The sequence below is a fragment of the Armigeres subalbatus genome, chromosome 3 (genome assembly GCF_024139115.2).
Source record: "Armigeres subalbatus isolate Guangzhou_Male chromosome 3, GZ_Asu_2, whole genome shotgun sequence".
In the NCBI taxonomy this organism is placed as follows: domain Eukaryota; kingdom Metazoa; phylum Arthropoda; class Insecta; order Diptera; family Culicidae; genus Armigeres; species Armigeres subalbatus.
This window is the reverse complement of record NC_085141.1, coordinates 410,995,631-411,139,413: the sequence shown is the minus strand read 5'-3', so window position 1 is coordinate 411,139,413 and position 143,783 is coordinate 410,995,631. Positions and strand designations below refer to the sequence as shown.

At 41.1% G+C, this 143,783-nt stretch overlaps 10 protein-coding genes and 1 long non-coding RNA gene across 14 annotated transcripts in view; 7 read left to right on the top strand and 4 right to left on the bottom strand.

Moving 5' to 3' along the window:
• LOC134227182 (uncharacterized) overlaps window positions 1-3,757 on the bottom strand; it is a 14,141-nt gene extending 10,384 nt beyond the window's left edge. For all 3 annotated transcript variants that reach the window (XM_062708498.1, XM_062708499.1, XM_062708497.1), the window contains exon 1: window positions 3,595-3,757. In XM_062708498.1, coding sequence (XP_062564482.1) covers window positions 3,595-3,749 — 155 coding nt within the window. In that variant the 5' untranslated portion in view covers window positions 3,750-3,757. The remainder of the gene's footprint in view (window positions 1-3,594) is intronic.
• An 8,164-nt stretch (window positions 3,758-11,921) lies between these two features.
• LOC134224196 (uncharacterized) lies at window positions 11,922-12,645 on the top strand. Its single transcript, XM_062703484.1, has 3 exons — window positions 11,922-12,117; window positions 12,263-12,432; window positions 12,494-12,645. The coding sequence occupies exons 1-3, from the start codon at window positions 12,075-12,077 to the stop codon at window positions 12,548-12,550; spliced, it is 270 nt and encodes an 89-aa protein (XP_062559468.1). The 5' UTR covers window positions 11,922-12,074; the 3' UTR covers window positions 12,551-12,645.
• A 2,794-nt stretch (window positions 12,646-15,439) lies between these two features.
• On the top strand, window positions 15,440-17,836 carry LOC134223072 (uncharacterized protein K02A2.6-like). The gene has a single exon (XM_062702207.1). It carries the CDS (start codon window positions 15,440-15,442, stop codon window positions 17,834-17,836), a length of 2,397 nt encoding a protein of 798 aa, XP_062558191.1.
• Window positions 17,837-26,635: 8,799 nt separating this feature from the next.
• LOC134223071 (uncharacterized) lies at window positions 26,636-27,208 on the bottom strand. Its single transcript, XM_062702206.1, has one exon. It carries the CDS (start codon window positions 27,206-27,208, stop codon window positions 26,636-26,638), a length of 573 nt encoding a protein of 190 aa, XP_062558190.1.
• Window positions 27,209-32,597: 5,389 nt separating this feature from the next.
• LOC134227178 (exocyst complex component 1) lies at window positions 32,598-36,128 on the top strand. Its single transcript, XM_062708494.1, has 3 exons — window positions 32,598-34,631; window positions 34,744-35,254; window positions 35,314-36,128. Exons 1-3 carry the CDS (start codon window positions 32,812-32,814, stop codon window positions 35,659-35,661), a joined length of 2,679 nt encoding a protein of 892 aa, XP_062564478.1. The 5' UTR covers window positions 32,598-32,811; the 3' UTR covers window positions 35,662-36,128.
• A 512-nt stretch (window positions 36,129-36,640) lies between these two features.
• LOC134227179 (DNA-directed RNA polymerase III subunit RPC7-like) lies at window positions 36,641-37,638 on the bottom strand. The gene is made up of 3 exons (XM_062708495.1): window positions 37,299-37,638; window positions 37,111-37,239; window positions 36,641-37,044 (listed from the first exon to the last, which is right to left on the bottom strand). The coding sequence occupies exons 1-3, from the start codon at window positions 37,449-37,451 to the stop codon at window positions 36,670-36,672; spliced, it is 657 nt and encodes a 218-aa protein (XP_062564479.1). The 5' UTR covers window positions 37,452-37,638; the 3' UTR covers window positions 36,641-36,669.
• Window positions 37,639-47,359: 9,721 nt separating this feature from the next.
• LOC134224195 (uncharacterized) lies at window positions 47,360-48,988 on the top strand. Its single transcript, XM_062703483.1, has 3 exons — window positions 47,360-48,020; window positions 48,085-48,689; window positions 48,748-48,988. The coding sequence occupies exons 1-3, from the start codon at window positions 47,558-47,560 to the stop codon at window positions 48,892-48,894; spliced, it is 1,215 nt and encodes a 404-aa protein (XP_062559467.1). The 5' UTR covers window positions 47,360-47,557; the 3' UTR covers window positions 48,895-48,988.
• A 20,693-nt stretch (window positions 48,989-69,681) lies between these two features.
• LOC134224194 (glucose dehydrogenase [FAD, quinone]-like) lies at window positions 69,682-95,732 on the top strand. The gene is made up of 4 exons (XM_062703482.1): window positions 69,682-70,724; window positions 94,286-94,506; window positions 94,570-95,387; window positions 95,447-95,732. The coding sequence occupies exons 1-4, from the start codon at window positions 70,105-70,107 to the stop codon at window positions 95,660-95,662; spliced, it is 1,875 nt and encodes a 624-aa protein (XP_062559466.1). The 5' UTR covers window positions 69,682-70,104; the 3' UTR covers window positions 95,663-95,732.
• Window positions 95,733-101,472: 5,740 nt separating this feature from the next.
• LOC134224193 (glucose dehydrogenase [FAD, quinone]-like) lies at window positions 101,473-103,743 on the bottom strand. Its single transcript, XM_062703480.1, has 2 exons — window positions 102,045-103,743; window positions 101,473-101,978 (listed from the first exon to the last, which is right to left on the bottom strand). The coding sequence occupies exons 1-2, from the start codon at window positions 103,731-103,733 to the stop codon at window positions 101,781-101,783; spliced, it is 1,887 nt and encodes a 628-aa protein (XP_062559464.1). The 5' UTR covers window positions 103,734-103,743; the 3' UTR covers window positions 101,473-101,780.
• A 12,457-nt stretch (window positions 103,744-116,200) lies between these two features.
• Window positions 116,201-117,395, top strand: LOC134224192 (uncharacterized). Of its 2 annotated transcripts, none has more exons than XR_009982866.1 (3): window positions 116,201-116,537; window positions 116,610-116,695; window positions 116,931-117,395. It is a non-coding gene; the product is annotated as an uncharacterized LOC134224192 (long non-coding RNA). The 2 variants fall into 2 exon arrangements; XR_009982865.1 differs by having other exon boundaries at window positions 116,923-117,395.
• Window positions 117,396-117,900: 505 nt separating this feature from the next.
• LOC134224191 (glucose dehydrogenase [FAD, quinone]-like) lies at window positions 117,901-139,000 on the top strand. Its single transcript, XM_062703479.1, has 4 exons — window positions 117,901-118,701; window positions 136,863-137,086; window positions 137,151-137,968; window positions 138,409-139,000. The coding sequence occupies exons 1-4, from the start codon at window positions 118,076-118,078 to the stop codon at window positions 138,730-138,732; spliced, it is 1,992 nt and encodes a 663-aa protein (XP_062559463.1). The 5' UTR covers window positions 117,901-118,075; the 3' UTR covers window positions 138,733-139,000.
• Window positions 139,001-143,783: the final 4,783 nt, after the last annotated feature.

The window sequence follows — 143,783 nt, the reverse complement described above, 5'->3', positions numbered from 1 at the left end:
ATTTTTCTTGCGTATCGACGATAGAGCTTGTTATTCAACGATTTGTAACGATAACTGCAGATTTTATAGGTCTTTTTGTTTGACGCTGATCGGAGGGTCCGATATGTACGATGAGCCGCATTTCGCTTTCTCTTGAGGTTTCTGAGTTCACTGTTAGACCACGGTGGTTTCACAGATGGACGTTGCAAAGGTATATAATCGCCGAACACGCATCGTAATTTGCCCTTTTATAATCGAAAGAAGCGAAGTCTAATTCGTCGTCAGGGTTCATAATCTCAGTAGAATTAAAGCAGTCTTTGATAAGCAGACAAAAAGGCGGATGAGCCGGATCGGCTGGTACCAATGGATCAACGATGTCTTCCAAAATGAAAAGACCATCTAATGCTTGGTTGACAAGGATAAGATCGAGCGTATTGCCAGCGTAGTTTCTACCATTATTGATTTGTTCAAAACCAGATGAATACATGCCATCTAAGAAGATTGTACATGATCGGGATAAAGAGGAACCAGAGCTGTCAATGTGACAATACGGAGGGTTTGTCGCTATCCACCGTATGCCAGGTAGATTGTAGTCTCCAAATATGGCTATTTTATCGCCTTCGTTAATCCCCATAGCTATCTCTTCTACACAGTTGATATGACGCTGCATAACTAAATAATCCCCGGACTTGTCAGGGGGGATATAGATCCCTCCGATAATCAGTGAGTGGCAACTAAGTTTAACAGAGGTCCAAATGTGTTCTATAGAGTGATCTGTAACTGCCAACATCGACGATGGCAATCGATTATGAACGGCAATAAGCACTCCCCCAGCCCGTTTTTTCCTACTGGTGAGCGCGTTTCGGTCACATCGATAGACAGTATACCTCTCGTCAAACAGCATCCTGGATTCAATACACCCGGTTCTTTTTCTACACGGGTGGGTTTTAGTTGATTACGACCTTTAGTGTTGATGAAACAATGAGTTAACCCCATAAAAAAATTCACAAAAATCAAAGAAAATTCAGGTGGTATTTAAAAAGCTGTGAAAAATCAGGTTAACCAGGAAATTGAAGAATACCAACCGTGTAAAAAAATATTGGGTGTAATACTGTCCAGCCACGTTTCAGTTAGAACAACTATGTCGTAGGATGACGCGCTTATGGCAGTGAAAAAGTCGTCCAGTAATAAGACCGGTTGTCCTCTACGGACATGAAACATGGACAATGCTCGAGTGGGACTCGGAGTATTTGAGAGACGGGTGCTTAGGACCATCTTTGGCGGTGTGCAAGAAGACGGTATGTGGCGGCAAAGAATGAACCACGAGCTCGCCCAGTTCTACAGCGAACCCAGTATCCCGAAGGTAGCTAAAGCCGGAAGGGTACGATGGGCAGGGCATGTTGCAAGAATGCCGGACAGCAACCCTGCAAAGGTGGTGTTCACTTCCGATCCTATGCATGTACGAGACGGGGACTCACAGGGTGTGACAGAGCATGTAGGGTGTGCTAGAGGGTGCGATAGAGCGAGCACCCAAGTAAGACTCGCATGGAACGGGTGCATGTGTGAGCGAGAATGAGCGAGTACGTTAAGAGCCAGTTCGCGAGAAGCGCGACCCCCTTTCTAAGGGAGGTTACAACGATGTTCCCCGATTTGGATGAAATTTTCAGGGTTTGTTCATATATGTAAGAGAAGGCATTTTGCAAATTTTCAGATTTTTTCATTGAAGGGAAGTGGGGGAAATCGGCCCTTCAAAAACTATTGTTCAAAAATCGCCAAAACCAAAAAAATGCAATAACTTTGGCAATGGGTGACCGATTTTGTTTAAATTTTACACGCTTTTTCTACTCAATTAGTACTTTATACCAAGTGGTTAATAGGGTTATAAAATTGTTTACTTTAGGAGAAAATTGACTTTTTCGATAAAAAAATGTCGTTTTTCCAAAGGGAATATTTTTCACCAACAGATCTAGGATAAAAAACTAAACCCGTAAGGCAATTAAGGAACTAAAGAGCTTTCATCTCATATATAATGTAGAAGCGCTTACTCAAGAATTTTTAAGAAAATCGTAATTTTCTGCAACACTGTTTATTCTTTAGGAAGTTCGCACAAATTTCGACCCTACTTATGTTTATGTTTTCCGATCTGGTGAAAACTGTCCAAACTTTTTTTGTCTAAGTTGAAATTAAAGATCAGAATTTTCTATTAGGGGAGTGTAGGGTAAAATAGTCCTTTAAAAATAAATGTCAAAAAATACATCAATTTTTTATGTGAGTTCTAGCAGAAAATACATAAGTTTAAAAAAACTGTTTCTTCTTCCTTTCAATTCATCTATATTTTTCGTCTCAATAGATACGTATACCCTTCGCTGATCTATATTAAATAGTAAACTATTTGCAGAACAATGTTCAACAGAAGTAAAATAGAACCAAAGTAAGTGCCTTAAACATTAGCACGTCTTTCGCAAACTGAAACAAAAATGAACGAATTCGGCGAACGTGCTTGTTGATATTTTTTTGAATAAGCTACAATTAATATGGGTACCGGTAGTGATGTTGCTTTTACATCTATGCGAAAAACACAATTATTCTTAACGACAAATGAGCAATTTCAGTAAATTGGGTAAAATAGCCTTGTAAAAATAAAATGTCAAAAATTCATAAATTTGTATATGTGAGCTCAAGCAGAATACAGATAAAACTTATTGGAATTTATTTCAGTGCGCCGACTTAAGAACAATCAATCAAATTATGAGTTTCTGCACATTGCACTGTTTGTTTGCAAGCCAGTTTGTGAGAATCGCAACTCCATTTTATCGATGTTTCAGCATCTGGCTGAAACTTACAAGGTTTATTTCTATATGTAGATGAAACTATTTGACAAAATATCGGGATGGGGAGAGAAGGGTAAAATAGATCTCCAAATATAAATAATGTTACGAAACAAGATAATCGTAACCACACTTCTTAGATTTGATTATTCCGACTCAACTGGCAACTAATCTAGTGATTTTTGCTTCGAAATTCTTCCAAGCTTAGTATTTTTATGGTTTTTTATCTGTCAACAAATAAATCCTTCACAATCTCTCAATCTCAAAAAATAACGTGAACTGGTCAACTAGTCATGTCATTTCTATAATATTCCGGCGGAGGTATTGTAAACTTAGCGCCGTCTTAAACTCCCGTTCAAAAATATTGTTCCACCAAAATATATTCCCACCAGTTCCTCCGTGATGACGTCTTAATTGCAAGAACGATGCATGGTTCTAGCATGAGTTCTAGCAGAAAATACATAAGTTTAAAAAAACTGTTTTTTCTTCCTTTCAATTCATCTATATTTTTCGTCTCAATAGATACGTATATCCTTCGCTGATCTATATTAGATAGCAAACTATTTGCAGAACAATTTTCAACAGAAGTAAAATAGGACCAAAATAAGTGCCTTGTTGATATTTTTTGAAAAAGCTACAATTACTGTGGGTACCGGTACTGATGTTGCTTTTACAGCTATGCGAAAAAAAAAATTCTTAACGGCAAATGAGCAATTTCGTAGCGTTTAAACATAGCTTGTTGGTGGAGCTGCTTCTCAGATTATATTTTTCTTTTGTATGTACCTACTTGCATCTGGTTACCATAAGGTATTTTATGAGACGTTTCACGGTGGCCCGATTGTCGTCAACCGTCGTTGCATGACGCGTTGGCACGCCATTTCCACCAGCCGATTCCAACTGGCCGGATACACCGGCTGAAGCCACTCGGACGAAGCTTCCCATGACGTCCATCTTCGTCTACTTCTCTGACCAAACTGACAAGACAAGTTTGAACGACTATCCACAGTTCTCTCGGTTTCCCTTTAAAACACACTCACACATCCACACATCATAACTGGACTCATCGCCTTCTACATATCTCTTTCGCTTTCGTTGAAATTAGTATCTGTGTAATGACGAACGATACTATCGGTTAAACCGTTTCACCAGTAGCCTGTTTCCCGCCATAAATATGCTGCGTGGTTTTCTTTCGAATTCTACAGGGGTGGAACATGATTTCGAATAGGGTTCTTTAACTTAAATAATTAATATAATAATTTGAGCATTTTCAATTTTATTTGTCCTCTCTGCTATGATCCCTACAATCCTTATCTCCCCCACTCTCCCTCGCGTCAATCACTGAAAAATGTTGTACAGAATCATATCTTTAAACTTACTAGGCTGTCGTGTCTCTCTTACTGGCCTGACATTAGAATTTTCAGTTTCCCCATCTTCAAAAGCTATGCCTGTTGTTTCCTCACATACTCCGTCGCTGCTGTCTATGTTGGGGGTTACGATTGCTCGTTTGGCATCTCCGACATTTCTCGCGCAAACTACACCTTGGTCGCTTCTTACCACTAGTTTTGAACCTTCTCTCGCAATAATGGTATATTTCTCCGCGCCAAACGAAGGATCAGACTTCATGCGCTTGGTTCGAGACAGAACAACCCTATCACCAATAGCCAAATCCGACTGTTTAGCTGCTCTTTCGCAATCAGCATATTTCTTGCTATCCAATTTCGAAGTTGCATCTTTTTCTTTAATATCCTCTCTATCCAACTGTTGTTTCAAACGTGAATCCCAGAGACAAGGAAATGTTCCTCTGTACTTCCATCCTGTTAAGAGCTCAAACCTCAAACTCCTAGCCTAGACAGACGTCTTAACTTAAACAGTGTAGAAATCAACATATGGTTTATTAAGTTCGTACGTAAGCCGTATTATTTAGTTTAATTTCGAAGTCCTTTTAAACTGGAAACCTACCTTATTATGACAGTGTACGTATTCCTCCAGAGCCTGCCGCCAATTAACACCCTCAAGTTTTGCAGCAGATAATGCCTTCTTTATTCCAGTATTCTGCCTTTCAACGGCACCATTGCCTTGAGGACTTAGTGGGATGCTTTTATGGATTTTAATGCCTCGATTCTCCCAAGTGCTAATGAATCTTTCGCTTTGAAATGGAGGCCCATTGTCGCTCTGCATGACCATCGGGTATCCCCAATTTACAAAAATGCTGTTCAGAGCTTTGATTGTAGAATCTGCGTCCATATTCTTCATTTCTACCACATGTAGAAACCGTGAATAGGTGTCTACGACTATTAGGAACTCTCCTGAACCGAAAGTGTTGTCGCTAAAGAAATCGATTTGCAGTATCTCCCACGGCCCTCGAGGGAGTATCCTATTTGTGAGTGGGAGTGGCGGGTTCTTCTTGGAGAGTAATAAACACGTCTCACAGCGCTTCACATAAAGTTCCACCTCCTTCGCCATACCAGGCCACCAGAAATACTCGCGGAGTATACGTTTGGTCGATCCTATACCCATATGTCCTTGATGGGCAGATTTAATAGTCAATTCACGCAGAGCTTTTGGAAGCACAACTCGATCATTTTTGAACACGAGATCTCCTAAGGCACGGAGATGCTTTTCTTGTGACTCAAAACGACTGAGTCCGCTTTCCCATTGACCTGTCTCGATACAGTTTCTTACCCTTGTCAGTTCCTCGTCTGTTTCAGAGTGAGCCTCAATGTCGTTCCACGAAATGGCCATTGCTCCGCAGTCTAGGAAGAACAGTAAGTTCCCTTCTTCCTCGTCCGCAGTAGCGTTCTCGAGTGGATAATCATTTCTCACCAATCTCGATAGGGCATCCGCCACGTTCTTTTCACCCGGTATTCGTTTTACGGTAAAGCTGTATGGTAGCAACCGCAAAGCCCAGGATTCTGCTCTAGTTACCGCACGTTTTCCTATTCTATGGAGACCACCGAAAATGAACTCGTTCGCTTCTGAATCGGTCCTTATAATAAACTCCATACTCGTAAGGTAAACGGAGAAACGCTCCACACCCCAGACCATCGCTAACGCCTCTTTTTGAGTCTGTGGGTATTTTTGCTCCGTCGTAGTGAGTGTTCTCGAAGCACATGCGATTACTCGTGGCACCAAATCCTTTGAATATTGGACGAGGACGGCGCCTAAGCCGTATGGCGATGCGTCCACGTAAAGTTCCGTAACGTCATTTCTATTGAAAAACCCGAGAGTCGTGATGGTTTGCCATGCGCTGTGTTTCAAGAATTCAAATTCACTTTCCAAGTCTTCGTTCCAGTAGAATTGAGTGGATTTTGCGAGCTCTCGTAAGCAGCGCGTTTTGTCCGCTCTGTGTGGGATGAATTTTTCAATAAAGTTGACCAGTCCCAAAAAACTCTTTACCTCCGCGATTGTTTCAGGAGTTCGGAAGTTTTTCAAGGCTGCGATCTTTTCGTCCTCGATTTTCCAACCATCAGCGGACACCACAAACCCCAAAAACGTTACAGAAGACTTTCCAAATTCGCATTTTGCCTCGTTTATCCTGACGTTGTGACTTCGCAAACGAATCATAACATTTTCTAAATTTTTGTCGTGCTCTTCTTTAGTTCGGCCAAACACCATGATATCATCCAAGTAATTTACAACGCCATCGCATCCAGCCAGAATTTCCGTCTGCAATACCTCTTGAAAAATATCGGGGGCATTACAAAGCCCGAATGGCAGTCTCCGATATCGGTACATACAATGCCCAGAGAAGAAATTTGTAAGGTGCCTTGATCGTTCTTCCAATTCAACATGGAAGAATGCGTTTGTGAGATCTATCGTGGAGAAGTACTGTGCTCCATGTAGCTCCATTAAGATGGACTCGAAAGTCGGCATTTTGAAAGGAGTTCTGTTAATGCAACGGTTTGGACCTCTGAGATCAATTACAAGACGTATGTCGTCTTTGCCTTTTGGAACTATTAGCATTGAGGAACAAAAAGAACGGTCCATCTCAGGGGTGACTTGCTCAATAATACCGGATGATAATAAACCATCCAGTTTTTGCTTTGTCAGTTCTTTGAACGCATCTGGAATGTAGGTATAAACGCAACGAGCTGGAGGCATGTTTCGATCATATGACAAGGACACAGGCGGGATGTTGAATTTTGGAAATTCTTCCGAATAAGAACTGTCCAATCTAACTTGAGAACAATGAAATTCGTTTGGCTGCCATTCTACAGGAGCTTGGCGAACGGGGAGCTCAATTCCAACAGCTAGAACGCTATGTCGGACCGCTGTATTGAATCCAAGAAGGGACCTTATCTCATCTACTACGTAGAATTTTTCGACAGACATTGGTCTGTCGTCCGTAATGCAGAACTCGGCAGAAAAGTGGGCCACTACCTTTATTTCCCCTTCAGTAGCGTACGCCTTCAAAGGTTTATCTGGGGTGTAACGCAAAGCCAATAGATTAGACGCTGCTTCCGGATCTGCAGTGATTTTTTTGAATGCGGCTTTTGTGATCGTATTTACTTGTGCACCGGAATCAATGAAGAAATCAACAGAAATTCCGGCCACTTCCGCTTTTACCCACGCCTCTTTCTCGTGTTGAATTCTCTCAAAAATTGGATCATGAGTGATACTGGCTACTTTGTTTTCCGAAAAATCATTACTTGCCAACATGACTACTGAGCGGGCAACAGGTCGTGAAGATACCTGCAATTTTGAAATTAGCAATGAAAGGAATAAAGCATGTAAATAAACACTGTTTTCATAAAATTGTATTTTATTGAGAAAAACCAAAACTATAAATTCATTATGTAACAAGAAGGAAAAAAACCCGTAAGAACCTGATTTAAGGAGAGAAACAACATATAACGCTCAGTTTTCAGTTAGTACCTCTGATTCCTTGCTTCCATCCACTGGTTTCTCTACGGCTGCCACTTTTCCGACAGGAGAATCAATTTCTGAACCTTGTCGTTTATTCGGTCTGGGTTGATATTGCTGGCTAGACTTACATCTTCGTGCCAAGTGGCCAGTATTTCCGCATATATGGCAGGTTTTATTGATCGCTGGGCATTGTTCTGCTGGGTGGAAGCTACTGCCGCATCGCCAACAGTTGAAGTTTCCTGAACCCAGCGGCCTTTGAGTGAATGATGATCCACCATAGCTGCCGCGACCTCTGCTGCTGACCCTAAACCCTCTCTGCGCTCCAGTACCGCGCCGTGAAAACTGCCATCCATGCTGCCATCTGTCTTTAAACGGAGTACGAACCAATGCTGCAATTGGTGCTGGATTAATCCTCTCTCGGTTTCTGTCATATTCTTCTTCATTGCGTAATTCGATTTCACGGTCCCTCACAAGATCGATCAAGTCTTTCAGTGAACCTTCCTTGACCCAATTTCGATGGGCCAGAATCCGAATTCTGCTATCGGTTGCTCCTTTGGTTATCACCCGGACCATGGCTTCCATTTCGTCATCCTGTGCGTAATCGCAAATTTTCACCGCCGATGCTACCCGTCTAACAAAATCCATGCTACTCTCGGAAGAAAGTTGACACATATTCATCAACTTGCCCCTCTGCGATAAAATGTACGTCCTGGATCCAAAATACCCATTCAAACGGGCGATCGCGTTTGAAAAGGGTGCGGTTATTTCATCCGGCATGTCCGATGTAGAAACTGTGGTGTTGAAGATGTCGCGAAGTCTGATTCCAGCTTTTATTTTAAATACACCAAACCTGGTGTGTTCATCCGAAGCATTGATAAGATCGAGTGAGGATATCAAAATATCCTTCCAGTACTCGAAAGCTTTCTTATCTACTTCCATTTCCCCTTCACTAGGAACACACTCCGGAATATTAAGAGTGCCGAGTGTCCAACTGTTCATGGTGGATACGATTGAAGAATCGTTCCGAGTTGCATTCATCGATTCGCGCATTGTGCTGGAAGCAGGTTGGAACTCTGTGATGCCATCTAATTCGGCTGACACATTTCGCAATTGGTCTCGTAACTCAATATTTTTATCAAGGGCTAATTTGAGCTGTTTTAAAACTTTTTTTCTTGATGGTTTCCTGAAAGAACATCAAAACAATTCTTCGTATAGTGCAACGTTTATACTTTGAAGTAACAATAGGAATGCAAAGCAATGCGCAAGAGAATTTACAACAAGCATAGTTATATAATATACTAGGCGAACCTGCTCGATCTCGCTCGGGTTTTATTTTCGATAATCATCAAATTAATTGCAGTGCCGCCCTCTAGAACGATTTTAGTTCAAGCTTGATGGCTTTCTTCAGAACTTAGAAAATGCTGCTTTTTGACAATTTTCCAACTTTCCCTGTCAATTGATCAACTCTTAGTATGTACAAACACAAATCAATCAGTGAAGAATTCTTGAAAATAGATTCATGAGTTATATTGTCTCGAATCAAATGCAAACTCATATAAAATAGAGAAGAAGAGAAGACTAGATAAACCTAGACTAGAGAAACTGTGAAATACAATTCAGCTGAACCCAATATAAAATGGTTGATATTTCTTAACATTTATAGAGTATTCTTTCTAAAGGAGATTGTTAAGCACATCAATAAGTATTCTTATGCGATAAAAATTCGTAACAGTGACGTCGCCATCGATGTAGATTAAACATTGTTTAAGCAATCACTGCTAATAAACCACACATTTTATTGGCTGAAAATCTATACATTTACTTAAGATTTTTTGTTAACGCACACGTAACCATTCTTCAAGCGAAGTACAATTAAAATCCATAATCAAATATAATTTCTGTGTGGTTTTAAATGAGCGGTAATTGAATTTAGGTTTGCGTGCGCACTGAAATTTGAACTACATTGAACAACGGCGGATATTTCTCATAAAGATTTTGTTACGATTTTTATTAGTGATAAAACCTGTTAAATAAACCGATTCATAAATTGTGGGACCGCCCAACCAACATCATGACACATAATCCTTTTTCCATTTGGCTTCTTATACATTGCGTACATTTCTTCCGTAATACATATTCGCTTCTAACAAATTAAACTCTGCCTCCATTTTTTTCTTGTAGGATTATCACTTCCGAAATTCTATTCTAGTCATTAACAGTTCTGGATTTTTTTTTTGCAGTCCACCATTTTGTTATTCATGTTTTTTCACCTCTTCACCATGAGGAACCGTCCATTACTCCCGGTATCCGATTTTACCAGCTCCGTTCATAACTCCCGGAATTTTTTCAATAAAAAAGACGTCTTCGTACATTGCATCCGAAGTTTTTTTTTTCTATATCTTGGAAACCGTACATGACTCCCGGAATCCAAGCCCAATAAAAGTCCCGGCTCCGTACATATCTTCCGAAGCCGAACGTATTTTTCCAGATTTTAGAAACCGTCCATTACTCCCGGAATCTAATAATTTTCCTTAAATACTTTTAAGAAATCCGGCTTCGTACATATCTCCCGAAGCCGATTTTATTTTTCGGATCCGTCCATAGCTTCCGGAATCCGTCTCCAAGTTCTTACTTCGTTCATATCTTCCGAAGCAACCTTTTTTCACTTTCACCATTTTTATTTTTTTTTGAATTCAATTTCTTCAAAAACTCTCAGTACTCAGTACATAACTCCCAGGGTTCGACAGTTATTTTTTTTAATTTTCTTTTCCATTCACTTTTTTTTTTATTTTTGCACTGTACTTACTTTGCTTTGGGAGCCGCTGCACCATTGTCGTCAACCGTCGTTGCATGACGCGTTGGCACGCCATTTCCACCAGCCGATTCCAACTGGCCGGATACACCGGCTGAAGCCACTCGGACGAAGCTTCCCATGACGTCCATCTTCGTCTACTTCTCTGACCAAACTGACAAGACAAGTTTGAACGACTATCCACAGTTCTCTCGGTTTCCCTTTAAAACACACTCACACATCCACACATCATAACTGGACTCATCGCCTTCTACATATCTCTTTCGCTTTCGTTGAAATTAGTATCTGTGTAATGATGAACGATACTATCGGTTAAACCGTTTCACCAGTAGCCTGTTTCCGCCATAAATATGCTGCGTGGTTTTCTTTCGAATTCTACAGGGTGGAACATGATTTCGAATAGGGTTCTTTAACTTAAATAATTAATATAATAATTTGAACATTTTCAATTTTATTTGTCCTCTCTGCTATGATCCCTACACCGATTATTTACTTTTGATGTTTTGTTTTGATATGATTCTGCGTGAACATTCCGTTAGGTCCGAACACAAAATAATGTTTTAAACGTTTTACTTTTCATTTGTGTTTTCTTCAGCTTTTCATGCTTAGAATGCAATGGTATGAATAAACTAACGACACGTTTTAAGAATCATATGAAAAACTTTGTTCTAAAGCCCCTGGCCGAAAAGTAAAATAGGTAGAATTGATGATGAGACCCATCGAAATGTTATGCCCGAAATTACCAAACAAACGGGCTCCCACTAATTGTCAAAGTAGATAAACACGAGAAAAACAGCTGTTTCGATCTGTCTCATAAAATGCCTTATAGGCTTGTTTTTGTAGCTTGTAACAATTGTGCGGTATTCATAACACGCTTTCATCCTCCATAACTATCAATTTAAACCAAATTCTGCAAGTTTATTGTGCAGAAACGTATTACAGAGATACAATCTAAACAAAATGTTTGACAAAATGTTTCTCTGTGCTTTTATGCCCAAGGAAGTCGAGACAATTTTCAATCCGAAAATTCTCGCTTAACTTTTCAAAAGGACCTAAGTAACATTTTTTTCGTGAATTAATTTGAATAGCGCAATCAACAGAACAACATAAAAGCTTTGGTCTTGCTTTGAAGCCACGTGTTTTACCGCACGGCTAAGGAGGGCCTTATGTTCATATAATGATACGTAAAAAGCTCGCAATTAGTATTGTCGCAAATTAGTTACTAATTGATTACGCGGTATTTTACGACATCTCTACTCGCAATTTAAACATACTTACTAAAATTGAACAATACAGAAACACATAAAAGTACAAAAAAATCAAAATTATTTTTCAAATCATGTAAATTTTTATATAAAATATTATGGACCACCCTAAATTTCATGAACCGGACGAATAACGGCAGGCAGAACGCAGGAGGCGTTACTTTTGTCAATCGGAGAGAGAAACGCTGGTCCGCTGGAGAGGGAGCGAACTGTCAGAAACTGAAATTATTTTCTTCGTCGTCCATCTGCCGTGTGATTCGTTCAGTGTCCGCAAGGAAACTCTTACCTTGGTGCATAAATTTTCCGAAAATCACCAAATAAAGTATGCAGGCTGTACGTCCATTGACCACCCTGGCTGCACGGAATGGTAAGTCATCTAACCGAGAAGAAATTAATTCGCCTGTGTTTGTATTTTGCCAAAAACGCTTTGATTTTCATTGGCCCCGTTACATAACCCTCCCATGGATGCTTTTTTGATGATGGCTGATAATACAGATGGCTGGTTTTTTCAGGTGCCCTAATTGCCCGCAGCTACCATGGTCCGAGCAACTTCCGGGTGTTCACCATGAACGACTTGCCTGTTCCGGAGGGTGACTTCTTCGAGGAACACCGTCGCAAGAACCGAACATACAATGCCGTTCTGGCCGCAGGAATCGTTATCTTCGGAATCACCTTTACGATTGTAAGGACTTCATATCCCGTGTCAAGTCTGAGGTAAATAATACATTTTTTTGTGGTTTTAGGCCAAGGAATCCGGATTGATCTACTTCAACTACAACCCACCAAAGAGCATCGATTAAACTGGGGTTTGGAGTCTAATTGCGTGATAGATTTGCCAGCAGCAAGCAAGTATAATTCAACATAATTATGTGTAAAATAAATCGATTGATCTAAAGCTGGGATTTCAAAAATCTATCATTGAGAAATGCCATTAGAGAACGCTTTTGAGTTACTTCACGTCGTATGATTAATAAATTACAATTACAAGGAACAAGTTTCCGCTTGTAACAAAATCAATGAATGTTACAAAAGATTGTACCGTGAAGTACCCTAACTCTTTATGTTTGGAATTGGATGTAGTTATTGCTTCGATGAAATATAATCAATTGACCAATAGAAGTATGCACCATTGTTCAAAATATGCAGATAACGGTATCAGACAGCCGTCAGTGACCCCTTCTTTAGTCGAAGGGGCTTACTCATATTTCGACTCTGGAGCTTTGCTTAGATTTTACTTCATGAATGTTAGTTGACACAAGTCATAATTCCTAATAACTATATCGTTTTCTGCTGAAATATAAACATATTTTAGGAAAAAAAAGGCATTGTATGAGCAATGTTTAGCTGGTGTATTAAAAAAGTTTTAATTTTCGAGACGTCATAAAAGAAAGACTTAAATTCCGCTATCTCTTACATAGGACATCTTCAAATATGTGTTTTATATAAGACATCTTCAATATTATATACATTATCTAAAAAGCTGCTGTAGTTTTATCCTCGACTTAAGTTTAGCATCATTTTACACATCGGATTTGATAGCTTTGCAGGCACTAATCTATAAGATTTTTCAAGTCAACATTAGTCGATGTCGGTGATTATCCACCTGAAAATTAGATAAAAAGCGTATGGGAATGAACTCTTCGGGTTCTATTCAGTGTAAAACTGTCCTGTGCATTATATTGCTTTTGTTTCATTAGAATGTTGCAAATGAAACTACGCAACAACAATAAACGAAATTAGGCACCCTACCCGAGCAAAGTCTGAAAACTTAATGAGAGCATATAGAAAACATATTTTGATATTGATATCAAATCGAAATCATAATTTGTTTTCAAATATGAATCATCATGACTGATTACATATTTTGATCTCATTTTGCTGTTGATTTCTAAACTGTATGATCTGACATCAAACTGTGTACTTATTTTGTTATCGTAACTGTTGTATTTGTATTACCTTTGTATAAGTCACCTTGAAATAAACAGTTAGTATCATGACACCGCACTGTGTACATCATTAGAAAACATGGTGTCAGAAGTTTATTGAATTTGTTGAGAAATCGCGTTTTGGATAACTAGTTTACGGATTCGGGTCGAAGGCGAATTCGCGGACAATCGCCAGATAGTGGAATCTCGAAGTTTACTTGACGATCGATTTCGGTTTCGATTTTACGAAAAAGTACTCAACATAACCAAAAATGAGCGGCATTCCGGTTCCAGCACCCCTGAAACTGGGAGTAGATGATGAGGAGGCGGTGAAAGTTTTTAAGCTACAATGGAACTATTATGCTTTAGCTACAGGGGTGGATGACAAACCAGACAATCAACAAGTTGCAACGTTGATGGCGGTCATGGGTGTCGAAGGAGTAATGCTAGTGGAAGAGCTGGGACTCACAGCACAGGAAAAAAGCCAAACAGCAACAATATTGAAAAAAATTGAAGAACACTTGGTTCCAAAGCGAGACAAGCGAGTTGAGCGAGCCGAATTCAACACAATTTGTCAACGCGACGACGAAAAAATAGAAGATTTTGTGAAACGTCTGAAGAAGAAAGTGGCCTCGTGTGGTTATAGCGAAGAACAAAGAGAGGAACATCTAAAAGATAGGATCATTGCCGGTATTCACGACCACCAAGTACGGAAAGAACTTTTGCGAGCAGGGAACATTTCACTGGCAAACATGCTGAAGAAGATGAAGGAATACCAGCAAATCGAGAATTTGGCCCGAATGTACGAACAAATGTCTAATCCGAAAAGTTCCGGTGAAACGTCACGTGAAGCGTACAAAGTTACAAAAACAACGAAACTGGAAAACCCGTGTCGTTATTGTGGAGGTAAGCACAAAAAGGAGAAGGAAAAATGTCCAGCATACGGCAAAAAATGCCTAGGCTGCGGTAAGATGAATCACTTCAAAAGAGTGTGCCGATCAAAACAATTTCGAAAACCCTTTTCCCGGAGGAATGTGCGACAGCTGGAGGAAAGCGAAACAAGCCTGGACGATTATGACAGCGAGGAGCAGTGCGAATTTGTGGACATAGCAATGGTAGATAGCGAACGTAACATGGATTCGGACAAGATAATGGTGCAATTGAAAGTAGTGGGCAAATATAACAGGATTCGTTTATTGGACATTCAAGTAGACACGGGAGCTAAAGTGAATGTGTTAAGCTATGAGGATTTGAAACGTGTTATGCCTGAACGCAAAATTCAAGGCACGAATGTCAAGCTCCGGTGTTATTCCGGAAACATAATAAAACCGAAAGGCAAAGTAGATCTCGAAGTGATGCTTAAAAATGGAACTACCACACTATCTTTCATAGTGGTCAAAGAAAAGCGTCCTCCGTTGCTGTCTTCGAAAGCAGCCATCGATTTGGGAATTATCAAAGTACATGATATGTACAATGTAAGCACGCTACGGAAAGAATGTGAGCAGATCATGAGTAAGTACGCAGATGTTTTCGAAGGTGAAGGCTTATTCCATGGCACTTTCAAAATTGAAATAGATACCTCTGTTGCAGCAGTACAGCAAAAGCCACGGCGAGTCCCTCTTGCGTACGTGCCTGAGCTGAAAGCAAAAATCAAGGAACTCCGTTTTGGACGCGAAAAATGGGTTTTGGCATCTGAAGCTAGATGAATCAAGTTCAGATCTCACCGCATTTTGGACACCAATGGGAGTATACAGATGGAAAAGGATGCCATTCGGCGTTTCGTGTGCTCCAGAGATTTATCAGAAGGCTCAGCAACAGTTGATATCAGGACTTCCTGGAGTTAGGTGTCTGGCAGATGACGTCATCATTTTCGGATGTGGTGATACAGTCGAAGAAGCTATGGTAGACCATAACGGCAAATTACAGGCAACTTTGCAGCGGTTCAGAGAACGTGGTTTGAAACTAAATCGTTCCAAAATGAAAATTGCTCTCACATCCGTACCCTTCTTCGGTCACGTTCTGACGGATAACGGAGTCCAGCCCGACTCTGCAAAGATTTCAGCAGTTTTGAACATACCGACACCGAAGAACAAGAAAGAATTGATGACGTTTCTGGGATTAACTACCTATCTGGGAAAATTTTTACCGAAGCTAGCAGACATTAGTGCTCCGTTGCGTAAACTAACCCGAGACAAGGTCGAGTTCAATTGGAGCGATGAAGCAGAACACTCTTTCCAGCAGATTAAGCGTTTGGCAACGCAAACGCCAATTCTTCGATACTATGATGCCTCAGAAGAGTTGATCATACAGTGCGATGCAAGTAAGCTAGGTGTAGGTTGTGCATTATTGCAGAAAGGACGACCCGTAGCATATGCTTCAAGAACGTTGACGAAAACAGAGAGCAACTATGCACCCATCGAACGTGAATGTTTAGCAATAGTTTTTGCGTGTAAGCGTTTTGATCAATATATAGCTGGACGACAAGCAGTGGTAGAGTCTGACCATAAACCACTGGAGGAAATATTCAAGAAACCAATTACTGATGCGCCCTTGCGACTTCAACGAATGAGAATGTCTCTGCAACGTTACGATATCACTGTTCGGTACAAAAGAGGTGCAGATATGCACATTGCTGACTTGTTATCAAGGACGGCAACAAGAGATGAGGCATCGAAGATGTCAGATGCGGAGACATTGATTGAAGGAAAAATAGATGCGGCGTTCCTGGAGATAGCTAGTACGAATGTGGTTGAATTCATAAACATGTCCGACGAGAGGTTCAAGATCATAGCACAAGCTACTAAGGCAGATCAAACACTTTGCAAACTTTCTCGAACATTGGTAGACGGATGGCCGGAAAGAAAAGAAGATCTGGACGACGATTTGCATCGTTATTGCGCTATAAAAAATGAGTTGTCTTTGCATCAGGGTGTAATTTTCAAATCTGATCGCATTTTAGTACCGAAGAACCTTCGTAATCAGTTCATCGAAAAACTCCACACAGCACATTTGGGAATTGATTACACGCTCAGGGCGGCACGTGAATCGTTATATTGGCCAGGAATGTCGGAGCAGATAACAAATTACATAAGAAACTGTGAAGTATGTATGACGTTCGGAAGAAGCCAAAGCCGGAAACCAATGATGTCACATCCAATTCCCGACTATCCTTTCCAAAGAGTGAACATTGATCTTGGAGAGGTTATGCAAGATGGAAAAAAAAATCAGATTATGGTAATAGCTGATAGTTTTTCCGATTTCATTGAAGTTGATTTCCTCCGAAATGCCAAAACGAGATCGATTGTTAAGATTTGCAAAGGCCACTTCGCTAGACATGGAACACCGGAAGTGGTTGTTACGGATAATGGACCTCAATTTGATAATGCAGAATGGAGAAAATTTCAACTGGAATGGGGATTCAGTCACGTTACATCTGCGCCATACCATGCTCAAGGTAATGGTAAATCTGAGTCAGCTATAAAAACTATGAAACAGTTGTTCCGGAAGTGTTCAAGGAGTGGTACGGATTTCTGGAAGGCCTTATTGCAGCATAGGAATACACCTAACGCCGTAGGATCGAGTCCCAATCAGCGCCTTTTTTCAAGGGATACGCGAAGTGAGATTCCTTTAATTACGAACAAGTTACAACCACCGAAGGCGACACAGGTTAAGCAGAAAATAACAGAAAAACGTCAAATAATCAAGGCAAGTTACGACAAACGAGCAAGAGAACTACCGGAGCTATGTGAAGGAGATAATGTATTTATCCAGCGGAGACCAGATATAACCGCAGAGTGGGAGAAAGCCGTTCTATTTAGGAAGTTCCCGGACTTGTCCTACGGTTTGGAGACTCAAGACGGAAGAAGATATCGCAGGAGTGCTATACATGTCAAGCCCAACAACAATCATCAGAAGCAGCAGGAGGAAAGTGATACGTTGAAAGAAGCAACGTCGGCTGCGAGTCATGTCTTCAAAAGATATGATTATAAGAAACACACACACAACTATGAAGAGGAAGCGACAACTGACGATCGGGAGGAGGATCCGGTGATCGATCACAATAAAGAACAGTCAATAGAGGGAGTGACAGACAAACATATTTCCAAGGGAAGATCTACGCGAGTAATACGAAAGCCTGCGAGATTTTCAGATTTTGTTTGATATAATTACAATGATTCATGTAAATTTGTATTCATTAAAAGGAGGGGGATGTTGTATTTGTATTACCTTTGTATAAGTCACCTTGAAATAAACAGTTAGTATCATGACACCGCACTGTGTACATCATTAGAAAACAGTAACCAATATCAAAATTAGTTTTCGATTTGCTCTCATCGACAGCAGGAATAGTTTTCGATTTGATGTCACAGTAAGATTTTGATCTTTTAACCGTTAAAACGACCAAAAGGATATCAACCTGAGTTATCAAAATTAGACGATTTCACAACAACAAAATTAGTTAGCGATTTGCTCTCAAGCTTTGCTCGGGTAGTCACACTCATATGCCTAATTTCGCGCACAAAGCGAAAGTCGAAATAAACACAAAATACATAAAATTTCACACTTTTCAATAGTAATGACGAATAAACATATCCAACAGAGCATAATGGATACAAATATTTCCAAAAAGTAGCCAGTTTTGTACAGTAAAATCATTTGTTTACTTGGGTCATGTTCTTCATCGCTGTGCTAAGCTCAAGCAAATATGGCGGTCAATGGGAGGACCAAATTGAAATAATTTTATTTGGTGTACTAAACCAAGTTTGTTTTTCAAATTCTTTCGTGAAAAACATTCAACAACAATGATATTTTGTAATGCTCAAGATTTGAAAAAAATAAATGATTTTATAATGCGCGAAGTTAGGGCGCGCGCAAAATTAGGGCACATCACGATAATGAATCAATCAATGAAATGAAATGCGATGTGTATTGGTACACTGCCTTTCTACGCATAATTGTCCCAAGTTAGTATTTTAGGATTTTGAGTTTTTATCACAGTGCTCAATTGCGACGTGTTTTTTTTTGAAAATATTGAAAACTAACAAGAAGTTTGACTCGTGGGAAATAAATTGATCATTATGGTAGAATCTGTTATATTAAAGAGTGTTGCTCATAGAAAAAGTATTCAATACTTTGTTCTCGCTAGCCTAGCCACTTTTGGTGGTGAATACTGAATAAGGCCGGCTGTAAGGATTTTTATTCTTAATGCTTTTTACTTACTTATGGATCCTGTACACCTCCGGTGGTGCAAAGGGTCGACTTGAAAGATCTTCATCCTGAGCATTGCCCGGCTATCACTTTAACCTGTTGCCAGGTAAGATTTCGGTCGACTTCTTTTATTTCTTTATTGAGGCTTCGCCGTCATGATCCTGCCTCTGCTGCGATGTCCCGCTGGGTTCCAGTCTAATGCTTGTTTACAGATTTCGTTTCCGCCCTACGTAGAGTGTGGCCGACCCAGCCCCACTTCCGATCCTGAATTTCTGTTGCTATCGGCCTCTGCTGACAACAACGATGGCGCTCGTTGTTTGAGATCCAGCTGTGAGGCCACCAGGCCCGAAATATATACCGTAGGCATCTGTTAATGAACACCTGCAGCCGTTGAGTGTTCTCCACTGATACACACCATGTTTCACTAGCGTATAACTGCACAGATTTCACGTTAGAGTTGAAATTTCGTATTTTGGTGCGTTCACTTATCTGCCTGTTTTTCTAGATATTTCTTAAACTCGCAAAGGCAGCCCTTGCTTTCTTGATCCGTGCGCCTATGTCGATCTTGGTACCGCCGTCTGACGCCAAGATATTGGAAGCTTGCAACATTCTCCACTGGTTGCCCGGCTACTGTGAAACTGGAAGGAGTCACCGTGTTTACATCCAACGATTTGGTTTTGTTGACGTTGATGACTAAACCTGCCGAGGAGGAGCGATCGGCAAGGTCGTTGAGCTTACTCTGCATATCAGAGCGCCGTTGCGCGAGGAGTGCAACATCATCCGCCAATTCGAAGTCATTTAGGTGCTCCATGGTTATAGGCTGCCATAACAGCCCGCGGTTTTTTTCTCAGGAACTCCCTTGCGTCTCAGGGCGCCCCACATATTCTCGTGATTGAGACGGTCGAAAGCTTTTTCGTAGTCAATGAATACCGAGTAAAGGGACTCTTGGAATTCGTTGACCTGCTCCAGAATTATGCGGAGCGTGACAATATGGTCCACACAGGATCTTCCGGCACGGAATCCGGCTTGCTGCCGCCGGAGAGTCGCATCGATCTTCTCCTGAATCCGGGCTAGGATAATTTTGCACAGAACTTTGAGAACGCTACACAGCAACATAATGCCTTGCCAGTTATCGCATACAGTCCGGTCACCCTTTTTGGGCACCTTCACTAAGATGCCTTGCATCCAGTCTATTAATTTCGACTGTAGTTTAATGATTCGGAGATGGCTTGAAAAAATCAAAACACTGTTATTTAATCTTGTCCTGGACAAGATTAAATAACAGTGTTTTGATTTTGTTAAGACTGAAAAGCCATCTCCGAATTGCATCCAGTCGACCGGGAAAGTTGCGGTGTCCCAGATATTACGAAATGAACGATGCAGTAGTTGAGCGGATGTCATGGGGTCAGCTTTGAGCATCTCGGCTGATATGCGGTCGACCCCTGGGGCTTTATTCGATTTCATGCTTTGGATTGCTGTTTGAATCTCTAGCAGTGATGGAGCTTCGGTATTGACGCGTGTTATACGTCGGATCCTAGGCAGATCATGCCGAGGTGGTGATGGCCTGGCTGGCACTTGAAAAAGTTGTTCGAAGTGCTCGAACCAGCGTTTCAGCTGGTCAGTTGGGTCGGTCAATAATTGATCATTCGCGTCTTTCACATGCATCGTTGCATTCATCTTCGCCCCGCTTAAGCGTCGTGAGATATCGTAGAGGAGGCGAATGTCCCCGGTTGCGGCGGCTCTCTCTCCTTCGTCGGCCAGAGAGTCTGCCCACGCTCGCTTGTCCCGTCGACATGAGCGTTTTACTTCCTTCTCAAGAGCCGCGTATCGTTGACGGGCTAATACTTTGGCTCCTCTGGTTTTTGATCGCTCTATCGCGGCTTTGGCTTCTCTCCGCTCCTCTATCTTTCTCCAGGTCTCATCGGTAATCCATTGTTTTCTCTGGGTGCGTAGTTCGCCCAGATTATTCTCGCTGGTGGCGATGAAGGCATTCTTGATGGCGGTCCATTGGTCTTCCACGCTGCCACCTTCCGGAATATCTGCAGCACGCGTCTCCAGTTCTTCAACGAAGGACCGTTTCACCGTGGCATCTTCCAGTCGGCGTGTGTTGAATCGTCGTCCAACTTTTTCCTCCTGCCGACGAATCCGCCCAATGCGCAGACGTATTTCGCCAATGAGGAGGTGATGATCAGACACGATATCGGCACTACGTTTATTCCGTACATCAAGAAGGCTCCGTTTCCATTTTCGGCTCATGCAGATGTGGTCGATTTGATTTTCTGTAAAGCCGTCACGGGAGACCCACGTGACCTTATGAACCGGTCGATGAGAGAAGAGCGATCCCCCGATCACCATGTCGTTATTACCACAAAATTCTGCGAACAGCTCTCCGTTTTCGCTCATTTCTCCGAGACCATGGCGTCCCATAATGCTCTCATGGTTCCAGTTATCAGATCCGATCTTCGCATTGAAGTCGCCCAAACAGATCTTGATATCATCCTTCGGAATTCTATCTACGACGGCATTGAGTTGATTGTAGAAGTTCTCTTTGTCCTGCAGATCGGCAGCATCGGTTGGCGCATAACATTAGATTATAGTAAGGTTTCGGACCCGTGTTCTAAATCTGGCAACGATTATCCTTTCACTTATAGGTTCCCACATCATAAGCGCAGAGTGTGCCTGAGCGCTTAGTAGGAAGCCAACTCCGCGATGCCGGGGAGCGTGTTCACCTCGTAAACCAGAGTATAGCAGAACTTGTCCCGACGGCGTTCTGTGTTCTCCAAAGTTTGGCCAACGAATTTCACTCAGTCCCAGGATCTCAAGCTTCATGCGGCGTGCCTCATTGGCAAGTTTTGCCAATTTACCCTGTCTCCGTTGTTTCGCGCTAAGAGTCGTCGCCTTAAAATCAGTCCCTATTCTTTCATTATCAGATTCTCGAACAAATTGATGTTTCGGGAACAGCCATTGTCGTGTCCTTAAGAGACAGCTGCATTCAAATCAGCCGTCTCCAGCTGCTGCTCGATCCGCAGCTGCTCCGAAGCACAACTGCTTCCCGCAAAATACATCACGAAACTGAATGCTCCAGGTATCTTTTTTTTTTTTTTTTACAAGGGAGAATGCATTTACACACTAACCCAGTACACGTGCATTGTAGTTGCCAAACTACCACACGGAAGTGTACTGGAGTGTCGGACTCGACCATACCGGTAATACCGACTAAACTCCCTTGGGCTCCACCATCGTTTCCCCCAGGAACTACCTCCCAGTACTACTTCTGGGGGATGGCAGTACTAAACGTACTCGCTCATTATCGCTCACACAGGCACCCGTCCCATGCGAGACTGACTTGGGTGCTCGCACACCATTCACTCCATTTGAGTCTTACTTGGATGCTCTCCTGGGCGCTCCGCTGCCATGCCTCGAGGTGTCAATAGCGGTAACTGCCTGGGCCTACAGATATTACGCTACGACACTCCTGTCTCAGCACGAGCAGATCAATCACACCACTGCCGAAGCAGACCACACGCTACCCTGCCGAAGCAGGGACACTCCCCATGCACCACATGTGCACAACTGTAGGTGTGTGGGTACAACCCACTGCTACCCTGCCGCCGAAGCAGCTTCTCCAAAGACCATTCGCTCCATGTGACCCTTTTTCGGGTGCTCACTCTAACACTCCACTGCCATGCCTCGAGGTGTCGATAGCTACCTCGACTCCTACCTCAGCATGTGCAGTCCATACTCAGACTTCTGCTGCGCTTCGAGGTGACAATAGCGGCGACACGCTATGACACTCCTGCCTCAGCACAACCAGATCACTCACTCCCTGCCGAAGCAGCTCACGCGCTACCCTACCGAAGTAGGGACACTCCCCAACTCGCTCTAACACTCCACTGCCATGCCTCGAGGTGTCGATAGCGGTATGTAGGGACGAATCAACGATACTACGCTACGACACTCCTACCTCAGCATGTGCAGTCCATACTCAGACTTCTGCTGCGCTTCGAGGTGACGATAGCGGCGACGCGCTATGACACTCGTGCCTCAGCACAAACAGATCACTCACTCCCTGCCGAAGCAGCTCACGCGCTACCCTACCGAAGTAGGGACACTCCCCAGCCAATTGGCACTCCCTGGGCTTGTGCTTTTGAAGCGACACACAGTCGCTTTGATAGAGTCTGATTACGGCCACTTGTGGTTTTTTGGGAGGGATTTTAGCAGAGCCCACTGCTAAATCCCACCACGCCCTAGGCAGTTCTCCCTGACTCACAGACAGCTGGGGAGGGGTCGTCAAGCCCTTGGACATGGTCCATGCTGTCCCTGCTGTCCCTGCTGCCCCCATGCTCCAGGTATCTGGCAACCCCAATCCTACCCCCTACGTTTGACAATAGCCAACATCTTTGAGTTTCCCATTGTTCTATTGTTATTGGGTTTCCCACTGACAATTCTATTTTGTAAATAAACCTGTATTCCGAAGTGATTTTTTCCAAATAGACGAAATTATTTTTCATCGTTTTTAAAGAACTTGTGCGAAGGTATGAATGCGAGGTGTATTTCAACAAGAATATTGATGTCTTTAATAAATTTTCATATTTCAATCGGCTCCAAGCGCTCTACTTCGCCAAAATATTGTGATATTTAAAATATATTTTCAATGGCAGGTTTCAACGATTATGATTAAGCCTTCATATTAAATTAATCGATGATTTTGATGCTGGCATCAGAAACATGGCCGCTTACAGCGCACACATAATCATTCTCCTCGCGAACTACTAATAAAATATATATCCAAATAAACATTATGTGTGGTCTCGAATTAGCAATTATTTAATTTATGTGTAGTTTATATTAGGGTGAAGCTATTGCAAAAATTTATAACGGCGACACATATATCTTATACAGATATTTTTGGCAGTGTAGTGACGTCATGCTGCAGAACCTAGCAATTCGGCACCAACATTTCAAAAGGGCGAAACTGCTTTTGTAAACAAGAGCTTCTCACGTCGCTGGTGGCCTAATTTGAGCCCACCCACGCAATCCGACACCACTGATGGAAGTAGTAGATCCTCTTCTTTCATTGCATGGCGCTGGATTGCGTGGGTGGGCACAAATTAGCCCACCAGCGACCTGAGAAGCTATTGTTTTCAAAAGCAGTTTCGCCCTTTTGAAATGTTGGTGCCGAATTATTTAATTTATGTGTGGTTCTATTTCGATTATATTAGGGTGGAGCTATTGCAAAAATCTATAACGGCGACACATATATCTTATATACACGTAAAAAAATAACCTTATATGTTATGGCAAAAAACCATTCGAAAATACTTATACTCTTCATTATGCCACCTAATGAATGATATCAAAAAGCTAATAACATTCATAAGTTAATGAAAAGTATAAGTTTCCGAATGTATGTGACTAATGCGATGTATAAGTTTTTTCTTATACATGTCATTAAGCGCCTGCTTTGGCAAAAAAGTATTAGAAATATTAATAATAATCAACATTAAATTTTTTACGTTTAGGTATTTTTGGCAGTGTAACGTCATGTAGAGTCTTGAGCATTTGTGCTCCCTCGTGCAGCATGAAAAGATTTTTTTTTTCTTTCTTATGCTACGTTTTGACAGGGCAAGTGAGTTGAACAACTCAGTTGAATTCAATTGACTTGCCAAAAGTTGAACATGTTCAACTTTCTTTTCGTTCAAGTGAATTGGTTTAAGTAGAGGCCTGAATAAGAGAAACGCGGATAGAAAATATGACTCTGCCAACACTGCATTCATTCTTCTTCATCAAAGAACAACACATGAAAAGGAAGAAATGGTTTATGTAGATAAAGTCTCACAATCCGCTATTTAACGTGTCCACATAATTAAACAATAGAATCCAATAAACAATGCAATTTCATTTCATAATCTATAAATAACTTGCATATATTATTGCAAACTTATGTAAAATTTGTTTATTTAAAAATGGCATAAAATCGAATTTAGCCGTTTTCAGTATTTGAGCCAACATTTTGGCTGCTTGACAGGTCTCCTGCTCGAGTGGCTGCTGTTTTTTGACGGTTCGATTGGCGGCACATACTTATCCGCGTTTCTCTTATTCAGGCCTCTAGTTTAAGGTGTTTACACGTTCAATTCGCGTTCGATTCAAGCGACTTGCTCAATTCACTTGCCTTGTCTAAATGTAGCATTAATTGGCATTACATCCCCACACTGGGACAGAGCTGCCTCGCAGCTTAGTGTTCATTAAGGTGCAAAGAGGAAAAAATGTAACTTCATCTGCAACCAGCAAGCGCTGTCACGAATTGTCAGATGCAACCAGCACCTTTTTGTGTAAAAGTATTGGTATCCCTCAAAAAGTATGTTGAATGATTTTGTTTTACGAGTACTTTTTCACTTTGAAAAGTTTTCTAGAAAAGCCGGAATGTTGAACTGTTATGAATACGTGTTTTATTTCCGATAGGAAAATCTTTATAAAAATAAGTTTACAAATCCGTAAATCACAAACACTTTTATTGTGCTCAGAAGATTCTACCCGGGATTTAGGTGAAACACTCAAGGAAACAGTTGAGAATCGATGATCAACTGTGATGAAAAGAAGAACAAGTGTCAAAACAAGGAAAAAGAAGCCGTCTTTGCAGGTCTCGTCTCAGGTACGGAGTACAGCAACCAAATTGAGAGCCGAAAATAGTGACCGATACGGAAACGAGTGACGAAACTAAAAGGAAAGCGCTGCGCGGGCGATTAAAATGCTCGCGACCGATAATGATGCTCTAAGCACTTCCACAGTTATTAGCTGCGAAACAAGTTCCAATACTCACGCTTCCACTGGTCTTCCGATGACAATTGACCGCCAGCTAAGGGTTGCGTACTTAGCTGGTAGTGCAGCCTGGGCACTGTTGTCCTTCTGACATCAGCTAGAGTGAGAGGGTGCGTCCTGTGGGGTCTGCCTAGGATGTGGTGGGGTTCGACAGTGGGCTCTGTTGAACTTCTATAAAAAGCTGCATGTGTCCCCAAGCAGGCCCTATCAAAGCGACCGTGTGCCGCTCAAAGCGCACTAGCCTAGTCCTGGTGTTGGGTGGGACTTTAAACAAATTTGACCCGACTGACCGAGCGTCTGTTCACCAAGGAGGTGCGGCTCCAACAGCGTCTGTTCTGGCATCCAGCGGCTGAGCGGAAGCTATACCTAAGATGGCAGCCCCATCCCGGTGGATAGGGAACCTTGGGCCAACAACCTACTTGTAGGGATTGAGAGGGGTATGAGTAAATATAATGACTAAATAATGATGGTGGATCAGGCAGACAACGGTAGCAGAAAATTGCGTTTCGGGACTCGGAATAGAAATAGTATTAACACGCGAGAAACTTTCGGTTATAAAATAACTTTTATTTTAGCGAATACAGAAAACACGCGGACGCGGCTAGGCGAAACTTGTAATTAAAAAATAAACGGTAAAACACTTGTCAGTCGCATCGGTGGGAGATGTATTCTCCATGGGCACCGATGGGCAGGCTGATGACAGTATATGACAGTGTACATACTCAAGACTCCTCCTCACTGCAGACTGCTTCTATGCTGACCTTCCAATCCCAACAACTCACAACACCTTTTGTGCATTAGCGGACCTAACGGCTTTGTGAATATATCCGCCAGCATCTCCTCGGTCGGGCAGTATTGAAGGGTTGTTTGCTTCGTAGCGCACAGCTCGTACATGAAGCGTTGCTTTGTGTCGATGTAATTTGACCGACTACTCTACCTCTCACTCTTCACGAAGGTTAGACAGGACTGTTTGTCCTCCATAACGATTGTAGGTTCAATTTGCTTTTCACTGAAATCCTGCAGCAGCCGCCTCAGCCATATGGCCTCTTGACAGGCCTCGGTGAGCGCCACGTATTCAGCCTCCATGGTTGATAGCGTGACACTTGATTGTCTTCTGCTGGCCCACGAAATAACTCCGCCGGCATACAGGAATACGAATTCCGATGTAGATCTTCTCGTGCCTATATCTCCCGCCCAATAAGAATCGGAGTATCCGATCAAGCCCTGCTTCGTATCTCCTCCTAGCTGTACTGCATAGCATCGCGTTCCCTTCAGATATCGCAGCAAGCGTTTTGCTGCACTCCAGTCGGCTTCAGTAGGCGAGCAGAACTTCCGCCCCAAAATTGCTGTACTTGCAACGATGTCAGGTCTCGCTACAACACCCAGGTAAAGAAGAGCACCTACAAGGCTCCGGTATTTGGTTACGTCATCCATCAGTTTGCTTGAATCCTCTACCTTCAGGTATCCTACGTCCATAGAGGATCTCGCTGGCCTTGCATCCACCATACCGTACCTTTTGATCAGGTTGTCGATGTAAGTGTCTAGGCTAAGCGCACTACGTAACGATCGCTGATATGCTCAACCTCCATGCCAGGAAAATGGCGTACTTGGCCTGAGCTGGTCATTTGAAACTCCTGCTACAAACTCCGGAAAATGTTCGTAATCTCTTCCTCTTCCGATGACGCGATCAGTAGGTCATCCACGTAAACCAACAGGAAAATAGTAATCGTGGCAGTTCGCTTCACATAGAGACACGGATCTGAATCTGCCGCTTTGAATCCGTACTTTGTCAGTATCTCGTTCAGCTTCCGATGCCAGCACCTTGCCGACTGTCGCAGACCATATATGCTGCGTCTGAGCCGACACACCAACTCCTCCTGTTCCTTTGCTTCATATCCAATGGGCTGCTTCATATACACTTCCTCTTCCAGTGTTCCGTAGAGATAGGCGGTTTTAACGTCGAAATGCTGTACGATCAAACCCCTCTTGGTCGCTACCGATAGAAATGTACGAAGTGTGGCATGACAAGTAACTGGTGCAAAGGTTTGCTCAATGTTAATGCCAGATCGTTGGGAAAATCCCTGAGCCACGATTCTTGCTTTGTGCTTCACCACCTCGCCGAACACCCATTTCGAACCCACTGCTTTTCTTGAAGGTGGCAAAGCGACGAGATCCCACGTTCCACACTGCTCGTGCGACTTTATTTCATCGTCCATGGCCTGACGCCATTTTGGGTTCTTCACAGCTTCCTGGAAACTTCCTGGTTCTTCCGTGGCACAAGCAGCTATTCCCACGTCGTAATCTAGCACAAATTCATCGAAATGTCGCGGAACCTTTCCACGCGTCTGTCGGCTGGATCGCCGGACTTCCCCAGTGGCTTCATCCTCTTCATTTGCAGCTTCAAAGTATTCATCAGCATCTGAATTATCGCTTCCTTGATGCTCTTCTTCCTCCTTAAATGGTATCAGCTTAATCTCGCTATCCGCTACATTTCGCTTGCTTGGAACAGATGTCACTACTGGTATCTCAACGGAAGACGTACCATTTCCGAGTTCCAGAAATTTTGCATCCCGGCTGATGGTAATCAGATCCGTTTCTGGATCCAGAAAACGGTAGCCCTTGTGCTCGAGCGAATATCCGTCGAACACTAACTTTTTCGCCTTCCCATCCATTTTATGGCGTTTGACATCCGGAACATGTACGTAGGCTTGGGATCCGAACACCTTCAGATGGCTCATGTCAGGTTTGCGGCCCCACCAAAGCTCGTATGGTGTTTTGATACAGATCTGGAGTGCAAACGATTCTGCAGGTATGTTGCCGTCAACACCGCTTCACCCCAGTAACGCTTGTCGAGACCGGCGTCCAGCAACATACAAGTTGCCATTTCGGTGATGGAACGGTTCTTCCGTTCGGCCACCCCATTCTACTGAGGAGAGTACGCGGATGTGAATTGCGGTTTGATGCCTTCTTCCTTGTAGAATCTGCGAAGATCTCCGTTGTCAAACTCGCCGCCACCGTCGGAGCGAACAACCTTCGGTTTGCGACCGAAAACATTTGCAGTCCAGTGAATGTAATCCTTTAGGTTTTGTGCGGCTTCGTTCTTATTGCGCAGGAGATACGTCACAGTGAATCATTACGTATTACGTACCGATTCCAACTCGGCGTCGTGTGCTTAATCGGGCCACACAAATCTGTGTGCACGATATCCAAGACGGCCGAAGACTTTCGGTCAGTCACAGGAGGAAAGGGGGAACGAGCAGATTTTCACTCCAAGCAACATTCACATATTAATTTTAAGCTACAGTCGCTTACCTTCATGTCGCTTGCTAGATGTTCTTTGTTAATTCGCTCGATGGCAGCCCAATCATGGTGACTCAACCGGCGACGATTCACCACATAACAGATGATACTAACTTCCACACCGACCACCTACTGCCACAATTTCACCCGCAGCATCAACCACTCGGCAACTCGTGTCATCAAAACACACCGTCAGCTGCTTTTGAGCCAGCTTGCCGACGGAAATCAGACTCGTTGACAGCTCCGGCACGTACTTGACGTCCGACATAGTGATACGAACCGGTTTGTTGTCAGCATCCATGCCAATCAGCACTCCGCTTCCTACGCCCTTAATCTGGGTCTTCTTGCCATCGGCCACTGTGATCCAGCCACCTGGAAATTCCCGCAGCTCATTAAAAAATGACCTATCGTTGGTCATGTGGGCACTAGCCCCGCTGTCGATCACCCACGATGAACACTTTTCTCCGACAGTAAACGCGACACTACGATTTTCACTGTGCGCTGCTTTGGCACCTTCGTTTTTCGGCTCGCATTTCGAACATTCGCCTTCTTTCTTAGAGGCCTGCAACTTCCTACAATTCCGGCGCAAATGGCCAGGCTTCTTGCAATGATGGCATACTCGGGTTTCCTTATTCTTGCTCGTTTTCGCTTCAGCCGTTCGCATTGCCTTTTCGGATTTCACCCTCACATCCCCTCGCTCGAGCCGACGATGGTATTCGTCCATTAGTCTTGACTTCACTACATCCATTGATATCTCGTCATCCGACCTTGAATCCAGCGCCGAAACGATGCTGTCAAACGACGGAGGCAAACTGCGGAGCATCATGCAAATTTGCGTGTCCTTGTCAAGGTCGGTCCCGGCAGCAGTGAGGCGGTCGAGCGTGTCGTCTATCACCATCAAATGTTGCTCCAGATCGCCGTTCTCCGGGAGATTTATCGAGTTTCTTCAGCAGACTTACCCGGGCAGATCTTGATGTTTTCTGGTGATAGCTTTTTAGTGCGGAGAACACATCCTTGGCGTTTGTTTTCTCCTTGACTAGCGACAATTGGCTGTGTTCCAACAACAGCACCAGTGTTGCTCGCGCCTTTCGATCGGCTGCTTTCCATTCGTCGAAATCATCATCATCTTGATCAGGGTAATTATCTTCAATGACGTGCCACAGGTCCTCTCTGCACAACAACATTTCCATCCGCACACTCCACGTTTGCCAATTTGTCCCGTTTAGTTTCGGGATTAGAAACTTAGCATCACTCATTGTTTTTGTTTCGATATATCGTTCAACGTCCACTTTCTTTGCTCTTTCGCGGTTAACTTAACCTCACTCCAACAGCAAACAGTTCACACGGAGCGGAAAATACTCTGGCACCGAATTCTACGTCGGCTCTCTCGACCGGAAAACTATTCACACTATTTTCACTCCGCCCCGCAACTGGGACCATAACCTGATGGCGGATCAGGCAGACAACGGCAGCAGAAAATTGCGTTTCGGGACTCGGAATAGAAATAGTATTAACACGCGAGAAACTTTCGGTTATACAATAACTTTTATTTTAGCGAATACAGAAAACACGCGGACGCGGCTAGGCGAAACTTGTAATAAAAAATAAACGGTAAAACACTTGTCAGTTGCATCGATGGGAGATGTATTCTCCATGGGCACCGAGGGGCACACTGATGAGGAGCAGTATGACAGTGTACACACTCAACAAATAAGAGGGCATATAGTCATGAGCACTAGATGCGATAGGTGACAATTCAACGAAGTGAGCATTCCAGGGATCTGCCAATACATCATAAGTTAAATCCTAGGATAGGATGTGCCAAGTAGTCAGTAAAAATCGTACCGATTTGCTGTCACAATCGTACCGGTTGCTGATTGGTTGAAAATGACAATCGATTACTTCGATTGGTGGCAGCGCGTTTTTCGTAGGGCAGCATGTTGTTAGTTTGGCCGTGTTGCAGGTTTGTAAAGTTGATATTAAGCAAAATACGTAAATGTTTGAGTTCCAATTTTTTGGTAAAAAATAAATTTATATTGAACTGCAAACGCCATATAAATTATTCTCAAGAGTTGTAAAGGTTTTAAACTGTTGATTTTAATCATTATCATTCCTCTTTCCGTCATTTTCGATCTCAAAATCATTTTTTCAGCAGCGAAAAATTCTCACTGTTAGTCTTTCGCTTCTCTTACATAAATAATGGATGGAACGAGAAGAAAAACATCATGTTTTGATTCATGATATTTGGAAGATTTTGTACCAAATTAGTTTGGCTGCACTGGCGACCACCTCGTCAGAGCAATCGACTAAAAAACAACAAGGCAGTCTCAATTGAGTTGTCACATCCTATCCTAGCTTAAATCTATGTTTGATAAGAAAATTATTTTGAGCTTTTTAGTGGAATGTTTTCACCTGTCATAAGACGAGTTTAAACAATCCCATTGAATTCCACCACTTAATTGTATCTTGACAGATACGTATTTCGACCTCAACAGTAAGGCCGTCTTCAGTGTCTCGTACTTGACTCGACTCAAGTACGAGACACTGAAGACGGCCTTACTGTTGAGGTCGAAATACGTATCTGTCAAGATACAATTAAGTGGTGGAATTCAATGGGATTGTTTAAACTCGTCTTATGACAGGTTAAATCTATGGATTTTTGCCAATAAATATGTGTGGATTTTTAGTAGTGTAATGAATTCGGTCCTCGTCGAATGAACTTTTTTGACAGTTCAGTAGTACTTTCTACTGACTCCGACAAGGATCGAGTTCGTGATTGGTTGGCCGCTCCCGAGTCCAACGCGAAGTACTACTAATCAGTCATCAGTTTGAGGTTAGATACAGACGCTGCAGAACCTAATACGAGACCACACATAAAGTTTATTTGGATATATATTTTATAAGTAGTTCGCATGGAGAATGGTTATGTGTACGCTGATATACATCATAAGCTAAATCTATGGATTTTTGCCAATAAATATGTGTGGATTTTTAGTAGTGTACTAAATATGGTTTGCTTGATTTTTATCAAGCAAACCATATTTAGTAACGTCATGTAGAGTCTTGAGCATTTGTGCTCCCTCATGCAGCATGAAAAAAAAATTCGAAGAGTGGAAAATGTTTGACAGTCAAGCAACTGCAAAATAATTTTGCTTATGTGATTGATTCCAAAATATCCTTCTACAGTAGACGTTCGATAACTGCAAGTCATTTAACTGAAATGCTTTTTAACTGCAATTCGATAGTTGCAACAGTTTTGCAGTTATCGGACCGCTAAACTTCAAACTGATGTCAGACTCAATGACAGCTGCATTGCGCTGCACATTTAGATGCACTTTTATTGCATCCGACGTCGATTGACAACCGTTTGACGTCTAGAATGCGTTGCAGTTATCGAACGGCATTCGTTAACTGAAAAGTAAACATTTTGCAGTTATCGAACGGCTACTGTACTTGCTTGACAACAAAATATCGCCTCTTTCATGCAGTCCTACGTCAAATATCTAACAAAATGAAAGGGGGGGAGGGGGGTTAAAAAAAACGCTAAAAAATCTTACGTAAATAATGTACGAACCCTTACGACGTTTCATGTGTCAAACGGAAAAAGTTTTGAAAAAATGGAAAAATGTCAACAATAACATCCACCTACAACTTTTGCTAATAATTTTACGATTTTTCACTGGAAAATTAGTTTCTAGAGTGCATTTTGTGGTCTCTGAGCGTTAATCAAGCAGTGTTGAATCCGGTGCCAGTGTCGAATTAATGATTCTGTTGCGGTGCAGCTCAGCAAAAACTCAAATCGCGAAACAATGGCAGCCGGAATCAAATACATCATCCAGAAGGAAGTTTTCGATGCTCTGGAGGAACGGATTCTCTCGGTGTGCAATGTGAGCAAGCTGCTGAAGAAGAAAAAGACTTCATACCTGTGCGTGATCGCGACCACTAAGCCCCGGATCGTGGTTTCGATCTGCCAGGTGAAACAGTACGATAAGGGTGTGTGGAAGAAGAAACGGACGTGGGCGATTGAGGAGGTGAAGGGGTTGGACGGTCGCAATGAATCATCCGAGACGCACGAGTTTGATTTGTGTCTGGAGAAGGTCTACCGCTGGTTTGCGGCGAATCTCCACGAACGGCAAAACTTCATCACGGTGCTGTGGAAGCAGTTGCAGAAACATGTTCCGTCGGAAGGACGTCCGGTGTTCAAGAATATTCCCAAGGCTTGGTTGGCTGAACGTTCGCCGGAAAAGGTCACGATTGGTGGAAAGTTTGCCACGATGAGTGTTCAGGACGGGGGTGAGGAAGACGATGATTTGGACGATATGGTTGAGAGTGAGGATTTCCACGCCCTGACGGAGAAAGAAGAGACCAATTTGAACAAGTTGATCGGCGAGTGTGACTATGCAATAAGCAATGCGGAACAGTTCATGGAACATCTCGGGCGAAATTTGCAAGAACTTGATGGTGCAAACATTCAGAGTGTACTGGCCTCTGAGAAACAAGTGGAGGCACTGATGGAACAAATTGAGTCGGCTATATCAGAAGCTGAGAAAGTGGAAAAACGGCTGGACGACTACGACGAGATACTTTGTCATATTCGTGAAAGCATGGAAAAAATGGGCGAGAAAAATCAGATGATAGAAATCGCTAATACAAACAATGTAAAACTACTGCAAGAGTTGGAGAAAGTAGTCTTCCAGTTGGATCTTCCGCATGTACATCAAATAGCACTGACTGATACAGATTTGACACCCAAAGGCCTGCCCGCGGCGATTGCAGCCGGTAAAGCGTTACAAACGGCCATGAATAGTGATATTGATCCGGCATTGCTCCGACTCACGGCCGTTCAGGATCAGCGCAAACGGTTCGAGAAGTGGAAAGCCAAGTTTTCACAGACGGTCAGTCGGCATTTGAACAATTTGTTCATTCATTTGGGCAATTTGGGAGATTCGCAGAGTCAACATTCGGGCGATCTGAACCTCCCGAAGCACAATTCGGTGCACAAGGAGTTGTCGGCATATGCGGATTTGATGCACTGGATGAAGGCCATGGATCGCAAGGCATATGACGCGTTGATAAAAGTTTACACCAGTTCGTTGAGCAAGGTCTACGATCGAGACATCAAGTTGTTCTTCGAGACAGCCAAGCAGTTAATTTCGGAGCGGAGATTCGGTTCGAGAGAAGACTTGAACAGCAGTTCGATGAGCAATAAACTGAAGCTGGGTCAACAAAGCAGCAAACAGCCGACGCAGCCGTACGGAATTTTGGGAGTCAACAGAGAGCTATGGAGTGTCGGTGCCGAACCTGCCGAGCGTCAAAGGTTTGATTCTATATTAGAAAAAGTGCTGGCCGAGTTGGAACCTGTAGCCCTTAGTGAGCAGCACTTTTGCATAGCCTTCTTTCAGTTGGACGTGATCAGTCCGACTGGGAAAAATACTCAGACTACGTTAGACATGGCGGTCGCTCTGCAGGACAAAGAGCGGGACGAACGGGACACGGCAGTGATGATTCCCCAGAAGCGGTTGGACAGGCAAATCAACGAAGAAGTGCGACGGATGATGGGAGAGCTGTTTAGTAACTTGGAGCAAGAATTAAACAGCTTCATTTTGAGCTTTGAAAAGTTGGACAGCTAGTAAGTATAATATTTAACTTTAAAGTTATGACAGAAATGAATTGTGATTTGTAATGAAAATCCTCTGCCCACAAAAACCTTTCTTAGTGTAACAAAATTACTTATTTTTCAGTTATTCACTTTATGTGCTTGTCCGTTTGACGCAACATGTAATGTCCGCCCAAGATGCACAGTCGTTCCTGAGTATGACTTTTGCCTCGGCACTGATCCACGTCAAACGAAACTTTGACAAGTTTATGAAACTGCAATTGCAATCCATCCAGGAAGCCAAAGTACCAAAGCGCTCCAAATGCGGATTACTTCCTTACGTGGAGAATTTCGAAGAGTTCGCAGTAACGGCGGAAGCAATCTTCAAGAAAACCGAACGACGGAATGACATGGACAAGTGGTACCTCAAGCTAGTGGAAGCAATTTTTGAATATATCCCAGCGCACGCAATGGATCACGCCAAAACACCCCACCAGGTGGTTAAAATGGAAAACTATCATAGGATGCACTCGCTTTTGTCCCAGTTGAAGGTTGGTGTTCTGGAACAGCTGAAAAAGGATGCGAAGGTGCGCTACAATGACGCCCTGAAGGCATACGTGACGAAGTATTTCGGACGACCACTGGAAAAGTTGAATGTAGGTATTTTGAAACTAAAATTGAAAAGCAAACAAGTTATGTTTTTTTTAAATTGCAGCAATTTTTCGAAGGCGTTCAGCAGAAAGTTCAGCAAGGTGTGAAGGAAACCGAAATCAGCTACCAAATGGCCTACTCAAAGCAAGAATTGCGTAAAGTGATCTCTCAGTATCCGGCTCGGGAAGTAAAGAAAGGCCTAGAGCACCTATACAAGAAGGTGGAGAAACATCTCTGCGAGGAGGAAAATCTGCTTCAGGTCGTGTGGCGTGCTATGCAAGAAGAGTTCATCGCCCAGTACAATTCACTAGAACTGTGGATTCAGCGATGCTACGCGGGTGCAATGATAACACTCGACTTTACTATCAAGGACATATTGGACTTTTTCTCGGAGATTGCACGTTCGCACTAGACTCAAAAATGGTGTCCTTGTCCAAAGCATAGCTTTGCTTATTATAATTTTAAATTTTGCAAATATGTTGCTGGAACGAGTTAATTTAGGTCAGAGAAGCGGGTGCGAGTTGACGCATTCTCTCTTTTGATTTTTAATTGGGTGAGAATCGTCAAAATACACAATTCGCACGTCACTCTACTGATAGAATAAACGCGAAGACTCTGTCATTCTTGCGTATAAAAATAAGAATCAGAGCCGATATTCCAAATTTACGAATGACTTATCACGGTAAAGTTGACAACTAATTAATAATTTACTTATTACCTTTTATCTTTGTTTCTTCTTGTTGCACTGTTTTCTCAAATTGTTAATATATTTACACGTTCTTTTAGGATCTAGAAGAGTGCAAACAAAGTCATGTTGTAAGTAATCGAACAAACATAATAAAAGCTTCCTAGTTCAAGCCGGGAATGTCGCAAAAACTATATCAATTTTGTCGCTTATTAACGGAACCCAAGAACACTTACACTCTCTAATAGTATTTGGACGTCATCCTCTAAACTATTTATAGCATTCCATCCTTTGTTTTTATTTTGTTGTTTTAGAAACCTTGAAAAAGGAGCTCGTTCTTGGTACTGGAAAGGTTTAGGCTGACCACGAATTTAACAAAATCCTTCAATAGACCGTATTCGCCGCATATCTTAATAACGGCTGTTTTCTCTTATTTCTTCGGATAAATAACTGAAATAACTTGCATCATATGTTATACATATTCTCGACCACAATCAAAATTACTTCTATATTTAATACAAATGCCCCCAACAGTCATTGTTATGCAGAACAACGTCTGATTGTGTGTTAATATGAACGTTTTCTAAACTCTCGAATTCGGTACCTAACGCCTATGAAATCCAGAGAAATACCTTTCAGAGGGTGACGCCAGATGCAAGAAGAGAGTGTACACAAGTTGTATATAACGAATAAATAAAGAAGCCTATTTAAGCATAACAAAGTATATTTATGTTTCTAATAAACAGGCCCATCATCCAAATTATCATCCTCCTCATTGTACCCCTCCCCGTTGTCAAAGTAGTTGTTCCCGTAATCATTCTCGTCGTCCATCTCCTCGTCGGCAACCTCCTCTTCCTGCTCTTCATCCTTGTCGTCCTCCGAATCACTGGCTTTCTCTTTCTTAACGTCCGTGTCGTCCAGAAAGGACTCTTTCTGTTCCAACTCACTAAGTTTGGCGTTTATGTCTACAACTTTGGGCTTCTTGGTTCCCTTTGAAGTTCCATTAGCAGTCGCTTTTGTCCGCTTGAACGTCGGTTTTAGTTCCGCCGGCATCATACTCCATATGAAGTCGCCTTCATACTTCCGCTTGGGATCGTTTTCAATTACATTCTAAAACATGATCAACATTTCTTAGCAATTCCGTTCCCCATCCAGAACAAATCTGTTGCAACTTACAATGACCTTATCGGAGTACCGCTGCACGGGACCTTTCGAACTTTTCACAGTTGTGTAGTACGGAGATTCTCGTAGGTACGAAATGAAGTCCTCTTTCCAAAGAATTTTATAATCCCGGTCAGCGTTGGACTGCGAAAGAAATTACTTTTGCCTGATCTCGCCAATTTATACAAATTGATGTCACTTACCTCCAGTGGAACCGGTTTCGATTGTAGAATTGGATACAGTGGGGGAGGTGCAGCGGATGAAACAGCCTGCATCTCATTTCTGGTAACACCCATGGATTGGAGTTGTTCCTGCGTTAGAGAGCCGGTAGCCTTTCCTCGACCACGTCCTGCCATTTTGTGGTTTGTTTATCTTCACACCAAAAATTTAGTCTCAGTTTTAAACTAATAAATAATGTGCTCGATTATTTTTCAAACTACATTACGCCAAGCAACTTATTTAAACCTGAGAACACTAAAAATTTTAAACTACAGATTGGAAATGCCGACCAACATGCGAGTGGTGAAAAATGTAAACAAATTTGATGGACATACGCACACACACTGCACACAAACGCTCAAAAGTGTGACCGTGCCTAAAGTGGGGTTTGCTTGCGTCATAATACACTGAGTTAAAAGCTCCACTATTTTCTGCATGACTGGACTATAAAAGCTAATTCAAAACGATACCGAACTATAACAGAAATGCTTTACGTACTACGTTGTTCCCTCCGTTCCGATGAAAGTACAGTAGTCGTTCGATAACTGCAAAATGTTTACTTTTCAGTTAACGAATGCCATTTGATAACTGCAACGCATTCTAGACGTCAAACGATTGTCAATCACTCACAAAAAAACTCCGCATTATATTCATGAGTTTACACATGGATTTTTGCAATGGGGGTAGCGAAATGGATTTAATATTTTTGACACATATAATCCATGCGTCCACATGCATTGCATGAGTGTTCTGACATACTATTCATGTGGGTCATAGTATCCATGTGTGAATTTGTATGCAATTCAGTATGTGCCGATGCATGATATGTATATTTCAAAATACATGGATTTTTGCCATAAAGTATGTGTCGATTTTCCTGAGTGATCGACGTCAGATGTAATAAAAGTACATCTAAATGTGCAGCGCAATGCAGCTGTCATTGAGTCTGACATCAGTTTGAAGTTTAGCGGTCCGATAACTGCAAAACTGTTGCAACTATCGAATTGCAGTTCATGAGTATACTACACGTAAAAAAATAACTATATTTATGTTATGGCAAAAAACCATTCGAAAATACTTATACTCTTCATTATGCCACCTTATGAATGATCCCATATCAAAAAGCTAATAACATTCATAAGTTAATGAAAAGTATAAGTTTCCGAATGTAGGTGACTAATGCGATGTATAAGTTTTTTCTTATATATGTCATTAAGCGCCTGCTTTGGCAAAAAAGTATTAGAAATATTAATAATAAACAACATTAATTTTTTTTTACGTGTATGAGTATATTATGAGCACAGATAAACAGACGTCTCACTTAACACATGTTTTATCGTTCAAAAGATATTTTAGTTACTAGATAAAGATTGTCGCTGTCGTCGCTGTCCGGAACATCTTTTGCTGGCGAGGATAGGGGAGCTAAATGTCAAAGAAGGAAAATCCATACGATTTGACAGGTATGTACCACACATGTTTCGGACAGCAGAACAAAGGGAACAGTAGCGACAATCTTTATCTAGTAACTAAAATATCTTTTCATCGTTCACCTTTTAAACGATTGATTTAATTTTTTGTAGGTGGTCAATCGGCCACCGATGGCGCTTCCATCGATTTTGCTTGTGTTTGACGTTTGCACACTACCGCCATCGGTTTGCCGCTTGACCACACACCGTGATTTTAGCATTGGGTGACAATGTTTTCGTGACGATGATTTTCATTACATTTCGTTCTAAGTGAGACGTCTGTTTCTCTGTGTTAAGAGTTATAACGTCCCGCATAAATCCAAATGATAGCTGAACTGTTATTAGAACGGTATCCGCGAGCGGTAATGGCCGCCAGCTTGCATGCGGGTTAGTCTCTGATTTGACGTTTGGGGAGGTCAACTGCCCCCACCGCTCCGAGCATTCTGACCAATGTCGCACATAAGAAGGAGCTGATTCAGTGAATTCAAGCCTTCTTATTTATGTACCACATTGATCAAAATGCTCGAATAGTGGGTGCAGTTGATCTTGAGAAACGTCAAATCAGAGACTAACCCGCAGGCAAGCTGGCGGCCATTACCGCTCGCGGAAAACTGGATAAGAAGGCGTGAATTCGCTTCATCAGCACCTTCTTATATGCCACATTGGTCAGAATGCTCGGAGCGGTGGGTGTAGTTGATCTCCACCAGAGTGAATGTAAATAAGAGTGGCGACACTGTCAGAATTGGAACAGAATTCACCTGTCATTCCCATACAAAATCGTGTTCCAAACGAGCAGGAGACCTGTCAAATGCGGCACATGTCGCCACTCTTAATTACATTCACTCTGATCTCCACAAATGTGAAATCAGAGACTCACCCGCAGGCAAGCTGGCGGCCATTAGAGCAAGATTACCGTGCGCGAGTATTAGCCGTTTGCCAGCGCTGTATCATTACTTGACACTTTACTGGTCGCTACTAAACGCGCTGCTATTGGCAATTAAAAGTGAGGTTAGGTTTCGAAAAATTTCAAAACTGGAATCAAAATTTATTTATTTATTTATTTAATCAGACTAAGGCCGAAGTGGCCTGTGCGGTATATAAGAGTATTCTCCATTCGGCTCGGTCCATGGCTACACGTCGCCAACCACGCAGTCTACGGAGGGTCCGCAGGTCATCTTCCACCTGATCGATCCACCTTGCCCGCTGCGCACCTCGCCTTCTTGTGCCCGTCGGATCGTTGTCGAGAACCATTTTCACCGGGTTACTGTCCGACATTCTGGCTACGTGCCCGGCCCATCGCAGTCGTCCGATTTTCGCGGTGTGAACGATGGATGGTTCTCCCAACAGCTGATGCAATTCGTGGTTCATTCGCCTCCTCCACGTACCGTCCGCCATCTGCACCCCACCATAGATGGTACGCAGCACTTTCCTTTCGAAAACTCCAAGTGCGCGTTGGTCCTCCACGAGCATCGTCCAGGTCTCGTGTCCGTAGAGGACTACCGGTCTAATTAGCGTTTTGTAGATTGTCAGTTTGGTACGGCGGCGAACTCTATTCGATCGGAGCGTCTTGCGGAGTCCAAAGTACGTACGATTTCCAGCCACTATGCGTCTCCGAATTTCTCTGCTGGTGTCATTTTCGGCAGTCACCAGTGAGCCCAAGTACACAAATTCTTCTACCACCTCGATTTCGTCACCACCGATGCAAACTCGCGGTGGGTGGCTCACATTGTCTTCTCTTGAACCTCTTCCTATCATGTACTTCGTCTTCGACGTGTTGATGACTAGTCCGATCCGCTTAGCTTCCCTCTTCAGTCTGATGTAGGCTTCCTCCATCCTCTCAAAGTTACGTGCCATAATATCTATGTCGTCGGCGAAACCAAATAGCTGGACGGACTTATTGAAAATTGTACCACTCGTGTTAATCCCTGCTCTTCGTATTACCCCTTCCAAAGCGATGTTGAATAGCAAACACGAAAGACCATCACCTTGCCGTAACCCTCTGCGGGTTTCGAAGGGACTCGAGAATGCCCCTGAAACTCGAACTACGCACATCACCCGATCCATCGTCGCTTTGATCAACCGTGTCAGTTTATCCGGAAAACCGTGTTCGTGCATTAGCTGCCATAACTGGTCCCGATCGATTGTATCGTATGCGGCTTTGAAGTCGATAAATAGATGATGTGTGGGCACGTTGCATTCGCGGCATTTCTGCAGTACTTGGCGAATGGCGAACACCTGGTCCGTGGTGAAGCGTTCGCCCATAAAACCCGCCTGGTACTGCCCCACGAACTCCTTTGCAATTGGAGCTAGTCGAAGGCATACAAATTTGGGAGAATACCTTGTAGGCGGCGTTCAGCAATGTGATTGCGCGGTAGTTGCTACAATCCAGCTTATCGTCCTTTTTGTAGATGGGACACACGACACCTTCCATCCACTCCTGCGGCAAAACTTTCTCCCCCCAAATCTTGGTAATGACCCAGTGCTGCGCTCTAGCCAGTGCCCCACCATCGTGTTTAACTAGCTCTCCTGGTAGTTGGTCAACCCCAGAGGCTTTGTTGTTCTTCAGCCGGCCAATCTCCTCCTGGATTACCTGGAGATCCGGAGCCGGTAAAATTATGTGCTGCACGCGTTCTCCCAGGTCCATCACCATACCGCCATCTTCGTCTGCCACATCGCCCTTCGAGTGTTCTTCGTAGTGCTGCCGCCACCTTTGGATCACCTCACGCTCGTTTGTAAGAAGGTTCCCGTTTATGTCCTTACACATATCGGGCTGTGGCACGTGGCCCTTACGTGAACGGTTCAACTTCTCATAGAACTTTCGTGTGTTATTAGCGCGGTACAGTTCCTCCGTCTCTTCACGGTCTCGATCTTCCTGCTGGCGCTTTTTCCTCCGGAAAATCGAGTTTTGTCTGTTCTGCGCCCTTTTGTATCGTGCTTCGTTCGCCTTCGTGCGGTTCTCTTCCACTAACTATGCACACATTCGCCGTCATACCAGTCGTTTCTCTGACCCGGAGCCACCGTGCCTAGTGCAGCGGTTGCGGTGCTTCTAATGGCGGATCGCCAGCCATCTTCAAGAGATGCTGCGCCTAGCTGCTCTTCCATTGGGAGTGCCACTTCCAGCTGTCTACCGTCTTGTAACCGCCTAATGTTTAGCCGCAGCGGACGACACCGACTCGTGTTGTACACCGTCGAGAGTTTTGGGCGCAGACATACTGCAACGAGGTATTGGTCGGATTCAATATTCGCACTGCGGTAAGTGCGTGCGTTCGTGATGTCGGAGAAGAATTGACCGTCGATTAGAAAGTGGTCGATTTGGTTTTCCGTTACTTGATTAGGTGATTTCCATGTGGCCTTGTGGATATTCTTGCGGTGGAAGAAAATGTATCGGACCACCATTCCGCGGGAGGCTGCAAAGTTTATGCATCGTTGGCCGTTGTCGTTTGATGCGGTATGGAGACTATCCGATCCGATGACCGGTCTATACATTTCCTCCCTTCCTACCTGAGTGGGCATCCATCGTATGTCTGCTCCAGCTGTGCATAGAACGCTTCTTTCTCGTCGTCGGGTCTCCCTTCGTTTGGGCAGTGTACGTCCTTGCGTTTATTGGCTGCCACCCAATCACGCGTTGGCGCATCTTGCCCAGCACTATGAAGCCGGTTCCCAGCTCGTTGTTGGTGCCACGGTAGAAGGTAGCCGCTCGATGCCCGCTTTTCCATACTTTCTGCCCTGTCCAGCCGATTTCCTGCAGCGCTACGACGTCGAAGTTGCGGGGGTGTAATTCATCGTAGATTATCCTGTCGCAACCTGCGAGGCCTAGCGACCTCCTGTCTTGTCAGAGGGCCGTCGTATCAGGTCTGTTTAGCACCCCACCTAACACCAGGACTTGGGCTTATGCGCTTTAAGCGGCACACGGTCAAATTGGATATTATTCAAGTATGTCGCAAAACAGTTGATCGAATTCTTATAAAAGATTTAGGTAGAATGTCCTTGATGTTTAGATTTCACTGTTCAACAAAACTCGGCCTCTTGTAACTTAACAGATATGCCTTTTCCAGTCTTACTGTGGAGATATGCAGAACGTAGATAGGAATAAGGAAGGAATAGTTGTTTTTATAGACTAGTGGAATAATAGTAGTAAACTAAAAAAAAATAATAGTCATACTATTATTTAAAAAAATAGTTGAATGATTCCTAGATATGTTAATTTTAGGGTCCATTCGAATTCCGACTAACTATGCGTAATTACAAAAAACTTAAAACTCTGACGAAAACGTACAAGAATTTCTCACAAAATATTGTAGTTCCTGTTGAAACCCGAAGTGAGCTCGTGCGTCTTTCATTCAATATTTCAATAACACCTTCCAGATCTCAATGATTTTTCCAAAAATCCTTAAAATATTTCCATAATTATAAAACAAATTGACAAAAAAATTCACAGAATCTCAAAAACTAGTGCAAATATAAAGATTTTTTAACTACACAGATAGAAAAATCCACTGAACTTTACGCTAAAAATCATGCACATAAATGGAACACTATTATTTGCGTAATTCCACACTCGATATTGCCTAAATGTATACAATATTTGACGCGAATCATCAATATTGCGTACAAGTTGTAAGCAATCTTGTTAGAAAGAGGACCATTTCAGCAAAGAATAGCGTAAATTTCCGCATGTCAAGTTTTACGCGCTGTTTATTTTTCATATTTTTTTTCTGTGTAGTTTTTTTTACTTGGTAGGCTCAATCGTGTATGACGCTTTGCGGAGCAGTAATTCTTTAGTATGAAAATATTACGATTATTAAACTCTCACAATGATTGAGATTGCATTGAATTGTTCATGAACCCCACAATATCAATAAATCATCTTCGTTTCTACCTTCATGAGATGAGGGATTTTTCTGGACTTTTCAACTCACCGTCTCACCATGTAAATTTTTTATGTTATTATTTATATGAAGCAGGATGTCGCAAAGTGCTCTTAAAAATCGGAATATCATACAATTATCATGAAATTGTGAAGAAAGTACCTTTTAATTCAACGTTTTCGAAGCTTTCCACATATCATACAAACGTAAATAAAGAGATCCAAAAACTGCAAAGCTTATTAAGAAATTAGAAAATTGAAAATGAAAATTATACACGTATTAACTACATATATCACACCATTACTAGAAATCGGTTCATTTTTTCACATATAGAGTGATGTTAACAAGACAGCCCATGCGTTCACTGTTCTTTATCGCATTAGAATATTATCCCTCATCACCGGGACTCTAGTTATGCCCTGTTATGCCGATGAACATATCCAAGTCGTAAATCAGAAGAGTCGCACCATCAGTCACCATCAGCTATTTTTCGCTTCACTTGCCGAACTACATTTAACATAAACTTTCAAAGCGTGGGCGGATGCAGGTTAACGTTGCTGTCATTTTTTTTTCATTTTATGTTTCCGTTTTTATTTTGAAAGGTTTTAGTTAATTTGAAAGTTTATATCAAATATAGTTCGGCAAGTGAAACGAAAAATAGCTGATGGTGAAGATTTTTAAGCAATTCGTGTCGTGTGTGATTCGCAAAAAAAAACAAATTATATGAAGATCCCGTTACCAAGATAAGTTTTTACCATTTATTGTTTTCATTTTCCACTCTCAATGGGCAGTAGGGACTACATATGTCCAACGGCTTGACGACCCCTCTCCATGGCCACTGTGAGTTAGGGGGCCTGCCTAGGATGTGATGAGGTTTGACAGCGGGCTCTGTTAAACCTCTACAAAAAGCTACATGTGTCTATAAGCAGGCCCTATCAAACCCAGTCAACACATGAACGTGTATGGTGTCGTGTGGAATGCTGAAGTGGAGACGATAGTGGTACTTCTCCATACAATATGTATGTATATCGTCTCCAGTTTAGCATCTTGTATTGCACTATGTACGACTTTATGTTGACTGGGAAGCGACTGTGTGCCGCTCAAAGTGCACAGGCCCAATACGAGTGCCAAAATCGGCAAATCAAGATTAATACCAGTGAGAACCTGACGGTATTATGCAACAAATAAACGACATGTAAAATAAACGTAAATTAACAAAATATGTCTAGCTGAACATTCTTATTTAACGTCAAATAGAAATAGCATAATTAGCTTTCCGATTACAATCCATGTGATTGAACAGCCGTGATTATTACTTTATTTTCAATTTAAAACCCGTTTATTTTTTACTTTCCTTACGTTGAAGAAATGATGCCGCGGGCGCCTAATCCGAAATTCAAATGAACAATCGCTCACTTTGAGCGTTTGATTGTTTATTCTCGCGAAGGATGAACAATTGAACAAATTAAGGAAATCCTAATACTGTAGTGTAGAAGTTGCATAGGTCACATCACTTTCCATGGTGAAAATGTTCGATAACATCCGAGAAATGGCGCCCATCCACCAGAACATGGTCTATCTGGTTGCAAGTTTCACCATTTGGGTGTCGCCGGGTGTGCTTTCGGACGTTCTTTCGTGCGAAGTAGGTGCTACTGATGGCCATCCCTCTTTTTTTTTTCATGAGCAAGGGTAAACGGAAATCTGCATCCAAACACCTGAGGATGGGTATGTCATGTAACTATTACCCGACCCACTAAAACCAAAACCCTTTCGCCAGTCCGTACCGCCGGCCCGCAATTAAGCAATTCATCAGGGGGGGACTATTGAGAACGCTCACGCCTATGCTAACGCACTTGACGTTAATACACACAACATCGACTTCAAGGGTGGTAACCTCACCACCCTTCGATCGCAAGCTATGATACCGCAGCCCACCCGCGACATGTTGGTTGTCGGGGTGAGCAAAGTGTTCACTGCATCACAGGTGCCCTTACTGCATTCGTTGGTTTTGTTCAAGACGCCACCACCGCTACAGTTTCGACATAATCTGTAGAGATGCTGTGCTCACCGCATTCCATAAAACTTCCTTCCGGCACATCCTCTCGACGAGGTTGTCCGGGGTTGTCTCCATACTCTGCCGACTCTACCTCACCTACACATTCTGGACACTCCGCAGATTCTGCGAAGCCGAATCTGTGTACGACTTCCGTCTTGTGATATGCCTCGAGTTGAGCCATTCCTCCACTCTGCCAATCGCGTATGAAGCCTTTAGTTCGACTTCGTCGAGAGTGTCTCCTGTTACCTTTAGCATTACGTCATCTGGAAGCCTTCTATTTTCACACCGGCCGGGAGACTTAAGCGTAATACTCCGTCGTACATATATTCCACAGAACCGGTCCGAGGATCGATCCCTGTGAAACACCCGCAGACACTACGATCGACTTTTGACCAGCATCCGTGTTGTATATCAGCACCCTATTCTGAAAATAACTTTTCAGTATCCTGCACAGGTAATCCGGAGCTCTCAATCGGTGCACGGAGTCAGCAATAGCTGCCCAGCTAGCATTGTTAAATGCATTTTTTACATCAAGTGTAATCAATGCGCAGTACCTAATACCTCGCCTGTTCAAACCTCTCGCTATCTTAGCCGTATCCGTTACCGATCGAATTGCTTTGATGGTAGATCGGCCCTTACGGAAACCATACTGGTTGCTAGAAAGGCCACCAGCACACTTTGTATAAGCCAACAATCTATTCAGCTTTCCAGCTGTGTCGAGTAGGCAAATTGGTCTGTATGCCGAAGGGTCCCCCGGCTGTTTGCCGGGCTTCGGCAATAGCACCAATTTCTGCCGTTTCCATCGATCTGGGAAGTTTCCTTCGTCCATACATCTCTGGAGGCAGCTCCTGAACATATCTGGATCAGCAAGAATGGCATGTTTAAGGGCCAGGTTTGGAATTCCATCCGGGCCTGGTGCCTTATCGAGCTTAAGTTTTCTTGCAGCTACGATAAGCTCTTCGCTATTCTTCCCTCTGGCAGCAGGGACATTTACTAGCCGTAGGCCGTTGTCATTGGTAGCGGAGTAAAGGATCTTCCTACCGAATTTGAGACGGAAGAAGTTCGTTCAGGGACATATTTTCCACGAAATAGGAAAAGTCAAGAAGTTTCAGAACTTCACATCGTTGCGTTAAAAAGTTATTAAAACTTGAAAGTGCGATTTGGGCCATATTGACCCGAACAAGTTTAAAAGGTTAATCACTTCACACCACTATCACCACGCTAGATATTGATAAACTGCACAAATAAATCATTGTTTACTGGACAAAATTTGCAAAATCGCTTCAGTGTACGGACAATTTCTTGTCGTCAGTTTTGTGACTTTTTTTATGGTAAATAATTTCAATTTATTTCTTTGACGAATTTTTGATACTTCGAGTACCGGCAATCCAAAAAGGCCAAATTAGACGAATAAATCATGGCAGCAGCAACTCTGGTAAGGGATTATGAATTTTATAATTGCTTTTTATATGCGCGCACGCTGTACAGAAGACAACTGTAGTCGATAAAACAATCATACAACAAATACCCATCGATGGAACATGGAAAATCTCATATCATGAGAGAGTTGAATATTTTTCAACACAGCTCGAGAACGAGTTTGCATTCCTCCAGCTACATATTGCATCATTTTAACACTACCTTTATTTTGATGTTTTTAAATAAACACTAAGACATTAGATGATCATCATTAAGACTTAAGTTTCATGTTGAAAAGATTGTGCCAAATATAGAAACTTTCGTGTCTATTTGGTCTAGAGTTTGCGAAAAGAACAAAATTGTTATAAACACAACCAGTGACACCACAGCAACGCACTAACATCTCATCAGTATCTATCTGTCCATCCTCAAGAATGAAGAACGGCTTCTGCGCTGCTTTGAATATTTTCGCTATCTTACACACGTGTTCAACTGGCCCATCAAACAGCATACAGAAAAAGAAAATAATTCTTGAAGACCGCTACAACTTCGTCGTGGTTGGTAGCGATCACGTGGCACAGAGCATTGGCTTCCACCTCGCCAAAGGCCACAAATCAAAATCGATTCTGGTGTTGCAATCAAACCAATGCGATCAAATTTTGGAACCGGCCCGGGCGTCAAACGTTTTGGCACTGCAAATTTCTGACATGTTTGCCCACAGTGCGCATCTGATGGGATATGATTTTACGGATCCATTCCGACATGGACAGAGAGTCGGCATTGGCTACAAGAACCGGACCCGTGGTTTGGACACGGGACAGCAAACCTTGTGGGCCATCGATCCCAATCTGGTGCTGCTAAGTGGAGCGACAGTCGTTCGTCTGTTGTATAATCATGGTGAGTTGGACAGTATCCAAAGAAATACAACTTTTCATTATGTGTGCAACGAATGTTCTTTCAGCCGCCGCTTCTATACACGGTGTCGAACTGGAACTGGACGGTACGAAGCAATGCATTTTTGCGGTGAACGAAGTAATCATCGCCGGAAGATGTATGAATGACTATCATTATTTGAGCAGAGGATCGATAGTTTCAGAAACGGCCTTGGAGAGTTGTTTGCGCATGATACCGTTGAATTGCAGTTTGGGCAGCCCTGTTATGGCGCCCATTTTTCAAATGAAAACAAACGTGACTCTGGAAGACGACCCCATGGTACTGGGTACGGAGTTGTATGTGAGAACACCAGAATTTGAGGATGAAGAACGGATGAAACCAAACGCCAGGCTTAGAATCGCCATCGGAAAGTCTCATCTACATGAACATGTCTGGGTTGGTTTTGTCCCTTCTCTGATCTCGGTGGATCCACACTACAACCCAAGTCACGAGGAAACGGTGAAAATGTTAGGATACGTCTTGAAAACAGCCAATGCCATTACGAGTAGTGAAATTTTCAGGCAATTAAATATGACAGTAGTAGATCAAAGCGTTCCTGAATGTGTGAAGTATGAGAATACTCAACAATTCTGGACTTGTGTTTTGGACCTCAAATTGCGGCGATACAAATCGGTGGGTTAACATTATCGAAATCTTATTTACGTGTATAAAGCAAATTTGAATTTTTTAGTTGCACTCTATTGGAAAACACAAGGCAACGCTGCTGGAGAAGGATTTTCGGTTGAAAGGTGTGCGGTCATTGCGATTGTTACCATTTGGACTATCAGCTCCGTTTCTCAATCACCAGTGGATAGAACTATTTCCGGTCAAATCGTGAGATGATGGATCAGCGTTTATGAGATTGACGTCGTTTGCAAGATTGTAATAATTATCATAGTCATAGTAGGAAAATAAACCTATTTTTATTTATATTTATTTAATTTTATATATAAAATTTTATTATTAAAAATTAATGTAGTATTTTGCGTTATTAGAAAAAATTCTACATTAAAATTAAAATTAATAATTAAACCTTTTTTCAAACTTTTGGACACCATCCTTTGTCTCCGATGTTTTATTTTTTATCTTAAAATGTAATCGAACAAATGATGACCTTATATTTATTTCAGAACTAATCTTTGAATTCATTCATCATGTCATAAATCTAAGTTATCATAAAACCTTTAAAACTCGATTACACTCGCGAAATCAGCTTTTCCTCTATCACGGTTAAATAATCAATCTGAGCAGCTCATGGTATTAGAACAGAAATTTTTAGCTACTACAGTGCCCAGTGGCGTAGCCAGGGGGGTGGTTTTGGGCATAAAACCCCACAGGAGGCTAAATTTGCAGAAGAAATTTTTTTTTCGACGAAAAAAATGTTCAGAAAACCCCCCTTATACCAATTTCCTGGCTACGCCACTGACAGTGCCATCCATTTATTGCAAGCTCCACTATACTTTGCCTTCTTTCCCTGCCCAATAGCGTCCACCGATCGAATAGAGCAAAATATAAAAACATACCAAACCACTATAAGCCATAAGACCGTGCATATTGGATACATTTGCGTTGCGTTTGTCTGCTTTTGCATAGGACAACTAAATAGAAGTCCAAAATTTTGTATCTGGTAGATGCGCGTAAAAATTTTGCCAAATGTAAAATATTTGGCTCGAGTTAGGTGGTTGATCCTGAACCTCATGTGAATCCATTCTAAAAGATTCAAGGAATGTTTTTATAATTGGAAACTCCAACGCCAACGTTGCAAATCTGTGCTGGCCTTTATTCTCCGGTTCAGCAGTTACGCTACCAAACAAGTTTGAATTGAAGATTGCATACATAGGGTACAAGGACAGTTGAACCTATTTCGATGCAATTTAGCAAAAAAAATTGGGGCAAAATTTGAATCGTAGTTGAAGATTGTAGAATTAAACATTGTTAAAAAATGTTTAAGGAACTTATTGATTTTTTTTAACAAATTGAATACCTGTCCTCTCTGTTCCAACCGAAAGCATTTACCCTTCTTTATAACATACCGTATGGCATTTCTTTAGATTTTACAATCGCTTTGAGGCGCATGAATGGGTTTACGCTTGAATGTAGCTTTTTCGGTACCCGTCACGTTGGTGGATTATTTACAGCTGGAGCAAGTAACATGCGATCATCGCAAGTCATCATTTCAATGGTGAGACAAGAAAAACCATTGAGTGTAGTTACTGGCATATCCATACACTCTCTATTATTGACAGAGGTCCAATGTTTCACACCTTCGTACAACTAATCATATACACTATGCATGTTCGTTGCGCTACATCGCCGCCGGTTAGTAATTTTATCTATTTTGTAATTGACTTCAAACAAATCTAGTTAGTTCCTTTGAGAATTCCTTCTAAATTTTCTTTGGAAGTCTCTTAATGAATCGCGTCAAAACAGTTTTTAGGAATTATTTTGGAAATTCGCTCAGGATTTTTTTGGAGGTTTCTTCTAAAAATCTTCCACGAATTTCTACGAAAATCTATTAAAAAATGTATACGGAAATTTCTCAAGGAATATCTTCGGAAATTCCTCCAGTAATTACTTCTGAAATTTCTACAGAAGTGCTCTGCTACTTATTCAAAAGGACATATGTGATATTGTAAACAAAAAAAAATCAAACGATGAGTTGTGCAATCTGATAGCACTCCAGGAGGAATTTTTGAAGGAATGCCTGAGAGTCTACTAGATGAATCTCCGAAGGTATTTCTGAATGTAGGGAAGCAGACCGTTTAGGGATCACTATTCCCTACAACCTTTATTACTTGGGCGAGTTCTAACAATTGAGCTTGATTTTTATAAATCATTAGATTCTACAGATACTAACCATGTATCAAAATCAAGTACACAGCAAATAATTTTGAAAATTCAACGACGTGTAAAATTGCAGCTTATCCCATCAAACGAATTAGCATTCGAAATTCAATAAAATTTGATTGAATTTTACAAGCAAGCACCGTTTACATTTATTTCGATTTAAAAGAATAGTGAGATCGATTGAATGTTACGTTTATTTGCATGCTCCAAATATGTGCATGAAAATACATTTAAAATCACAACATATTTTTATCTGTGTAACTCGTTTGTAATGCGCCCAACATATAAACTTTGTACAAATGGTCCGACATCGTATTTCTAAAAAAAACTTTATATATATACTTATAACTTTATTTTTTGTGTTTTTTTCAGCAGTGAGCACGCATCTTAGCAAGAAGAATCGACGAAATTGGTAGGTACCTTATTTCAAGACAAAATTTTCAAAACGACTTATCTGCTTTTGTAAACAAAGATTCAAACGACGATTTGACGAATCTGATAGCTCTCCCTCGCAAACCAATACCATCAATAGGTAGGTGAAGGATTCCGCTACCTGTTCATGGTGTTGGTTTGCGTGGGAGAGCTATCAGATTCGTCAAATCGTCGTTTGAATCTTTGTTTACAAAAGCAGATAAGTCGTTTTGAAAATTTTGTCTTGATTTCTTTGTTTCGCGATGAGATGAATATATATTCAGTAAAATGGAAAACGGAAACAGTTCCCTTATATACGGAAAATGCCTGAGAAAAGAATTCGCAAACGAAATGTTGACGGAATTTCTCAAGAAATTCCTTGATTTCTCAAGAATATCTGAAGAGTATACCCGAGACGTTTCTGGAGAAACTTTTAGACAATATTCCAGAGGCATTCAAAATAAATTACAGGTGGTTAAAACTCCGAAATTCTGAGGTTAATGAAAGTGTGGTGCAAGAAGAACGAAAAAATGGAAAACTTATATTTTGTAATTTGGCGCTTCAATTGGGTGCGCTGAATGTTTATTTATATGACTTTTACTACCGTCGTTCGGGGTGACATTGGGCCTAGGGGGTAAGATTGGGCCAAAAACGAAAAATGTTTCAACTCCCTATATCTCAGAAACTGTTACGAATTTTGATGATAACTTCAAACGGTTCGAAATTATATTGAAATTCACGTCTAAGAAATCACAAAACAAATTCCAAGAACTTTTTTTTTTAACTAATTTTATTTGCTAATTATCTAATACATGCATTCATCTCTTAGACTAGGTGTTCCGTGTTTTTATAACACTATCATCCTTATTTGCTATGTTATATTTTTAGTTATTATTAATACATTTCAATTGCCTCTGGCAGTTAGAATTTTTCCTCTGGTTGAATTGAACCATGTAGGAATTACAATGTTTTCAACTTAATCTAATCTTAACCTATTTTATACTAAGGGTACAAGGAGTTAATCGTTGCAATAGAAGATTGCAACGATTTTTGTCTAAATAGGAAATTATTTTGTTGGACATTTGTTGCAATATCTCAATATTAGAAATTCTATGAAGTTCATTGTTACTATACCACGGAGGCAACTTCAGAATCATTTTCAGAATTTTATTTTGAATCCTCTGAAGTGCCTTCTTTCTGGTATTGCAGCAACTAGTCCATATTTGCACAGCATACAACATGGTAGGTCTAAAAATTTGTTTGTAAATCAAAAGTTTGTTCTTAAGACAAAGTTTTGATTTTCTGTTTATAAATTATAAGTGGATATATCCACTTAATATATTTGTTACATTTGGCTTGAAGGCCTTCAATGTGATTTTTAAAAGTTAATTTTTGATCTAGCAGAAGTCCTAAATATTTAGCTTCGCTAGACCAATTAATTGGAACCCCATTCATAGTGACAATATGTCTGCTAGAAGGTTTCAAATAAGAAGCTCTCGGCTTATGTGGGAAAATTATAAGCTGAGTTTTGGAAGCATTTTCCATTTTCGCAAATAAGTGGAGAAAATATCCAAACTTTTTTGCAATCTACTACAAATGACACGAAGGCTTCGCCCTTTGGCTGAAAGGCCCGTGTCATCTGCAAACAAAGATTTTTGACACCCTGGTGGTAAATCAGGTAAGTCCGAAGTAAAAATGTTATACAAAATGGGCCCCAGTATTCTGCCTTGGGGGACGCCAGCCCTTACAGGTAATCTATCAGATTTAGAATTCTGATAGTTTACCTGCAGTGAGCGATCTGACAAATAATTTTGGATCAGTTTAATAATGTACAGAGGAAAATTAAAATTCATCAACTTTACAATCAAACCTTCATGCCAAACACTGTCAAATGCTTTCTCTATATCAGGAAGAGCAACTCCAGTCGAATATCCTTCAGATTTGTTGAGCCGAATTAAGTTCGTAACTCTTAATAACTGATGAATGGTTGAATGCCCATGGCGAAAACCAAATTGCTCATCAGCAAAAATAGAATTGTCATTAATATGAACCATCATTCTATTTAAAATAATCTTTTCAAACAGTTTGCTTATTGAAGAAAGCAAACTGATTGGGCGATAACTAGAAGCCTCAGCTGGATTTTTGTCCGGCTTCAAAATTGGAACAACTTTGGCGTTTTCCATTTATCTGGAAAGTATGCCAATTGAAAACATTTGTTAAATAAATTAACCAAAAAGGATAAAGAGCTCTCAGGAAGTTTTTTGATAAGTATGTAGAAAATACCATCATCACCCGGGGCTTTCATATTTTTAAATTTTCTAGTAATAGATCTCACTTCATCCAAATTAGTTCCCAACGAAGGGTCAAACACATTATCTTGGTTGAGAATGTCTTCGAAGCTTCGTGTAACCTGATCCTCAATTGGACTAGTGAGACCTAGACTAAAATTATGGGCACTCTCGAACTGCTGAGCAAGTTTTTGAGCCTTTTCGCCATTTGTTAATAAAATGTTATTTCCCTCTTTAAGCGCTGGAATTGGCTTTTGAGGTTTTTTAAGAATTTTCGTTAATTTCCAAAAGGGTTTCGAACTGGGATCCAACTTCGAGACATTATTCTCAAAGTTGGTATTTCTCAGAATAGCGAAACGTTTTTTAATTTCATTTTGCAAATCTCGCCAAATAACTTTCATCGCGGGATCGCGAGTTCTTTTGGTATTGCCTTCGCCTCACATTTTTAAGACGGATCAGTAGCTGAAGATCGTCGTCAATAATAATGGAGTTGAATTTAATTTCACATTTAGGAATTGCAATGCCTCTGGCTTCGACAATTAAATTTGTCAAAGATACGAGCGCATTGTCAATATCACTTTTGGTATCCAAAGGAATATTAACATCAAAATTCCTATCGATATATGTTTTATATAAATCCCAATCAGCTCTATGATAATTAAAAGTAGAGCTGATTGGATTATAAATAGCTTCTTGTGAGATTTCAAATGTCACAGGAAGGTGATCAGAGTCAAAGTCAGCATGAGTTACCAATTGGCCACACAGCTGACTTGAATCCGTTAAAACTAAATCAATTGTATCCTCTACGATATCTCACGACGCTTAAGCGGGGCGAAGATGAATGCAACGATGCCTGTGAAAGACGCGAATGATCAGTTATTGACCGACCCAACTGACCAGCTGAAACGCTGGTTCGAGCACTTCGAACAACTTTTTCAAGTGCCAGCCAGGCCATCACCACCTCGGCATGATCTGCCTAGGATTCGACGTATAACACGCGTCAATACCGAAGCTCCATCACTGCTAGAGATTCAAACAGCCATCCAAAGCATGAAATCGAATAAAGCCCCAGGGGTCGACCGCATATCAGCCGAGATGCTCAAAGCTGACCCCATGGCATCCGCTCAACTACTGCATCGTTTATTTCATAATATCTGGGACACCGCAACTTTCCCGGTCGACTGGATGCAAGGTATCTTAGTAAAGGTGCCCAAAAAGGGTGACCTGACTGTATGCGATAACTGGCGAGGCATTATGTTGCTGTGTACCGTTCTCAAAGTTCTGTGCAAAATTATCCTAGCCCGGATTCAGGAGAAGATCGATGCGACTCTCCGGCGGCAGCAAGCCGGATTCCGTGCCGGAAGATCCTGTGTGGACCATATTGTCACGCTCCGCATCATTCTGGAGCAGGTCAACGAATTCCAAGAGTCCCTTTGCTTGGTATTCATTGACTACGAAAAAGCTTTCGACCGTCTCAATCACGAAAATATGTGGGGCACCCTGAGACGCAAAGGAGTTCCTGAGAAAATCATCGGCCTCATCGGAGCACAGTACGAGGCCTTTTCGTGTAGAGTGCTGCACAATGGGGTCCTGTCCGACCCTATCCGGGTCGTAGCTGGTGTGAGGCAAGGATGTATCCTATCACCGTTACTGTCCCTCATCGTAATCGATGAGATTCTGGTAGGTGCGATTGACCGTGAACCAAACCGCGGGCTGTTATGGCAGCCTATAACCATGGAGCATCTAAACGACTTCGAATTGGCTGATGACGTTGCACTCCTCGCGCAACGGCGCTCTGATATGCAGAGTAAGCTCAACGACCTTGCCGAGCGCTCCTCTTCGGCAGGTTTAGTCATCAACGTCAACAAAACCAAATCGTTGGATGTAAACACGGCGACCCCTTCCAGTTTCACAGTAGCCGGGCAACCAGTGGAGAATGTTGAAAGCTTCCAATATCTTGGTAGCCAAATGGCGTCGGACGGCGGTACCAAGATCGACATAGGCGCACGGATCAAGAAAGCAAGGGCTGCCTTTGCGAGTTTAAGAAATATTTGGAAAAACCGGCAGATAAGTGAACGCACCAAAATTCGAATTTTCAACTCTAACGTGAAATCTGTGCTGTTATACGCTAGCGAAACATGGTGTGTATCAGTGGAGAACACTCAACGGCTGCAGGTGTTCATTAACAGATGCCTGCGGTATATAATTCGGGCCTGGTGGCCTCACAACTGGATCTCAAACAATGAGCTCCATCGTCGTTGTCACCAGAGGCCGATAGCAACAGAAATTCGAGATCGGAAGTGGGGCTGGGTCGGTCACACTCTACGTAGGGGCGGAAACGAAATCTGTAAACAAGCATTAGACTGGAACCCAGCGGGACATCGCAGCAGAGGCAGACCCAGAGGCTCATGGCGGCGAAGCCTCAATAAACGAATAAAAGAAGTCGACCGAAATCTAACCTGGCAACAGGTTAAAGCAATAGCTTAGCAACGCTCAGGATGGAGATCTTTCAAGTCGGCCCTTTGCACCACCGGAGGTGTACAGGATCCGTAAGTAAGTAAAGTAATTGTAGAAGGATTTCGACTGGAAGAGAACAAGTAGGGCCATTGGGATATTGAATAGTATAATATCCCGCAGAACAATCTTCAAATAAAATGTTGCCGTTGGAATTGCTTTATTCCATGAACGGTGTTTGGCATTGAAGTCACCAATTACGAAGAATTTTGATTTGTTGCGAGTCAGAATTTGAAGATCAGCTTTCAACAAATTCTTTTGCTGCCCATTGCATTGAAAAGGCAAATAGGCTGCAATGAAGGAAAATTGACCAAAATTTGTTTCAACAGAAACTCCCAAGGTTTCAAAAACTTTGGTTTCAAACGAAGAAAATAATTTATGTTTGATACGTCTATTGATGACAATGGCGCCCCCACCTCAGGGGCTGTCAAGACGATCATTTCTGTAGATAAAATAATTTGGATCTCGTTTAATGGAGAGTCCTGGTTTTAAATAGGTTTCAGTTATAATGGCAATATGCACATTATGAACTGTTAGGAAGTTGAATAATTCATCTTCCTTACCCTTTAGAGAGCGGGCATTCCAATTTAGAACTTTTACACAATTATTTAGATCCATTGAAACGGAGTCCAATAACAATTTTTGGTGTGTACTTTATACCAACCTGAACAGCTTCTGGTATGGTATTTGCTTTGAACATTGCATCAATCATGTGATGCAATTGTTCAGTTAAAAAATCAAAATCGGAAGGAGTCATGCTACCTGAATCGGCAACATGACCGTTATTTTCCGTTGGGACATGGGTATAAACCTCATTTTGAGAAGAGAAATTTTGTCTACCAGCAGCGATGTTTGCATACGTAGGTACATTCGAAAAATTGGAATTTACTGAAGTGCTTGCTACCCGTTGACGAGCGGCAAAATTTGTTTGTGAATTGTGGTGGGTATGAATTGCTGGACCGGTAACCGGTTTCGAAATTTGAGCGTTTGAAAAATTTCTACCCGTCGAATCTGGGATCCGATTGGAATTTCCCGTAATCAATTTTGCACAGGAATTCAAAACTTTTTGCGTGAAGGGCATTCCCAGAAATTGGATTTATGATTGCCCCACAATTTGCACATTTAAATTTATTGGAATCTTCTCTCACAGGACATGCGTCCTTGGCGTGAGAGGTTCCACCACAAATCATGCATTTAGCATCCATGTGACAATGTTTGGTTCCATGACCCCACTTTTGGCACTTACGGCACTGGGTGGGGTTTGGAAATTTCCCCAGGCCTGCGGAAATGTTCCCATGTAACACGGACATGAGACATAATACAGGCCTTGTCCAAACTTTTCATATTATTTAGTTCACTTTTGTTAAAATGAACTAAATAAAATTCTTGAGAAATGCCCCTCTGGGAAGTACCAGAATGGGATTTCTTTTTCATCTTAATTACTTGGACTGTTGAAAATCCAAGTAATTGAGAAATTTCAATTTTAATCTCATCCAGTGATTTGTCGTCGTATGTGAAGAATTTATGGCGCTTCTCAGTTAAATACTTAAGAAGACGTTTGCGATCGTCAAAGGATCCAGGCAAAACGCGGCAGTCCTAGCAATCTGAAATGAAACCTTGATCCCCTGAAGGTTACTCAAAATCTCATTCCGGAAGCCAGAAAACTCGGCAACAGATACCACAATTGGCGGAATCCTTTGCTTTTTCGCATGAATCGAATCACCTGGGCTAGAGGTATATTCGATTTGCTCAATTTCATCATTAATCAAATCGAACTGATTGCTCAGTTCGATTGGAGAAGAATTATTTCCGATATTAGAGTTACAAGGAATATCTGAATTCTCCAGCTTCCTTCTATTTTTCCGCGCTTTGGCAGGACGGTCTTGAAACCCTGTTTTTTGAAGGAAGTGGAGAATTCAGAGACTCCCCTTCCTCTTGTTTTTATTAATACTCATTGCTGAGCGTGGAGACGTGACCTTCTAAGAGGTTTTTTCCCAGAACGGTGTCCCTGCAGGATTACCACCGCTTGTCGGAATTTTACTTCCGCAAACGGGTCCAACGTAAAACGAAGGCACGGGTCCTTGCAAAGATCGTAACGGGATCAGTGGGTACAAATAGCGCTAAGAAGCACCGTTGAAATTAAAATAGCTTCGGGTAGTATTAAAAATCAGAAGGGTTGTGTGCAAGAAACGACCGCCCGACGTAAACTACGTAAAACAGATTATAAGATAATTATTTTGGTTAGAGCCTAGAGTGGTTGAAATTTTGACTTTTGCGCTCCCTTATGCTTGAACGATAACATTTGCTGTTTTGGTGTACCACCTAAATAATCAACTGAATTGGTTATAATATAACTGAGTACGAGCAGTTTTAAGTTTGTATGGAAATTACTATAGAAATCGCCCCGTATGTGAGAGATCGTTTCGTGAGGCGGATCATTAACTATTTAGGGGGAGATCTCCCAGCGCCGGACACTTCTTAAAACGACACTACTTGCAGAGGTCCCTCCTTCATCTTGTACAAAAAAAAAGTACAAAAGGAAGCTATTGAAAAGGCTTCTAACGGCAAGGAATATCAGATCTTCATGTGATAAATTTTGTACAAAATTTGAAGTTGAATAAAAAATTTTCACACCTGTTTTGTTACACTTACTTTAATTCAATTGTTTCTTCTTGCTAAGAAAGCCACAGAAATTAGCAGAAACAAAAATTGAAGAGGACATTGAAAAAGGTGGGAATTTGGATTAGGATGTAAAAAATGCTGAAGAATCAAATAAGCTCCACTAACAATTTTTAATATTTACAACTTAAAGCACGTGAATAATATTACTATTATAAATGATATCTTTACTCATGTAACAGGAACTTAGTCACATTTGAACATGATGCAATAGTGTCCGGTACTAGGAGACATTTTTCTGAATCGTAAAATTTTCACCAAAATTCATCGTCGAAAAACGTGTTCAAATGATCGAATATAGTTTGTATGAATCATCAATGGTCAATACTCATATTTTGTGTTTCTTTCTTCTATCTATTCTTCCTTTGAGGCAATATAACTCACGAAGAGGATGACCGATTTGCGAGATTTCCTCACTAATCGATTCGTATTGGGATCAGCTGTGTTTCTATATGCAAAAGCTTAGTAAATTTTAAAGGAAAAGTTGGGAAAATTGCCAAATACAATATTAGGGCGAGTTTGAAGAAAACCTAATGCTCGAAAAATGAACTAGAGTGCGGCGTCGCTCGCAATCAATGCAAAAAATGACATTTCGAACGTTGAACGTAAAAACCCAGTACGTTCTGCTAGTATGGTGTAAAAAGAAAACATAATCCGGATAGTTAAAGTTTTTTTTTGTTAAATGGCTTATGTATCCGGCACTGGAGGATCTCCCCCTAAATATAATCAACCCGAAGATTATAGAATATTGCTAAATCTGTAAGACGATTGTTGTTGCGAACCGATTGGATTTTCGTAAGCAAAGTTATAAAGAAAATAAAAATGCTCATTATTGGTAAGTATGTTATTCTTTTACGTGCTCAATTGAATTTCCCACGATTTGGTATTTCCCTAATAATTTTTCTTGCAAGCAGCGAATTGTTTTGTAATAAAGACGATTTATTCACTTGATAAGTTTCCTATGTTGCCAACGTACTCATATATTTTTAGATATTAATGACCAACGTTGCAAAACGGTTTTCCGAAAAATTTACTGTTTTCCTAGTTATTTTCATACAAACTTCAAACCGCGCGTGCGTGCTTAGTCAAATTACAACCATTGGGATGTTGGATATATGGGGTCAGGAGGTAACGAGGTTTGTTTTGGTAAACGTTTTGCCGCGTGTAATGTGTAGTTTTTCCGCAAATCATGTTCGATCGGACACCAATCCATGCTGCCTAAATAGTACTCAGTGCCTGAGCAAAATTGCATTGCTCTCTCTTACTATCCCACAGAAATTTCACTCAATTTTCGTCAAAAAAGTTAGAGTGTAACCTTGTTTAAAGTTGGTAATCAATTTTAATTTAAAATTGATTACCAACTTTAAACAAGGTTACACTCTAACTTTTTTGCAGGGACAGAAAAAGTCATTTCAACTACACTCAAACAGCTGATATCCAACACACAATCAAGTTGCTAGTCCTTTCCGAATTTGAATGTGCGAACGAATAGGACGGCATGTGCACGAACAGCAGCAAGCGACGACTCTCGGTGTCAGCGTTGTTTTGTGCGGTGTCAAAATGAATCTTCAGCTTGGCACATTGATATTCAATTTGAAATCTCAAAATATGAATATCATTTCATACTGCGGTGCATGGATTCAACATTTTGAAGTCAGATTCCTAAAATATATGCTTCTGTTTAGTATATAAAGAAAAATAATCATCATTTATCGGTGCAAATCAACCGCAATTCAAAATATTCATTTCAGCCCCAGTCGATATTCATTTTTTACGCTCGATTATCAATCGGCTATTGAGGATCGGGTGGTAAATTTGGTATGGAAGTTTGACAGCATGCTGCGAGATGTTCGTGCCTGCATTGCCGAGCGTCTGATCAAAACAAACACGAATCAATGACGAAGCTGCCTACTGAGCATCGATGCAACTGATAGTAAAACGAAGATTTCCGTCCTTGATTTTAATATTCACCTCTTGCTTACATGAACATGTCCAGCATCTGTAGCAATTTTTCATAAACACTACTCTTTTGCTCCGACCGCGGTCATTGCCGTGGTTCTATTTTGCACTTTTTGTGCGAATCACCGCACAAAAGTAGAGCGCAAGAACCAACCGCAGACGGCGGTCGTAACGAAACTGTGAAATTTTACTGTCTTGGAAAAGATTTGGAATTTTTAATGATTTTACGTTGATAATCAATAGTTCCAATAGGCTTAAAAAATTGCTGGAGAGTTGCCGATTCGATTGATAATAAAATCTCGAAAATCCATTAAAAGATAAACGAGCTATTAGCGTTTGAAATCTATCCTAATTTCGTGACGGTCTCGAATTTGGAAATTTCCGTTTTACACCCTGTATCAGAGTCTTCCCCTTAGACGTAGTTTACGTCAAAAACTTCCTTCCGCAAAGAGAGAAAGAACCGCACAGCACGAAAGCACGATGCGGTCTGAAATTCCAAGAACTAATAGTGCTCGTACCATAATGCTTGGAATTTGTATGTTAAACTAGTGATCGAATGAACCCGTATTAAAATAGTGTCAGTAATGCCCCACAAATCTATTACATAACTAGTTTTTAGATCGATGTTATCATGTTACGATAATCTGTTGCTGTTTTATCGAATTTTATGAATAATTATATAGTGGTTCTGGTTTTTCTTAGCAACGAGCAATGCACTCTGAAAAGGGGTGAGATTGGGCCAAGCCTTTGGTTGATTTGCCATACATAGTTGGTAAGAGCCGTAATGTAGGCAATTATTTTTAATGAACGATTGAATCGTCGCATCGTCACCGCTGAACTTTATTGTACTTGGCCCAATGTCACCCCCTGTGAGGGATGAGAGTGGGCTAACTTTCAAGAATTTCCCTCATTTATTATTTTTTCCCCACACAGTGGTGAATTCATTGTTCAAGCTTGTACCAAACTAATTAAAACTTGATTCCAATGTTAACTACTAGAGTTTTGTAACATTTACTTGGAGCATACCACATTTTGGCCCAATGACACCCCCGTTGGCGGTACATAGTTGACCCGCAATTATCGGCAGCATGTTTCAAAAAATAGCACAATTGAGCTATATGAATTTGCCAGCAGTGTTGAATAGAAATCGATTTAAACTATATTCCAGATGTTCATGCTTTTTAATCAATTGCGTTTTACTGAAACCTTTCTTCATCACACGCAAAGCGCCAAAACAAACGTGCTGAAAAACGTGACTGATATGCCCGAATCCGTGATTTAAATCACGGTGTATTTTTGCTGTTTCACAAATTCGAGAACGCTTTTTTTGTGTGCATCTATTCGTATTTTAAGGGCCGATGACCACATAGTGGTGAAAACATTCGAAGAAAAGAATAAACCTTAAGGACAATCCTCACGGAATCCAAGTTGGAAAGTACTCGTGTTTTCTAGGGCACACCACTCAATACGAAAGCAACGCACAACTGTCATTTTTGTTTTTTCACGCATGCTGCGACGCAGCAAAGCTGATGTGCCCTTGAAAACGCGAGTACTTTAAATTAGGATTCTATGATGCTTGTCTATTTTCTGTATTCGACCCTTCAACTACTATTTTTAATTTATCATTAAATTGACTACACGCCCGTTTCAAATCACTCAGAGACTGAGTGAAATTGTATTGCAGTCTCTTTTTTTCTCACGGAAATCTTACTCTTTTCGTAAAAAGTGGAACTACTCAAAATTTGAATTTTTTTTTGAAAAATGGAATGATAAGAGAGACGTCTCACTTCTCACTGTTCATTTTTATCTTCTCATTGTAAAAAGTGAGCAGCGTGAAATGAGTAGTGAGACGTCTCACTACTCCCTTCGCACTACTCACTTTTCACAGTGAGAAGTGAGACGTCTCACTGCTCACTTCGTGCTTCTCACTTTTTACAGTGAAAGGAGTAAAATGAAGAGTGAAAAGAGAGACGTCTCACTTCTCACTCCTCACTTCGTGCTCCTCTATTTTACAGTGAGAGTGAGAAATGAGGAGTGAGAAGTGAGACTTCTCACGACCCTTTCGGCCAAACGACCCTTTCAGCCAAACGGCCCTTTTGAACTGTAACCGTTCGGTTCCATTTGAAGCTTGTAGCTCCACCACAAGTTATGACTTTTCCTATTTTGCCGTAACAAAATCCCTCACATCCTTTTCAAGAGTAACACTGAAAAGATGATACTCTCTTTTCGGCATGGCAGCTGAGTTGTCATGTCTCATTCTCATCCGTCACTGTCAGTGAAAGGGAAGATTGTCGAGCAGTTTGAGCCAGGGACAAAACATTACTTGGTCCTTTATAACTGACTGCGTACGTTCGTGATGTCGGAGAAGAATTTACCGTCGATTAGAACGTGGTCGATTTGGTTTTCCGTTACTTGATTAGGTGATTTCCATGCGGCCTTGTGGATATTCTTGCGGGGGAAGAAAGTGCTTCGGACTACCATTCCGCGGGAGGCTGCAAAGTTTATGCATCGTTGGCCGTTGTCGTTCGATACGGTATGCAGACTATCCGGTCCGATGACCGGTCTATACATTTCCTCCCTTCCTACCTGAGCGTTCATGTCACCGATGACGATTTTGACGTCCCGCAGTAGGCATCCATCGTATGTCTGCTCCAGCTGCGCATAGAACGCTTCTTTCTCGTCGTCGGATCTCCCTTCGTGTGGGCAGTGCACGTTGATGATGCTATAGTTGAAGAAACGGCCTTTTATCCTCAGCTTGCAAATTCCTTGCGTTGATTGGCTGCCACCCAATCACGATGTTTCCTTAGCTTTTGATGTTTGTTTCGTATTCCGGGCTCACAAAGGAGCCATCAAGCCTCGTCGGTCTGTGGTCCAATTGGAAGTAGAAACCTTGGATTTCCTAGCACTTATCGGTATGCGTTCCTGTACAGATAGTAGTGTCCCTTAACTGAACGGTAGCGTAGTGAGAATGAGCTATCAATCACAATGAACGACCCTGAAGAACCTGAATCCGAAGTCAGAAGGAGGTCTTGTTTCAGAACAAACGACCATTTCGGCCAAATGAGTTTCGGCCAAATGGTCTGTTCGGCCAAATGGTATATTCGGCAAAACAACTTTCGGCCAAATGGCTTTCGACCGAATGAGTTTCGGCCAAACGACCCACCACCGCATAAAATTGGCTATCCTGTCGTTGCTATCAATTCAGATAATGGGCCTGACAACTTGACGCTCCGTTACCGAGGACTACACTTTCTTAAACCATCCGGTTATACAGGAGACTTTGGAGACAGTCCACACAATCCTAAGCTACTAACGAATTGGTTTATTGGAGATGGCATTATCTGGAAAAACAGGATAGTCAATTCACGAGTAGTCCGTACATTAATTGAAGAACGGATAACATGCGAGCTCAAACCGTTGTTCATGTTGACAATTGGTCATGTAGACATGAGTTCCGCTGAAAAACAAAATGCAGCTTTTCGTACTGCCAAATTGCTTTCGCACACAACGGCCACTATATTGAAGAGCGATTTAATGGTACTCCGGAGTCCGGATCCACCATTCATCGAAATTTGGGTTCGATGCTTTCAATTATTTTACGAAGCACAAGCACGCAAAGCTCGATCTCAAAAGAACTTTTGTTGCAGCACCAGATCAAATACATGCGCTAGATGCAATGCTTGACATGATGACAAATATTCGTGGCATTCGAAAAAAAGGTGTTGTCTGCAAATCATTTGGAACTTTCCAAATATCTATTATTATTTCAATAAAATCCCTGAAAATAGTGTTACTATAATATGTAATAATAATTAATAATATCATTTTGTATAGCCACCTGGGTTCATTAGTTGTCGTTGCTATGATATTGCTCTTCATTGCTATATCAAATGGTTTATGAAAAAGTTGCAATCTTCTAGGACGATTTTCAAAAATTCCCATCTTCTCCTGATGTCCCGGAACTTCTGGAAGACCACTTGATCTGGGGTTAATGAGGGTTCTTTGCAACGACCATGATCTTCGTTTACGGACGACGCGTTGCGCATTCTTCTCCCGACGGTCCACAGAGTTTTCATTGAGGTCTCGCGCGATGAACCTTCCACAAAAATGCGTCGTTTCTTCACTTTGACCAGCTTCTTGAACTGGATCTCGAGCGCGATGTACCGTGTGTGAAGTACGATCGAATCATGTTTCCGAAATTTTTTAAACGCGGTGGATTTCTCGCGATTAAGTTGTGTACACTCGACATCCCACCACGTGTGGTTTCTTATGAATCGAAGCTCTTGGCACCGGCTGGCGTTGTGCCTGAAGAGCGCTGTTAAGGATCAACTGGGATAGAAACACGTACTCTTCACACTTAGTTTTTTTTTACCGGGATCTCAGCAAAATGTTGAACTTTTACCGAGATTCGCACAGCCGTGCCCCAGCAAACATGTTTTTTGCCGAGATTTCTGTCAAAATTGCTGAAAATCAGCTAACAAACGTCATTTTTGCTGAAATATCAGTTTTTATTTTGCTGACGCACGGCTGTGCGGATTTTTTCCGAGCTGCAGAAATAAAAACTAAGTGTGTTGTCGCGGGGAAAGTGCATCTATCGACTGTACGCCATCAATGATGGCCTCCGCATATTTTCTCCAGTCGATGTGCTTCGTGAGGTCATATGAGAGGTCGATAGATACAGATGGATTACGTCCATTGGAAATCTAGACTTCGATCGGTAAATGATCACTACCATGGGGATCTTGTACCACCTTCTAAGTACAGTCCAACGATAATGAGCTCGAACAAATGGAAAGATCTAGACGGGTATCTCTTGCTGGAGATTCTTGTAACTTCTCCTGGATTCAAAATTAACATATTAAAGTCGTCATAGGGGTCGTATATCATTGTTGAACGGTTGTCGTCGTACAGTTCCCTCCATCCTGTTCCTTACTTACTTACTTACGGATCCTGTACACCTCCGGTGGTGCAAAGGGCCGACTTGAAAGATCTCTATCCTGAGCGTTGCCCGGCTATCGCTTTAACCTGTTGCCAGGTTAGATTTCGGTCGACTTCTTTTATTTCTGTCGCGCTGGGTTCCAGTCTAATGCTTATTTACAGATTTTGTTTCCGCCCCTACGTAGAGTGTGGCCGACCCAGCCCCACTTCCGATCCCGAATTTCTGTTGCTATCGGCCTCTGGTGACAACGACGATGGAGCTCATTGTTTGAGATCCAGTTGTGAGGCCACCAGGCCCGAATTATATACCACAGGCATCTGTTAATGAACACCTGCAGCCGTTGAGTGTTCTCCACTGATACACACCATGTTTCGCTAGCGTATAACAGCACAGATTTCACGTTAGAGTTGAAAATTCGTATTTTGGTGCGTTCACTTATCTGCCTGTTTTTCAGATATTCCTAAACTCGCAAAGGCAGCCCTTGCTTTCTTGATCCGTGCGCCTATGTCGATCTTGGTACCGCCGTCTGACGCCATTTGGCTACCAAGATATTGGAAGCTTTCAACATTCTCCACTGGTTGCCCGGCTACTGTGAAACTGGAAGGAGTCGCGATTTGGTTTTGTTGACGTTGATGACTAAACCTGCCGAAGAGGAGCGCTCGGCAAGGTCGTTGAGCTTACTCTGCATATCAGAGCGCCGTTGCGCGAGGAGTGCAACGTCATCAGCCAATTCGAAGTCGTTTAGGTGCTCCATGGTTATAGGCTGCCATAACAGCCCGCGGTTTGGTTCACGGTCAATCGCATCTACCAGAATCTCGTCGATGACGATGAGGAACAGTAACGGTGATAGAATACATCCTTGCCTCACACCAGCTACGACCCGGATAGGGTCGGACAAGACCCCATTGTGCAGCACTCTACACGAGAAGGCCTCGTACTGTGCCTCGATGAGGCCGATGATTTTCTCAGGAACTCCCTTGCGTCTCAGGGCGCCCCACATATTCTCGTGATTGAGACGGTCGAAAGCTTTTTCGTAGTCAATGAATACCAAGTAAAGGGACTCTTGGAATTCGTTGACCTGCTCCAAAATGATGCGGAGCGTGACAATATGGTCCACACAGGATCTTCCGGCAGGGAATCCGGCTTGCTGCCGCCGGAGAGTCGCTTCGATCTTCTCCTGAATCCGGGCTAGGATAATTTTGCACAGAACTTTGAGAACGGTACACAGCAACATAATGCCTCGCCAGTTATCGCATACAGTCAGGTCACCCTTTTTGGGCACCTTTACTAAGATGCCTTGCATCCAGTCGACCGGGAAAGTTGCGGTGTCCCAGATATTATGAAATAAACGATGCAGTAGTTGAGCGGATGTCATGGGGCTTTGAGCATCTCGGCTGATATGCGGCCGACCCCTGGGGCTTTATTCGATTTCATGCTTTGGATGGCTGTTTGAATCTCTAGCAGTGATGGAGCTTCGGTATTAACGCGTGTTATACGTCGGATCCTAGGCAGATCATGCCGAGGTGGTGATGGCCTGGCTGGCACTTGAAAAACTCTTTCCTCCTGCCGACGAATCCGCGCAATGCGCAGGCGTATTTCGCTGATGAGGAGGTGATGATCAGACGCGATATCGGCAATACGTTTATTCCGTACATCAAGAAGGCTCCGTTTCCATTTTCGGCTGATGCAGATGTGGTCGATTTGATTTTCTGTAAAGCCGTCACGGGAGACCCACGTGACCTTGTGAACCGGTCGATGAGGGAAGAGCGATCCCCCGATCACCATGTCGTTATTACCACAAAATTCTGCGAAAAGCTCTCCGTTTTCGCTCATTTCTCCGAGACCATGGCGTCCCATAATGCGCTCATGGTTCGAGTTGTCGGATCCGATCTTCGCATTGAAGTCGCCCAAACAGATCTTGATATCACCCTTCGGAATTCTATCTACGACGGCATTGAGTTGACTGTAAAAGTTCTCTTTGTCTTCCAGATCGGCAGCATCGGTTGGCGCATAACATTGGATTATAGTAAGGTTTCGGACCCGTGTTCTAAATCTGGCAACGATCATCCTTTCACTTATAGGTTCCCACTTCATAAGCGCAGAGTGTGCCTGAGCGCTTAGTAGGAAGCCAACTCCGCGTTGCCGGGGAGCGTGTTCACCTCGTAAACCAGAGTATAGCAGAACTTGTCCCGACGGCGTTCTGTGTTCTCCAAAGTTTGGCCAACGGACTTCACTCAGTCCCAGGATCTCAAGCTTCATGCGGCGTGCCTCATTGGCAAGTTGTGCCAATTTACCCTGCTGGGCTAGGGTCCAGCCTGTTCCGTGGGAGTTAAAATCTCCCAAGAGCAACCGTGGCTCGGGCATAACCGAGCAGATGTGCGAGTAATCTCTACGAGATATCGCGGTGTTTGGAGGATGATATATAGAGGCGATACTGAGGTCTTTTCCTCGAATAGTCATCTGACATGCGACAGATTCGGTGCCTGACATCGGAGCAAAATGGACCCTGTAGAAGGAGTGCTGGTTTTTGATCCCTTAAAGCACCCCTCCATATCCATTTGCCCGATCGCAGCGAATGATGTTAAAATCGGGAAAATAAAGGCTTACATCTGGTGTTAACTATGTTTCACATAAAGCAAAAACGTCGCATTGTAATTTGTTAACAAAAAATTTAAAAATATCTTATTTTGGAAGAATACTTCGACAGTTCCACTCGCTTTCAAATCCGTTTATATATGAAATCTGTATGCCTGCCGTATCCTAACGGAACAATCAAAATTTGATTTAATCTGTACTTTCGCCAATAGGTTCACCATAAACATGTTCGTCTAGGTTTGGAAGATGATATTATCATTTCCATATAATTGTGAACGCATTTAACTTCATGCAGAAGTAATACACGCATCTCATTAATTATACTTAAGGTCACTCCTGACGGAATCTAAGTTTAAAAGTGCTCGCGTTTTCGGGGGCACACCACGGAAGCAACGCACAACTGTCATTTTTATTATTTCAGGCATGCTGCGACGCAGCAAAGCTAAATTAACAAAAATGACAGTTGTGCGCCGCCTCTGAATCGAGTGGTGTGCCCCCGAAAACGCGAGCACTTTAGAACTTGGATTCCGTCAGGAGTGACCTTAACGAAGGCTTGGTTAAGTGATTCCTTCAAAGACGTAGAAAAATATCGTTTTCTGAATTGATTCGACAGCAACTCTACAGATAAACGAACATAGCATTCGAGATCATTTCATCGTTTACTGATCTATCGATCGACTAAATTAATCATTAGTTTACCAAGTGATCATCCATGGCACACGAATAAATTTATTCGAGTAAATCGTTCGCTCACTACCGCCATCTGGTTGAGTGAATTTCATCTGTAACTGTTCCATGTGTTAGGACTGCTTCTCTATGGTACCTCAAAACAGCTTGTTGTACAAGAAAGGCAAAAGTACATTATCGCAGACAGCAAAACATTGCTTGGTCTTAGTAGAGAGCATCCGAATTTATTGGCCGTGACCTCTCAACCATCATTGTTAAAGATGGAAATCCACTTAAGAAGTGCCATTAAGATTATTCATGTTTCATTGCTTTTTTCTGATGTCTGTGTGGGTGTTGTTCACTATACCGCATCAGACCATAAATGAAGAGCAAACAATGTACACCGGGTAGGCTACATTTGCGTTTTTCCAATCACTGCACAGCAACATAGCTTTGCAATATCCACGCGAAAGACTAATTGAATAATTCGACAACCACCTCGGTTTGCATGCAATGATTCACATCGGCCAACATAATTTCGTCAACATTGGCGGTCGATTATCGCCGATGATGCGGTCACTGCTTCGGGCGTCGCACAACTGACCGTGGTGGGTATCATTTGCGTGTTTTTTTCGCTGCTGATGATGGCTGGATCAGCCGAGCGCGGCAAACGGCTGTTGGTTGTGGCGCACTTTCTAGGGGCTGCCATGCGCCGCGTTGGATTCATTGCAGTTCAGACCGTTGGTAGACACGATCGCGAGAGGTGTGACCATCCACGATAAGGAACGTTGGTCAATTGTTAGAGGGACGATAGTTAGAAAAAAAATCCGACCACTTAGCAGAGACAGATCGTCCGGTAGATAAGAGGCTTGTCAAATGGAGAAGAGCTTGTAAAATAATTGACCTGGAAAGGAATTTTGGCTCGTGCTGTTCAAGAGAGAAAGCGTACGAAAGTGATACCCGAGACGAACGGGATTTTAGTGAGTAGTTCTGAAACGTGCAATCTCATCACTTGACCACTTAGGTTGGATTTGCCTAAACTCGGCTGACAGTGAGTGTGCAGTGATTGTGGTGCCGTGGGAGATCTTAGTTTTAAAAATTAGTTTACCGCAACTGGTTGAAGTTCAGCATCGTCCGAAAAATCGAAGTAATGAATCGTTTACTTGTGATTCTGGTGGTGATTTGTGATCTGAGAAGTTACGTGAATGCATTCATCAATGCTTCAATGGTTTTACCAGCGCTTCAGATGGTTTTCGGTTTACCAGGATTGTTGGAGATGAACTATGGCAACCCGACATTGAAATCGTCCTATGATTATGTGATTGTCGGGGCTGGCCCTGCGGGTTGTGTACTCGCCAATCGCCTTTCGGAAGATACGCGAAGGACAGTGCTTCTTTTGGAAATCGGGAAAGGCGAAATACCGATGTTTTCTGACCCTCCGTTGCTAGGTCCTTTGCTTGCTTCGACTAACTACAATTTTGGATACCAGACTGAAGTGCAAAAGTACGGTTGCCAGGGATTACGCAACAAGAGATGCAGTTGGGCTCACGGGCGAGGCGTTGGGGGATCTTCGATAATAAATAATGTGATCTACACGCGAGGCAGCAAACGAGACTACGACAGTTGGGCGGAGGCTGGTAATCCGGGCTGGAGTTGGAATGACATGTTGCCTTACTTCAAGAAATTAGAGAAATCAAACATTCACGATTTCGACGGAAATGGATTCCACGGTAAAACAGGAAGGCTATCGGTGGAGGACTGCCCATTCCGGTGAGTTGTTGTTAAAGAGGGCGACATTTCCATCCTAATCGTTTCGATAAGTGTGAGCTATTATGCCTTTGCGGCATGGTATACAAACATTTCATAGTAGCTAATTAATATTTAGACGCTGTCCTACATCGCATTGTTGATATATGGTGAGGATTAGTGGATGGAAGGCAGGATGGTGATAGCATCTCGATGAGACGGGTTCGTCGCAGAGAATGCATGCGTAGACTTGCCATTTTGGGCATGTAAACTGCTTTTGCCGTTTTTGTTGTTTATATTCGTTCGTCATATGATTTGCATTTCTGCATCGTACTTAATATCGTGAATTTGAATGGAGATTGTACAAAACAGATTTTTATCTACGCACATTTCAGTTTCTTTTCTTAATTTTCTAGCACAGAAAATTATAAAAATGAGTTAGATTTGATAATACAAATGGCTGGAAATTATACAAACTAATAATTGAAAAATAGTTCATTGATTATTTAATTTTATAAATTACCATTCAATAGGACAGTTATTTTTTTTGTATCACCTCCCTCTTTTATAGGTAAAGTAAATTGGTTTGCTGAGGAATTACATCTAGTTATGCTAAATATTACTGATTACTGATTGCATGAAATGGCGAATGACATTCCAGAAAAAAATGCATATTCAATTTAATAAAAGAAACAGAAAGTGTCGATGCTTTAATATTACGGGTACAATGAATATATTATGCTCATAGATATGTCATTTTGGCTAGGAGATTAAGTCATCAGGTCTAGAAAACAAGTTTGTGCGAGTGTTTTGGTTGCAAAGGTTTTTGAATTTTTAACTTGAAGAAATAAAGGAAATTAACCGATGTGTAAAATAATAAAATATCAATGAAATTTGCTTGATTTTACACGATCGTGCAATTTTGAATTTCTTCAGATTAAAAATTACAGCATGTAAATATAAAAAAAACTCACTGGCTAAGTATGTAATGTTATGTATTAATACTATTTGTTACGTGAATTTTCAGACAGTGCAATGCACAGTCGATATCTTATATGCCAATGCTAAAGAGTATCTTAGATAGCATCAATTTTGCACATTACGTAGACATTTCCTTAATTTGTAATATGCGATGCCATAATAAGAAAATTTTCTCCAAAATTTGCATGTACTATTAAATAGTTCCTATATTCCTATAACATAAAATGGTAATGGAACGTTTGATAGTGTCGTGAATAACAGTAAAATAATTAAAATGGAAGCCTTTAAACGACCATGATGTGTTGCATGCGAACCCAAGTCCCCAAAGCTGTGTCTAATTCAAATTGATGTACTCATACAAAAGATTGACCTAAACGGTAAAAATGGAAAGGCATATCTATAAATATCTAGATGCTTCTTTTTCGAGTATGCTGCAGATTGAATCCCAGTCCGCTGAATGAAACAAGTTTTACGTTTTCATCTACCGTTTTAGACCCTATAGCAATAGGCCATTTTTAAAGGGTTACATGAGTGGATCATTGGGCTTTTCATCGATCATTGCCTTTTGTTGCATCAGATGCTTTGAAAAGAGTTTCTGACAAAAGGGTCCTATGCTGAGAACAGTTGTCAATTTTATCTACTTATTCGTTTATTTCGTAATCGTAACGTCGTAGCTCACGTGTCCTAAGGCATGATTGAGCTCAACTCGTTTGTTCATTGACCGATTTCCTATCAAGTTGTATTTTGAAGAAATTTATTTTTTTCTTTTAAATAGGGGAACGGTTCGGCACTTCATCCCCTAGCTCCTATTTCCATCCCATCAAAAACAAAGCAATGAAAAGGAATTTGGTTAGTTTCTTATTTTTGTGATTTTTTCACCAGTGAGCACGCTTGTTACTTCGACGCTGTGTTTCCATGGTCTAAACTAATTTTAATTGCTAATGACCTATTACATGCATTTATCTCTTAGACCAAGTGTTTCGGTTCTAATTTACACTATCATCTTTACTTGCTATGATCTATTTTTAGTTATTATTAATTCAATTCAATTGCCTTTGGCAGTTGAGATTTTTCCTCTGGTTGAATTGAATCATGTAGGAATTACAATACTTTCCACTTACTGAACTTGACCTAATTACAAACAAGTATACGAGAAACCCCTTTCATAGTGTCAATTTGTCTGCTAGAAGGTTTGCAATAAGAAGCTCTCGGCTTATGTGGGAAAATTATAAGCTGTGTTTTGGAAGCATTCGGTGAAATTTTACATTTTGGCAAGTAAGTGGAAAAAATATCCAAACTGGCCCGTGTCATCTGCCAAAAGAATATTTTTGTCACCGTGGTGGTAAATCAGGTAAGTTAGAAGAAAAAATCTTTTTTAATATGGGCTCCAGTATGCTGCCTTGGGTAACACCGGCTCTTACAAGTAATCTATCAGGTTTCGAATTTAGATTGTTTATCTGCAGTGAGCGATCTGATAAATATTTTTGGATCAGTTTACAACCAAACCTTCATGCCAAACACTGTCAAATGCTTTCTCTATATCAAGAAGAGCTACTCCAGTTGAATATCCTTTAGATTTTCTGAGTCGAATTAAATTCGCAACTCTTAATAGCTGATGAGTGGTTGAATGCGCCTGGTGAAAACCAAATTGCTCATCAGCAAAAATAGAATTGTCACCAATGTAAACCATCATTCTATTCAAAATAATCTTTTCAAACAGTTTGCTTACTGAAGATAACCAGAAGCCTCAGCTGCGGATTTTTGACCGGCTTCAACATTGACACAACTTTGGCATTTTTTCTTTTACCTGGGAGGTTGCCAATGAAAACATTTGTTAAATAAATTAACCAAGAAGTATTAAGAGCTCTCAGGAAGATTTTTAATAGTATGTAGAAAATACCATCATCACCCGGGTCTTTCATATTTAAAATGTTTGCCTTTCTCGTACACTAAGTACAAGTTAAGGCTATATATTTTTGGTAATAGACTTCACTTCATCCAAATTAGTTACCAAAGAAGAGTCAACACATTCTCTTCATTGATAATGTCTTCGAAGTGAGGCCTAAACTTAAGTTATGGGTACTCTCGAACTGCTGAGCAAGTTTTGGAGCCTTAACGCCATTTGTTAATAAAAATGTCTTCCCTCTTTAAGCGCTGGAATGGCTTCTCAAGGACTTTAAAAATTTTAGGTAATTTCCAAAAGGGTTTCGATCTGGGATCCAAAATTGATACATTGTTCTCAAAGTTGGTATTTCTCAGAAAAGCGAAACGTTCCTTAATTTAATTTTGCAAATCTCGCCAAATAACTTTCAAAGTAGGATCGCGAGTTCTTTAGTATTGCCTCTGCCTCACATTTTTGAGACGGAAAAGTAGCTGAAGATCATCGTCAACAATAAATGAGTTGAATTTAATTTCACATTTGGGAATTACAATGCCTCTGGTTAAGGCAATTAAATTTTGTCAAAGATACGAGAGCATTGTCAATATCACTTTTGGTATCCGTAAATATATTAACATCCAAATTCCTTTATTAAGAAAGTTATTTTGAGCTTTTTAGTGAAATGTCTTCACTTGTCATAAGACGAGTTTGTACAATCCCATTTAATTCCACCACGTAATTGTACCTTGACAGATACGTATTTCGACCTCAACAGTAAGGTCGTCCTCAGTGTCTCGTACGAGTCAAGTCAAGTACGAGACACTGAGGACGACCTTACTGTTGAGGTCGAAATACGTATCTGTCAAGGTACAATTACGTGGTGGAATTAAATGGGATTGTACAAACTCGTCTTAGGACAAGGGATCCAAATTTCTATTGATATACGTTTTATATAAATTCAAATTTCAAAGGTGGAAGAAATTGATAACTTTCGTTACGAACAACTTACAGAAGAGATCGAGATTTATCCAAAAGAAAATTTTCCAAGAAGTTCAGTGAATGCTTTTTCATGGACGTGGAGCACTTCTATATGTAGTTATTGAGCTTGTTTTGTCCCAATATCACGAGTTTTCGTATTTTTTTTGTCTTTTTCCTTTTAAGACATTGTTCTAAAACTGTGTATTATATGTGAATTTTTCATGTATTCTGTAAAAATTAATAATATTTACAAATAATTGTTGATATTATTGTCCCATAGTGTTGAACACATATTGATAGATATTTCCCGAAAAAAAACTAATAAAATAAATCGTTTCGCAAATGTTTTACTTTGCTAGTTATTGAGTTAAAAACGATTTTTCAAAACTTTTAAGTAGCACCGATGCCAAGCATTTCAAAACCATATCCGAGAGCACAGCTAGACAAGAATGATCATATTACAGGTAAACTTCGATATAACGTACATATCCACTTCAAAGTTGTACGTTATATCGAATTGTACCGTATATCGAAGCATGAATAATCATTCTTATTTTATACTACTTAAACGTTGTACTATTATGTACTTTATGGGTGAATATTTATTTTTTTATATAAGGCTCAGCTAGCAGTGTGAAACAGCTTTTCTTGTGAACAATTCCTACAAACTAGATCGTTACTAAGAAAAATGACCCGAAGAATTGAATTCCTCATTTCTTCTTCTTCAATGGCTCTACATTCCAACTGGAACTTGGCCACCTTTTCAATTCTATTAGCATTTCCTCAGTTATATATTGAAAGCTTTTCTATGCCCGCCATTGCACGAGTATGTATCTTGTGTGGCAAGTACAATGGATACACTATGACCAGGGAGTCGAGAATGTTTCCCATCCGAAAACATCCGTTATATCGTTTGCATGAATATTTATTTATTGAGTACATATCCGCGATCTTAAGCAGATTTCTAGGGCACGATAGGGCGTGTAATTCATCAAATTTATTTTTTTCTCTTAAAAATTTAATCTCAACATTATTCTGACAAATAAATCAGATATCCCGCCAATTTTGATCAATCTTGGCGAAATTTACGAAGTCATTTCTAGAGAAGTTTCTGGAGAAATGTATGATTTTTTTATAGGCAACTCCTTTTATATTTTCTTTCTTTAGTAAAACCATACAAAATATTTGAATTCTATTCGATATTTTGTTGGAAGTATTCTTCCAGAATTTTCAATACATCGTTGAAGGCATTTCCAATAGAACGTTTGAAGAAATTTTTGATGGAATTTTCAACGAACTAGTCAAAGATTTCTGAAAGTGATTTCCCAAGAAATTCCGAATGGTATTTCCAAATTATTTCCCAAAGGATTTTAAAAAAATAAAAATTAATTAAAAAAATTAATATTCCAGAGGAATTTCCAAAGAAATTTCAGAAAGAGTTGCTGAAAACTGAGGAATGTCCAAGTCAATTCCTTAATGGATTTCCTATAGGAAGTTCTGAAAGATTTGCTGGATGATATTCTAAAGGAATTTCTGGAGGATTTTTAAGGAGCTCCTGATTTTTTTTATCTTAATTTTGAAATTAATTTCAAGACTAACAGGAATAATAAAAAAATCTAAAGTATCTTCCGAAGAAATTCCTACGTGAATTTTCAATACATAAAAAAAATCTATAGCAATTTGTAAAGGAATTGCCGAATGAATCCCCTAAGGCTGTAATTCTCAAACTGGGATACATGTATCCCTGGGGGTACCTCGGACAAAAATGCGTAGTGGCGGATGTATTACAATTTCAATAAAACTTCATGAAAATCATTTAGCTCTTTTTTAGTGGAATGTTTTTACTGTCATAAGACGAGTTTAGTACAATTCCATTTAATTCCAATAAAGTAATACGAAGTGGTGGAATTAAATCGAATTGTGCTAAACTTGTTTTATGACAATAAAAACTTATTGATAAAGTTTTGATATTTGTTTAACTTTTGATTCTAGAACTTTGTGTTGTACATAATATGCATGGCGATCAGTCAGGCGATAGTTAATTTTGCCTACCACAACCAGCACAGTGTTTGAAGGACTATAGGCCAAAATGGAAAAAGAACAACACAACGAAGCTACAAAATTTGAAAATCTTTAATGTAATCTATTTGATCGAGAAAAGAAAATGTATAAGCATCCGAACCAAAATCTAGAATCTGAACGTTAAGAAGCCCCCATTTAAATGGCTTAAAAGGTTCGAAAGCCTCCTTCCAAGAGGCTCGAAAGCATCCTTTCAAGACGCTCGAAAGCCTCCTTTCAAGAGCCTTAGAGACCTCCTTTCAAGAGTATCAGAAGCCTTTTTTCAAACTCAGAAAGCCTTCTTTCAAGATTCTCAGAAGCCTCTTTCAAGTGGCTCGGAAGCCTCCTTTCAAGAGCCTTAGAGAGCTCCTTTCAAAGGGTTCGGACGCATGGAAGCATCATGTCAAGAGACTCGTAAGCCTCCTTCAAAGATTCTCAGAAGCCTTCCTTTCAAGAGGGTCGAAGACCTCCTTTCAAGAGGCTCGGAAGCGTCTTTTCAGGAGGCTTGGAAGATTGATGTATAAACTCAATTTGAATTGGAAAATTTCATGGAACAATTTCAAAAAACTTTTTTCGATAGAAACCATGTGAATGATGGAGAGCCATTTATCACTCTAGTTCTCAGGTCCGTCTTTCATATATCTTATTAGCTACGCTTATTTTCATTAGGACGATAAAAATAGGGGGCACCTCAAGTCTAAAAGTTCAAAGGAGTACCTCTCAAAAAATAGGATGAGAAACACTGCTCTAAGGAATTTTCGAAGGAATATCCGAAAGAATCACCAAAATATTTTCCGTATGTAGTTCTAAAGGTGTTTCAAAAGGTATTTTCAGAGAAATTTTTAAAGAAATTTGTAAATGTTTTGCTAGATGAATGATTCAAAGAATTTACGAAATTTTTTTTGAAATTTACGAGGAAGTTTTGAATCCCGAAAGAACTCCTGAGATAGATTCTGAAGTAAGGACTGTTCAGTTTATTGAGAGGACACTTTTACATAACGATATTATGCAGATAGATTGGTCAATTTCGATGGAGTTTGCTTTATCGTATATTATAATACACTGTGAATCAACTGTACTTTTTGAAAAGAGATAAAACAATCCAACAAAATGGCGCCAATTGTCAAAGCTTCTCGAATTTCGCGTAAACATAAGCTTCTCAACAGAATTTTTTATAAGCAAAATTGACAGTTTGTAAGAAAATTGTAAATCGGCATGTCAACAAAATCATCAAGAAGATCGGAAAGAAACACAGTGTCAATGATTTGTCGATATCTAGAAACAGTAGAGCCTGTGGTAACCAAAAAACGGGATAAAAACGGTTGAAGCTGTTGAAAATCCAACAAATTTAGATTGTTATGAATATCCCAAATTTCTGAGTTAGAATTGTTTCGTTAATAATTGGATTTCATTTCTAGAAGGCCAAACAATATATTCAACGAAAAGCAAACAGATTTCGAAAAAGATTGATGGTTTAAAAGCATCGACAATACTAGGTGTCCTCTTTATAAACTGAACAGTCCTTAATTCTTAAAATTCATTCTTTCAATTTTCGAAGGAACATCCGGATGAATTTAAACAGGATTTTTAGATTTACTTCCGAAGTTATTTCCGGAGGATTTGTCAAAGAAATCCCTTGAGAAATTTCTGAAGGAAATCTTGAAGTAAGGCCCAAAGAAGTACTTGGAAAAATCTGAGAATGTCGGAAATTTCTTCAGGAGTTCCTTTTAAAAATCCTTCAGGAGTACAGAAATTCCCCATGAGTTTCTTGGATTTTTTTCCCGGATGTCTTAGGATGCTTTTGAAAGAAATAAAAAAGAAGATGTGTAAGTATTGACCTAATATGCTATTGAAATTCCGAAGGAATTCCTGGAAATTTTTTTGAAGGAATTACGGAATTCTTTCAGGAGGATGTTTTGAAGAAATCCTTACGGGAAATTTTGAAGTTATCTTTAAAAGATTTTTGGAAGAATTTTAGAATAAATTACTAGTGAATTTATCGAAAAAACAACTACCTGGGGCTATTTTCGAATGAAATCTAAGAGAAATTCCAGATGGAACAATTCCAGAAGGAATTCTCAAAGGAGCTCCTGAAGGAATCTAGGTATTTCTTTAGAAATTATATTTGGTAATTCTTCCTAAAATCCCCCACAAATTACTTTGCGAATTCGCTTCGAAAATTTCTTTAGTTTTTTTTTTCAATTCCTTCATGAATTTTACAATTGGCTCGGAAATACTTCCTGGAACTCATTAGAATTTCCTACACGAATTCCTCCACAAAATTCGCCAGAAAATCTTTTGGGAGCTGGTCTAGAAAATTCCCCTATGATTGATTAAAAAATAATCTATGGTACACATTTCAAGCTCGAATCTACAATACCAATACTCGACATTGGCTGACTTAGACCGGGAAGCAACCCGACATCAGTTCTGACTTTGACAGAACTTTTGCCCAATATCAACTAGACATTTGTCCATATAATATGCTTAAAACATCATTATTATCAATATTATCCAATACTTCGGGAGAGTTCTGAGGATCATGTGAACTGAAAAAACAGTTGATAAAATTAGACTCCATAAGATGATGTTATCCCCACCTGAATGATCATAACAATTTCGTAAATTATTTCGGAATAACTACCCAAATTAAAATTATTGTCCGAAGAATACAATATATCTGGGAAAATGTACGCTATATCGAGTGACTTTATATCGAGTGTACGTTGTATCATGGGTACGTTATATCGAAGATGTGATCATAGATAGGAGGTGATACTTTTTTCCTACATTTTTTCCCAAACTCCCCTATGTAGTAATGTAACTCAATGATTCTGAGCAAAAAAATGATGTAGTAATAATAATTTAATTGATATTTGTTAATGATATCATTAAAATAACTAATATTCTTATATTTCATTAAAAATTTTGAATTATGGAGGATATTGAGGTCATACAAGCCTAAAAGGTCATTAAATGTAATTTTTTTAAAACAAAATAGGATAACTTTTTTCACAGACGACTCACATAATAGATTAAGGGCGTATTCGAAAGGGAGTTTCCAAGAAATTCAGTGTAGGATGTTTTATAGACGTGGGACGCTTCTGTATGTAGTTATTGAGATCGCTTTGCATATTTTTTTTCATATTTTTCGTTCTTTTATCTTTCAAATATTGTACTAAAGTTGTGTTCTCTTCGTTATAGATCCATAGAAAAGCACTATACATATTTTGTTGGTAAGAGTTGGAAATTTAAGGGATTTTGGGTTCAAATGAGTATCAAAGTGCACTTTATATGAATTTTTTTATGTATTCTGTAAACATTAATAATATCCAAGTAGCCATTTGCACTATATTTCGCTAAATCGCAATTTAGGGCCAATATTCGAATATTTTAAAACTTATAATCATTCAAGTAGCACTATTTGCCCGATTAGGCGAAATATACGGCTAACTGGTTACTTGGATATTTACAGATAATATTGGTCGGAATACGTATCTGTCAAAGGTACAATAAGGAATTGAATGGGATAGTATAAACTCGGCTTATGACAAATACACTCCACTGAAAGCTCAAAATATTTCTCTTATTATTGTTTGAATTTTTATTTACCAGAATTAGGGTATGATGTCCAATAGTGGAACTCTCAACAATAGTGAGCCCTCCAGCCATATTTGCATTATTACAGCATAATAAAAACATTTTTCTATAACATTCCATCGAGAAAACCTACCTTACATTCTAATGATTCGATTGATTGCATGCATTGAAAATGATATGGAACGTAAAGATAGATGATTTTCTACAATTTTGTAAAAAAAACACGAGAGTGTCCATTATAGGAATATTTTAGGGGGTCCATAATAGAGAAGAAGAACATCCCAAAACGGAACATGAAAATAAAATTAAGTGTCAAGCTCGAGCTCGGTGGTCTTGTGGCTACCGCTTCTGCCTTATAAGCAGGAGGTCGTGGGTTCAATTCCAGGCTCGTCCCTTTCCTACTTTGTATTTCTATCTTAGTTCTTTCTGTGTTTCACGTTATACCAAAATGTTTTCTACTGTTATAACCTTCCACACAATCCCAAAACCTCCCGTGGCACCTATAAGAGGTCGTAGAGTTTTCTGCATCTTTCTTAAGTAGGTGTCCAACAAACCATCCATCCCGTTCCTCAGCATTCGCAAGGACGTGGCCAGGACAGATCTCGGCTATTGGAGAGTGCATTGCTTCCATCTAAGAGTTAGTGATTAGTCCCAAATCAGTATCTGTGGTACGGATGAAAGTGATGCTACTCTCATACAATAGTCTTGGCTTGTACCACTTACGAATTTGTGCGAACTGCTAAATGCTAATGCTAATGCTAATGAAAATAAAATTAAGTGTCGACTATAAGGAAGCAATTTCCTATTATGGACACCCAGATGGTCTACTATAGGAAAAATTCAGTCAGACTTTGAAATGTTAATTACAACGAATAACGTTGTGTATTTGAATTTACGTATGTAATGTGAAAGGGGAGATGCAGTACTTGATATTAGGTATCACGCGATTTCAATATGTTGAAATTTTCAATTCCTTTTGGCACTATTGGGTATTTTACCCTACGTGCAAGAACACCGGAAGCTAACAATATATGCAGAAAATTAAATACTTTTTTTTTAAGTGTCACAAAACCTTGGACCCCTTGAATTGTTCATGAGTTTTGAGATTTTGAGTTTTTCTCAACACTGAAATATGAAGCCAAATGTATTACGCGTTGCAGAAGATATACTTCGTACACATATGGAGCGATAGTTCACATGCCCCCTCCAGAAATTGCAGAATAGACACATTTCCTCATTCAGAACGGTATTCGCTAATTTCTATTTCATATAATGATCCACATGACTTCTATGACAATTTGTGCAAAATGTAAAATTCAAACACTATGGATCTTTCAGATTTTCTAAGGCAAGTTACATTTTTTGCATTCGTACACTACGATACTTTTTATGTCCAAAGAAGTCGAAAAAAATTCCAATCTGAAAATGTTCTAAACCGGACTGGGAATCGAACCTAGCCACCTTCAGTATGGTTTTGCTTTGAAGCCGGGCAGCTTACCACACGGCTAAGGAAGACTACCCCCTTTAATAGTGTTTAAATAATCTCAACTTAAGCTTGGGAACACTGTAAACAGCTGCTTCGCTGAGTTTTATAAATCCAATTTCCAATTGTTTTGAAGTTGTTTACTTTATAAGATATATCAGTGTCAATAAATCAAAGCAGATACATCTATGTATGTACATATGATAATCTTCCTCTAACTGAATATATTCAAACAGGCTGGCCAAATATACTTTGTCACCATGTCGGAACAACACTACTCGACGTTAGGTTTACAGCCAATTGATTGTTTCTTAAAACGAATGTTTTCCATCATCATTGAAGTACTATTTAATGATAAGAAAAGAAATAAAATATCAATCCACCTAGCGTTGATGTCACCTTTCTCACTCCATTAAGAAAGTAAAGCAAGTGTGCTATCACTTGTTGCGAATAATTTGTTTTTTGCACACGGACATACAAACAAACAAAATCCTGCAAACACAATAACATCACTTGACAATCATTTTTCCGAACTTCTACCAAAAATTTGTTTTTCGAAGCACGCAGCATTTCAGTGCAGCTACGTATAAAAATAAAATCGTTTGCTATTTCCCATCCATTATTTCTATGAGGCTCTTTCAAGCGCTTGCGATTTCCTCTGCTAATTTTGATTCATAAGGCAAGAATTTAAGCGCTGTAGGCAATCTTCAAAAACGTTAGGATAAGTGATGAATTTTAAAACGGGTACAATAAGCCCTCCTCCGGGGCCCTCCTTAGCCGTGCGGTAAGATGCGCGACTACAAAGCAAGACCATGCTGAGGGTGGCTGGGTTCGATTCCCGGTGCCGGTCTAGGCAATTTTCGGATTGGAAATTGTCTCGACTTCCCTGGGCATAAAAGTTTCATCGTGTTAGCCTCATGATATACGAATGCAGAAATGGTAACTTGGCTTAGAAACCTCGCAGTTAATAACTGTGGAAGTGTTTAATGAACACTAAACCGCGAGGCGGCTCTGTCCCAGTGGGGGATGTAATGCCAATGAAGAAGAAGAAGACAATAAGCAAAACCGTCACAGAAACTAGCCAGATAATTCCTAAATGAATTTGATAGGTTGAAAAAGGTTTTTGACTTTTTAGTATGTGATGGAATTTGAAACGCAATAAAAAGCATTTACCCTGTGCCGCTCAAAGAACACACTTCCAATCGTAGTATCGGGTGGAACTCTGAAAAATACCTGAGGCGATGCCCTCTACCGAGGCTGGCACTTATGAAACACATCAAGACCCGACGCGACGACGACGTTGGTAGCCGTTGGTAGAAGACCCGATATAATCAGCAAAGATTCACGCGACAAACGATGGATCACAATTGTAAGTCTGGAGGGTGAAACAACAAGGGTTTCGCATTGCGTACCGTTTTGACTCAAATTCCGAACATGGCTCATATTCCGAACCCTCGCTTTTAGACAGCCATTTTGGCTTTATTCGTGTATTTTTTCATAGGAGTTTGAATTCGTTTGTAATCTTGATCCTCAATACAGAAAACCAATGAACGTTTTAGTTTTAGGGCGCTAAAACGGTAATGTTCGGAATATGAGTCATTTTCGGGATTTGAGTCAACTGGTAGTAGCCAGTTAATGTATGCATGTGCGAGCTGAGGATTAATGACCGCTTCTTCAACAACATCAACCACTTGCACTTCCTGCAGGAAGGGGGAGGGCTGACGTTAATATGGGCTGCAATTGCATTTTCATAAGTTGAATTGAATCTGTCGTTTTTTAGTATTTCATTGCTAACATTCTTTATAGACATCGTTCAACATCATACAGTGTATGCTACTATAGTCTTACAAGATCGCTTTTTAAAAAGAAGGACATATGGGAAACGGGATCTGTAAAATCCGCCGCAGTTCTGAAGAAATACTGTACAATTTGAATTAATAAACGAGCTCTCCTGTTTTCTATTACCTGAACCAAATTACAATACCCCGAGCAACACACTTGTCTTAGAAAAGTGTCAGTGACTTATGTGCATTGATCTTTTATAGTCAACAATTTTTTTTAAATTTAAGGTCAACTTTCCCAATTAACTCATATTTTCTTACGTCCATAACTATTTTTGAAAATCAAAACATCAGACACATTCTTCAGGCTGGTTTACTTGTGCAGTATTTTTTTAGTTTTCGAGTTTTAAAATATTTTGAGGCTTAAAAAAATATGGGACCGTAGGAAAGTTGATCCTATTGATTGAGGCAATAAAACGAGATAAAATTTTTGACGGGAAAGGTCCAATGAGTCACATTACGCCATTGATACTTGTTTGGACACGACACCACGTGGTTGTAAGAACGGTGTCTTTAAGAACGTGCATTTAACGTTTTATCTAGCGCAATCCCTTGTCGAGAGCATCCGTGATGGAAAATTTTATCGATCTCCTCGAAGACAATACAAAACCGATAAGATGCTGAAATTCTTTATTATTTAATGCCAATTTGAGATAGCCTTTATTATCATTTATTAACACATTGCCAGTCTTTGGAATTCTAGCCGTTTTTTGCCTCGACGCCGCCTTCGCGTGGAACCCTCTGTAGATGTTATCTTCCATAGCACAGTGTTTTATTTCGTCATTTTCACGATCGAAATACAAAAACTCGAAAAGTGTTGATTGTTGATTGATATAGGGTTAGTCCACAGAAGTTTCAAGATATTTAGGACTGCATTTTTTGACAAAAACAGTTTGATGATAATCACCCTAAAAGTGAGTTTAAAAAAATATTTTTCCATCTGAATGAGATAGGTACGTAGTGTCTTCCGCAAAGTTGTAGCAAAGGTTAATACGATCAACTTTGCTGAGCATGCCGAGCCTCTATCTCTTATATATAACAAACTTAAGATGTTTTATGTGAAAACTCCTTTAAAACTTTAGCGAGTTCTAATGATTTTTTACATTTTTCGTCTCTTCTACAAAGTTGTCAAACTAGCAAAAATACATGTTCATGGTCATGACCTTTAAACCAAAAGCCATCTAACCGAATCCCATTAAGCAGAATTGAACGTTTATCCGAAACTGTTCAGGTCAATTTGACCAAAAAAGTAGTTTGACCAAAAACGACATACAACCGAACTGGTAATTTGGCCGAAAATAATCGTTTAACCGAAAAGATAATTTGACCGAAAATGCCGTTTGGTAGGAATGGTAATTTGGCCCGAAAATGACCTTTCTGAAAAACAACCCTTCTTGTCGAACGGGATTTTCAGTCAAAGGACCTATTCGGCTGATCGTATTTTTGACAAAATGATCAATTTAACCGAACGACACTTTTCAAAGGAGGTTGCAGAAAATACATTTATTGGCTCAAATTTCTTCAAAATTACATTTTTTTACCAAACGGCATTTTTGGTCAAATGATGTATATTTGGTCAAACGACTTTTTCATCCGAACGGCCTATTCAGCCAAATGGCCTGTTAGGGTTAACAAATTTTTACAAGTCCGGCGAAATTTTCCGTTTGGATGTACATTGTTTTCGGCCAAACTACATTTTCGGTCAAATCAGTTTTGACCTGATAAGAGTTTCCATGAAATGTTTAGTTTTGATAAATGGTACCAAGCTAGATGTCTCTTGGCCTAAAGGCAAGTATCGACTTAAAAATAGAGAGGCCACGGAATTTTGTTCAATGGTCAATTGACAAAAAGACCATTTCGCCAAATAAGTGGCAATTTCTGACCATATTATCAGCTCAGTACGAGGTTACGTCATTGAAATTTGGTCCGAAGGGTTGGACCAAACGACATTTTCGGCCAAATGGCTCATTCTGTCAAAAAACTATTTCTGCTAAATGGAATTTTTGTCCAACGATCATTTCGACCAGACAACCTGTTAGGCCAAACGGCTTTTTCGGCGAAATTACCAGTTCGGCCGTCTGTCGCTTTCGGTCAATGGAACTTACCAAGAATTTTTATCCGAAAATAGAAAGAATTTTCTGAAGAAAACCAAAAAAATCCTCAAAAATTCCGAGAATTTTTTCGATGTTTTAAAGTTGACTATGCCAAACTAGCCGTTTAGTGATGAACTTCTCCCTGCGAAAAAATAACTCTAATGAAGAATAAACAAACTAACAGTCTTAATCATTCTAGATTGGGGAATCCAACGTTAAAGCATCTCTTTTACCAGTCTGTGTGAATTTCAAAGAATACCGTGCGGGACCGAAATCCGTACAGCACCGAAATCCGTCCACCTCATGAGATATCAATGAATTAAAGGGGGTTAAAGGTTATTAATGTAGAAATAATTTACCTTATCTTGTTCAGATTCTTGACAGTAAGCTTTTGGGGCATAGAAATGTAAAGAATGATTTGAAATTAAAACAACAAAAATCAAAAACAAATTGCCACCCACCAAAAAATGGAGTTTTTGCCGCTATTTTGTTTTCGGGTAGAGCATAATTGCATCAAAAGTAACTGTAGTTTAATTGCTAATTGCGAATCATAACATAAAGATAATCGGAATACAAATCGAATAGATCGCTTCTCAAGGTGCGTATCGAACTATTTACAGTGGTAGTTTAGTCAATCAGACTGCTTCAATTTAAATATTTAGGTAAAAATAGCTATACGGATTTTGATCCTTTGATTCTAAATCCGTCCACGGTGGACGGATTTCGAGTCAGGAGTAGTTGATTTTATTCAACATTTTATCATGTTTTTCGTAGTTTTTAATGAGTAAATGTGAAACACTTCAAAACTAGAATCATTTATAATCCTGTGTCAATGCCAAACGTTTTATTTATGTACGTTCAATTCCTATTTTCTAATGACTTTTTCATATACTAAGGCACTTAAGTGTACGGATTTTGATGCCCCACGATACTCAACAGAAGCTCAATAGGAACTTTCCGTAGATATTCCGAATATTTTTCTGTAGAAATTTGTAACAACTTCTCGTGAAAACTCTGAAGTGATTCTCATGGAAACAATTTTCCTTGGTAAATCCAAAGAGCTTCTCTTCTTAATTCCAAAGAGTTTTCGAAACTTGAAAGCAGTTCCTGTGGAAAATCTGAAAGTAATTTGCAAATGAATATTCTGGAAAAAATTGAAGAATTTCTTGGGGAAGTTCATCAAATTTTTTAGGCGAAATTCAAAAGATTCTCCCGTTATTGTCTTGAAAATATCCAAAACTAGCGAAAGAAATCCAGCTTTGCCCGGGTGTTGCAAATGTCACAATGAACTATTTGCAGCACCGCACTCTAGATCAATTTCCGTTCCAATGATATTTTTAAATACATTTCCCCGTTAAATTCATCAACATTTTGCATATACAAACCTTGCGGATCCCAAAACGAATCGATTAGGGGAAAAATGTTGCAAATCAGTCAACCCGTTCGCGAGTTAAATCGTCAGGAAGGAACTCTCAACTCATTTTTATTATGTAGATCTTAGGTAATGTTTTCAATTTTCATTCAAGTTCATTATTTTTAGCGAAAATTGTCCATTGTTAACGAAATATAAACCGAACTTAAACCACCGAGTGACACTGCCTTTCTCGATGTTTAGTCAAGATACCAATCCCCAACCTTATATGGTATTATATGGATTGATGTACCATTTTCTTCATAACATTTGAACGCAACAGCCGATTGTTATCAAATTCCATATTGATCAACTACCCAGCCAACACACAATCGCTCATACTTGCGAATAAGTGTACAAGGTGGAGGTTGCAAAATGTACGTCGATGGCCTCCACTTTGTACACTTATTCGATATGATACACGATCTTGTACTTGCTGGGTAGAATTTGTTTCCTGCCAAATGCAACTTGTTGCAAGAAAATCGGTTAAGAATTACTTATATGAAATATTGGCTAATAATTGTCTTTAGTTTTTGAGTGCACACTAGAGTGATTCAAAATTTGACTTTTTTGCCCCCCCCGATGCTTAACACGTACGTCCCCAACCACCATTTTACGACAAAACTCAAAATTCAAAACCACGCAGCTCAGCCAATTTCTAACGGATTTTCGAGCAATCTTCTGGAATCGATCACAAAATTCCTATAGTTTTAGGAACCGAGGTCAATTTTTGTGCAATGGCCATGGTTCCGGATATATTCCGGGAAGTACTGGGGTTACCTCCCTCCCGGAAAAAATGGTCACTGGCAGATCGGCTTCGAAATCCATCGTGCGACATGTCAAACTTCATGATTTTGCAAAACAAGTACACTGGAGTACATTTCGGCGATTTTCGATCGAAATGGCCACCCTTCGGGTACTTCCAGGGCCTGGTTCCCTTGGAGTGGGTGGCCAATTCGATCGAAAATCGCCGAAATGTACTCCAGTGTACTTGTTTTGCAAAATCATGAAGTTTGACATGTCGCAAGATGGATTCCAAGATTGATCGAAAATTGGCCACTTCCCCAAGGGAACCAGGCCCTGGAAGTACCTGGAGGGTGGCCAATTCGATCTAAAATCGCCGAAATTTACTCCGTTGTACTTGTTTTGCGAAATCATAAAGTTTGACATGTCGCAAGATGGGTTCCAAGATTGAACGAAAATTGGCCACTTCCCCAAGGGAACCAGGTCCTGGAAGTACCCGGAGGGTAGCCAATTCGATCGAAAATCGCCGAAATGTACTCCAGTGTACTTGTTTTGCAAAATCATGAAGTTTGACATGTCGCAAGATGGGTTCCAAGATTGATCGAAAATTGGCCACTTCCCTAAGGGAACCAGGCCCTGGAAGTACCCGGAGGGTGGTCAATTCGATCTAAAATCGCCGAAATTGACTCCATTGTACTTGTTTTGCAAAATCATGAAGTTTGACATGTCGCAAGATGGGCTCCAAGATTGAACGAAAATTGGCCACTTCCCCTGGAAGTACCTGGAGGGTGGCCAATTCGATCTAAAATCGCCGAAATATACTTCATTGTACCTCTTCCAGAGGAAATTCTTCCGAAATTCCAGAGGAAATTCTTCCGAATTTCCAGAGAAAATTCTTCCGAATTTCCAGAGGAATCTCATGGAAAATGCGGTTCTCAACCTTTTTCTTGAGAGGTACCCCATCGAACTTTTGTATGATTTGAGGTACCCCCTCTCGAAAGTAGGCTTCCAATCCTCTTGAAAACATAATTCCGAGCCCTTTTGAAGGGAAGCTCCTTTAACCTTTTGAGTCCATTTAAAGTAGGCTTCCGCGCCTCTTTATTAGAGGCTTCGGAGACCCTTGTAGAGAGGCTTCCGAGCCTCTTCAAGGCGGTTATCGAGCCACTTAAAAGGAAGCTTTCATCTTGAAAGAACGCTTCTGAGCCTTTTGATAAGATGCTTCCAAGCCTATTGAAAGAAGAATTCTGAGCTTCTTGAAGCGAGGCTTCCGAGCCTCTTGAAAGGAGGCTTCCGAACCACTTGAAAGTAGACTTCCGAGCCTCTTGAAAGCAGGCTTACGAGCCTCTTGAAAGAAGGCAACCTAACCACTTGAAAGGAGGCTTCCGAACCTCTTGAAAAGAGGCTTCCGAGCCTCTCGAAAGGAGCCTTCCGATCCTCTTGGAAAAAGGCTTCAGAGCCTCTAGAAAGGAGGCTTTTGAGCTTTTTGAAAGGAGGCTTTTGAACCTCTTGAAAGAAGGCTTCCGAGCCGCTTGAAAGAAGGCTTCCGAGCATCCTGAAAAGAGGTTTTTGAGTCTCTAGAAAGGAGGCTTCTGAGCCTCTTGAAAGAAGACAGCCTAACCACTTGAAAGGAGGCTTCCGAGCCTCTAGAAAGAAAGGCTTTTGAGCTTCTTGAAAGGAGACTTCTGAGCCTCTTGAAAGAAGGCTTCCGAGCCTCTTGAAATGAGACTTCCGAGCCTCTTGAAAGGATCTTTCCAAGCCTCCTGAAAGGAGGCTGTTGAGCCTCTTGAAAAGAGGCTTTGGAGCCTCTAGAAAGGCTCTTGAAAGAAGGCTTCCGAGCCTCTTGAGAGGAGGCTTCCGAGCCTCTTGAAAGGAGGCTTCCGAGCCTCTTGAAAGGAGGCTTCCGAGCCTCTTGAAGGGACGCCTGAGGCCTCTTGAAAGGAGGCCTGAGCCTCTTGAAAGTAGGCTTCCGAGCCTCTTGAAAGGATGCTTCTGAGCGCCTCTTGAAAGGAGGCTTCTGAGGCCTCTTGAAAGGAGGCTTCCGAGGCCTCTTGAAAGGAGGCTTCTGAGCCTCTTGAAGGAGGCCTGAGCCTCTTGAAAGGAGGCTTCTGAGCCTCTTGAAAGGAGGCCTGAGCCTCTTGAAAGGAGGTTTCTGAGCCTCTTGAAGGAGGCTTCTGAGCCTCTTGAAAGGAGGCTTCTGAGCCTCTTGAAAGGAGGCTTCTGAGCCTCTTGAAAGGAGGCTTCTGAGCCTCTTGAAAGGAGGCCTGAGCCTCTTGAAAGGAGGCTTCTGAGCCTCTTGAAAGGAGGCTTCTGAGCCTCTTGAAAGGAGGCTGGAGCCTCTTGAAAGGAGGCTTCTGAGCCTCTTGAGAGGAGGCTACAGCCTCTTGAGAGGAGGCTTCTGAGGCCTCTTGAAAGGAGGCCTGAGCCTCTTGAAAGGAGGCTTCTGAGCCTCTTGAAAGGAGGCCTGAGTCTCTTGAAAGGAGGCTTCCTGAGCCTCTTGAAAGGAGGCTTCCTGAGCCTCTTGAAAGGAGACTTTCGAGCCTCTTGAAAGGAGGCTTCTGAGCCTCTTGAAAGGAGACTCGAGCCTCTTGAAAGGAGGCTTCTGAGCCTCTTGAAAGGAGGCCTGAGCCTCTTGAAAGGAGGCTTCTGAGCCTCTTGAAAGGAGGCTTCTGAGCCTCTTGAAAGGAGGCTCTGAGCCTCTTGAAAGGAGGCTCTGAGCCTCTTGAAAGGAGGCTTCTGAACCTCTTGAAAGGAGGCTTCTGAACCTCTTGAAAGGAGGCTTCCTGAGCCTCTTGAAAGGAGACTTTCGAGCCTCTTGAAAGGAGGCTTCTGAGCGTCTTGAAAGGAGACTTTGAGGCCTCTTGAAAGGAGGCTTCTGAGCCTCTTGAAAGGAGGCTTGAGCCTCTTGAAAGGAGGCCTGAGCCTCTTGAAAGGAGGCTTCTGAGCCTCTTGAAAGGAGGCTTCTGAGCCTCTTGAAAGGAGGCTTCTGAGCCTCTTGAAAGGAGGCTTGAGCCTCTTGAAAGGAGGCTGCAGAACCACTTGAAAGTAGACTTGAGGCCTCTTGAGAGGAGGCTTCTGAGCCTCTTGAAGGAGGCTTCTGAGCCTCTTGAAAGGAGGCTCTGAGCTCTTGAAAGGAGGCTTCTGAGGCCTCTTGAAGGAGGCTTCTGAGCTCTTGAAAGGAGGCTTCTGAGCCTCTTGAAAGGAGGCTGAGCCTCTTGAAAGGAGGCTGAGCCTCTTGAAAGGAGGCTTCTGAGCCTCTTGAAAGGAGGCCTGAGCCTCTTGAAAGGAGGCTTCTGAGCCTCTTGAAAGGAGGCTTCTGAGCTCTTGAAAGGAGGCTTCCTGAGCCTCTTGAAAGGAGGCTTCTGAGCCTCTTGAAAGCAGGCTTCTGAGCCTTTGAGAGGAGGCTTCTGAGCCTCTTGAAAGGAGGCTTCTGAGCCTCTTGAAAGGAGGCTTGAGGCCTCTTGAAAAGAGGCTTCTGAGCCTCTTGAAAGGAGGCTTGAGCCTCTTGAAAGGAGGCTTCTGAGCCTCTTGAAAGGAGGCTTCTGAGCCTCTTGAAGGAGGCTTCTGAGCCTCTTGAAAGGAGGCTTGAGCCTCTTGAAAGGAGGCTTCTGAGCCTCTTGAAAGGAGGCTTCTGAGCCTCTTGAAAGGAGGCTTGAGCCTCTTGAAAGGAGGCTCTGAGCCTCTTGAAAGGAGGCTTCTGAGCCTCTTGAAAGGAGGCCTGAGCCTCTTGAAAGGAGGCTTCTGAGCCTCTTGAAAGGAGGCTTCTGAGCCTCTTGAAAGGAGGCTTCTGAGCCTCTTGAAAGGAGGCTTCTGAGCCTCTTGAAAGGAGGCTTCTGAGCCTCTTGAAAGGAGGCTGGAGCCTCTTGAAAGGAGGCTTCTGAGCCTCTTGAAAGGAGGCTTCTGAGCCTCTTGAAGGAGGCTTCTGAGCCTCTCGAAAGTAGGCTTCTGAGCCTCTTGAAAGGAGGCTTGAGCCTCTTGAAAGGAGGCTTCTGAGCCTCTTGAAAGGAGGCTTCTGAGCCTCTTGAAAGGAGGCTTCTGAGCCTCTTGAAAGGAGGCCTGAGCCTCTTGAAAGGAGGCTTCTGAGCCTCTTGAAAGGTGGCTTCTGAGCCTCTTGAAAGGAGGCTTCTGAGCCTCTTGAAAGGAGGCTTCTGAGCCTCTTGAAAGGAGGCCTGAGGCCTCTTGAAAGGAGGCTTCTGAGCCTCTTGAAAGGAGGCTTCTGAGCCTCTTGAAAGGAGGCTTCTGAGCCTCTTGAAAGGAGGCTTCTGAGCCTCTTGAAAGGAGGCTTCCGAGCCTCTTGAAAGGAGGCTTCCGAGCCTCTTGAAAGGAGGCTTCCGAGCCTCTTGAAAGGAGGCTTCCGAGCCTCTTGAAAGGAGGCTTCCGAGCCTCTTGAAAGGAGGCTTCCGAGCCTCTTGAAAGGAGGCTTCCGAACCTCCTCAAAGAAGGCAGCCTAACCACTTGAAAGGAGGCTTCCGAGCCTCTTGAAAGGAAGCCTTCGAGCTGCTTGGAAGAAGGCTTCCGAGAGGCGTAAAAGGATGCTTTGAATCCTCTTGCAACGAAGCAAACGAGTTTTAGTGAAAATATACGAGAAAGGCAAACAATCATTTTGTTCATTCGACGTTTGGTTCGTTTGATCTTTTGTTCCACAGCCCTTCATACATTGTGAAGGTTGTGTCACATGGGATTTATTGATCGCATTACATAGTATGTACAAAATAAATTTTTGAAATAGAAAATACACAATTATCAAAACTTTATCAATGAATTTTGATTGAAATTGTAATATGTCCGCCATTACGTATTTTTGTCCGAGGTACCCCCTAGGGCCAGCGAAGGTACCCCCAGGGGTACATGTACCCCAGGTTGGGAACCGCTGTTATAGAAGATGACCCATTCAGCCGAACGAAATTTTCGACCGAATGTCCATTTCGGCCAAATGGCCCTTTTGACCAAACGACTATTTCGGCCGAAGGACATATTCACGATTTTTTCAGCCAAAGGAACTGTTCGACCAAATGACATTCTTGGCCAAATAACTTTAGGCTAGATATCCTAGCAAAGTTTGAAAACATAATGAGAGCATATAGAAAACATATTTTGATTTTGACATTAAATTGATTCATAATTTGTTTGCAGATATGTTTATGATGATTTACATGATTGATTACATATTTTGATCTCATTTTGCTGTAGATTTTTAAAATGAATGATATGACATCAAATCAAATCAAAGATATGACATCAAAATAAGAAGAAGAAGAAGAAGAAGTGGAAAAATATCCAAACTTTTTTGCAATCTACTACAAATGGCACGAAGGCTTTGTACTTTGGCCCGTGTCATCTGCAAACAAAGACTTTTTGTATCCTGACATGGTATGGTAAGGTAAGGCAAGTCAGAAGCAAAAATGTTATACAATATTGTCACCAGTATGCTGCCTTAGGGGACACCAGCTCTTACAGGTAATCTATCAGATTCAGAATTCTGATAGTCTTCCCCTTCCTCTTGTTTTTATTAATGCTAATTGCTGAGGGTGGAGATGTGACCTTCTAAAAGAAGAACGGTGTCCTTGTAGGATTACCACCGATTGTCGGAATTTTACTTCCGCAAATGGGCTCAACGTAAAACGAAGGCACGGGTCCAAGCAAAGATCGTAACGGGAACTGTAGGTACAAATAGCGCTGAGAAACACTGTTGAAATTTAAATAGCTCCGGGTAGTACCGGTAGTAAAACTTCCTTCAGCAAAGATAAAAACAACCGCACAGCGCAAGAGTATAATGCGGTCACAGCAACGTATATTGATGTTTTGCCTTTCTCGTATACAAATTAGGTATACGTAAAGACTCTATATTCGCTCAAAACCAAACTTTTTATAGAAGGCCCGACAACCCATAGTGTTATATACCAATCAACTCAGCTCGACGAATTGAGGTGATGTCTGTATGTGTGTGTCCTATTGAAAATTGGCCAGATCGAACTAAAGGCTCGAAAGTTATATCTGGGATTTTAGTTTAGTAAGTGCGTCTGATTCCCCACCTGTCTATTTCAATCAGCTGTTGTGAATCCTCTCAAAACTTCACCTTACGTCGTATCATCTACCGGCACCGCGATGTACCAACCTTGTATGGTTTGAACACCATTTCCTTTATAACATTTGAACGCAATGACCGATCGTCATCAACTTTAGTAGTCATCAATTAAAACTGACCCCCGTCGACTGCAACTTGTTGCGAGAAGATCGGTTAAGGATTATTATATATGAAAAATTGTCTATCATTTTTCTCTCTGTGCGCACATATATACACATACATACACACGGACAGACAGACTTGAGCTCAGTTTGTCGAGCCAAGTTGGTTGGTATGTAACACTATGGGTCTTCGAGCCTTCTATAAAAAGTTCATTTTCGTAGTAAAATGATAGTCTTTCGGTACAACTTTGTTGTACGCGAGAGACAAATACTATTTTTTTCGAATAGTCACTTGCGTATCATATAATGTAGTAATGTTTGTACTTATTTCCAGGTCCGAAATAGCTGATGCTGTTGTAAAAGGTGCCCAACAGGCAGGCTACCGATATTTGGACTACAACGCTGGGGATTTGATCGGTGTGTCTTATCTGCAAGCCCACACGCGGAAGGGACATCGTGCCACAGGTGGTAACTCTTACCTGAAGGACGTTGTCAATCGGCCAAATCTTCATATCCTGACCCGGGCGTGGGCCACCAAAGTACTGATTGATTCCCGTAAGTGTGTGCATGTAAAAGGTTGAAATGGATCAATTTGCCGATACCTTGTTATTTTTCCAGGAACCAAACAGGCCACAGGCGTTCAGTTTGTTCATGACAAGCGCAGCTACACAGCTTTTGCTTCAAGGGAGGTCATCCTGTCGGCTGGTGCGTTTGAAAGTGCAAAGTTGTTGATGCTTTCAGGCGTGGGCCCCTCGAAGCATTTGCAGAAGCATGGTATCAAGGTGATACAAAACTTACCGGTGGGAAAACAAGTGACCGAACATGGTGGCGTTTTTGGGCCAGTATTTGTAGTTCATAACGATCCAGATGGACTTCACAGTTTGGAGCAGTTGGCAACAATTGGTGAAGTTACGAAATTTTCGACTGGAAAGGGACCTATGACATCGAATTCGGTGGAAACTTTGATGTACGTAAAGTCCCCAGTAGCGGAGGATCCTGATCCCGAGCTACCAGATGTAGAGATTATGCAAGCTTTTGTATCATTCGGTTTCGACTCATCTCCATCTACGAAGTTTGCATATCAGTTGAATGATGAAGTGGATGATGCATATTTTCGACCGCTGAATAATATGAGAGCTTTTATGTACTTACCCATGCTGCTAAAGGCTCGTGCCAGAGGAAAAGTTCAGTTGAAGTCAACGAACCCGTTCCACCACCCCGAGTTTAAATATCAGTATTTCGAGGACGATCGAGATGTGGAAGCGTTAGTGTACGGAATTTTGCATGCAATAAACGTGACATCACAGCCGGCATTCAAACACTTGGGAGTGGAACTGTACGCGAACAAAGTTCCAGGGTGTGAAAACTTCAAATTCAACACGTTGGATTACTGGCGGTGTCATGTACGAACCTTGACCGCCACCTTCCAGCACCAGGTAATTCGCATAATGGAAGGTGAGAATTTGATCGTTGCAATATGGTTTTTCACTTTCAGGTGGCTACGTGTAAAATGGGCCCAGCTAGTGATCCAGAAGCAGTGGTGGATCCTCGCCTGAGAGTGCACGGTATCAAAAAGCTCCGGGTGGCTGACGTTGGAATTATTCCCGATTCCCCTACTGGCCACACCAGTGCGCATAGCTTCGTGATAGGTGAGAAAGCAGCCGATATGATTAAGGAGGATAACGGGGACTATGGGCATAAGTCGTTATAGGCTTAGAGCCATGAGTAGCATACAGTATCCTAGAGGCCATTGAAGACAGTAAACGTAATTATCAAAAGAACTCATGTTTTGTTGTTCAATTTGCTTGTGAAATAGCCCATGGAATAAGTGACATTGGTACCATGCCTGTGAGAAATAGAAATGGCAGTGCAACGAGCATGTACCGACCATTATGAGTACGTGGTTGCTGCAATCGCGGTATAGCAAGAAGGTGAAAAAACGCGATAGCTTGCTCTACAACTTGTATCGAACCATAAGTATTTTTGCGTCGTAAAGCAGCACCTACGAATGTGCTTTTTTACAATCCCATAGTAGTTATTACTTTGTCTGTACCGTATGATTAATGTAAGACATACTTGATGAATTGGTGTTAAATGTATGTTCTTTTACGCTTCATTACTTATTGCATGCAATAAAGAGAGGCTACTTTTTGATGGCTAATTATTTGATACGAATAGGAAAACATATGGGTTTGGTGAATAGTTCGAGCAAACTGTTGTCATGTAATGATTGACATGCCTTTGTTTTATTGTCTCAAATAAGATATTATTACCATTTTTACCTCAGCACCAATCATATACACAATTGCTGTTGCTGGTCGCTGAGGGCGTTTGCGGAATTAATCACAAATCAACTCGTTATTTCCATAAACTTGTGGTCTACTGTGAGGTGGAGGGTTGGATCTAATTAGGGTATTTTAAAACGGGAAATCCAAACGAGAAATTTAACTGTGTTCAATTATTCGTTTGCAGAGCTTCAGCGTAGACTTTCAGTTTTATTGGGCGCCTTTTTTAACTAAGACAAATAAGGATCGAGGTTCTTTGAGAAGCGTGTATAATTATAAAAAATACAGATATGCAAAATAAAGATCAGAGCTTAAAATCAACAGTTTTTGAATATTTTCCTCATGAATTCTCTAGTCTTCTATAGCCTTCGTTCGAATATAGGCAATCCTTATAATTTCAACGAATTTCTAAAACCTACAGAAATCTATAAAAAAGTGCTTTCACCAGAAAGTTTTTAATTTTTCTACAGGATCTGCAACCGAATTTCGAAGGTCCAAGATAAAAAAAATAAAGAAAATCTTTATAAAAAAGATTTACAAATTCTATTTCTCTTTCCAAAAATGATGTTATCGATGTGCGGACAGTCAGAGGTCCGAACATTGACTCTGATCACTACCTCGTTGTCAGTAAAATTCGGTCACGGTTGTCAACTGTATCGAACGAAAGATCACAGCGAACGATGCGTTACAATATCCAGCGATTGTCGGCGGAAGGAGTATCGGCTGTGTACTGCCAGAAGCTCGACGAACAGATAAGTGCAATCAACGTTAGCGACAACATCAACGATCTATGGGAGTCGATCCATGGAGCGGTGAGCACAACAGCACTAGAAGTGGTAGGCACTGCACAGAGGCGGCCCAGGACGGGTTGTTTCGATGTGGGGGGTCAGAGAGTGACAGACGAGAACGGTGCCAGAAGCCGGAAGTTGGTGTCGGGTACCCGATCGAATAGAGATCGGTACAAGAAAGCAAGATCAGCCGAAAAACGAACTCACCGCAGGAAAAAGAAAGAATATGAAGAACAAGTGATTAGCGAGGCGCAGGAAAAAATGGAGCAGAACGATATGCGGAGGTTCTATGAGTCTGTCAATGGCGTGCGGAGAAAGACAGCGCCATCTCCCGTCATGTGCAACGACCAACAAGGGAATTTGCTAACAGATAAAACTGAAGTGGCTGCCAGGTGGAAGCAACACTTCGAGACTGTTGAATAGTGGAAGTGACGGTGCATCGGTGAGCAGAATAAATATTAGCGACGATGGTCAAGCTGTGGAGTCGCCTACGCTAGATGAGGTTAAAAAAGTTGTTAAAGAGCTGAAAAACAATAAGGCTGCGGGGAAGGACCAGCTCCCGACTGATCTTCTCAAACATGGCAGTGAGCAGCTTTATGAACCATATTATGTCGAAAAGACGAGGAAATGCCTGCTAGCTGGTTGGACGGCCTCATTTGCCCTCTCTTTAAGAAAGGGCACAGACTGGAGTGCGCCAATTACCGAGGAGTAACCTTCCTTAATTCGGCGTACAAAATTATGTCCCGTATTCTGTTCAACAGATTGAGACCGCTTGAAGAGTCCTTCGTCGGCGAATACCAAGCAGGTTTTCGTAAGGGCCGATCAACGACGGATTAAATGTTTACCCTGAGACAAATCCTTGATAAATTCTGGGAGTACAACTTGCAGACACATCATCTGTTTATTGATTTCAAGGCGGCGTACGATTCAGTGAAACGGAATGAATTATGGCAAATTATGCTTGAACATGGTTTTCCGGCGAAACTGATAGGCTGATTCGTATAACGTTGGACGGATCGAAATCAAGTGTAAGGGTTGCGGATGAAATATCGACGTCATTTGTTACCTTAGATCAGCGGTTCTCAACCTTTTTCATGACAGGTACCCCTTCGAACTTTTGCATTAACTGAGGTACCCCCTAGAACAGAGGCTTCTGAGCCTCTTGAAAAGATGTTTCCAAGCCTTTTAAAAGAACCTCCCGAGCCTCTTGATTAGAGCCTTTCGAGCTATATGCAAAAAGGTTTTCGACCTCTTAAAAGAAAGCTCTTAAAACGAGGCTTCCGGGCCTCTTGAAAGGATGCTTCTATGCCCCTTGAAAGAAGGCTTCCGAGCTCTTTGAAAGAAGGCTTCCGAGCCTCTTGAAAGGAGGCTTCCAAGATTTTTGAAAGGAGGCTTCCAAGATTCTTGAAAGGAGGCTTCCGAGCCTCTTAAAGGTAGCCTTCTGAGCTCCTTGGAAGGCGGCTTCCAAGACTCTTTAAAGGAGGCGTCCAGGCCACTTAAAACGAGACTTCCGGGCCTCTTGAAAGGAGGTTTCCGGGCCTTTTGAATACAGACTTCCGGGCTTCTTGAAAGGAGGCTTCCGAACATCTTGAAAAAAGACTCCTGAGCCACTTGAGAGAAAGGAAAGGAGGCTTCCGGGCTTCTTGAAAGGAGGCTTCCGGGCCTCTTGAAAGGAGGCTTCCTGGCCTATTGAAAGGAGGCTTCCGGGCCTCTTGAAAGGAGGCTTCCGGGCCTCTTGAAAGAAGGCTTCCGGGCCTCTTGAAAGGAGGCTTCCGGGCCTCTTGAAAGGAGGCTTCCGGGCCTCTTGAAAGGAGGCTTCCGGGCCTCTTGAAAGGAGGCTTCTGGGCCTCTTGGAAGGAGGCTTCTGGGCCTCTTGGAAGGAGGCTTCTGGGCCTCTTGAAAGGAGGCTTCCGTGCCTCTTGAAAGGAGGCTTCCGAGCCTCTTGAAAGGAGGCTTCTGAGCCTCTTGAAAGGAGGCTTCCGGGCCTCTTGAAAGGAGGCTTCCGGGCCTCTTGAAAGGAGGCTTCCGGGCCTCTTGAAAGGAGGCTTCCGGGCCTCTTGAAAGGAGGCTTCCGGGCCTCTTGAAAGGAGGCTTCCGGGCCTCTTGAAAGGAGGCTTCCGGGCCTCTTGAAAGGAGGCTTCGGCCCTCTTGAAAGGTGGCTCTCGGGCCTCTTGAAAGGAGGCTTCCGAGCCTCTTGAAAGGAGGCTTCCGGGCCTCTTGAAAGGAGGCTTCCGGGCCTCTTGAAAGGAGGCTTCCGGGCCTCTTGAAAGAAGGCTTCCGGGCCTATTGAAAGGAGGCTTCCGGGCCTCTGGGAGGGAGGCTTCCGGGCCTCTTGAAAGGAGGCTTCCGGGCCTCTTGGAAGGAGGCTTCCGGGCCTCTTGGAAGGAGGCTTCCGGCCTCTTGGAAGGAGGCTTCCGGGCCTCTTGGAAGGAGGCTTCCGGGCCTCTTGGAAGGAGGCTTCCGGGCCTCTTGGAAGGAGGCTTCCGGGCCTCTTGGAAGGAGGCTTCCGGGCCTCTTGGAAGGAGGCTTCCGGGCCTCTTGGAAGGAGGCTTCCGGGCCTCTTGGAAGGAGGCTTCCGGGCCTCTTGGAAGGAGGCTTCCGGGCCTCTTGGAAGGAGGCTTCCGGGCCTCTTGGAAGGAGGCTTCCGGGCCTCTTTGAAGGAGGCTTCCAAGCCTCTTTGAAGGAGGCTTCCAAGCCTCTTTGAAGGAGGATTCCAAGCCTCTTTAAATGAGGCTTCCGGGCCTCTTGAAAGGAGGCTTCCGGGCCTCTTGAAAGGAGGCTTCCGGGCCTCTTGAAAGGAGGCTTCCGGGCCTCTTGAAAGAAGGCTTCCGGGCCTCTTGAAAGGAAGCTTCCGGGCCTCTTGAAAGGAAGCTTCCGGGCCTCTTGAAAGTTGGCTTCCATGCCTCTTTGAAGGAGCCTTCTGAACCTTTTAAAAGGAACCTTCCGATCCTCTTGAAAAGAGGCCTGCGGGACTCTTATAACGAAGCTTCCAGGCATATTGAAACGACTCCTCCAGGCCTCTTGAAAGAAGTCGCCCAAGCCTCTTGAGATAAGACTTCAAAACCTCTTAAAAGCCAGGCTTCGAGCAGCTTGGAAGAACGCTTCCGAGAAGCGTAGAAAGATGCTTCTAATCCTCTTGCAAATTTAACGAAATAACCGACCTTTTCGAAAATAAGCCTTTATTCCTCTCAAACGAAGGCTTCCGAAAATTCGAATTCTAGATTTCAGTTAAGAAGCATCGATCTGGTAAATTGCATAATTTGCTTTCTTTTAAATGTGTCCATTCGTTCGATGTTTTGTACTACGTCCGCCATTACGCATTTTTATCCGAGGTACCCCCTTTGTCTAGCGAAGGTACCCCCAGGGGTACATGTACCCCAGGTTGAGAACCGCTGCCTTAGATGGATTAAAGCAGGGTGATGCACTCTCGAATCTACTGTTCAATATAGCGCTCGAGGGAGCGATTAGGAGAGCTGGTGTGCAAAGAAGCGGTACCATTATCACAAAATCGCATATGCTCCTGGGATTTGCGGACGATATCGATATTATCGGGATTGATCGCCGTGCCGTGAAAGAGGCTTTTGTGCCTTTTAAGAAAGAGACAGGACTCACGATCAATACCAGCAAAACGAAGTGCATGGTCGCTGGCAATCAACGTGGGTTCATTAATGGTGGTGGTAGCGAAATGGTGCGGGATGGTGAAAAGTTTGAAGTGGTAGAAGAATTTGTGTATCTTGGAACATTAGTGACGTGCGATAATGATGTTACCCGCGAGGAAAAAAGACGTATTGCAGCTGCAAATAGGGCTTATTACGGACTTCGGAACCAGTTTAAGTCCCGTAGTCTGCAAACGAAAACAAAACTCGCGCTGTATACTACTCTGATTCTTCCGGTGGCTTTATACGGCCATGAAACATGGACATTAAAGGACGCTGATCGGAGAGCTTTCGGAGTGTTTGAGCGTAAGGTGCTGCGGACAATACTCGACAATACAGGAGAACGGTATCTAGCGGCGCCGCATGAAAATTGTACCATGTGTATTATGGGCTGGATATTATTGAGCTTATTCAACAAGGCAGACTACGGTGGGCTGGTCACGTTGTTCGTATGCCGGAAGAACGTCAAGCGAAGATAATATTTAGTAGAGAACCTGGAAGAGGCCGCAGGCTTCGTGGAAGGCCGCGTACACGATGGCTTTTTGCAGTTGAAGAGGACCTGGGGGCGCTCAATGTTCAGGGCGACTGAAAGCGATAGGCCCAGGATCGAGTCCAGTGGAGAAGGATACTCCATTCGGCGTAGATTCATCGAAGAGCTGTAGCCCATCAAGTATCGAGTAAGTAAGTAGTTTTATTTACTGAACTTGTAGTAACATCGTCTTTTAGTTTTTTTTCTCCAGGTAACAAATATGGTTTTATAACATTCTTCAAAACATCGGTTTACTTTTCAGTATGCTATAAAACCACAACGAATTCGTAGATGTCACTAGGGAATCGCAGCTCTACGTGGTTGCTATAACAGCTTTGTTTGAACCTGTTGAGAACTTGGCAACGGAAATACAATGGATTCATATTCACATAATGAGTTAAACGGACGTACTTTATCTTCATTTCTCTTCTATTTTCGTCCTTTTTTACTTCGTTTTGCTTTCAATCTGAAGCTTATTTACATTTCAGATCATCAAGATTATTTAAAGGTTAAAATGTTCTCATACATTATGACGCCCAGTTTTGCTTAACAAAAGCGCAATAGCATATCATCATAAACTGTTGTCCTCCTTGATCATGTCCGCTCCTTTATCCCCAATCATGTATGCCAAAGCTGCGGTATGGGCCGACGGCGGCCGCGGTATGATTCCAATATCCACGACCCGTAACTTTTTCATACCGTGTACCCTTAGTCGAGCGTCTACTACGGCAGACGAATCCGATTCGGGTCCCATCTTGCATGTTCCCACCTGCAATAATACAATAAAAAAATATTTTTTCCACTGTTTGTCTTGCGTCTTCGATCTAATTCTCACATAATGATAGTACGTGCCGGTTAACGATTTCGCATAACAGCCCCAGTAATCATCACTATTGAACTCAAATTCTTCACACCCTGGCAGCTTACGCGTGTACTGTTCCACTCCGATATCGATAAACGGCTTCTGACCGGTGATCTTGATTGCTTCCTTGATAGCGTACACCAGGGCTTGCAGGTCACGATCGTCCTCAAAATACGTGTAGTTGAACAGCGGGTGATCATATGGGTTAGTGGATTTTAACTTGATTGATCCTTTTGATCTGGAGTGCATTAGCAACGGCAGATACATGAAAGCACGTGTATTGAACAGTGGACGAAAGTATGTCTCTCGGATCACATCATTCACTCTGAAGTAGGTCCTTCCAGCGGTGGTTGAGTCATCTCCTACCTGAAGGGCAGACAAAATAATTTCCAGATCAGGCCACTCTGGTTCGTCGGGATATGGCGAAAAGGGGGATTTGACATACCCTACTGTTTCCGTAAAAGGAGACGTGAACGGTCCTTGGCCGAACAGGTATTGAATCATGTTTGGTAGCGTTATGAGGCTTTCAAAGTTAATGTTGTTATCGATAGGCTTGGTGACAAGGAAAACTGGACCAATTACACCCGGATGCTCGTAAAGTGTTTCACCAACTGGCAAATCTTTGATCACATTTATGCCAAGCTCTTGGAGGTGATCTTTGGGTCCTACTCCAGAAAGCATAAGAAGTTTTGCACTACCGAAGCCTCCAGCTGATAGAATCACTTCCCGTTTGGCTCTCACTGTGAATGTTTGTTTGTTTCTCGTGTATTGAACACCATAAGCAGTTTTCGAGGAGTCATCAATCAGAACCTTCGTAACCCATGCTTTGGTTAGCACATGTAGATTTTTGCGCTCTCTAATGGGGTTCAACAGAGCTCTTGCCGCTGTCCATCGTAATCCGTTTTTGGTATTTGATTGGATATAAGACGAACCTAGTTGCTCCCTGGTGTTGTAATCAATGTAAGGAAGTCCATACTCTTCGGCACTCTTTATAAAGGTTGACGACAAAAGAGTGCGATAAGGAATATCCTCCACCGATAAATACCCATTCGTGCCATGATATCCATTGTCTCCAAAATCTCTTAGGTTTGCATCTTCTGCTTTGATGAAATATGGAAGCACCTCGCGATAACTCCATCCAGGATTTCCGGAAGCATTCCAACCGTCAAAGTCGCGAAAATTGCCCCTCGTATAAATCATGTTGTTGATGATCGTAGATCCTCCGAGCCCTCGACCATGGTGAAAAGCGCACTGCTTGTTGAAAAGCCCTTGACATCCTTTCGGCTGAGGCTCAGTCAAATATCCGAAATTGTAGTCCGTTGCGGTTTGAAAGAGGAAACCTCCTGGAATATCTTGAGCCGCAGTGATCTCCGCTTTCCCAATCTCCAGCAAAAGCACTTTCACAGCGGGATTCTCAGATAAATGGTTTGCAACGGAACATCCGGCTGGCCCAGCACCAACGACAATAAAATCATATGACTTTCGTATCTTTGGGTTTGGATTTCCGTAGTCTAATCCCCACGCACTACTGAAATCAACGTAATCTCCGAGTGTGTTGTTACCATCTGGGCCCAAGCGAGTTAATTTCCGAACTATAGTTGCAACGGCCGATCCGGATAGGAAGACGATCAACGCGAAACTTGTGCAAATGCTGGGCTTCATTCCGTTCCGAGGGGAGACCTAACGGTAACTGAATGGTTGTTGTTTTCTGATATGATAAAGTGAGTCAATTAAAAGCTAAGAAGTGTGTGCGTTTTTTTGCTTTGCTCGATGGAACTAGGAGGTTCATGTAACAATACCGGTCTCATTATTCTCCTAGTTCAAGTCAATTGCACGCAAGGCTTCGAACCTGAATGCATCCGCATATTAGTTGAAATCAGAGTAGAACAAGAGTACGCCAAATCCATATCAATTTGCTCTGTTTTGTTCGGTAGAATATGTACCTTATTCTTTTCGGTTTGTGTGTAGCTCATCGAACTGGATGAGATGATTCATCAAAAGTAAAGCCGTACTGCAAATTTGTTACTACCTCTTACTTTCAATGATCAAAATGTATTTACGCATGAGACTTTCCGTAGCTAAGTGGTAAAATGCGCGGGTAGAAAGCTAACCATGCAGAAATAAGGTGTATGGAGTCGATTTAGAGTCGAGAGATAAATTGCACGGTGCCTATCGGAGTGTGAATAATTGCAGGATTGTATTGGATTTATGATTCACTGGCTGACCCGTCGAACTTTGTCTCACCCAAAATTAATTAGTTAGCACATACATTTATTTCGAATTCACAATTTGTGTTTTAACGTTTGCTTTGCAATTCGATTTTATTTGACAAACATCAAAACTTTTTTTTTCCTCATGCCAAATTTGGTTCCATTTGCTTGATAAGTTCTCGCGTTATGCTACGTTTAGACAGTTCAAGTGAATTGAGCAAGTTGCTTGAATTGAACGCGAATTGAGCGTATACTCACTGGCGGATTTAAGCTGGGGCACGATGGGGCCCACGGTGTAAAAAAATGGATTATTATCGAAGTTTCATGTACCTCTGATTTTTTTTCACAGAAAGTTAGGCAAGGTCATTAGAAATGAGTTACGGGGTGTTTTAAAATATTTCATCGGCGATTTTTTGAAAAAAGTGATTTTTATTGTTTTCTTCTCTAATATACCGTACAAAAAGTCAATTGATAACCCAACACAAGATCAATCATTGTAATTAATCCTCAAAATTGAAAATGTACACATTTGTAGACTTTTTTTTAGTAGAAAACCTATCTTGAAATAGATCTAAATATTTGAAAAATATCAATTTCTGTAATTCAAGCCTTCCTAAACTATGTTTTTATTATTTATTTTATATATTTTTGCGTTATTTTTAATTTTTTTAGCAATTATCATCTTTTTCCAGCCCAAATATGGTTCTCTATTGAATGTTGTAATCATATTTCTTTCAATCGACATTCGCACTATGAGACCAGCCCATTGTCAGTTTGCCACATTTTAAAGGGTTCATATTTTCCTCTGGATACAGTGTCTCATCATTTGTGGGGTACATACCATGTTCAATAACCTAATATTGTTGGCAGCACATTTTGCTTGAAAACCCTAAAACCTTACTGGCCTGCTTCTTATAATTACCACGTTTCATGTCCGAAATAGATGATTGGATGGAGTTATACAGAGCAAACTCCATATCCGGTTGCATGTTACAGAAGCTGCATCGTTGCTACAAGCACAACTGTCTCACATTTGATTGATTTCATATTTGTGTAAGTCATCCATACTTTTATAGCATTAGCATTAGCATTGTTACGGTGTAATTCGTAGATTGGACACTAGTGATACTCATGTTTTACTTTTGAGATCCTTATCTAGAATGCTATCAGAAATCAAGAAGAGGAGTGGTCCTTGATTCCAGTCTTAAACAAAAATAACAAAAGCATGAGGATTACTACTCCTGGCTACGCCCATCTTCACCGTAACTACACACTTAAAATAAATCGCAGATTTCTGTGAAATTTCATCGAAATCTCAACAGCAGAACTGTTCGGTAAAAATTTTACAGATTTTTTGGTGGTTTTGACAGTTAAACAAAGGAAAATTCGCAGAAAATCGGTGAAATAATTACCGAACAAATCTGCTGTTGAGATTTCGGTGAATTGAAGCAAAATTCACCGAAATCTGTGAAATGATTTAAGTGTGTAGGGAGAGGAAGGAAGTGTTGATGTGGTACTTACTTAACGAGAGGCCACCGACTTAGCGACACCCTCATAAGTACCACGGAGTTGGATAATGAGGAAGGTATTCGTTGGGTCAGGATTTGCCTGTAGCTGGCAATGTAACCGTGGTAGATCTTACCCCGTAACACACCACGTAAAGGTATCTACCCAGCATATCACTCTCCAGGCTGTTTTTCTTTCCCGAAAAGCGATTTCGCGCTGAAAGTTTTCGTGAGGAAGCATGCTGTCCTCCTGAGATTGAGTGAGCATTACGAACCCTGGTCATGAGACTAATTTACTTAATTACTTAATTACTTAATTTAATTTATTTTTAATTAAGTCATCCATACTTTTATGAGCAGTAATCTGGTAAGCTGTGAAAAACCCGTTTTTGCACCCAAGTAGTAATTATGATTTTATAATGTTTTTGAAGATAGCGATTTCTTCAGGTGTGCTATGAAACCATTATACATATATAGCTACAACAATGTTACTAGGGATCCCATTTCACAAGCATTCCAATGTGAACTATTGCTTCAACGCCTCCAATCATCTCCTGTACATCCTCTTATTTTTATTTCTATCCGTAACAATGTACTTCATACTGGTAGTGTGTTATTGATATGTCCTTTCTCATCATCTCTATCTTTAGTGAGACAAAAGTCTCCACCACTACTCTGCGATCGTTTCATAAGGAGCTTAATTTCATCCGCAAAACCTAGGAAACTGCATATGCATAAGCTCTGCCAAGATGAAGATGTGGAAGATGTGGCTCATACGCATGAATTACAAGCAAAATCCATCATCAAAGGAGAAATCATTCTGAATCTCATAAAATACGGCGCATTCCAGTGGGCAGGTCATCTAATAACAATGTCAGAAGATAGAATTGCAAAAACAATATTCATCAGAGTTCAATATAGATGCCAGAGATAGATTATTATTTCAGCAAAGATTTCAAATTATAATAAAAATAACACTAAAAATACTTTAGGAACGCTTTAAGTTAAGTTAAGAACGCTTCAAGATAGGTTAACTATATAGATACGAGAAAGGCAAAAAGGCTTCAAATGTGTATATAATCAATTTTGAGGGGTAAATTACAATGATTGATCCATTGTTGGGTTATCAATTGACTTTTTGTACGGTATATTAGAGAAGAAAACAATAAAAATCACTTTTTCAAAAAATCGCCGATGAAATATTTTAAAACAACCCGTAACTCATTTCTTATGACCTTGCCTAACTTTCTGTGGAAAAAAATCAGAGGTACATGAAACTTCGATAATAATCCATTTTTTTACACCGTGGGGCTCGAGACCCATCAAATAAAATAATTCCCTGAAATCTAATTAGGGGAACTGTTTCGATCTGCATCTTACTGAACATACATTCATCTCATCGCGAAACGAAGGAATACAGCACCAATTTCGACGCTTCTTGTTGTCAACATGCGTGCTCACTGCTCACAAAAATAAAAAATGAATAAAATTGCTTCCCATTACTTTGTATTTGATGGGATGAATATTTGTGCCATGAGATGAATTCCAGAAGCAGTTCCCCTACATGCCTTCCTCCATTTTAATTTCTGGAAGAAACTTCCGCATTATTGGAAAATACATCGTAAATGCCTGTAACAATTACTTCACAAATTCCTTTCCAAATCTATCCGAAAATCTTTTAGGCGTTCCTTTGAAAATTTCTTCGAGAATTCATTCTGAAATTTCTCCAGGAATTTCTTCGAAAATTTCTTCTGAAAATTCTTTACAAAATTCTTTCTACTTCAAGAATTCCCTCCAAAGATAATTTATAATGTTACGCCATGTATAATTTTTGACATTCTTCCCGGAATTTTTTCGGAAAATCCTCCGTGAAGCCCTTTGCAAATTTATCCATATATCCATACATCCATTCATTGGAAGTTCCTTTTCCGTTTAGTGTCATCATACAAAATTCGTGCATGAATTATTCCGGAGTTTTTTCCTTAAATTTATTAAAGAATGGAATAGGAAATCCTAAGGAAATTTTTGGAAGGATTTCTAACGGAAATATCAAAATAATTTCCAGATGAAATTGTCAAAGGAAGTCTTTCGGAAGTTCCTTCAGGAATACCTACGAAAATTGTTTTAGGAATACCTTCGGAAATTTCTTTAGGAGAAATCCTTCAAAAGCTTCTTTAAGATTGCCTTTGGAAATTCTTTCAGGATTTTCTTCAGATCTCCAGGAATTCTTGCGAAAATTCTTATAGGAATTCTTTCGATCATTCCTTCAGATTTTTTTTAGACCTTCGGATATTCAATTTGTAATCCTTTAAGCATTTTTAGGGAATCTCTTAGAAAATCCTTTGGAAATTCTCTTGGGAATAACTTCAAGAATTCTTTAGAAATTCCTTCAGAAAATCCTTTTGAATTCCCGTTAGAAACTCGCACAAAAACTCCATTAGGATATCCTATTTCATACTTCAATCATTTTCCGGAAGAATTTTTCCTGCCGGAATTTTGAAAGGAATGTTACCTTGTTTTACTACAGGAATTTCTGGAAATATTTATAAAGGTCTTCCAGGAGGTTTTACGAATGAGGATGGATGTTTTATCAAATGAACTGAGGAGGGAGTTTTTTTTTAATTTTTTCCTGCAGGAGTTCCCAAAAGCATTTCTGGAGGATTTTCTGGAGAAATTTTGGAAGAAATTACTGCAGGAATTTCCAAATGTTTTGCAGGAAAAATTTTCGAATGAATTGTTGAAAGAATTTCCAAATAACAACCTGAATAGATTTTCGAAAATATTTTCTTAAATAATTTCTGAAGGAATTTCCTGAAGAATTATTAAAGGGATCCACGAAAGAATTTCTAATGGAATTTTCACACAAATGCAATTGGAATTTTCATATAAACTTTAAGATTTTTACAGGATTTCATTCGGAAAACTGGCAAGATTTCCGTCAGGGACCATCATAGTAGAACAAATCCTTGTTTTCAATCTGGAATCATGGACTTCATTTGAAATTTATTCGATTTTATTCGAAATTTTCATCAAAAATTTGTCTAAGAATTCTTTTAGAAAATCGTCGGAAATTTCCTTCAGGAATTCCTCCAGCAATACGCTCAGATTTTTTTCAGGTGTTACATTCCCTCGGCTCCCGTAATTCCGCCGGAATTCCCTTCAGGAGTTACAAAACGAATTTGATTTTTTAAATTTCTTTGTACATTTCTCCAAGAATTCATTTGCAAATTTCTCCAGGTATTCTTTCGGCAGATTCTCAGGAAATTACTTCGAAGATAGATACAGAAACTGTTTTGTAAATGCATCAAGATATTCCTTAAAAAAATCAATGAAGAAATTCTAGGAATTCCTCCAGAATTTCCTAAGAAATTTCTTCCAGAATTAACTTCTTCGTAAATCTACTCCGAGATTTCTTCGAAAATTCTTTCGGAAATTCCTCAAAAGGTTCCTTTAAAATTTTCTAAACGATTTTTTTAAAGAATTTATTCGGAAAGTCCTATGGAAATTTGATCGGAATTCTTACGGAAAATTCTTCTTTTGAATCAGGAAGATCTAAAAAAATTCCCTTAAGAGAATTCCTTAATTTTTTTAAATTCCTTTAGGAATTCCTGTGGAAATTGGTTTAGGAATTCCTTCGAATTATTTTAAGAAATTGCTTCAGCAATTATTCCAGGAATTTCTTAAAGAAATGCTTCCAGTGTTTTCGTTAGAGATCCCTCTAGGAAGAAAATCCTGGAATTTATTCAGGACTTTACTAAGCATTTCTCTCGATTTTTTAAGGAATCCCTTAGGACCATCCTCTGGAAATTAAATTAGATATTGCCTTTCCGAGACCTTTACGCAGAGATTTACGCAGTATTTCTTTCAGGAAGTTTCTAATTAATTTCCGGAGAAATTAGCAAAGGTCTTTCAAGAGAATTTCCTGAAGGATTCCCTGGATGAATGTCGAAAGGAACTCCTGGCATAATTTTCTTATTTATACCTGGAATTAATTTTTGAAGGAGTTCTCAGATGAATTTTCTGAAAAATTTCCTAAAACATATCCCAAAGAAATTCCTGAATCAATTTTTTTTTGGAAGGATTTCTCCTAAAGTAATATTCGAAGGTATTCCTAAAATAATTTTAGCAACTTGTGAAGGAATATCCAAAGCATTTTCCATAGGTATTTCCGTAGAAATTTTTAATGTAGTTTCAAGAGAATTTTTAAAAGTGTTTTCAAAGGAATTGCTAAAGGAATCAACGAAGAAATTTTTGAATTTCTGGATTTATCTCCGAAATCATTTGCGGAGAATTTTTCGGGGAAATTTTGTCCAAGAATTGTAGAAAGAGCTCTTGCTGGAAACTCCGGAGGAATGACAGGAGAGAATGGAATTTACGATAATATTCGAAGGTATACCTGAAATTTTTTCTAAAGATCTTCTACAGGAATTTCTGAAAGTTTTCTATATTTTTTTTAATCCAAAAGAATCGTTTAAGCTATTTACGAAAAAGTTAATTCCCCAGGAATAATTATGAATTATTATTGATGCCCCACCATCACACAGAGCTTTGGCGCCGCCAGTGCGTCTAATCACCTTCATACACCTCACGAAATGAAAGTTGGACATGTTCAACTTTAGGCAAGTCAATTGAATTCATCTGACTTGCTCAATACACTTGCCCTGTCAAAACGTAGCATTATGCAGAAATTTGTGTTTCATTTATATGGCGGAAGGTGTCTCGAACCATCTTAAGAACCTTCCCCGGCCCCAAAACCCTCTGCATAAAAAAAAACAATCTCTTAAGAATGGTCCATAATAGCACATTTCAAAATCTAGCCCTGAGAAAGCCACATCCATTAGCAACTTATATTTATGTTATAAAAATATGTTATTTTTATCTCAAAATTGAGCCCATACAATTTCGGAAGGGAGCATCCATAAATTACGGAACGCTTAGAGGAGGGAGGGGGTTGTCTGAAGTGTGACGATCAATAGAACATTTTCAGATGTTTCGTACAAAACGTGTGACATAGAGAGGAAGGGCGGTTTGTAAATGGCCAATTGTTGTGTTACATAATTAATGGATTTTTCAAAATATGAAACTTGATGCTCGTAAACCGGTCAATGCTTTATTTCGAAATCTTGCATACACAATGGCTAGACATGCCAAATAAATTAACAAAAATAAAAAGAGTATTGAGCACGCTATTTCAAGGGCAGCAGGGACTATGTCCAAGGGCTTGACGATCCCTCCCCAGGCCATCTGCGAGTTGTGGGGCTTGCCTAGGATGTGGTGGGGTTTGACAGTGGGCCCTGTTAAACCTCTATAAAAAGCTGCATGTATCCGCAAGTAGGCCCCACCAAAGCGACCGTGTGCCGCTCAAAGCGCACAAGCCCAAGTCCTGGTGTTAGGTGGGACGCTAAACAGCCCTGACACGACGGCCCTCCGACGAGACAGGAGGTTTGCGCTGGCCCAATAAGCCGCCTAGAAAACCAATCATTACGAACAATATAAGAGATAATGCGACTCGATATAATCGGCAAAGACCTAGGCGACGAATACAGGATCACGATTGGAAGCTTGGAACATGGAATTGCAAGTCGCTAGGTTTCGCAGGTTGCGACAGGATGATCTACGATGAATTACATCCCCGCAACTTCGACGTCGTGGCGCTGCAGGAGATTTGCTGGACAGGACAGAAAGTGTGGAAAAGCGGGCATCGAGCGGCTACCTTCTACCAAAGCTGTGGCACCACCAACGAGCTGGGAACCGGCTTCATAGTGCTGGGAAAGATGCGCCAACGCGTGATTGGGTGGCAGCCAATCAACGCAAGGATGTGCAAGCTGAGGATAAAAGGCCGTTTCTTGAACTATAGCATCATCAACGTGCACTGCCCACACGAAGGGAGACCCGACGACGAGAAAGAAGCATTCTACGCATAGCTGGAGCAGACATACGATGGATGCCCACTGCGGGACGTTAAAATCGTCATCGGTGACATGAACGCACAGGTAGGAAGGGAGGAAATGTATAGACCGGTCATCGGACCGGATAGTCTGCACACCGTATCGAATGACAACGGCCAACGATGCATAAACTTCGCAGCCTCCCGCGGAATGGTAGTCCGAAGCACCTTCTTTCCCCGCAAAAATATCCACAAGGCCACATGGAGATCACCTAACCAAGAAACGGAAAATCAAATCGACCACGTTCTAATCGACGGTAAATTCTTCTCCGACATCACGAACGTCCGCACTTACCGCAGTGCGAATATTGAATCCGACCACTACCTCGTTGCAGTATGCCTGCGCTCAAAACTCTCGACGGTGTACAACACGCGTCGAAGTCGGACGCCGCGGCTTAACATTGGGCGGCTACAAGATGGTAGACTAGCCCAAGAATACGCGCAGCAGCTGGAAGTGGCACTTCCAACGGAAGAGCAGCTAGGCGCAGCGTCTCTTGAAGATGGCTGGAGAGATATTCGATCCGCCATTGGTAGCACCGCAACCGCTGCACTTGGCACGGTGCCCCCGGATCAGAGAAACGACTGGTATGACGGCGAATGTGAGCAGTTAGTGGAAGAGAAGAATGCAGCATGGGCGAGATTGCTGCAACACCGCACGAGGGCGAACGAGGCACGATATAAACAGGCGCGGAACAGACAAAACTCGGTTTTCCGGAGGAAAAAGCGCCAGCAGGAAGATCGAGACCGTGAAGAAACGGAGCAACTGTACCGCGCTAATAACACCCGAAAGTTCTATGAGAAGTTAAACCGTTCACGTAAGGGCCACGTGCCACAGCCTGATATGTGTAAGGACATAAACGGGAACCTTCTTACGAACGAGCGTGAGGTGATCCAAAGGTGGCGGCAGCACTACGAAGAACACCTGAATGGCGATGTGGCAGACGAAGATGGCGGTATGGTGACGGACCTGGGAGAACGCGCGCAGGACATAATTTTACTGGATCCGGATCTCCAGGAAATCCAGGAGCAGATTGGCCGGGTGAAGAACAACAAAGCACATGCGGTTGACCAACTACCAGGAGAGCTTTTTAAACACGGTGGTGAGGCACTGGCTAGAGCGCTGCACTGGGTCATTACCAAGATTTGGGAGGAGGAAGTTTTGCCGCAGGAGTGGATGGAAGGTGTCGTGTGTCCCATCTACAAAAGGGCGATAAGCTGGATTGTAGCAACTACCGCGCAATCACATTGCTGAACGCCGCCTACAAGGTACTCTCCCAAATTTTATGCCGTCGACTAGCACCAACTGCAAGGGAGTTCGTGGGGCAGTACCAGGCGGGTTTTATGGGCGAACGCTCCACCACGGACCAGGTGTTCGCCATTCGCCAAGTACTGCAGAAATGCCGCGAATACAACGTGCCCACACATCATCTATTCATCGACTTCAAAGCCGCATATGATACAATCGATCGGGACCAGCTATGGCAGCTAATGCACGAACACGGTTTTCCGGATAAACTAACACGGTTGATCAAAGCGACGATGGATCGGGTGATGTGCGTAGTTCGAGTTTCAGGGACATTCTCGAGTCCCTTCGAAACCCGCAGAGGGTTACGGCAAGGTGATGGTCTTTCGTGCTTGCTATTCAACATCGCTTTGGAAGGGGTAATACGAAGAGCAGGGATTAACACGAGTGGTACAATTTTCAATAAGTCCGTCCAGCTATTTGGTTTCGCCGACGACATAGATATTATGGCACGTAACTTTGAGAAGATGGAGGAAGCCTACATCAGACTGAAGAGGGAAGCTAAGCGGATCGGACTAGTCATCAACACGTCGAAGACGAAGTACATGATAGGAAGAGGTTCAAGAGAAGACAATGTGAGCCACCCACCGCGAGTTTGCATCGGTGGTGACGAAATCGAGGTGGTAGAAGAATTTGTGTACTTGGGCTCACTGGTGACTGCCGAAAATGACACCAGCAGAGAAATTCGGAGACGCATAGTGGCTGGAAATCGTACGTACTTTGGACTCCGCAAGACGCTCCGATCGAATAGAGTTCGCCGCCGTACCAAACTGACAATCTACAAAACGCTAATTAGACCGGTAGTCCTCTACGGACACGAGACCTGGACGATGCTCGTGGAGGACCAACGCGCACTTGGAGTTTTCGAAAGGAAAGTGCTGCGTACCATCTATGGTAAGGTGCAGATGGCGGACGGTACGTGGAGGAGGCGAATGAACCACGAATTGCATCAGCTGTTGGGAGAACCATCCATCGTTCACACCGCGAAAATCGGACGACTGCGATGGGCCGGGCACGTAGCCAGAATGTCGGACAGTAACCCGGTGAAAATGATTCTCGACAACTATCCGACGGGCACAAGAAGGCGAGGTGCGCAGCGGGCAAGGTGGATCGATCAGGTGGAAGATGACTTGCGGACCCTCCGTAGACTGCGTGGTTGGCGACGTGTAGCCATGGACCGAGCCGAATGGAGAAGACTCTTATATACCGCACAGGCCACTTCGGCCTTAGTCTGATTAAATAAAATAATAATTGAGCACGCTATTGGTCTCGATATTTTCCCTCACTCGATGGAATTCAAAGTCCCTTAAACTTATCATACTGCATTTCCACCGTAAGTCGATACTTTCCTTACTCAATATTCTCCAAGTGAAGAAATTTCCTAAAGCATTTTCACCTCGCTAATTCGATGTTGTCAGAATCACTTCACATGCCCAATATATATGATGTTGAGCCATTGGTCCGAATGCCATTTGGTCGGATGCCGATTGGCCGAAAAGCTAAAAAGCTTATATTGTGAGTAATGAGAAGTGAGTAATAAGAATTATATGAAGTGTGCAGCGAGAAGTCAGGAATGAGACATATCGCACATCTCATAAGAAATGAGACGTGAGAAATAGGAAGTAGTGAAAATAGTAATGGAAATAGTGAAAAGTGAGATGTTTGAAGTGAGAAATTTGAGAAGTGAGAAGTGGAAAATGAAACATGAAAAATCAAAAGTGAGAAGTAAGAAGTGAGAAGTAGGAAACGAGAAGTAATAAGTGAGAAGTAAGAAATGAGAAGTGAGAAGTAAGCAGTGATGAATTTGAAGTAAGAAATGAGAGTAAGAAGTAAGAGTGAAGTAAGAGTGAGAAGTGAGAGATTCAAAGTGAGAAAATAAAGTAAAAAGTGACAAATAAATTGTAAAAAATGTAAGTGAGAAGTAAGAAAAATGAAGTGAAAAGTAAGAAATGAGAAGTAAAAAGTGAGAAGTGAGACATAAGAAGTAAGAAATTTGAGAAGTGAAAAGTGGAAAATAAGAAGTGAAAAATAAGAAGAGAGAAGTAAATAGTGAGAAGGAAGAAGTGAGAAGTGAAAAGTAGGAAGTGGGAAGTGACAAATTCTAAGTGAGAATTGTGAGGTGTGGTATGAAAAGTGAGAAAAGAAAAGTAAAAAGGGAAAAATGTATTGTTAAAGTGAAAAGTGAGAAAGAAGAAGTGAGAAGTGAGTGACGAGAATTGAAAAATGAGAAGAGTGAAGTGAGAACTGAGAAGTAAGAAGGGAGTACCAAGGAAAACGAAGTAAAAAGAGAGGTGAAAATTGAAATTTTTCAATTTAATTTTTCTCCCCTTTCCTTTTTTCCTGCCTTCCTAGAGAAGTTAGAAATGTTAATAAGTCGAGTCAAGTACGAGACACTGAAGACGACCTTACTGTTGAGGTTGAAATACGTATCTGTCAAAGTAGTGGAATTAAATGGGATAGTACAAACTCGTCTCGTCTAGGGCCCTCCTTAGCTGTGCGGTAAGACGCGCGGCTACAAAGCAAGACCATGCTGAGGGTGGCTGGGTTCGATTCCCGGTGCCGGTCTAGGCAATTTTCGGATTGGAGATTGTCTCGACTTCCCTGGGCATAAAAGTATCATCGTGTTAGCCTTATGATATACGAATGCAGAAATGGTAAATTGGCTTAGAAACCTCGCAGTTGATAACTGTGGAAGTGCTTAATGTGAACACTAAGCTGCGAGGCGGCTCTGTCCCAGTGTGGGGATATAATGCCAACAACAACAACAAGTACAAACTCGTCTTACGGCAAGTAAATACATTCTCTACATTCTCTCATTCTCTAAAAGCTTAAAATAATGTTCATATCAAGAACATATTTTGACAAAGTTTCTCCATGTGGGGGCTGTGCTCCAGCCTTAGATACGAATTCTGATTTTGTTTTTATTCTTACCACCCTGTTAATCATTGAGCTCTTAAGCTTTTGTCTACGCACAAAGCATTATCCAAACGATGATTAAACTCACTCATGCGTACACAACGCACTTAAATAAACAGACATAACTTCAAGCTTCCATGATGCGTTGAAATTTGCTGCACAGGCGATACTCACTCCTGGTTAGGTTTAGTTCCGGGAAGTAACAGCCAATAAATCTATTTACCTCGCGAGCATAATTATCACGGGATGCATTTGTTGTTAGTTCACGCATCAAACCAGTAGGATGGAGCTTAAACATTTACTCCATTTGGTATTCTACGTTTGCCTATCCGGATCCTCGGAAATGATTTCTCCAACGGAAAGCATGTTCGGAGAGACGATCTTCCAAACTGTGTTTAGCTGTGTCGAGAAATTTGAAGGCGTGGAAGAAAGTGGTCATAAAGTGTACATCGAATTGGATGAAGACCAGGAAGAAAGATGTATGAAACTTATCGACCAACGACACAATTGCAGTGTAGAACAAGAAACTGAGTGTACGATTGATGTTTTGAGGAAAGTTGGTCGAGATATGCTTTTGAGCAGTCCGTGAGTAATAATAAATATGTTATCAATAAAAAATAGTATTAATTGTTTTTTTTTGTTGCACTAACGTTTCAGATTGACTGATTGGCTTATTTTTTATATGGGATCGAATAGAAGACTGACATTGGAGTAATAAGTGTGTTATAAATAACTTGTTTATGGTAAGTAATGTGTTTGACCTTGTGTGCGGTACAGAATTGTTTTTTTATTTACAGAATAATGAACATTTAATTTTCTTAATAAAAATTTTAATAAAAATAATATTTATTTAATCCTGCTGAGACCCCTTTTTTTCATTTTGAAATGAACCAAATGATCAAATATCATTTCCGCTCCATATAATTGACCTCAGGCTTATTTATGTTGTTTCTCTCTGTTTATTTCTCAGGTTCTCAGGTTCAAGCATAATCATAAGAAATGAATATGGATAATTTTCCGCCGATTCCACTTCCGGAGTGGTTACATAGACTCCATTCACAAACGAGTATTTCAACAAACCCTACGAGTTCGAGTACCTTGACATTGTCTAATCGAGACCGATGGACCACGAGGATTATGATGGAGAGCCCGCAGCACTTATTCTGCCCTAGTCAGCTGCCACACTCCTCATTTATCTGGATTACCTTATACTGGGGAAATTAAACAAGATAAAAATATCGTTCTACATAGTTCAGACAATAAATGACGGGTAACAGAGTAGATACATGGACATTTGATATCAATCTTGTTTCGGACACTTTCCTCTCTGCATGAAAAATCGGCAGCCTTGACGCATGTTCAAGAAATAAAATCTTAATAAAAATAATCAGCTATCTGTAAAGAGCAACTACATAATTATGCACAGTGGCTTATGCAATAATCCTTCCCTAGCACTGAGTTTGTTTAAAATATACATTCATTCGTATTCTAAAGACGGTTGGAAATTGTGAATAACCTTGTATTTAAATCAAAAACAAAATAAAATTTGGCTTCAACCAGTTAAGGACAAACGCGTCAATGTGCGAAAATGGCCACCAAATTGAATGACCGAGCCCCTTTCGGTGGCAAAAATCTCAATTATCGGTCGATTAACACACCTGTAGTTGAGCTTCCAATCCATTTTACTCTGTGGTGTACCACTTCTACTTATTGATCCGTTTCGAACGAAGAACCCACCACTTTTCAATCGATTGGTAAGCGATTTACCCACAGCGTACAGTACTTCGGTAATGCACCAACTACCTACTACTAGATAGAGTTTCGAAAGATCATTCTCCAAAACGGCCAACCAGATCGTACAACTTTTTCTCGGGAAAGAAATAAACTGCGCAGGCTGGGCATGACAACAAGAGTACGCAAACTGCATCTCACGACAAAATACCCACGGCTGATTGCATTATGTGATGCCGAGTGCAAGTGCAGTTTAATCACGAACGTTGACCGCGACGGTGTGAACCAAAAATGATCCTAAGTGAGCCTCGTAAGGATAGGTGACGCAGATATCGGCGAGTAGCAGCGTGTGGAATTCCTAATCGTCCGGTGGAACGTACTTTGCCAAAAATATGGCACGACGAACGTTGACGACTGCGGTAGTGATTGCTTTCATTGCGGCGAACATCGAATGCATCATCGGTTCGATCAAAAGTGATAATCTAACGATCGGGAATTATGTGGACTTCACACGGTTGTGGGGCATTTGGTATGGAGAGCCAAGACTGCGGAAGAGTTATGACTTTGTAATTGTCGGTGCCGGGCCGGCTGGGTCGGTGCTCGCTGAACGTTTGTCCGAAGATCCTAAAGTGACGGTTCTGTTGCTGGAGGGTGGCAAAGGGGAGCTACCTATTTTCACTGATATTCCGCTGTCAGCTCCTAATTTGCAATCGACGGAGTATAATTTTGCATATGAGAGCGAAGTGCAACGCGTGGGATGTCAAGGGCTGCGTGATAGAAAATGTAGTTGGCCACACGGAAGAGGTGTGGGAGGATCTTCGATTATAAATTATATGATCTATACCAGAGGCAACCGAAGGGACTACGATGGATGGGCACAGGCAGGCAATGTAGGTTGGAGCTGGGATGAAATCTTGCCATATCATATCAAAGCAGAACGTGCTAACATAAGAGACTTTGACAGTAACGGATTTCACGGGAAGAACGGACCGTTGTCGGTGGAGGACTGTCCATTTAGGTAATTTATATTAATTTATCTTGACTTTCATGTACAAAATAAGAATGCTGTAAATTTCTTTCAAATAATCAATTTGTATGGTCCTTTGGTGATGTTGTGGCTCTAGTCAGTGAAAATCGAAGAGTGTGGAAACGTGTTTCACAGCAAGTATAAAGAATAACCCGTTTGAAGCTGTTGAGAAATGGTTGCCAAAGAACGCATGTCTCCTATTTGAATCATACGCAACGTACTGGTAGATGAAAAATGTTGTAGTTAGATTTTTGTTAAGAGGCCCATTAGATACAGTAAAAAATGCTGCTGAGATGTAGTGAAGTTATATTTGCTTTTGCTCGAAGCTGGTGTTTGACATTTCAAATGTGTTGCGTACACCTCGAGTCCTCAACCAATTAATTTATGAGCTATTCTGATTTTACAAAAGACGCTGTTCAAGTTGTTATCTGATCCAAAAGGGAACACTAATCTGTAGGCGTTGTTATAGCTGGATTTAACTCTATAAGTGATGTGACTCGAAGTTTCATTAAAAGCGCTTTGGAAATTTTGAGTCCAGCCCGCGAAAATTCCACAAAATGCCGGAAAAATCAGGCCATATTATTAGGGACATACAGGATTGAATCTACTAAACATTGCCACAATGACAGGTTAAGCCCTCAACCCGCGTTTTTGAATTTACAAATCTCAATAAATAGACGATTAAAAATCACTTTTCCACGCAGTGAAAAAGTTGTTTCTGCTGTGATAAGATTTTTTTGTAGAGAAGTGTGGTACTGAAATTGTGCGGCAAATTTGTAATTAGATTACCTCGGGTTTTACTTTATGTTGTAGATAATGATGTTCACCTAAAAATTGATAAAACCTATTCAGCCCCATTGTACTTCAATGTGATTTATTTACTAAGAATCGGCGTTTAAAGATTCGAAACAGTTTGGTCATTTTCAATGGTCAAATATCGTAAATATCGTATTCAAATAATGAATCAGATCTATAAACGTTTATCACAAGTAAATTTGAAATGAAAAGATACAATTGAACATTTCTGAATTTTTGCCTTTCTCGTACACTAAGTATGTAAGTAAAGGCTGTACAACAGACAAACAGACATAACACTTATGAAACTCTCATCGCTTACTGATTTGTTGGTCAATTTAAATCAGTGATCCGCAAAGTGCACCCTTCAAGCTTTTTCCTGCGGCTCGCGAAGTTTTTCTAAAAATACACTACGGTTACATTGATTATTATTATATTATATGGCAGAAAAAGATTTTTATCATTCCCAATACCTCGATGTACAAGTGAACATGTCAAGTTTACATCCCAATGATGTTTAAGCACAATTTATACATTGTGAATAAGTTTTATTGGTTGTATACTATTTCGCCGAAAACCATTTCGCGGAATTTTTTTCGCGGTACGACATTTCGCGGAATGTATCAACTCACCGAAACACATTTCGCGGAATGCACCTTTTTTCCGAAAGACATTTCGCGGAATGTACCTTTTCACCGAAAGTCATTCCGCGGAATGCCATTTGGCGGAATTCAGTTAGAATAATTATCATTCAAATAATTACCGATTTCTGCTTAATTACATGAAATCCGGGCATTTTTTTGCATTTAATGCAAATCCGAACCCGACCCGTTCCCGAGAATTTCGATTCGAACCCGACATAATTAAATTATTTTAGCCCGCACACAAATTTTTCCCCGAAAAAAAACTAACAGTGGGTAATGTCTGTGACATAATCGGAAGTGGACGTAGGACTTGACTTGACCATGCATGTAAAAATACATATTTTGCTCAGCATTATTATACGCTTCGTTACCAATCTAGAGAAAAAATATCAAAATGGAAAGCTATCAATCGATTTTTCGTCTAATGTTGATTTTTTTTGTCATTGATGAAAGTATGTAAAAAGATAATTCTTTGATTTCTAGAGACAGCAATATCATCATCCCTGTCCGGGCTGACAATAGTCAGTCTCGTCGTATGGAGAAAGCGGAAAAATATAGTCCTCGTCATAACATTGCCCGACGCGACACCTATTCGGTTTCTTCATGTCGCATGCCTACCACGAAGATAGTCGTGCAGCCAAAAGTAAAAAGACGATTTCCGTCGTCACTACTTCACATAATCGATTGCACGTCATTATAGACGGAGTAGTTAAAAACATAATTGTCGTGACGCTTATCCGCCATTCGGCTGGTAATCAAAATTACCAACTGACAACAATATGGATTGCGTGCTATTGCAAGAACAATTACCAACAGACTGTCTGTTCCAGAACTAGACCAAGTATCACATAGCTGAACCTATTTATTATTATTTATTCAGACTAAGGCCGAAGTGGCCTGTGCGGTATGTAAGAGTCTTCTCCATTCGGCTCGGTCCATGGCAACACGTCGCCAGCCACGCAGTCTACGGAGGGTCCGCAAGTCATCTTCCACCTGATCGATCCACCTTGCCCGCTGCGCACCTCGCCTTCTTGTGCCCGTCGGATCGTTGTCGAGAACCATTTTCACCGGGTTATTGTCCGACATTCTGGCTACGTGCCCGGCCCACCGCAGTCGTCCGATTTTCGCGGTGTGAACGATGGATGGTTCTCCCAACAGCTGATGCAACTCGTGGTTCATTCGCCTCCTCCATGTACCGTCCGCCATCTGCACCCCACCATAGATGGTACGCAGCACTTTCCTTTCGAAAACTCCTAGTGCGCGTTGGTCCTCCACGAGCATCGTCCAGGTCTCGTGTCCGTAGAGGACTACCGGTCTAATGAGCGTTTTGTAGATGGTCAGTTTGGTACGGCGGCGAACTCTATTCGATCGAAGCGTCTTGTGGAGTCCAAAGTATGCACGATTTCCAGCCACTATACGCCTCCGAATTTCTCTGCTGGTATCATTTTCGGCAGTCACCAGTGAGCCCAAGTACACAAATTCTTCTACCACCTCGATTTCATCACCACCGATGCCAACTCGCGGTGGGTGGCTCACATTGTCTTCTCTTGAACCTCTTCCTATCATGTACTTCGTCTTCGACGTGTTGATGACTAGTCCGATCCGCTTGGCTTCCCTCTTCAGTCTGATGTAGGCTTCCTCCATCTTCTCAAAGTTACGTGCCATAATATCTATGTCGTCGGCTGAACCTAGCTGAACCAAACTTCTTCATCATTCTGTCTTCCTCTAGCGCACGTATTCTTTCATATCGGTAGGTGTCTGTCTGTCGTGTATTTCGGATCTCGGTTCGCATGCAGCACCGGTCGGCCGAAGTGCCGATCCTTTTTTTCGTATCGTAGATATAATCCGAATACAATAATGACGTCTGTAATAAAGAAATAGTACGAACTTTGGTAACATAAATGTTTCGATAGCATTTATAACATCTTCATACGTTACTTCAAATTCATTTTCACAAAGAAATAATAAAAATCTTCGCAGGGCAGCTGCCGCTTGGAGAATAATGGTATGAAGTCTTCGTTCTTCGCTGTCGTCATGACGATTTGGTTGCACGACGAAAGCTAGCGTTGTGCGCGTCATTGACGATGCGTCGAGTAGCAATGAAGACAATAAATCTAGTCGCTACTGCGGTTTTTCTTGCTGCGACGATGACTATTGTCAGGCCTGTCCCTGTCGCTGGATGTTGGTTCTCTATCGACCACTCAAGATAAAATTTGAGCAGGAAGTAAACTCGTGTGAGCCATGATTTTATCATTATATCAGAACTCTAGCCGAAGCTCCGCCCCTTTGATGAATGAGGCCATTGAACATCGTTTGCTCACTGCTAGTCGTGGGTAATTAAAGTGACAAAACATTTCAAAATTATTATTTTCTAAATAATAACTAATGAATAAAAGAGTTCACTATCAAAATAATTATATATGGGACATTCGAAGTATTTTCAATGCCATAATTGCCAAAAAAAGATGAACTATAGCATAGGAAATCCGCCGAAGCTCCGCCTTTTCGATGAATAATACCATTGTAAATCAGCTGATGGCTACACCTTTACATTGATCAATAAAGCGAATGATTTCTTCATTATAGCATTGCAACTTAAGGCGATGTTCCACCTCTTTGATGAATACAACGCAAAACATTTGTTGGTTCTACCTTTACGTTGACCAATCAAGCAATGATTTGTCACATATATAGTATACTAGTCGACCCGGGCAGACGTTGTCCTGCATAGTAGGCGAAAATGCGTGTTGTGAACTGCCTATGCAATGTTCGCATAGGAATCACAATTTTAGTTTTTCACGATTTGCTAAACTTTACTCGTAATTTTCGCATTAGGAAATATCATATAAACCCGTCGGAAACTATAACAAATGTTTCTGCTGGAGAAATGAAAAAATCCATCCAGTCGCTTTCGAGTTATGCGGATACGAACACAGACCATTTCATTTTTATATATAAGATAGTATAGTATATTAACAACATGGTCCACTTCGAGAATCCCCATATGTTGGGCAACAGACAGCACATTCACACCATCCAAAGATGACTAACGCCTAAAAATGATTGCCAGGGGTGCGATAATTGCAAATATTGCACTAATTTTACAATTTTTGAAAATTTTAATTGCATTTTTGCAACATTTCATTTTTAAACTAAGATTCCAAAATGGGATCATGTGATGATTTCTAGCACATTATTTCGACATGTTATGCTGCACATTGAATTATACGTTTAAGCACCCTTCGCAATGTCTCTTCACTACATTGCTTGTCTTTTGTGATACCGCGACGCTACTGCGTTAACTCTTCAAATTAGCTAGAGTGGTAATAGTGGTAATAGAGTATACTTGCTGAAACACAAAATCACGTTAACCAAGAATATTCAAAAGCTTTATACCAACGTTTGAAAGTTACATAAAATTCAGTAGCTATTTACCTATTCACATCAACAAATAAATCAAATTTTAAATTGAAATATTTAGACTCAAAACAGTGACAATTTTTGGAATTCTAATGGAGAAATTTCAAAAATTTTCGTTGAAATCTTAGAATAAGGAACGCATTTTCTTTTGTCGTGAGCGAGGAAGACAGAATTTTGTAACAATTCATCACGCGAATTAATAAAATTGTCACGCAAACGCTCTCTAATTAGTTGATTGTACTACATTTTCAAAATGATTCTATTGCGAAAAACTCTTTAGTAAGTATATTAGTGGTTCTGAAAAGATCCATTCACAATGTTAGATGTAAATTTCCTCTTGATCGGTTCAACTGGGAGTTTATGATTGTTTAAAACATTATGAATCGATGTCTGCAGGAATACCAAACGCTTAACCGGTGCTGCCATCGGCCGAGAAAACTTGATCAGTAGTGTTGTCGTCGACACTCTATCGTCACACACCGCCGTGCTGCGCTTACTGTTGGCTTCTCGACAATGCCGGGCTGCAAATGCCGATGATGCTGACCTGAGAATGCTGACGATTCTGCCTTGCTCTTGAAAAGGCTTTAGGTTTGCGAATGCGTGGCTGAGACGATGATGCAACCGTTCAAATATTCCGACGATGCGATGCTGTTATTGCTTTGCCTGTTTCCACATAACATAAGTGTAACTTCGAAGAGAAGTCGTAGCAAAAAGTTGGCCCCCTTTTGCTTCTCGCCAAAGTTGTATAACTGGTACGGGGAACATCGTTCTGTCATCTGAGAAAAGCGACACGGAACTAAAAAGTGGTATAAAAGTAAAGCCCTGCACGGTCTAATAAATTAACCCAAAATTTGAAAAATTGCATATTATTCGGCGATTCGGTCGCACGAAAAAAAAAGTCTGTTATTTCACTTTGTATGCGGTACGTAGCCGTGTTTCGTTTTATTTTCTCATTGAATTCAATGAATTATGAGATAAAATATATGGTATTTTTAAGGTATCAAAAATGATTAATTTCACCACATTAGGCATCCATTAGACAACATAAATGTTGTTGTTGAACGCTTTTGAGATTTATTCAGATCAAGGGCCTATTAAGTTAGTTCATGTTGATAGAAATACAATCTGACCTTGACCTTGACCTGTGCTCTTGAGATTGAGTGAGCATTACGAACACTAATGAAGTATACAATTTTAATACCAACATTTGAAAAGGATTTTAAAAATAAATTTTTCAAATGAACGAGGATGAACAACACTCTTAAGCGATCACGTATCCAAATAATCAATTGAAATAACTATAATGTTTGATTTGAAAGCACCCGCCACAGTCTGACTAAGCACCTGCCACTAAGTCAGACTGAGCCCCGGTGACTCATTACAGGAAAGTCCATCGTGGCAGCTGGGCTGTCAACGGCGTTTGGTGGTCATCCTATGGAGGAAGTCAGTGTAGACGCGACAATGAAGTTTGACAGTTTATTGATAATAATTATTATTCCTTCACGTGAGTTGCAGTTGCAACCACAGAAATGCTAATAGATTACTAATTTCCAGTTGGAATACCGCGAATAATCAAAATTCGGACACACTCAAACTTCGGACGCTTCAATTCGTATGGGAAATTTTCTGAAATATTTCATCGAAATGTTTCGTCAAGCTGGATCGGAAAGACTAATAGTTTTCGCTTGTTTAGTATAGTTACATTTTAATAAGACATGTTAAATCAATGCTACGAAATGTTTAAAAGACAGTCTGAGCTGTGCAGTGAAAATTCTTCTTAATCATTCTTCCCGGTACTGTGTAATCAGGTGTCCGAAGTTTGAATCTTTGTGTCCGAAATATGAATCCAGCCCCGCCGGTGTCCGAGGTTTGAATCAAACAGAAGCCGGACATTTTCATAAATTGCAAACATTCTTCGCAAAATCTTGTACATATTAAATTCGTAGTTCAAAGATAAATACTGTACTTAGTGGTTGCAATGGTGATTTAAACGGTGTGATTAAAAATGTGAGTTAACAGGATGATTGTATTTCAGAAAGTGCTTAAGCGTCCGAAGTTTGAGTTTGCACGGTATAGTGATATAAAAGAAGAAGCTTGCGATGCTCTTACGAGATCGACGAATCTACCGAAACCGTCTGCTAAACTATTAGCAATTGTTCAATAGCAAATATTATCATACATCAATATTGTATGTAACCTAGACTGATTCAAATTTTGACTTTTTCGCTCCCCTGTGCTTAAACGATTACATTTGCTATTTTAACAATCATCCTAAATTTTTAGCTAACTTGGTTGTAATTTGAATGAGCACGCGCAATATGAAGTTTGTATGAAAATCGATATGAAAACAGTAACTTTTGGGTAAACCGTTCCACAACGCTTCCCATTAAGCTTCAAAAACGTATGAATACATCGACTACATAGCAAATTTAGCAAGGAAGCAGCTCGTCTTTGTTACGAATCAATTTGATGCTTACAAGAAAAGTTATTAAGGAAACACTGAATCGTGGGAAATTTAATTTAACACGTAAAAGAATAACATCAATATCAATAATGAGCATTTTTGTTTTCTATATAACTTTGCTTACAAAAGTCAAATCGCCTCGCAACAACAACTGTATTTCAGCTTACGAACTGTTTAATGCAGTCGACGCGTTTATTATATTCTAATAGTTCATGGGCCACCTCACGGAACGATCTTTTACATCAATATTTCCATAGTAATTTTCATAGAAACTTCAAATGACGCGTGCACAATCAAATTACATCCAAATTAGCTAAAAATTTAGGAGGTTTAATTAAATAGCAAATGCAATCGTTTAAGCATCGGGGTGCAAAAAAGTCAAAATTTGAATCACTCTAGTAACACACTGAAATCGGTTTTAACGCGGAGGATATGGGCCGCGTAAATTAAAACAACGTAAAATCCGCGTAAATCCCAAAATATGTCTGAATGACCAGCGGAAATCCCAAAATTTTAGTGAAAAAAATCCCATAAAATACGATTCGTGTAGAAAAAGCCAATATAGAAAAGACAGACGTAGTTCTATGTCAAAAGAGTGACTTTTTCACGGTAGGAATAATATTAACATAAATACAGTACCCATTAATGGGTTAAGTCATCTCATCGTGTAAGGTTTGATTGTGTTTACTATATTTTTTTCCGTGTTTCGAAAGTGAACTGGTATAATGCCTTTGACATTACGATGTTCTCTATACCACCTCTGAATCTGTACTTGGGTACAACTTTTTGAACCCGAGTTACACATATGTTATGTGCTGTTTCGGTTAGATTGAGAGGAAAAATTCGCGCTGCGCTATTTTATGCCTTCTTAGCAGACCTAGCGTGAGCTCATTCGTTGACGTCTGCACCAATCAGAACGTGGTAATGGAATGATGCAAGAATGATGCGGTACCCATATTTATAGGTTTTCGTGAATTCAATGTTTTGCTTTGAAAACAGTTTTAGGCCTATTGAAACAAGTTTTCGGATATTATCAAGCATTAATATGAAAGTCATACTTGAAAGCTGTCGATTGAGTGGTTAACTGCAGAAATCTGTTCACTAGGGTAAAAGCTATTAACGTTTGAAATCTTTCAACACAGCGTAACGCGGCCGATTTAGAAATTTTGAAATGGCACCCGGTATAGTAAAGAGAGACGTAAGTCCTACGTCAATAAAACTAGATATTTTCTGGTTCTCTAAAAATTGAAAAAAAAAATGTTAGCCCAATCAACAAACTAGCCTCACAATTAACAAAAATGAATAAAATAATTTGCAGTATTTTATTTCTCAAACCCGTACCCGACCCGAACCCGATATTGTAGTAATTATTCAAACCCGAACCCATCGGGTACGGGTTCGACTCGACCATGTCTACCGCCCGTTATAAGACGAAAGGAGTTGCTAATGTTTTCTTTCAAAGAACACGCCTTCCCGGTATAAGGCGAAGGGAAGGGTAACGTCTTCTTTAAATGGATGCATCTGCCCGGTATAAGGCGAAAGGAGTTGATAATGCCTTCTTTAAAAGGAGTATATAGGTATAAGGCGAAGGGAGGGGTAACGCCTTCTTTAAATGGATGCATCTGCGATTTGATAATGCCTTTTTTAAAAGAATACATCTGCCCGGTATAAGGCGAAGACAGGGGTAACGCCTTCTTTAAATGGTTACATCTGCTCGGTATAAGGCGAAAGGAATTGATAAGGCCTTCTCTAAAAGAATGCGTCTGTCCGGTATAAGGCGAAGGGATGGGTAACGTCTTCTTTAAATGGATGCATCTGCCCGGTATAAGGCGAAAGGAGTTGATAATGCCTTCTTTAGATGAACGCGTCTGCCCGGTATAAGGCAAAAGGAGGGGTAACGTCTTCTTTAAATGGATGTATCTGCCCGGTATAAGGGGCAATTGAAATTTTGAAAACTACTTCTAAATGTGGCCTAATAAGCCTATGCTGAAGGATAGTCTCGTTAATCTCGTTTTAAACGAATGCAAAACAAAATGGTAACTTGGCTTAGAGACCTCGCAGGTTCCGCGAAATGTTGCATTCCGCGAAATGGTACATTCCGCCAAAAGTCATTCGGCGAAAAGGTACAATCCGCCAAATGTCGTACCGCGAAAAGTTACAAACCGCCAAATATTATTCCGCGAAATGTTCAACCACGAAAATGAATTCCGCGAAATAGTTTTCGGTGAAATGTTATACAATCTGTTATCTCCCCGGGTTATGATAATGGCAAATCTGTATTTATTCGCATTTCCAAAGAAACTCAAGGTTGAACTACAGGTAAAAATAATGTTTTCATACGCTCCGTAAAAATGCTTTTATTTTCCAAAATAAGTTAGGTTTTAACAAAATTTTACTGAAATTTGGTGGACTATTACCTCCAGAAAATACGTTGGCTATCAACAATAGATTCCTTTCAGAATACCATCCGATTTTTTTAGGATCGCAAACAGATTCTGTTCGAAAGGATTCTGCCACTAATCCCGACCAGAGTTCTGTTCGGAATCGCGAAAGGATTCTCTTCAGAATTCCAAACGGATTCTGTTTAAAAATCTGATCGGATTCTGTTCAGATTCCCGAACGAATTCTTTCCAGATTTCCAAACGGATTCTGTTCAGAATGCCAAACGGATTCTGTTCAGAATTCCAGACGAATTCTGTTTAGAATCTAAAACGAGTTTTGCTCAGAATCTCGAGCGAATGCTGCTCAGAATCCCAGCAGAGTTTTTCTCAGGACCCCTTCGTTATTTGCTACGACAGTTAAAGTGAAAAATAACCCTCGAGCATGAAAAATGAAAGATTAAAATTACAGAATCGGTATGATGATCATTTGAAAAATCAGCATAGGGGAATGTGGGGCAAGATGGCTACCCTAGGCGGTAATCTTTGTAGAATAGTGGAATTCGTTCGAATTCTGCTAAATTGTCCATGAAATACCTTTATTATGACCTGCCTTTGACATAAGTATCAATAAACATTGATTAATGACGTTTCAGTATCTTATCCCTTTCAGGACGACTTTATTTTTACATGGATTTAACGTACAGATTTGGGGTTTTTCACTCGATCCTGCCAAAACTAGTATAGGAAAACCTAGACCAATCCACCTAGCAGTATTGTTGCCTTTCTCGTGCTAAAAATACTAAAAATATGAGTTAGTGTTTTTTTAGCGTGTTTTGCGCATAGAAAATAGTATTTTTGCCATTACATATTTCTGATCCCATAGTCCAATCTGGCCAATTTTCAATAGCAAACAATGGGATAGTATTTTCCATCGAAAGGAACTTGTTGCAAAAGGGTTCTTCTGCCGAAAATGTAATTTGGCCGAAGGTGTTATTTGGCCGAACGGGTCATTTGGCCGAAAGGGTAATTTGGCCGAAAGGGTCATTTGGCCGAAAGGGTTCTTTTTCCCGAAAATGTAATTTGGCCGAACGGTTTATTTGGCCGAAAGGGTCATATGACCGGAAGGGTCATTTGGCCGGAAGGGCCATTTGGCCGAAAAGGTCATTTGTCTCAAAGGGTGAGACGTCACACTTCTCACTCCTCATTTCTCACTTCTCATTGTGAAAATGAGGAGCGCTCAGTGGGTAGTGAGACTGTAACGTTTTACGTTTTCTACCGTTTTAAATTTATGTAAATTTTCGTAGCTTCAGACGTTTTTATCTTTTAAAGCAAAATCAAGTGTAAATAAGTTTTTGAAATTAATTTTTATTATTGTTATTGAGTCTGACAGTTTTTACTTGTCGTCTGTTTAAGTTGAGTTTAATATTTGTACCTTTACGTTTTTTTCTATTTTTTAAATTAAATTTGATACGTGTCAACGAGACAACAATTCGTCGACATGGTTTGTATTTCAACTAAATGTTGTGATGTTTGAGTACTATGACGACAGCCATATTCAATACTATGTTCTGTGTAGTGAAGTTAGCTCGATGTTTCCGAAGGCGAAATTTAAATTGGCGCAATTGCTAAATAATGGGCTAATTGTTGTAGAAGGTTTCTTGTTCAAGAACAAACTCAAACTCGTTCATTTCGCTTCCATAACGGAAGGCATTTAGAAGTTTTGCGAGTTTTTAGAATTTCTATTAAAGAGTTTGAGTAAAGTTCAGTTTGTCGAGGTGATTAAATTGATTAGAGTGATTTTGTACCTGATTGTATAATTAGTTTTTTTTCGTTCGTTCCTTAGATTTTATTCTGTTGTCGGTGTAGCCGAAAGTGTAGTGTACCAGAAAAGATATTTTGTTGTCGAACTACTCGTTATCTGTTTATTGTTAATCAATGTTTCGCGTTGGACTTCCAGCGCGTGGCGTTTTTTATGGTACGGCCTGAAATTTTCGGAGTCGACGAAAAGGTTTGCGGCATTTCCGCCGTTTCATCGTTTGGAGGAGTTTTTTGCGGAGTCCATGCGCTCGTCAAGGCCCGCCGTTAGGGGTAGTAAAACGGAGTGTGGAAGTTTCGTCGAAAAGTGGAGCGAAAGTGAACCGTTGATTTTGCATTTGCATTTTTTGCATTTGCATTGTTACGGTGCAATTCGTAGATTGAACACTAGTGATACTCATGTTTTACTTTTGAGATCCTTATCTAGAATGCTATCAGAATTCAAGAAGGGGAGTGGTCCTTGATTCCAGTCTTAAGCAAAAATAACAAAAGCATGAGGATTACTACTTCTGGCCACGCCCATCTTCACCGTAACTAGGGAAAAGAAGGAAGTGTTGATGTGGTACTTACCTAACGAGAGGCCACCGACTTAGCGACACCCTCATAAATACCACGGAGTTGGATAATGAGGAAGGTATTCGTTGGGTCAGGATTTGCCTGTAGCTGACAATGTAACCGTGGTAGATCTTACCCCGTAACACACCACTTAAAGGTGTCTACCCAGCGTTACGGGTCTGGAGCGAAAGTGAACCGTTGATCGCCAATTAATCGACGGTGGTCCAAACCGTGTTCACACCCTACGGACCGTTCAGAGAGCTTGGTGCGTGGAATACGTCGCCAATTGCGTACCACAGTGCCGGATTGGAACCGAAGGCGAGGGTATACTTCATCACGGGCGGTCATAACCGTAAAAAGCGAAGCCGTGCGGAGGTACGTTGGCCCTTGTCCGGAGGGGAAAATCAATCCGAGAAGCGCTACATCCGTCGAAGCAGCTCTCTCGAGGAAATCGAAGGCCTTCCGTCCAGCCGCCACACACTTCGCAACTTTAGTTCGGCCATACATGCACGGGCTCATCAGCTGCGCACCATGAATTTTAAGTAGGCAGATCGAGTAGTTCGAGTCGAGTCGATCAAGTAGTAGAAGCAATCGCTGAAAGATCGCTCCGTTTGCTTTCCGTTCCGTTCCATCATCTACTTCGGTTCTTCACCTTGCATAATTTCTGCCGGGATAGGTTGGCGGGTTGGAAGAGTTTGAGAGTTCGAGTAACGTAACTTGGGAGTTGGCCAAGTTGGGGAAAGCACTTGGCACAAAGCATTATTTCAAGTTTCAGCCAGCGACCGTTCGTGTGACCCCTGACGAGAGAAGTCGAGAATTAGTCGGTCAAAACAACTCAACCGGTGGTCTTCCGGATCCCGGAAGTGGCGGTTAAGCCACTTGTTATTAATAGACCTCAAACTGAAGCCACGAACGATTACAAGCCGTAATTGGAAATCAAGTCGTTTTCGGCCGTTGCAGTCTTGTAAAGCAGCAAAAACAAGTTTACTTTTGCATTCGATGGTTTCGGTAATTTATTTTACCTTTTTCAAGGATTTAAAGCTTGTTTCGTTGTTAGAATAGTAGTGTTACACACTAATGTATTTAAAACTGCAGGCAGCCACCGGCTGCAGTGCTCAAAAGCGTAGGTGAAGAATTCTAGTGGAAAGCATAGCGAAAAGAATCTCTTCTTCAGCTTCAGGCTTTATAGCAAAAAAAAAGCCACCCACGATCAGTGTTGATAAAATCATTCATAAAACTCAATCATTGAGCGCTCCCGCGCGAACTTACTCGATTGCGAGTTTAAAGGAATGCATCACGTCTGAGTTTTTCATGCTAAAACGGATCATTTCACTCATTTTCTAAAAAACTATTTCGCTCCAAAAAGTGTTTAAAATCAATTTGGGGGCAATTTATTGTTTACACACGCAAGAGTATCCGTTGTTCTATTTGTTGAACGGTAATTTACTGTTAATTTACGAAAGTGAACAAAAGAAAACCTACGATGATTCAAATGGACGATTCAACTCAGCCATGATTTTTTAGGTGCTGAGTTAAGTGCGTTTCACTTGCTTTGCGGTCTCCATTTCTTACAGTGAGAAGTGATAAATGAGGAATGAGAATTGAAACGTACCTCTTCTTACTCCTAATATCTCACTTTTCAAATGACTTATTCCAAATGACCTATTCCGCCAAAAGGCCCTTTCGGCTCAATGACCATTTCGGCTAAGTGGCTCTTTCGGTTAAATGACCCTTTCAGCCAAACGACCCTTTCGGCCAAATTACCCTTTCGGCCAAGCGAATTTTTCGGCCAAACGACCCTTCCGGCCAAATGACGAGCTCGGTGCTCTAGTGGCTACCGCTTCTGCCTTATAAGCAGGAGGTCGTGGGTTCAATTCCAGGCTCGTCCCTTTCTTACTTTGTATTTCTATCTTAGTTCTTTCTGTGTTTCACGTTCAACCAAAACGATTCCTACTGTTATAACCTTCCACACAATCCAAAAACCTCCCGTGGCACCTATGAGAGGTCGTAGAGTTCTCTGCACCTTTCTTAAGTAGGTGTCCAACTAACCATCCTTCCCCTTCCTCAGCATTCGCAAGGACGTGGCCAGGACAGATCTCGACTATTGGAGGGTGCATTGCTTCCATCTAAGAGATAGTGATTAGTCCCAAATTAATATCTGTGGTAACGGATGAAAGTGATGTTACTCTCATACAATAGTCTTGGCTTGTACCACCTACGAATTTGTGCGAATTGCTCAATGCTAATGCTAAACGACCCTTCCGGCCAAATGACCCTTTGGGCCAAATTACTCTTTCGAGCAATTGACCCTTCCGGCCAAATAACCATTTCGGGCAAATAACGCTTTCGGCCAAACGACCCTTTCTGCCAAATGACCCTTCCGGCCAAACCACCCTTTCGGCCAAATGAACCTTTCGGCCAAACGACCTGTTCGGCCAAATCTCGCTTAACAATTGATTAGGGCCTACAATGAAAAGTAAACAAATTCAATTTTAACACCCTTCGATAGCATCTTCTAATAGCTACTAATAGTATAAAAATGTTCCGCATCTTCAATTAAATTACTTAGAAAAAATTAATCTTGATTGGGCCTACAACGTGTTAATTTCAAAATATGTGTAGGTCCACCCTTCAAAAACGGCCAAGCCACTCATTTATTTCTTTCTGGGATAAGCCTTCTCCAACTTCGGGCCGATAACGAGATTTTTTTTCCGAACCGTCATCGGCTCGACCTCGGAGAGAGAAAATTTAACCTCCCGAAAAGCCTTATCCCGTGTTTACTTTCGAAAAATGCCATAAACAAAGGGTCTATGAATGACAAGCAAACGCAGAATGACTTATCAAGAAGGCCTATTCCGGAGAAGAAAATGAAACTAGACTTAAAATTTTATTTTAACGATTTGAACACTTTTTTGCATGTTTTCGATGCAATTAAGGTTATGGATGGATAGATAGTGTTGATTATGTGCTTTTAGGAGTTTTTGCTGTTTAAAATATTATAATCCTGGAAAATAGGAATAGAAATTGTGATGCATTTTTTTCGAACGGCATTTTCTTAATGTTTATGTTTTGGTTGTAGGCCCTTTTCAAATGTTACGCGAGAAATGACCCTTCCGGCCAAATGACCCATTCGGCCAAATGACCCTTTCGGCTAGATGATCCTTTCGGCCAAATGACACTTTCGGCCAAATGACCCTTTCGACCTAATGGTTTGTTCGACCTAGTGGCATTCGGCCAAATGGCTTTCGGCCGAATGGGTTTCGGCCAAACGACCCTTCGCCTTATGAACGATATTTTTGGCCTGATACTGGTTAATCTCAAATATTTTACTAATAATGATTTGGTAATGCTAATGTCATGTTTCTAACTTAGATGTAAATTTTCATTATAAAATTAGAGACGAATGTATAGATTTGCATAAAATAGGGGAATACGCCAAATGTTGAACTGTTAAAATACTATCGTTGAACACTTGTAAAAAATGCACGGTATTCTTGGTTTATGGAGTTGTACAATGGTGCTTGATAACATAGGAACTGTATCATTTCCTCATCGAATGAAGCCTGTAAATCAATTAACGAGTAAATTGGTTGATGAAAAGAGCCAAAAAAAAATGAGTGAGTTTTTTTGCGCACATACTAGCATTGCATTAACATTGAGCACTATTGTATGAGAGAAGCATCACTTTTATCCGTTAACCACAGTTATTGATTTGGGACTAATCACTATCTCTTAGATGTAGGCAATGCACTCCCCAATAGTCGAAATTCACCCTGGCCACGTCCTTGCAAATGCTGAGTGAGGGGAAGGATGGTTAGTTGAACACCTACTTAAGAAAGATGCAGATGGAATGGTTAGTAAGGACGGTTATAATAGGGGGAATTGTTTTGGTAGAATGTGAAACACAAAGAAATAAAATAGAAATACAAAGTAGGAAAGGGGCAAGCCTAGAATTGAACCCACGACCTCTTGCTTATAAGGCAGAAGCGGTAGCCACTAGACAACCGAACTCGTCTAGTGAGTTTTTCTGCGCACATACATACATAAACACATAAACACACATACACAGACATCGCTTCAATCAATCGAGCTGAGTCTAGTATTTGGTAGTTCGGTATATAACACTATGGATCTCAAGGGAGACAAGGATGTGGTGGTCTTGTTTTGACTTGGCTCTGCTGATATACTGCAGATATTTGTCTCACCACATTGCCTTTCCACTGCTTCCTTTTGAACAGCAAAGTCTGACCTTATTTTTTTTCCGCAGCTATTTTGAAAGCCTTTTCAATTTCTATGAAACTGTTCATACTACTGTCTGATGCGCCGCTCTTCTGCTTCGTATTGCAATTTCCACAATTTGCCCCGCTCTCCTAAGTGCTCCAGACGTCGTATTGTTTCTTCCATTTTGCGCAATACGACACTCTATAATCATTGAAGTTTGTTGGGTGTAGTCTTTCACGGAACGGCAGAACACTTATTGACAGCAGGAATTCTTCGACCAGCTTCAATGCTGTAAATTTATTCCATTAAATATAATCAAACTAATTACTAATTACAAAATATTTCTTACATTATAGTATTCCCCGTATTTTTCCAAAGAACAATCTTCCCAACACTCATCATTTTTCTTCCAATTTCTACTCCTTCAGTGTTGCAAGTTTCACTGCAATATTCTTCTCAACAATAATACTAGAATGTAAGGTTGAAACTATGAATCAATAAAGTAAATGAATAATAAATAAATTATGTTATAGCTTTGAAATGGAATCTGCTCTCAAAAAGTATTTAAACGTGACTATTTCCAACACATCGCATATGTAAAAATACATGAAAAAAACCCCGGACAAGATTTGTTTAACCCTTTCAGGACGAATGGGTCATTATGCCCAGCTTTTGAGACGTCTCACTACTCACTTCGCGCTTTTCACTTTTTACAGCGAGAGGTTATAAATGAGGAGTGAGAAGTGAGACGTCTCACTTCTCACTGCGCATTTCTCACTTCTCACTGTAAAAAATGAGGATCGCGAAGTGAGTAGTGAGACGTCTCATTACTCACCACTCACTACTCTTACTCCTAATTTCTCACTTTTCAAATGACCTATTCGATCAAATGACCTATAAGGCCAAATGTCCTATTCGGCCAAATGACCTATTACGCCAAATGTTCTATACTGCCCAACGATCCTTTCGGCCAAATGACCCTTTCGGCCAAACGACCATATCGGCCAAACAACCCTTTAGGCCAAACGACCCTTTCGGCCAGATGACCCTTTCGGCCAAATGTCCCTTTGGGCCAAAAGACCCTTTCGGCCAAATGACCTATTACGCCAAATGTCCTATTCTGCCAAACGACCCTTTCGGCTAAATGACCCTTTCGGACAAATAACCCTTTCGGCCAAATGACTTTTTCGGCCAAACGACCCTTTCGGCTAGACAACCCTTTCGTCCAAATGACCCTTTCGGCCAAATGACTGTTTAGGGAAAGAGTGTCCGTCAACCCGAACAAAGCTTGAGATTAAATCGATAAATTGTTTTGATGTTTAGATATCGCTGATTTAGTTTACTTAGGTTGATATCCTTTTGTTCATTTTAACGGTTAAAATAATATAATCTAGGAGACGAGCCAGCCAGACTAATAGAATAGCCTATTCTAACGCAATTTATCATAATAAATATCATGGTTAAGAATAACTTCCTGCACTTTAACACGAATTTTATTACGATTAATGGCGAAATATAAACTATAAATGCGCTCAATGAGATTGAATTAAATGCTCCTCAATTTTCAAGTAAATTGAAATTTCAAGCAAATCAATATCGAACCTGTTGTATAAACGAAAGAAGAAATATGCCGTCAAAATCTCGACTTTTGAAGTCACATTTCATCGTATGCCAATCTGCAACAATGATGTGATAATTTATTTCTGTCTATATTATCCTTATGGGGCGTTTCATGGTCAGAAATTCTCTCTGGCGTTTTTTGATGCAGATTATCATATTTGACCTGTCAACACGTTAACGCTTTTCATGCGGCGATTATAATTAAATTAATGTGCGATTTTGACCTTTCCTCTGTAGATCGCGAATTGCCAATGCCTTCGTCCAAAGTGCACAACAGGCGGGGTATCGCTACTTGGATTACAACGCTGGTGAGCACATAGGTGTGTCTTATTTGCAAGCCAACACGGACCGAGGACGGCGAGTGACGAGTGGTACGGCCTATCTGCCGCCGTCGGTCGCTAACCGTAAAAATCTACACATCCTTACCAAGGCGTGGGTCACTCGCTTGCTTGTTGATCCAGGTCAGTGCGTAATTTATTTGTTAGGCAGGTCCTGCGTTACTTATTTGTAAATTTTTCATTGCAGAAACCAAAGAAGCAAAAGGTGTACGATTCACTCGCAACAAAACATATTTTACGGTGAAAGCTACACAAGAGGTGATTCTTTCAGCAGGAGCTTTTGAGTCAGCCAAACTTATGATGTTATCGGGAATTGGACCACGGTCTCATCTCGAAAGCTTTAACATTCCAGTGCTGCATGATCTACCGGTTGGCGAAATTTTGTACGAACATCCAGGTGTACTGGGTCCTGTATATTTGGTCAGAAAACCGATCGACAACTATATTCAGTCGGACGACAATATCAACCTCAGGAATATAATCAGGCTGTTGAATGGACGAGGTGTATTTACGACCAACGCCGTTGAAAGTCTTATGTACATCAAAACCCCTGTGGCTGAAAATCCCGACCCTGGAATGCCGGACGTCGAAATTATGCAAGCCTTCGCATCAGTTGATTTTGATTCCGGCCCGGGTACATTGCTCGCTTTCCGCCTCACCAACGAAACCTACAACGGATATTTCGGGCCGATCCGTAACGTTCGGTCCTTCCAATACCTTCCGATGTTGCTGAAACCTCGTACCCGTGGAAAACTGCGACTTCGATCAAGGAACCCTTTCGCCCATCCGCGGTTTGAATACCAGTACTTTGAGGATGATCGTGACCTTGAGGCACTTGTGTACGGCATAATGGAAGCAATTAGAGTTACATCGCAACAAGCGTTCCGTGATCTGGGTGTTGAGCTCTATTCGGAGCAAGTGCCGGGTTGCAAGCAGTATGACTTTAACACGCGCGACTATTGGCGCTGCCATGTGCGCACCCTGACAGCTACCTTCCATCATCAGGTAAAGAAGATCACCAGCTAATATGGATCAATGGTCATGACTAATACCCAAGCGCTAATACTATGTTCAGACTGTGGTCTAGTAACAACTTATTCTGCTTTCTTGACGAAATTTATGTGGTCGATAATTTGAATAGCATGTTTATCAATCCATCGTCTGAACGCAGTATAACGAAAGCTTGCATAACAGAACCAACCAATGGTAAACCGGTTAGACACTAAACTGCACGCTGTTTATGAGTTGATTGAACTTGTTTTGATCGACAGAACTAGATTAGTGGGTACCTACTAGGAAGAGGTAAAGTAATGCTGCTTTGAACGCGTGGTAGGCTCGATGATCGCTTTCACTTTTATTCACAACTTGCTATTATCGTGTTCTGAGTAGAAACCATTGACATTCTAATCTCGCTCAGTGATAATTACCGTCTCGAATAATTACAGGTTGCAACGTGCAAAATGGGTCCTGCTACTGATCCTGAAGCTGTCGTTGATCCACGGCTGCGCGTGTATGGAATTTCACGGCTTCGAGTGGTGGACATTGGCATAGTTCCCGAACCGCCGGCAGCGCACACTTCGGCTATTAGTTTCGTTATTGGCGAGAAAGCAGCTGACATGATCAAAGAGGACTCTGAACGAGGGGTGACTGGAGCTCGCGTTGAGAAAATAAGTTCAACAATATTCGGTGGGAAAGATGAATTGGTTGAAAGCTATGGCTCGGACGGTGTCTATGAATATGATCTTGGATCATATGAGGGTATATATTAAGGCCGAACAGTAATTATGTAAGGGCTCATGGGGGTCTTCCATTTTCATACGCGTAATGCTCAAAATAAAAAATAGTTTGAAAAAAAAAACTTTCAATGATAAGAAGGGGGTTGAAAAACTCACAAAACTTACGTAATTAATGTATCGGGCAAGTTTTTAAAGTTATCAAAGGGAATTCATCATTATTTGATTAATTTATTCAAAAATCACCCAAAATTTGGTAACTCAAATCTTTCTCCTCACTAGACAAAATTAAACACAGGTTCTCCTCCACTCTCTAGCCATAGCGTAATTTATTACCCAAATTGTAAATATTCAAAAAATACGATGAAGATAGTAGCATTAAGTTAACAGTATCAGTGACCACTATGAAGCCCAATGTACCTCATTTTCCAGACTGATGTGTGTGTTTTTGCACTTGTTTTGCGCTTTTTTGTTCTTGTTCAACTTTTTCGAGAGTAACTTTATAATTCACACAAACGATATTAAATATTGTATTCATTGCATATGCACGACGATACAAAAAAATGCTGATGCGACGACACGCGAAAAATGCGTCCAATCATCGGAGTAAGAAATTATTAGATAATTTTTTTTAATAATCATTCTGAATAGATTTGGAAGCAGCTGTAGCATAAAGAATTTGTAAATCCTGCACCATCTTTGTCATGAGCTAACAAACGAAAGCCTCTTCATTGAGGTTGTTTTTTACGCGGTTTGTTTTTGGTAATTTCTTGCCTTTGGATTTATTAAAATACTAGCAGACTCTTCGAACTTCGTCCCGCCCAAAATTTATTAGTTGGCACAAACATTTATTTTGTATTCACAATATAAGTTTTAATGTTTGCTCTGCGATTCGATTTCACTTGATAGAGCAAACTTTTTTTCACGTGCCGTATTGGATTCCATTTGCTTGATTAGTTAGTTGATATATGTAGGAATTTGTGTTTCATTTGTATGAGAGTCCCTCTTTCCAGAGGGAGATGGGTCTTGAACCATCTAAAGAACCTACTCGGCCCGAAGAGCACTTAATATGAATTTTCACGCAGATCGGTTCTCTAGTTTTCGAGTCTATAAGGGTCAGACAGACAGAAAATCTGGAGATGTTTAAAAAGCTGTAGATTGACCGAGATATTGATGAAATATAACCGTGCAAAAAGCGATTCCAGTGTACTTACCAATACCTTTTATTTGCACAGATATGTGATACCAGATTGCAGACATCATCCAGATCTGTCAAAGTGATTTTCGGAAGTGAACAGCCATTAGTGAACGCTCAGAGTGATTATTTTATTTCCCAGTGAAAAATCACAGTTTAATAAATACAAGTTATCGAACTCGTAGAGGAATTCTTTTTCCTTGAGTTTTACAATAAAAAACAGTTAAATTTTCGAAAAAAGTGACAAATCCGGACCATCCGCCATTTTGGAATGAGGAGAAAAAAGCATCACCATGGAGACAGATGACGCACATGTTTCTCCCCTAACACCACCACCATTACAAATCCCCTCATAATCAAGAATAACATCGAAAGCAAATGAGCTAGCCATCGAGACTCCAGCAAGGGAGCAACAAAACTATCTCTACACCGCAAAAGATGAAGGACCTTTCCGCGTTTACGTGGAGCTCATCGACGCAGACCACCTCAAGAGCATCAACAAGATTTCTGGAAATTAAAAATGCAGGAAAAAGGAAGGTATTGGTTTACCTCAGTAACTTTTTAGCAGCAAACAGACTCGTGCAAAACAGTGTAGTGAGTAGTTATGGTTACAAAGCATACGTGGCAAGACACCTGATTGCTGTAACTGGAGTTATTGCCGGTGTACCTACGGATCCATCCAATGACGACATCAAACAAGATCTCCACAGTCTGGTACCGATTTTGGACGCCTACCGTTTTACCAGATTCGTCAACAACGCAAAAGTGCCGACAACGCGCGTCAGCATAACTTTCAGAGCGAATAAGTTACCGGACCTCGTAAAACTGTACAGCTGCTCCATCAAAGTTGAGCCCTTCTACAGGAAAGCATTCCTGTGTCTCAACTGCTTACGTTATAATCATAAGGCAGTGAAATGCCGCAGCGCTCGGCGTTGCCATGGCTGTGGGGACCTACATGAAATGGATCGCGATTATAATGAATGCACGAAACAACATCGTTGCTTGTATTGCAAGATGAACCGTCGGACTACCGACGATACCTGTCCAGAACGCCAGCGCCAGAACAACATAAAGTCTGTTATGGCAAAAAAAGCACTTACATTTTTCGAAGCTAAGAAGCTGTACCCCTTAACGACCGCAAACAGTTTCAACGCACTCGCGGAGTTCATGGATGAACCGAGACCAGGAGAGGATCAAAACTACGCTTCGCAACTGAAAAAAGACGTCTTCCGAGCACCAAAAGATAATCGTGCTCGAGACACGCGAAGGAAGAAACCGGAAGCAACGAAATCGGACTCAAAGGAGGAAGAACGTAAACGAATCAGGTAAACACCATCTGAAGAAGCTACTGGAACAGCCCTGAACAACCCACGAAAAGTAAACGAACAGGAACAATGAAAAAAAAAAACTGCAAGAGGCAAAAATACAGCAAACAACAATATCGCACTCAACAGTTAACCATGCCATTCAAGAGGCTCTCCAACGTTACTATAGTGCTATCATCGCAGATAACAATTTGCAAGGGCAGGCGAGAGAAAACTTGATAGAAGTGAGCAAAAAGTTCCTCAGTTTCGACATTATTTACAAAAACTAAAAATCAAGTTCATCGACAAACAACCATGTCTAGACGAAAGAAAGAAGTAAAAATTATGCAGTGCAACGTGCAAAGCGTCTCCAAACACAAAGAGGAGCTACAGAGAACATTAACAATCGGGTCGTACACTGCGGCCCTACTCTCCGAAACATGGACCAAAGTAGAAGAAGAAAACACAAAAAATATGACATCAGTGGATACAACAAAGTACCAACATCAAGACACGACGGGTATGGCGGTGCTGCCATTTACTTGCACAAAGACTACGGTTTCCAGAAAATCATCATGCCTACGACCAGCGACGGAAGTCAATGTGTGGCTATATACGTCCCCCTTCTCAAACTAGTGCTCATCTGAATGTTCCATAAAACGCTACCATAAATCCATAAAATAGTTCAGGAGATCCCATAAAGAATATTTTTTCAATCCATAACTAAACTAAAATTTAGCAATTAATGGGAAAATATGTTCCATTAACATAGTCAAGAAAAACAATACAATTCTTGCTATTTTCCCATGAAAATATGACAAATGATCCATAAATCTTTGGAAAATGATCCATAAAAAACTATATTTTGATCCATAAAACTTCAAATTTGCGCATTTTTTTATCGTGATGATGATCCATAATTTCAGTAATATGATCCATAATTTTAGTCATATGATCCATAACTCTGGCCATTTGATCCATAGCTTTATTCAAATGATCCATAGTTTTGGTGATATGATCCATAAATTTTGGCAAATGATCCATAGATTTTATAAAATGTGTGGATCAATTAATATAGTTTCATTGGCCTTCTTTCCAAGCATTATGGATCATATAAACAAAATTATGGATCATATTACTGAAATTATGGATCATCATCAGGATAAAAATTGCGCAAATTTGAAATTTTATGGATCAAAATATAGTTTTTATGGATCATTTTTCAAAGATTTATGGATCATAAAATTATTTTTTATGGAATCTCCCGAACTATTTTATGGATTTATGGTATCGTTTTATGGAACATTCAGATGTTAGTTACGGATCGTTTTTCATTGTTTTATGGAACGTTTTTGCACATTGAACGGTGCAAAGTAAGGGCTGCCATTTGGCACCGTCAACGCCTCTTCAGGATTTTCAAAACGACATCAACCTTATATTGACAGAGCTGGCAAAATATCCCAAAGTGATTCTGGGCGGTGATCTCAATTGCCATCATTCGATATGGGGAAACGATAAAACATCTGCGAAAGGAGCGGCAATATTACAGGAGATCAATGCATCCGACCTGATCCTGCTGAATAACGGAAGCCCCACATATCGATCACTACAACTAAACCAAAAACCAACCGCCATCGACCTGACATTAGCCTCCAGCAATCTGATACTGGAGTGTACGTGGACTGTACTCGAAGAGTCAGTTGGAAGCCACCACCTCATAATCCAAATTGGATACAACGTAGAAGTACCGGACAAAAAGAAATTCATCCTGAACAAAAAAGGGTTACAAGCGGACCTTGCCAAGATGAATGCTGATTCGGTTAGCGGAATCAAGGACCTCACGAGGGAGGTGGGTGAGATTATTAAGAAAAACAGAATTGTCAACAATTCAACCCAAAATATTGGTGGAGCGCGGAAGTGGAAACAGCTTGGAAAGACAAACAAGAAGCCTTGTCCAATTTCAATCGTAACAGCACCATGGAAAACCTGGTCAACTTAAAACGATATTCCGCTATTTTCCTCAAACTTAAAAAGCAGTACACCAAAGAAGGCATAAACAAATTCACCGAAGAAGTCGGCCCGGAGACAAGTTCAGCAGAACTGTGGTCAAAAATCCGACAACTTACTGGAAGAAATCGAACAAACGAAATAACATAATTCAAGATAGCCCAGATCTGGCTAAGAAATTTATAGATTTTCACATCGGACCAAACGACATTTACCAGAACGTAGAAAACAGTTATTTTCCTGCAACAAACTACGACATCATCGATCAACATAAATGGGACGTCATCCTTAGTCGGAAAAGATCGTCGGCCCCAGGAATGGATCGTATCACATACGAAATGCTAAAATCACTGAAACCCCAAGTGACGAAGCACATTCTAATCGACGCAGGCGCAGGCGTGCATAAGCAAATTTGAGGATAAAGCTAGAGAACTAAATCTGGAAATCAACCCGGACAAATCCAAGTTGATTCTCTTCAAAGCGGTCAACGTAGACCTGAAATTACAAATTGGCTTGAAGACAATCGAAACTGTTAATAGCTATAAACACCAAGGAGTATACCTGGACCGCACCACTAGCTT

Coding starts and splice junctions, on each gene's coding strand:
- LOC134224195 (XM_062703483.1), top strand. CDS start 47,558: ATGAAGAACGGCTTCTGCGCTGCTTTGAATATTTTCGCTATCTTACAC. Junction 48,021..48,084: donor TCGTCTGTTGTATAATCATG/GTGAGTTGGACA, acceptor ATGTTCTTTCAG/CCGCCGCTTCTATACACGGT. Junction 48,690..48,747: donor AATTGCGGCGATACAAATCG/GTGGGTTAACAT, acceptor TGAATTTTTTAG/TTGCACTCTATTGGAAAACA.
- LOC134223072 (XM_062702207.1), top strand. CDS start 15,440: ATGCCATTCGGCGTTTCGTGTGCTCCAGAGATTTATCAGAAGGCTCAG.
- LOC134223071 (XM_062702206.1), bottom strand. CDS start 27,208: ATGGTGGATGCAAGGCCAGCGAGATCCTCTATGGACGTAGGATACCTG.
- LOC134224193 (XM_062703480.1), bottom strand. CDS start 103,733: ATGAAGCCCAGCATTTGCACAAGTTTCGCGTTGATCGTCTTCCTATCC. Junction 101,979..102,044: donor CCGGCACGTACTATCATTAT/GTGAGAATTAGA, acceptor GTATTATTGCAG/GTGGGAACATGCAAGATGGG.
- LOC134224191 (XM_062703479.1), top strand. CDS start 118,076: ATGGCACGACGAACGTTGACGACTGCGGTAGTGATTGCTTTCATTGCG. Junction 137,087..137,150: donor TCGCTTGCTTGTTGATCCAG/GTCAGTGCGTAA, acceptor TTTTCATTGCAG/AAACCAAAGAAGCAAAAGGT. Junction 137,969..138,408: donor CAGCTACCTTCCATCATCAG/GTAAAGAAGATC, acceptor GAATAATTACAG/GTTGCAACGTGCAAAATGGG.
- LOC134227178 (XM_062708494.1), top strand. CDS start 32,812: ATGGCAGCCGGAATCAAATACATCATCCAGAAGGAAGTTTTCGATGCT. Junction 34,632..34,743: donor TTTGAAAAGTTGGACAGCTA/GTAAGTATAATA, acceptor CTTATTTTTCAG/TTATTCACTTTATGTGCTTG. Junction 35,255..35,313: donor GACCACTGGAAAAGTTGAAT/GTAGGTATTTTG, acceptor TTTAAATTGCAG/CAATTTTTCGAAGGCGTTCA.
- LOC134227179 (XM_062708495.1), bottom strand. CDS start 37,451: ATGGCAGGACGTGGTCGAGGAAAGGCTACCGGCTCTCTAACGCAGGAA. Junction 37,240..37,298: donor CGAAACCGGTTCCACTGGAG/GTAAGTGACATC, acceptor TTTCTTTCGCAG/TCCAACGCTGACCGGGATTA. Junction 37,045..37,110: donor GGTACTCCGATAAGGTCATT/GTAAGTTGCAAC, acceptor ATCATGTTTTAG/AATGTAATTGAAAACGATCC.
- LOC134224196 (XM_062703484.1), top strand. CDS start 12,075: ATGCAGGCTGTACGTCCATTGACCACCCTGGCTGCACGGAATG. Junction 12,118..12,262: donor CACCCTGGCTGCACGGAATG/GTAAGTCATCTA, acceptor TGGTTTTTTCAG/GTGCCCTAATTGCCCGCAGC. Junction 12,433..12,493: donor TCGGAATCACCTTTACGATT/GTAAGGACTTCA, acceptor TTGTGGTTTTAG/GCCAAGGAATCCGGATTGAT.
- LOC134224194 (XM_062703482.1), top strand. CDS start 70,105: ATGAATCGTTTACTTGTGATTCTGGTGGTGATTTGTGATCTGAGAAGT. Junction 70,725..94,285: donor GTGGAGGACTGCCCATTCCG/GTGAGTTGTTGT, acceptor ACTTATTTCCAG/GTCCGAAATAGCTGATGCTG. Junction 95,388..95,446: donor CCGCCACCTTCCAGCACCAG/GTAATTCGCATA, acceptor TTTCACTTTCAG/GTGGCTACGTGTAAAATGGG.